Raw genomic sequence first — 144,179 nt, 5'->3', positions numbered from 1 at the left:
GGATTCTAAGAGTCAATTAACCCTGGATAGATGGGGGTTGCAATGCACTTGCTTCCAGACGTCAGTCTTGCATTTTGGATCTCATGCAAAGGAAGCCTGAGGAAGAATGTCTGCTTCCCATTATGGCATCAATTTTGCCTGAGATAATTTCAATTATATGAAATGAGCATGGGATTTGTAAAATAACACTGTGTCTCGATTATGTTGGAGTTATAACTGAAAAATTGCAGCAAGAGGAAAAGTAGAGAAAGTACGTTATACATTCTATTCTAGCCTATGTGTGCTGCCTCTGCGGCTGAAAATGCCGCAAACTGACAAATAGCCGGCTCAATTTGAAAGAGATTCTTCTCCTACGACATGCGCTTTTTCAGTATAGTCAGTCACAAACTGCAGAGGAAGCACATTTGTGTCATGTTATTTTTCTTCTCCTCTGTTCCTAATGAGACATGTGGGTCGACACTGTAACTCCTCAGACTGTGACACACTGTTCAACAACCCATCTGTGCCGGTATGCCTGGCATCTTACCCGGCGCACACCCACCGCAATCCCGGGCTGCCTCCCCGCCAGCCCGCTGCCAAATGTTGTGTCCTGGTTTACAGACAATCTGCGGCCCAGCAGGAGGCTGCGTGAAGAGTGCTGCAGAGTCCCTAGGAGGCTGACCTACAGGGAACAAACCCTCTGCAGCTTTCCAGGCTAAATTCTGGTCTGCCCCATACCTACATCAAAGTTATTAAAAAAAAGTGGGCTCATGCGTCCTCGTTTTGTTAAATGTTCTACAAATCGAGTGAAGGTGGGGCTCATGCAACTTAAACAAGTAGTTTGACAATTATATAAAAATACTAATATTGAGCCTGATTCAATTAAATTACAAATTAGCCTCAGAGGGCTTTACAATCTGTACACATACGACTTCCTCTGTCCCGGAACAAACCTCTTTAACGGGGAGAAAAGAGGATGTTCTGTCAAACCCACACTGATGCTGACTCCCTTCTTTTGCCAAGTCCCCAAGGATGGTGACATCCAAATACGAAATTTGCAGGATATTCATGCTCCCCAAAGGATGATCCATCATGTTTTTCACGAGCCACTGAACTTTCCTCTTGTGCAACTTCTAAAATCATCTTAAGTCAGACATTATGTCAGGAATAATCCAATGAAAGCAAATGAGCAAGACTTTTTGTCCAAGACTTTAAAAAGGTGGCTGGTCCAAAGCCGTGGAGCCACATAAGCACGGTCACCTGATAGCTATGTTAGCATAATGTTAAAGGTTGACAGGGATACGGTAATTTGAGAGATTTCATTCATGTGTCGACACGTTGGACAAGTGGAAATTATGAACTGCTTGTGTGAAACCAATATTTATTAGGATTCATCTTCTTGGATTAAAGGAGTCTGTACCAAATTTGATGGTAATCGATCAAATAAAGATATTTCAAAAAATCTAGACCAACCCACCCAACAACGAACTGACCCCGCCTTGAGTATTGTAACTAAAAACATGACTTACTGACATCACTTACAGGTTAGCAAAGAGGTATTTTGAAGCTTCATTTAGTGTAAAGAAATTGAGAAATCGTAATCGTAAACAACTGCAGTGAAGTGTGATAGGCTAAGACACTGTTGCTGTTTGGTGTTTCGTCCCCCTGTGAGTGGCATGTATTTGTGAATAAGTATGCTTACTCACTGTGTTATAAACTCCCACCGTGCAGCGCTGGTTGGACGGGGAGTGATCGTTGCACGACTTTAGTCAGCGTGAAACCTTCAGAGGTCGCTGCAGGGGAGGAGGATCTGAGTGAAGAAAGAGGAGGGGGAGTCAGACCACAGCATTTGACATTTACTGGCCTTTGGCTTCATTGTCAGACACTCAGCAGGAGAGACTACTGAAAACAGAAACGTGCAGGAAATCCTATACACACAAATTTAAAAGAGCCTTTCCTAACCTTGGGCTGAACCTCGATATGTGGTCGACAAAGCATGTCTGCATTATATTTCTCCATCATAGAGAATCAGCAAACAGCAAGTGAAAATAGCATTTTCACCACTGACTGTATATAACAAGCAGACGTAGTCACGTGATGTCACCCATTGGTGTTGTGGACTACGGCTTTGAAGCTTGGAGTTCGGCATTTTGACCATTTTGATTTTTGGCCGTCTTCACTTTGTTTTTTGCAACCAGAAGAGACACCAAAGGGTGGAGCTAAGTGATCCTCCCGTGTGCCATTTAAAATGTAAATAGATACCTAAGCAGTTTTAACCAAACAATTAGTGGTAGCTAAGCTAGCAGGGCATGCCATAGCTAGCTAAATGACTCCTGCGCTAACCACTAGCCTCTGCTAACCGACTCTTTCCTTGATCTACTTCACTACTTCCCTCAACCACAGAAAAGAAAAAAGTAATAATGTTATTCGCATGAATTTGAACACTGAACAGTTGCGAAGAAGCAGGAAGTAGTATGTCTTCGTAAGTCTCCAAACAATCATTTATCTCACATTTCTCTGCACGTGCACAAAGCCACGCAATCTTTGCCTACTTACAGCATGCTGCATGTCGCCCCGCAGCGTCTGGGGCTTCTTGTTCTCTGCAGGGTTTTGCTTCTCTGTCAGCATGTGGTTCAGATTTGAACCAATTCCATCCCTCCCCTTAGCTCTCATTCAGTAAATACCAAGGCCCCTTCTGTGGGCTGAATCTTTCTTAATACCCCACAATCCCAAACAGCACTGGGCAGAAAAGCATGGACAGAAGATTGGTCCTCTGTTTTGACGGGATGATGCTTCATGGGGAGCCAGAGCGGCCACAGATTATGTCCGTTATCTTGACAAAGAATTCAGAGACAGAATGAGGTCTGGCCACCAAAAGATGACTGTCTTAGCCTCATCCTTTAAGTACAGAGAGAAGAAGAGGAATGAGTCTGTGTTGTGTTACATTTTGTCAGTAATCCACACAACATGCAAGGTTTGAATTAACATCTGGGAAGCTCAAACGGTGGTGAGAGCTGTGTGGGATAAACCAATAAGGGTCACCAGCATGACTTGCTTGAGTAATATAATTGTATTTATTATCACTTTCACTAAAAGATGTATATTCTGACCATGAGCCAATAAAACCAAAGCTAAACCAGCCTGATCAGAGCAGCTGATTGGCTGCCACTTATGAAGCTCTGCACAAAGCATTGTCCTGCAACATTAATAAAACAAATAAATTTAATGATAACCTTTCGAAAAATGTGGTGCACCTATAATGAGAAGATGTTCTAAAGACGCTGGAAACAAGACTTTATGTGACGATGCTGACAGTTCGTAATGTTGAATTTCTGGCAGTGTAGATGCAGCATCAATGTATTTAAAGGCTTCTGCTCAATAAAAAAAGGACATAAAAAATGTAATGGGCTGCAAACAGCACACAGCATTTGTGGATATAGATAACACATTTATAACACTGTAGGGTTAAGGGAGGGAAAATAGCACTACTGCCAGCCAATAGGAGAACTGGGTCACAAATAATGCTTTTATCATGGCAATAACCACAAAGCAGCTTCTTTCATTACACATAGCTGTGCAGTTCTGAAAATGTATTTTTTGTAAAACCCAAGAAAACTTGGCTGATAAAGAAATGTGTCTATATGTCTTTTAAATATACAGCACTTACAACAATTCATCTAAGCCGTAAGCTACATAAATGACCTTTCTTTTGAACATAAGAGGAAAATGCAAGCCCCCGCTGCTCACGAGAACCACGGTTCATAGTCCAACAGAAAGGTCTTCTCTGACATAAAGGGGTTCAGTGAAGCTGCTGCACTCTGCTCCATGTTCACTCCATGTTCACCTGCTTCAGAATGGACTCTACCGAATAGTCGCACAAACTAAAAATAAACAGCGGGGTAGTGACATGTATGGCGAAGCGAAGGCGTAAATTTGTCCTTGAAATTAGTCAAAACCAACGAAGAAAACTAGAGACCATGTTGTGATGGGATCACACTAGCCGCAACCCCAAATTGGGGTGTAAAATGTGTATGTGAAGGTTTATCGCTATGAGCAGGTGGCACCTTATATAGTAGCCACCAGTGTATGAATGTGTGTGTGCATGCTGGCTTGTGTTGTAAAGCGCTTTGAGTGGTCGCTCAAACTAAAACAAAGTGTTATGTGAATGCAGTTTATTGTCTATTTACACATCTGTAATGGTTGTGACGCTATCGTGTTGACAAAATCTGTCCATAAACACCTAGCAAAGTAATGAAAAACGGATCTGCCTCCTCTACAGTGGATGTCTCCAGGACCACATTTTGCACACAACGACACACACACACAGACTCAAAAGGTTAAAATGATACCAGCCACACACTGTTGCACCAGGTAAAACATACAGAGACACATCTTGTATGAAATAAGGTAATTTGAATGAGAGTGAAATATATGTGCACAGTGGAAAGTGCAAGGTGCTGGCCTTGAAGAAGAATTTCTTCATGTACATTATCAACAGTCAAATGTAGCACTGTGAAGGAGTGAAAGTAGAAATATAAAGAACTGTGATTAGATTCACAAAACAATACAAAAATAGTTATTTCCTATCATCACCACTTAATACAGCAGCTTTCTGTTACCAAGAAGTCACACCTTGGCTCTCAGTTCCTGTATCACTGAAACTTCCCACTTTATTTCATGTGCAGTTTAACTTTTGAGTCGTTATCTTGGACAGCCAGGCCTTTCTGGTCAGCTTCGACACAAAGAACCGTCTATGTCAGTGAAAGCATCATCAGTCAAAACACATTCAACCTGCACGCACGCACACATACATACACACACGCATACACACATGCACACGCACGCACACAACTCATCACTTTTGGTGTTTGCTCTGTAATTCATTCTACCCAACTTATCAAACTAAATAAATTACATATGAATCATCCAAGTAATGATTAGAGAGGAAGCAGACAGAAGAAAGCAGAGGCTGGAAGGTGGTGAGATGGAAAGTTACAGAAATCAATACCAGTTAGGATGTTTTTGTTCTCATTGAATCAAGATAAAACCACACAAGATAAAATAAACTAGGCTGTTGCCCAGAAACTATTCTGTGATTTTAAAAAATCTGTTTATCCGGTTCCAACCTAACCATCCCAACTTTGACAATGTGACTGAGACTCTGTTCTACTTTTCCTTTTAAAAGAATTTTAAAAATGCATGCCACAAAAACAAAAAGGGTTCCAAATAAATCAAACACAAACTACTGTTACTGTGAGGAACGTTTAACTAGTTAAGAAACATTTTCAGTTCAGTAATGATGCCTCTATATGACTACTACTTTTTACCAGCCGCGACAATGACACTAGTTTTGTTTTGACCTGTGTGTGTGTGTGTGTGTGTGTGTGTACGTCATCGTTGCAAAATCCCCTTCTGTAGCGGGAGTTACCACGGAAGCCATTTGGAGTACTGTGCCAGGTGTTTATATTTGTGAACGCCCAGTTCCAAGATGGATGTGGTCCGAGCAAGGCAGCCGGACTAGAAAGACGCACTCAGCGGATTCCAGATCTCTGCGTGGTGTGTCTGCAATGACCCCTGCTGTAATGTTTGATTGAATAAACTTCTTTATAAACCGACTTACATCAAGTCACGGACTAAGTGTGTTGTCACCATAACAACTAACAACAATCGCCATTTTCTTTTGAAAATACTCAAAAGGACCACAGCAAACTGTTCAATGTCTGTTATACTCTATTTCTATGATGCAATCACTGCATCTATTTTTACCACGTACTTTAGCACTGCCCCGACCATTTATGCAAACAAATAAATGATAATGTAAATCATTAATGATGTACGACAGGATGAGCAGAAATCAAGAGAGAAAAAAAAGGTCTCAACTCTGCAATTGGTGGCCATCATGACTGCAGATGGTAAAAACAAGAACAGAGGAAGAGGGAAATGAAGCAGAAAAACAATCCTGTGAAAAACTGAGCACGGCCTGTGCACCGACAAGTCATCGCTAAACCCGCCTGGGGACGAGAGCAGAAAACAAATCCACCCCATTTGTGGGTAATCTGGAAAACATCCATATTCATGATGGGGAAAAAAAAAGGTGTCTGTCAGTGTGTGGCTATGTGTGCTGGCCATGCGACATGACTCTCCCCCTGATACAACGCTGACATTTCAGCCATCACCAGGAGGGAGGATTCAGTTGGAAAGAAGACAATTCAGCCCTGGACGGTGCCACAGCTTTTGTGCAGAGCTTTAGTTTCACAACAGCAAGTGTGCGTCTCTCTGTCTGACAGTGTTGGAGGGAGTCTGCACAGCTTTGGGCAAAGAGCATGTACTTTCCTTTGAGGGATGTTTTATCACATTTCTTGATGTTTACCGTCCATGGGAAGACGGTTTGAACTCATGCAGTGTGCTTGTGTGGTTCATGTGCAGTTTGGTATCCTTTTGTGTTGTTGCCACTAGTGTGCGTGTATAGAAGCTCAGTTTTGGGTGGTTGTGAAACTTGAAATCAATCTAAGCCCTATTTTAGTATATGCAGGAAAACATGGACTGCGTGCATTCAATTCTTATTTTTGTTTGCCTCCGCTAACTATTGAAGTTGGAGTTTCCATCCATGTCTGTCCAAAATGTCATCACTTCACTTTATCCTATGGATATACATATATATAGATAAATGTATAGAGAGAGAAAGAAAGAAAAAGAGAGAATGAGAGACCGAGAAAGACAAAGAAAGAGAGAAATTGTCATAATTAGCATATGGATTCTTGATTTATGGCCAAAAATGTGTTTTGGTAGGTCACAGCGACATTGACCTTTGACCACCACATTCTCAGTTCATCAGTTCATCCTTGAGCCCAAGTGGATGTTTGTGGCAAACTGGAAGAAATCCCCTCAAGGAGTTCCTGAGATATCAAGTTCACAAGAATGGGACGGACTTGAGGTCAGAGCGACTTTGACCTTTGAACACCAAAATCGAATCAATTCATCCTCAAGTCCAATGAGCTCTTCATGCCAATTTTGAAGAAATTCTCCCCAGGCGTTCCCGAGATATCGCATTGACGAGAATGTTATGGACGGACCGGCACGTGACAACATAATACCTCCGGCCATGGCTATTGCCGGCGCGGAGGCATAAAAACACAGCATTAATGTTGTGCACCTGTGACATGCACCCTAACATCGACCCCAGCTAATTTTTCCCAGGATTCATTGCTGTGTGTGAGGCACAAGAACCATCTCAACTGCATTTTCTGTACACTAGTGCCCTGTGGCCTGCCCTTTCAAAGACAAGACTGCATATTTTGCGTGCACAGCAGACTGAGATGAAAGACTACCCTGCTGTGCAGCCGAGAGAGCGATAAGAGGAGCAAAGAAAGAGAAGCAGGAAGACACAAAATAGATGCTGATTGACTGTGTTTAAAGGATATAAAAGCAGGAGGAAGACTGATTAGTCTGCTGGGTGTCCAATTGGAAATTGAAGGTGAAATGTCCAAACCCCTTCAGCAGCAAGGAGTAATAGAGACAGCCAAAGCCAACATCTTCATTTGTGATCAATGCTTTCTAATCCAGGACACATGTACGCATTAATGATCTCTTATCCTCTCGCACCTTTTTTTTCTTCAGCCCCCGTCCGCTCAATCACTGACCTACTCGTTTCCTCAGCTCCGTTTGCTGAACATCTGAGGTCCCCAAATCCCAATAACGCCATCCGACAGGACAAACATCAGTCGGCCTTTAAAAACTGCCTCCGAATGAAAAGATCTCTCCTTTCCACAGAGGCACTCTGTACTTGATAAATATCTTACTGTTTAATGATACAATTTTTCTGAAAAAAGTTTGAGATCATTACCAACCAGAATGTGAGAGGTGCATACGTTACCGGCAACTAAAAACAATGAGACTGCCAATTCGCCAATGAAAAATATGGCCAAGTTTGGAGTACAGGCTGTTGTATATTTATGGATGCTCATTTGCTGCAGCTGATATTTGTGACTAGGAATGTGTAGCACACGGTGTTGTATCTAAAATGAAATATGAAACCACCAAAGCAAAAACAGTGAGCATTTGGTTGAAGTAGAGCTGGAATATTCCATACAGGAAATCAGGTAGACACTTGCTGTAACCTCGTCCACTGTGAGCAGATTAAAATGTCTGGTGCAAAGAAAAAATGTATCATGGCCGAGCTCCTCTGCATTACATTACATTACAGTCATTTAGCTGACGCTTTTATCCAAAGCGACTTACAATTCAGACGCTGGCACAGCTACAGGAGGAATTTTTGGTGTTAAGTGTCTTGCTCAAGGACACATCGTCACGCAACCAGTGGTGCCGGAGCCGGGGTCTGAACCGCCAACCCTCTGATTGAAAGATGGCCCTGCTCGCCATTCAGCCACAGTCACTGCATTGATTAAGTTAGCTAAAAGCAAATATGTAATATACAAAAATAAAATGGCAATGATGAGCATAAAAGACCACCTTAAATCTGGTACCAGTCTGTGGAAAACACCAAACTTCATTAGTATTGACAGCTTCATCCAACACATCAATACAAGCAATACAAACAGCTTTATGAATGAAATTGAACCCGTAAACATTCTTCATCACTCGTCGGCAACGATGGACGGTTTCTTTTCCCCTCTCTGTCGGTAGGAAGGGTGCGAGTGTGTGCGACATACGTGTGTGTGTGCCGAGGGTGAGGTCCTACCATACAGGTGTCAGTCATTTGATGAAATGCCAATGACCCAAGGGTGATAGTCAAATTGTTGACTGCACAATACCAGACATGGGACGTCAGCAACGAAGATAATTGCCGGACACGACAATTGCTTGGTAGCACTTACTACAAATCATTCAACTCCTCAAAATCACTGGTGGTACACCCTAAAGACAGACAACCCTATGGGAGAGTAAGACTGGAATGGTCTATGACATCATACTATCTGTAGGAAAGACTAAAGCAGAGAGTTCCATACAACAAGTGAGCAACTGAGGCAATTTCATGACAACAGAGCAAACTTCATCCAGTGACAAAGATCACGAGATGAAGTTGCAACCACGATGGAAAGCTAGTGAGGGGGCCGTGGGTTCGGATGGTGATGATGATGCCAAAAAACAGTTAAATAACCCTCTCGCAAAGCTAATATACAAATATGCTATTCAGAAAGCATTAAAAAATACAAACTGAAGAATTACAAAGAGCTGAAATGGTCAAATATATTTATTTATTTCACATTGATTTAGTTTATGTTCCTCAATTGCCACAGCCCATACGCCACACCATTGTTCATTTATTTATTATGCATGGTTTCAAGTATAACTTCATGTGGACTCTCTTTTTGTCTCGTTCCCTGGGCCAGTTTGTGACAATTTGACGTTCATATTAGTTTTTTTTCGCTCCACATATTCAGTTATGAATACTTTTTAGAAAGAAAGAAAACTTCCATATGAGGTCCATTATTTAGTTTTTAGGTAGAAGATAATTAGAGCAGTGTTGTGTGTGGTTTCGCGTAAGCCCAGCATTTCTGTGTGTGTGTGTGTGTGTGTGTGTGTGTGTGTGTGTGTGTGTGTGTGTGTGTGTGTGTGTGTGTGTGTGTGTGTGTGTGTGTGTGTGTGTTCAAGCCTTGGAGCTCTAAAACAGTGTCAAATAGCAAAAAAATATAAGTCGCTGCCAAAATGTCAAAAGTCTGGTAGTGTACAGTGATAAAGCTGCTGCTGTTGAATTGAATTAGTTCAAAATGTTAAGTTGTTCCGCTAAGAAAGCACAGTCAATAAGACCAGAGGCTGTGTTCCTGCTGGTTTCACTCGTCTGACTCTTTCCCCGACCCAGTATGTTCTGAAAACAGAGAGACTGCACAGTTGTTTTTAATAACACACAGAGAGCTGTGGCACCAAACAGCCTCAAGCTATGAGGCACGGGAAACTAAAATGGATGGGATACACTGCATTTACCCGTGAGGCCATGGGTTTGTGCGCCTTCGGATTTACCTCATATCCCACCCAACAAAAGCACAGTGTATCCTTGTTTAGTTACAACTTAATGTTCTCTAATTAGATTCACGGCGATACGATCTGAGGCAGAGAGATATTTGTTTTTAGGCTGTGCGGCGTCTCATGGGAGGACAAAGATATTCGCATTCTTTTGATCAGCAGATAATAGTATTTGGTCTCAGTGATAATTATGCCAAAGTGTTACTGTAAAATCAAATGTAGGACATTTCATATCCTTTGGATATATCTCACATGAAACATTTCAACACAGAATTGTATGGGTAGGAATATCAATGAGATAATGCTTAAAAAACAACAACATTGTAATCACTAATTCACTCAATAATAGAAATGCATTATATTTCAAAATGTACGTATTTTCACTAGTCGTGGTAAGGCTGCCATGGACAAGGCGACTGGACAGAATAAACTGTATGGTGTATACTTTCCAAGTTAAGAAAAAAAGCCTCAAAGTAGAACAAGAGACATTTCCCTCCAAGAGTAGAAATTGATTGGATGTGACGAGCGTGTTCTTCTAGGCCATTGGTTAGGTCTCCCATTGACTGCGGGAATTGAGCTGATTGATTGATCCGGGGCTTGGTTGATCGACACAGTGTTGGGCAAGCTACCTGGAAAGTGCTAAGCTACCAGTTACTCTGCATTAAATGAAGCTTCACGACACTGAAGACACCAGATAAATACAGCAAGCCAAGCATCAGCAACATGGCAAAAGTAGTTCAACTACATGACAGCTTTTTTTTTTTTATTCAAACATCCATGGAGCATCATGCACCTTGATGTCCACCTTCCTTACACTCATAATGTACAGTGTAGGCCTACTACACTGTAGGGAGTAAGTCACCATGGCCATAGTCTTATACATGGCGACTCGCTCCCTCTTTTTATGTAAGTGTCCTATCATAGTTGAAAGACAGGAAGTGAACACACTAGAGGAGTGTATCTCAAGGTCTAGTCTTGTTTACTGCTGTTCTAATCTGCGATTTGTTTGCAGAATTATGTCCTCATTAAACTAAACTATGTCTCTGTCGTTTTGATGTAGGTCTTCATCGGTCCAGAATTTTGTATGACCTGAAAGAGACCTGTGCTTGAAACAAATACTTCAACTGGAACCCACTTTCAAGTAACTGACTGTTCAGGTTCAGTTCAGGAAAAGCTTTCATAATACCAAGCATTTAGGTAAGCCGTTCCCAGATTGGGGTGAAACAGCCAGTGCCCCGCCCATAACTCTAAATGTGTTACCCCCCATGACAGACTGTCGACCTGCCTTGGGAATAACCCGCCTCTTGCCCAATGCATGCTGGGATATTCTCCAGCTCTCCTCCACCATAAACATTATAAGCAGTTTAGAAAATGAATGGCTAGATGGATGTATTTGATATATCTTCTCACTGTGCTCTCTACCTGTCAGCGTGATGTCACTACTTGTCATCGGCGTCCACAGGATGCTTTTCCAATTCAAATTCAATCAGGGAGAAAATGAAAATCTCACTGGGCTGTATTATTTATACACAGAGACCCTGCTTTCATCATTGCTGCGATCGGCAGCCAGCCCTCATTATGCAGACACATAAAACACACACACACACACACACACACACACACACACACACGTGAAGACAAACTTACACATATTTTGCATTCACGTGCTGACAGAGAGGAAGAACTGGAACCCTGCCCCTGGCAACTGTGTTAGGCAGATATACTGTAACGGTATTCGTTAAAAAGCATTGTTTGTGCCGTGTGTTTGAGGACAATGACTAATGTTCAGTGACCTTAGGAGTCAATTGTTTGATGTGGAGGTTTGTGTTTTGGCAAGATTTGTAAAAAAGTACAAATTTAAAAAAGAAAAAGATTCGTGAGAATAACCTCAATTAACTGGGGAAAAGTCCAACTACATATAATGTTGGTAGCATCCAAATGGCTTCTAAAAGTAAAATCTAAGAAAACAATTCCAAGTTACATTCCTCTGGTATGACATCAGATGTCAGCAAAATTGAAAGCATGAATGACCTTCCTTATCTGTACAAAGTCAGGACTTTGAAGGAGGCCTTTTCAATCCTGGCTGATCGTAGCTACGCTATATACAGTACAAGGAGTTGAAGTTGCTTCGGATACAATCTGCTAAGATGCAGGACCAGTAGGCCCAGTAACTCATCCATCACCTGTCATTGTATCTCAATGTGATCTTTATATTCTATTTATTGTTCGTCTGTCCGATTGTAATGTGGTTACTGCTGGTTGTAACAACAAATTGCCCCTCTGGGATATCCTTGATCTTGTAACCCTCTCAACAAAGACGTCACTGTCAACAGTTTTCACGGGGACTATTTCTTCTATAGAAAGTAGTTCTAATGAAAACTGTGGGCCGTGAAGTCTGCTTAGGTCCTGTACATTTAGGGCATCGGTCCATTTTGGATGTTTTTGAGCACATAAAACCCAAACTATATATGTGTTGCTGGAGACCGCTAGAGGGCATAATTTGGCTTGACTGTCCCTTCTGCGCTCCAGATTGCATACCTTTTCTCTCTACTGTAAGTACATGCTGCAACTGCCCTTACTAATCCTGTACCGTTGCTTGTATTATGCATTTAATTGGGACCTCCTACTTCCTCATAACATTGCGCATAGAACTTTGACCCTTTTGCTCATATATCTGCTGCGCAAAGAAATGTGGGTCAGAGTAGCCAGAAAAGCATGCTGCAAAATGTGACTGCATGTAGAACATCCTGCTATTTTTGGCATTCTGTATTTGACACATTTGACCAAGTATTGGGACATATTTTATATTTTTCTGGCATACTGAATAGTATGGTAGTTTGGGTATTGCAATGCAGAGGAAGTCTTTTCTATAAGTCTGTTCAGCTGCAGGACATGCATCTTTGTTTAATGATATGTGGCTTACATTTCTTTGACAAATGGCATATTCATCTGGTCATTAACTGGCAAACTGTGTCCAGGAGGCAAAAAACTTATTTAGTCAGCATTAGATATTATAACATTTTGTGAAAAGTTACTGTGAACGACCTGACACTGTTTCACCCACTGCGAGGTGAATCGTTACAGCAATTAATTTCATGAATCTGCGTTTCCGCCACATCAACTGGAGGATTAGAGAACAAAGGGAGGAATAAAAGAAAATGGGTGAACAGTGCTGAGTTTAGAGGACGACATGTCACGGCGGCGGGGTCTTAAATTGTGACGAGGAGCGGGATGTGACAGGGACCATCTCCCTGACACTAGAGAGGTTTAATCATCTCTCATGGTTTCACACATCATCGCTCCTCACTCCAGATTAGATAAATCACTCCTTTTAATAAAGCCTTTCTGGGGGTTTGCCGACTCTGAGGAAATCGTGATCAACAGTGTTCTCAGACTGTGGTAATGTCAAATACCTACACAAGTCCCTTACCAATAATATGCTGGTATATTACCTTGTTGGTCACTGAAGGTCATAGCAGTGATGCTTGTCACTATTTTCTGCTGGAGTGAAACAGGAGATAGAAGACGACTCTGGCAGCTCTGTGGCCTCAGATGGTCCGAAGTCATCAGCCCAGTCTGCTGTACCTTTAGGCAAAGCCACAGGCACAGACAGCAGTTCAGGGAGTCATTGTAATGCATGAGGTGAGATATTACAAGATGCTGTCAAGTGCTTTCAAAAGGAGGTCCTCTGGAAGTTCAAATCATTGAACTTTTTCCTTCTTTGGATATCTTGCTCGCACAGCTAACTAAAGCCCGATGGAAAGTCATGCAATTGTTCGGCACCTGCATTTTAAGATTGCTTTTGAAATTTTACCTGTACACATTAGAACACCAAAATGAATAGCAAGACAAAACATGTACAAATTCAAGTCGCACAAACAATAAAAAATATATGTTTCTTTAAAAAAGGTCCAGTGGTTAAGATATGGCGCCATCGAGCGGCAAGGCTGCCGATTGCAACCAGTTGAAACTTCTCGTGTGCCAAGCGTGGAGGGGAACTAACACAAACGGCCCTATCTCTAGTCAGTTGTTGTAAGAGTAGCCTAGGTCATTTAGAGAACACCAAAGCCAGTGTGTGTGTAGTGGGACGGGAGTTATGAAGACAGAGAGAGAGAGAGAACCGCGGCGACAAATCTGCGTCAGTGAACGAGTTGGCAGCGGAGCAGAAGAGTGACTGTTGTGGGGAAGATTTCAAGAACTGTGCAAGCTGCAGTTTGTTCTGCAGCTCCTGAAAACCAACAGAGGTTTCTTCTGCTATTTAGTTACACCCTGCTGCCACGCAAATAGCCCAGATGTCCTTTAAGTAACAACCTGCACATTCTCCTAGGGGATCCTCAGGCATTCTCAGCCCAGTGTGTTCTGGTTCTGGCCCAGAGTCTGCTACTAGTGCCTGGAATACCTCGGGGAGATGTCCAGGGGTCATGATCAGACGACCAAACCATCTCAATCAGGTCCTTTCAGTGCGAATGAGCAGCGGGTCAACTACTCGCTCCCCTAAGGGTGAGACCACACAACCTCAAACTCATTTTGGCCTGTTGTGTTTTCAATTTCACTCTCTACCCAGAGCTTGTGGCCCCAAGTGAGGACAGGAATGTCGATTGGTAAAATGAGACCAACTTTCTATTGACATATAAAATCTGGTTCAACACATTCATCTCGGCGGACGATGAACCGATTGTTTTGGGGTGAGTCATTTATTCAAAAGCCTTTCAAACAAGAGCTACTGAGCTTCCCTTGAGCCGGCAGTTTGGATACTGCTTGGACACATAATTCATCTTCTTTGAGTTTAAGGGGATAAATCCTTTCAAGTCATGAGGTTCGAGTTCAAGTGAAGTCAAAATGAAGTCGGAAGTCAACTCGAATCCAGATCTATTCCCCGAGCTGAGACATTTTCAATGCACGTTTTCGAAACACACAGATGCAAAAATCGGTGTCTGATTGCATCCAGCTGCATCATTTCACTGAATGGATTCATGCCTTCTCTGCAGTTTGCTCCACATTGGATCTACCTACAATACCTTTGGGTACAAATTGATGGAATAATGCTGCACATATGGAAACAACCTCAGACAAGACCTTGAGGGAAAGACGGACGCAAACGTTTCATGAATACAGCACGGTGTACTGGAGTAAGAGTGTTTTAACTCTGAAGGAGTCCTATCAAAGCTCTAACTGGTCTGCATGTCGCTGTGTGTGCATTCGTGAACTTAGAAAGTGTTGTGTTTTTCTCCCAACACAACAATACAGTTATTTAGCTGAAACAACAGCTCCGAACACTTACCGTTTGCAAAATGCATCAAAGCGTACGGTGAACAAAGTTATTACAATATTATTACCATAGTAATTCTTACCAAATTGCATTTTTGACCATTATACTACAGGTACCAGTATCTATGTTAATACATAACACCACCCAGTACAGCCAGTTCCCCCGGTCAGTTGAGGCTGTGAGAGGGAGCAAAGTACATGTCGTTTCGACTACAAATCCCATTAATTGAACCTCGGTGAGACTGCATGGTGAGGAAGCAAGATGTACAGCTAATCCTGTCCAACACATTCGCACAGAATCAGGGTCTCAGGCGAGAGGTTAGACAAGATGAAGGGCAGCCTGAGAAGTGCACTGCACACCGCGGTAGCAGCGTGAGAGACGACAGCAGGGGCAGTTGAGAATACTTTGTCATCGGTAGACGTGGAGGAGCAAAGAGACACTGTGGGCTATTCACCACAACTCTGCTACCGTATCCTTATTCTCTCTGAGGCGAATAAGATAAACAAAACTCCTCGTGCCTCACTGTAATTCCTTGCTAAATTAATTAAGCTTCCAGGGCCTCAGTGGGGCAAGTCAAATGTAGATTTTAATTAAGAGCCGAGGCTGCAGGGTTTCTCCGGCCCTCATAGTATTTGGTCTGTTCATTGCTTAATTCATTAAATTTATGTTTTTATTAAGGCCCTAATGCAAAAAAAAAAAGTTAATCCGATAAGTTTTAAATGCTTTTCTGAAAACAAGCTAGCGATATTTTTATAGCAACAATGGATGAAATGACTCCATGTTTAGGTGCAACGTGTCACTCGTAGTAGACTGTGTTCCCATCAGCTATACGGAGTGTTTTAGCAGCTTTCAGCTCTTTGTTTTGGTGTTGCGTGTTGTAATGTGACTGTTTTAGTTCATTCTCAGCACTCTCATCAAACTGGAGAAACTGAGCCGTGGCCAGCAGCCAAAACCAGTCTTTATACAGGACTGTCTCAGAAAATTAGAATATTGTGATAAAGTTCTTTATTTTGTGTAATGCAATTAAAAAAACAAAAATGTCATGCATTCTGGATTCATTACAAATCAACTGAAATATTGCAAGCCTTTTATTCTTTTAATATTGCTGATTATGGCTTACAGCTTAAGAAAACTCAAATATCCTATCTCTAAATATTAGAATATCATGAAAAAGTATACTAGTAGGGTATTCAACTAATCACTTGAATCGTCTAATTAACTCGAAACACCTGCAAGGGTTTCCTGAGCCTTGAAAAACACTCAGCTTGGTTCAGTAAACTAAATCACACGTATGGGGATTATCACAATATTCTAATTTTCTGAGACAGTCCTGTAGATGAAGGTGACGCTCCCCTTTTGTCTTGAGATCCAGATGAAAGAAGGGCTAAGCCGCTCGGAAAGTCCAACAGGGAAAAGTGCTATCTTCAAGCTAGCTGTCACAGCTGTCAGCTGTCATAATTATCATAGAGGCTGTGAACCGATTGCCAGAAGATGATACAAGGTTATCTTCGAGACAGGCCAATTCAATAAAAAGAAAAAAAAAAGAAAAGACAAGCCGGGGCTGGTCCGAGCATTTTCTGGGCCCCTAGTTTGCTCCCATTCTCAATCTCCTCAATCCCCCCCCCCCCGCTCCCTTGGTGACTCAGCAAGTCCAGAGAAGGAACTCTAAAGCAATACTTTGCCATAAATATAGATTTTTGTAGTCGTCTCACACTTTGAAGCGTGCATCTGTGCAGGGTTAGGGCACGGCAGCTGCAGGATAGCTTAGATTGGCTGACCCAGTTTCACTGTAAAAAGAAAAGTATAAAAATGTTCATTGAAAGTTGTTAGACCACTACTGCAGAAAAATCTACTTCTCCATTGTTCACCAGTTAGGTCAGTGTGATATAATTAATAAATACTCATATCTTTTGCCAAAATAAGTCTAACGTGTTAAGGAAATGTTGAAAAAATAACTGAAACTGAAAGTAAGAAGTCATATTTTGTAAAAAGTCCAAAATTGACAATACTGAGAAGAAAATCTATACAAAAAAATAAAGTTGGATTGGTGTTGCCCTTTCAACAGTGTAGCCTTGCTGCAAAGGCAGGTTATATTAGACAGAATGCCCTTTGGCAGCATTTGTCAGTGGTAAGAGATCTGATATTCAAAGCAAGTTTTTCACAGCAACATGAGACAATTCACAGCTAGTGTACAGAGTTGTTAGTTTTCACTGAAACAGTTTAACATGCAGGAGTAGGAAGTGTTGTGTCTGTGTGATCACACAGTATCTGCTGAGCCCAGCTGCTGGTCCATCACTCCCACTGTTTAAAGCAAGCGCTGTTTTTTTTTTTCAACATGTACTATAATGTGCATGCTCAGAGTTAAATGACGGCAACCACTGGATTGCAGTCAAATTTGTCCCCCCGCCGATGAATCCTGATGACGTTGGTTATGAACTCTTGCACCATCACCAGGCCATTCTTTGTTTTGAAATGTTTCAATGGAAATCCATCCAATCAACTGTTGGATTGATATCCATAACATTGGTAAACATTCATGGTACCCACAGGATAAACTGTGATAACCGACTTTTTCAAATCCAATTCCTTGATTTACGACCAAAGACCTGAAAAACTAATAACATTTCCATCAGTCCATATTTATGTTTAGTGTAAATTTGCAACACTGTTGTTGTATTTGTAAGCATGACAATCATTACCACATGTTCATTTTCTGGCTCATAGCCCTGTTTTTTCTCAATTTGCTTTTGGTAACGAATCAGATTGAACGCAGCCAGAACAAAGTAATACATTGGAAATGTCAGATATGCATGTTTTCATGTGCACCGGAGGCTAATTGTCTCAGTAGCTCTGAGCCTCCCTGCTCTGTATTACTGGAGCATCAAAGGAGACGAGTACAGCTTTTATTCTTTTTTTTGTTGTTGTTGAATATACAGTAAATGGCACATGTCTGAAGGTGATATCTTACAAAATGCAAAGCAAGTGCACGACTGGATACAAAGTAAATAAGGCACATGAACAGATGCTGATTTGTGGCAGAAATTGAGGGGAAGATGCATCCGCGAAAGTTGAAAATTGTACTATTTAAGCAAAAACATTCCTAAAGCTGTATATGAACATGCATAATCCAATCGTGACATTTGTTCTACTGTTCATATGTGACACAAATAGAATTTAAGTAAAACTGCATATCAAGAGTTTTTCCCTCAGACAGACTGAAACCAAAGGACGGCTCCGCGTCGGCCCCGCTGCCGTGTTCCTGAACAGACCGAGCCAGACAGGTCGACAAGAACAAATGATCTGGCAGAAACTGGACGGGCAGCCAGTGAGAGTGACATGCGGGTGTAGGCAGAGAAGCAGAGCTACTACCAGCCAAAGAAAGGAATAGAGAGAGACACGCTAAGGCTGAGAATGTCAGTCTTGTGCGGCTGGAGGTTTGCCAGAGCACTCATTATGGAGATACACGGTGGGGGAGACGGCCTGTGGATGACAATGCTTTTCACCCGCAAACTGTTAATCTCAACCGCTCAGAGGTGGAAAATGACTTAGAATTATGTACAATATGCAGTTTTTTTGAATGTGTGTCATTTATATACATACTTCCTTTACATTCGGTTGCGCTCAGTACATTTGTAGAAATTTGATCAAAGCGTTCCTGAGATATCACGAGAACGGGTCGGACGGGAGGACACAGTGACCTTGACCATTTTGAATATTTAGAAAAGGCTATCGGACGGAAAGTTCAAACAGGGAAAATGCTCTAAATATAGCGTACACTTAAACCGATATCGATTCTTTTCGGTTGGGCTTTTCTTATAGGTGGTAAAATATATTTTGCTGCTGCTCCGTCACAGCAGTACATTGCTTTGCTACCGTGCCCGTACTCTGCCTCTCCAACTCCACTTCAAAACTCTCTTTAAGAACGCTTTGGCTGTGAACCATCAGGCATCAAACATAGAATATAATACAGCGTAACACAACAGCCACTGCTGCCCAAACACTTCACATCACATGAACATAGTAGGTGGTGTTAGTGTCAGATGTTATATAATTAAGTCAGTGCTGACAAACGCGCTTAAGTTCACACATCAGCGAATTATGCCGATCACCGTGCGCCTGCAAGGGACAATTCAAGGCAATTTGCTATTTTCACAGTACAGCCTCTTCTGAATGTATGTATTTGAAAGAGAAAAGAGAGAACATAATACATACATGAGTGTAGAGCTTCTGTCGTAATTATAGTGATGGTAGCTAACTGTATTGAATTATGTCATATAGTATTGAAAATGTATTAAAATTGCTCACTTATAAACATCCTTACTACAAAGTCTAACCAAGTAAAAAAAGAGTTGAGGAACCTGCATACATCTGATTGCAATTTATTATAAAAAGAGGAAATCCAAAGCAGTTTCCTGTCTCCCTCACAAACCCAACAACTGCACAGATTGTGATGTATTGTCGACTTTTAATATAATTCTAACTTTAAGAAGGCCAAGTACAGGGAATTTAAATTAAGAAACTGGCCAAATGTGACCTCAATTACCACTTTCCTGTCCGTCTACCTTTACAGGTTGTGAAATGCAGAGGGTTCAGTTTCAGTTCACACTCTCTCATAATTTATTTCACCGTGAAGCTGGATTGAGAAATTGAACCGGAGACATACGGCGGAGAAAAGACATCCCTGTGTCTCTTTGCAGGTTCACTCACTCCAAGAAAAGAGCTTCATTTAAAGTATTCATGGCACATCAGCTAAAGTATGTGGGGAATGTTGGATCTGTCATTTTAGTGTCTGAGCTGCTTGCTTATCACTAGCGCAGTTTAAAACATTTCAAGTTGTTTAACTGTTCGGTTTTATTAAACTATTTTCTCTTTAACATGACTAACTGGTTTTCACAGTGAGAATTATTCACTTGTGGAGTCCAACTGCCTTGACGTGTCGCTTGCAAGTTGGATGGATTGAGGGAGCGTCGCTAGAGAGACATTTCTTATACTTTTCCATTTGACCAAATCTGCTACTTTGTTCTTACCAGGAAATACTGTAAAACATATACAGACCTGTGTAAAAGCAACAAGGCTGCCTGACTATTACCAGCAGTCGAATGTTATGTTGGAAGTTGATGTGGCTCTCACTTGTCAAGGGCTTCTACTTGACGAATATAATGAAAAGTATTAATATAGGTACAGCGGGTCAGCATGTGCTGAGCTGCTGAGTGAATATAGTAACATTTCTGGTTTGCGCATTGATTACAGGTGGGGAAGAAGACGGCAGGTCGCTGGTTAACATGGATGTAAACGATACAAAACAGATATTCAATGGGGGAAAGGAATGCAATCACCATGATTGTTAGGTCTCAAGGATAGACTGTACACATTTTGACTGCGTTTGTTCACAAGGAAACTCCACAGGGTTCCTTTAAAGGGAACATATCGCTCAGTATCAGGTTCTTATTTGTATTTCTACACGTTTACATGTTTTAATGTTCATAAATCACATTCTTTTTCTCATACGTCTATCTGAATACACCTGTATTCACTCTGAAACGCTCCGTTTTAGCACCCGTCCTCTTTAAGCCTCCCTCCTGAAAAAAGCCCGGTCTGGTCGGATTGGCTTGCGAGAAAATATGGTGCATCTTTGCAAAAGGTAGTTCTCAAGCTGCGGGTGAAGATACTCAGATGGGAGGTAGTATATTCTAATGAGGCCGCATGGGACATAGGAAGACGAGCCAAAGCTTGTTGAATCACGTTTTCTGATCGAGACAGCTCACACAAGTTGCATAATTCTTTTCTATCGGCACAGTATTACAAACTCCGAGCAACTGTTTTTGTGGTAACAACGTATTGAGTCGTGTGTATCTGAGTAATTGTATCTGTTTTAGCCGTGCTTATCTCTCTAAGTACACTTGTGCTTTGAAGGTCTGGCAGAGCCCGGTGAACTTCTCATTGACAGTCAGGGCAGCTGCTTCTGAGCACATCTTACAGGCAAACTCAGCAATGCACAGATGGCTTCAAATATACTGCTTAAAGTCATCATTCACTTTAATGTTGCCACTGCATGGCCAGGCGAAGGCTTTCCTTTCATTTCCCGTCTCTCTCTGGACACTAAAAAGTTACCCGTATCCCCCCCACTGACTCACAACCTGCTCTGTATTCCCGGCCGAGGGCGAAGGGCGGGAACACTCTCCTCTCACCTGCAAAATGAACAAAGGAGAGTAGACTTGATCCTAGGCAATTCTGTAAGTTATCAGCCCACTATATGGTCAGCAGAAATAACAATGCACCAACCAAGAGCTGTCGTGCCCCTTTTAGAGTCTCACAATGGCTGTTTTCAGAAGAGAAATCCCCCAAACACAGCACTTATTCCATCTTTTATTCTGCAGTCCTGAGAGATTTCTGCTGGCATGAAATAAAATAAGACATCCTCGCCACTCATACCTTTAGAAAAATGGATATAGTGTATTATGTTAAAGTAAAATACTTCAACTTGTTTTGACTTGTGTCCTCCCTTTTGTTAAGGAGAAATGCAGTGTGCACTTTCTTACAATGAGTGGTATAGCCGTCCTGTGAAGGTGTGATATTAGCAGGACGGGTGACTCAAAGATAATCCTCACTATGAAGTGATGATTCATCTCAATGTGCGGGGGCTTAAAGAAGAGCGAGAGGGCCGGCTGGTCCCCACAGGATTTTAAACAAGATGTAAGGAGAGAAACCAAACACACGCGCAATTGGACTTCACTGCTTCCTAATCACTCACTGTCTGCACCTGAAAACTCCAAAGGAAAGAAAGCAATTGGACCAAGAGATTCATCTCAAATGAAATCTTTCCGTTTCACGCTGCACATCTGGGGAGTAATAATATCCGAACTGGGGAGGAAATGCCCATCGAGCCTCAAATGTTCCTGTAACCTTTCGTTATCAATACAAGCGGAAGCAGGGGGGGTGTATGAAGGCCCAGCACAGCAAGAAAAGTACCTCCACCGTGCCGCAGTGGAACTAAGAAAGTAGAGATCCCCCACCATGACAACCAGTCACAAGTGCCCCATTACAACAGAACTTGTGAATCAAGGATCCGTTTCTAAAGCCACCCGAAGACCAGCAAGACCCACCAACAGGAGGACGATCATACTCGACTTTGTGATAGCCGATGGTGACCTTCTTGATATTTCTAATCCAAGAAAATCGATTTCAATTACGTAATGTTTACAGCTTGTTGCTGATCCTCATTTGCGCCACCTGCAAATGAGGATCTGTAAATTCAGGTTTAAATATACAAATGTTTATAGAGATACGAGTGCAGGACAAAAGCCTCATTATTGTCCTTTACTTGACTTTATTTACCGAGCACAGTAAAGTTCAGCACCTTGAGCCCTGATTTGACCACGCTATAGAGGGGAGGCACGACACATACAGAGGCCAGAGCTAGGTTCAAGGTGCTGGAGAGTGTTTTATCTATTAAGTGTTTGTCACTCTGATGAGTCTTCTCTACCGAAGATCGGAAATTTATCTTTGAATCTGCCATTTTTGTGCAGTTCATCTGGCCTGAGTTTATGTGTTGCAGCAGACAGACAAGAGTTTATGGCTGCAGTTTTAATTAAACTGCAAGATATGAGAGTAGATTGGAGCGTCTATTAATTTTAATCTATACTTTAGGCTGATGAATTGATGGCTGCATTGATGGCTGCATCATAACCTGCACGGTGTGACTTCCTATTTTTCCCATATTTTTTATGTTCAGCTCGAAGTAAAAACATCAGTATCACTGCCCCAGACCACAGATTCACTTAGTTAGGAGTGCAGGTGGTATACTGTCAATTGATCAACTATATCTATGATTTAGATGCAATATTACACGTTTTAAACTGTTGTTCTTTATCCCAACTCTTCCCTCTAAGCCTTCCATTACAAGAGACTCTCAGTCTTCAGTGGCTCTCAAAAAAAAGAAAAATCAGTGGGTGTCATGTTGAAGCAACTCAACTGAGGAACGGGACACCGCTCACCAGAAACCAACGGTGATTCATTTGAATGGATGCAATGCTTTTTTGAAACACTGTCGGTTTGTCTTAATACAGTAGATGATTGGTAGCAGTAAGGTCACCTACTGATGACATACTGCAACAGTCTCAGGAGAATATAAGGAGATATAATGTTCCATTATATCATAATTACCACTTGTGGCTGCTCTTCAGTAAAGCTTATTTCAATGAAGCTAGCTTTTGTTGACAGAAGATGCCAGTGGCCTCACCTGATTTCACCTGCATGAGGACTTCCACTGGTGCAGTTTGTGTGTCAGGACTCACCTTGAGATGGCAAGGACAAAAGAAAAAATTGGATGAGGACAGCGGAGCAGCGAATAGTAATAGTCAGAGAAGACCAGACATTAGATGGGGACGTAGACTTGGAGTCAAGTCACACTGCATACACGGTAAGTTGGACTAGCCCTCTGAAAGACTTGAGACTTGGCCGGGACCACTGGCTCAACGAATTGGGACTTTTAATGAATATCAGTCTACGTCTTAAGCTTTCATTCAAAATCAAGGACACCGGTGATTTAGGTCCATCTCAGTGTGGAGTTTCTCATGGTGGGTGATCATCTGAGGGGGGCGGGGGGGCAAATTACCTAAATAAACGAGTGCAGGAACATATCAAAAGTAGTTGCTTCCAGCCTGATTTGTCAAAATGTCGTGTCATTTTCATTAAATGTATCAGCACACAAACTGTGCAGTCTCTGTAATATCGTGTTGTGCAAATCTGCTTTCTTTTCTCCCAATTTCCCTTTTCTTCCTCTGTCTCTATATCACTCTCTCCCCACCTCCCTCGGGTCTGGTCACACCGCGCAGCGGAGGCTGGCAATAAGCGGCGGTCACACCGAACGGTCTGCTCTCCATCTGGGCGCAAACGCCACAGTGGAAGGAGGCGGAGAGGAGGACGAGTTAAGAGCGGCAGAGGAAATTTGGGTCACGCTTGAAGCCATAATGATGGTATAATGCACCAGCACAATCTCTGCTGCAGCACCGAATAAATCAAAGATGCAACACCCGTCACACATAACAACTAATGGCTCCTCTCGACACTCCAAGCCAGTGCACAATATGAATCTGTAACCAACAAGTTAGATAAATGAATCTGACATCTGACATTGAATACCCCAAAACACACACACACACACACACACACACACACACACACACACACACACACACACACACACACTCTCTCAACTCTCCGACTCCAGCCAATGACATTTCACAACTACCTCCGAGGCGCCCAAACAAAGATTGATCAGAGCAAAAGGTATCAAGCAGGAGATTATGAGACAGAGTTCCCAGAGTTTCTATTACAGGCAACCAAATCGTTTATACGGGTGTGCTCTTAATGGGCAGCGAGAGCTCTGTGTACTGTGTGCGCGAGGTCATCCATCACGAACGGACATCTGAGGAAGCGAGGGGACAGCAGAGAAGGTTAATGTCAGCCCGGATCTGACTGAAGCTCACATCTATTCAGCATCCAAATCTCCAGTGACAACGCTGAGCGGTTTAGCTGCAATACCTTCTCGTCGACATCTGTGACGCATATGCCAGCAGAGCACAGGTCAGCCACCTGACACACCACCGCCCAACAACATCACATCATCCCACGTGGCCTCAGAGTCCAGCTTAAAATAATCCTCTCTGCACAAAGCAATCACATTATCAGTGACGGGTAGGGCTGCACAAGACATATCGCTTTTAAAAAAAAATGTTATATCATCATAGCAATGTCCACCTGTGCGATAAACACATCCCTAAAGACTGCAATATTGAAGTTTGAATGCAATAACAATGTATTAAATCACATTGCGTCTGTATATTTTGTCCAATAGGTGCCATGCTGTCAACACCCAGATGCTCAGGGATTTTTTTTGAGTGAGTTGAAAGAGAGAGTGTTAGTGGAAAACTGCACAGTAAAATGCAACTCTCTGCACGTTCAGCTAAATTTGTCCAATAAAAGAATGTTTTTATATCTATAATATAATTTCCTTTCACAAGCCACAGTTGTATTTTTGCAGTATACTGACAACAGCAGAGAGGCAGAACTGAGTTCACTTCGCACATAATATTGTTTGGCAATAACGTCTCATTTTGATCATAACCTAACCCAGCCCTAGTGAGGGTTTGCAAGAGTTGCTCCTTAAAGAAAATGCCCCTGAACTACTCATTGGTTCTCTGTGTTTACTGGAAGGTCTCATACTGTCAGTTGAGAGGCAATAGAAATGCTCCCAGTCTCGTATTCAGCATCTTGAAATACTTATTGCGATCGTGTATTTGGTGGAAATTAGAATTCCCTCTGGAATATTTTGGTAGCGTCACGTCTCCTACGTGTGCAACCTGTTGCACGTTTAATGTGACATGTTCCTGCTCTGTTTCTGATGGCTTGATCTCCCCGTTCAGGCTTGGATACCTGGGGCGACTGTGAAAGAGTGAAAATGAGAGTTATGAGCACCGCAGAGAGAATTATGAAATATTAATCTGCTTTGATCCGCCCACATACACTATCTGGAGGATTTTGATCGATGTCTACTTGGACATATTTGAAGAAAATGCTCAACTGTAACATGTAGCCTCACACCTCGCGACTTGCTCCATCAGCTGTGTGCCTCCACTGGTGCACAGGACACAGAGACGTCATGATGTATTCATGAGCTCCAAATAAATATGAAAATCTGAAGGGGGGGGGGGGGGGTTGGACAGATCTCACTATAAAAATGCAACCAGCGTGACATGATTCCAGAGCAGAGAGGCGTTGCAATAGATTTCTGAAAGCCTCCTCCATGATATCAGGATGCACACTCGTTGCTTTGATTCGCCCCAAAGACACGAGCTTTATGAAAATGAGCGGCGTGTCTTTAAATCACAATCAATCACGGCAGAACACATTGTTTTGAACGCCAGCCTATTTTAGTTGCATTGTCACGAGGTGAGATAAACAAACGGGCGCTATTCATGCGTGTGCTCCCTTGTGGTTCTTTTGAACACCTACACGGAGCTGGAAAACGAATGTGCCGCGCGTCATAAGGCAAACAGAACTTCAGCCAAAGGCATTAACCAATTAGGAACTGTTTCCAGTTTGAACAGTTTCCCACTTAACCTTATTATGACTCATATTCAGATGAACAGCTATACATAAGAATCCACTTGAGGATAAACTACAAATCGAGTGAGAGAGAAGAAAATAAAAAGGACAGGAATGATTCATTTGTATCAGTCACACTTTTAAGCATTGACAAAACTGTTTTATTTAATTAACTTCATCAATGCAGGCTTTGTCCCGACGTGTTGTGGTGAAGAGGGAGCTAAGCTTTAACCGTCCATCTACGTTCAAACCCGCACCTATGGCCATGAGCTTTGGGTAGAGACCAAAAGAAAGGTTGATACAAGCAGTGAACTTCCTTCTTAATCTTTGCACTCGCGCTTGGCACAGTAGCGCGAGCCTCCGCAGATAGCGCGAGAGCTCAAAGCATGAACCGAGGCGTTTGTACTCAATGAGCCGTGTGAAGAATCTGTGAACTGTGAAGAATCAAAAAGACAACGACTGTAACCGGCTAGAAGCCATAAACCAACCCCCACAATGCCGAGGAAGGGTTGCAATTAAATGTAAACTCACGTGGAGAAAGAAGTGGAGGGGTACATGCATTATAAACAAACAAAAGGTTGAATATCCTGCAAACAATTAGATTTGAATAGTTAGTCAAAATAGTTAGTCAAATGAAGATGTTTAAGACCTCCTGTTTCTGGAGCATCTCAAAACCAATCGGCCTACTTTGTAGAATCCCCACATGTAAATAGTGCTTTTATCAGTGAACTATTTGTGACGGTCACGTGATCGACCGCCAAGTTACAAAACTTCAGAGGTGCACGACCAAGCGCCCTGGACCACTCGCAAACCCTTCGCGCAGGCTGTAATTGGTGCGCGCGCCTCGCTGCCGGCTTCACTACGGACAGTATAAAGTGAACTTTTGGTTGGCTGGGCTCGGCCTCGGAGATCGGGTGAGAAGGTCAGACATTCGGAGGCAGACGGAGTACAGTTGCTGCTCCTTCGTGTCCAGCTGAAGTAGCTCGGGCATCTGATCAGGATACCTCACTTTAGAGGTTTTCCGAGTAATCCAACTGGTAAGAAGCCCGAGTGAGATCACGCATCTCGTCTGGCCTGGGAGAGCCTCGGGGTCTCCTAAAAGACGTTTGGAAAACAATGCTAAGCCTGCTGCCTGCGACGCGGCCTTGAGCAGAAAAGATCATTATTCATAATGGATGCAGGAAAAGGTGGACGATTGAGCACAGCTGGTCTCGCTGGCACTCACGCCAGTGTTCCCCGTCATTTTCTCCACGTATCTAATAGCACTGCAGTCAGTCATATCGCAGCCATTTTGAAGGTGTGAACAGCCCTTTCAGCAGAGGACCAAATGGTGTCGTATGGAGCAACGATATAAAGATCACATTCCTTTTCCCGTGGACAACGAGAGGGGACCGTCTGGCGGAGAATTTGTACAACTTGGGTGGCCCCGAATCATCTGCATCAGATACAAAAAAAAAAAGGCAAAACTACAAGAGGAGGAGTTTTAAAGTAAGAGGAGATATTTGTGTCCAGGGTTAGGGGAGGTAAAGAAGAACGGACATAAATCTCTGCTGGTTGTAAGACGATCAACTGTGTGAGAAAACACTTGGTTCTTAAACCTAAGTAGAGAAGTGAACCAATCCCAGGTATAATCAAGGGTAGAAACATCCAATGGCTGAGCTCAAATGGCTCAAATGGCATGTGCAAACTAAAGTTGAGGCTTTGTAGTAACCGAATAAAAACATTCTATAGTTTAGATTCTGGGTCATCGATTCAGCACCTGCAGAACTGTGACAACAAAGCATAACAAGTTTTGCTGCAGCTTTGCATCTAAATTGGTTAAAGGAGCTTAATATTCCAGCCATGACATTGAAAATCTTTCAAGATAACACAAAGCGATGCTTTCTATACTCCCACACAACGAGCTCTGACAACACCGGCACTCCTCTCACCGACTCTCACTCACGTTTCCACCGTTGTCAGAGAGTGAAAGGTAAAGAAAAACTTCTCCATCTCTGTAGGGTCGTTTCTTACAATAACAATCTCAGCCCGTCTGTAGCAAAAAAACGAGCAATTTTACTCAACGTACATTGACGGTGCGAAATTGCCCTGAGCGATAACATTGCAGCCCGTTCAGCGGCTGCCGTCTACAGTGTTCTGGCTCAATACTGGACCAACTTCAAAAACAGTTGTCACAATTAGTCAGTTAGACACAAAAACATGGGAAAATAGAGTCAAGATAATCAAGACATAACCTGTCGAACGGCGAAATGTTGTATTTACACTTTGCATTTTGAACCGATTGAACCAACCCGATATGACTAGTTAATTAGGGAGTTTTAAAAAGGTGCTGGTATTTGGATTTTGTTCCCATTTGACCGGGCACGCTGGACGTCAGTCAGTTGGGGATCCTTTCAGAGGGGCGATTGCATATAAATTCAATGAAAATGAGTTCTGGATGGGGCAAATAGAGGCAAACCTGTCCGTGCAAGCTGTAAATGCAGTAGATCTGGAATGCAGATGTTAACATGACATGTTCATCAGATTAAGGCAGAGTTCAATGCGGCGAAAGTTTCTACCCTGGACCCAACCGGGACTAATAACCATTCTGCACCTCTCTTAAATATTTAAATATTCATGTGCACAGCTCCCTGCGGCCCGGGATCACTTGACACATCGGCCATTTTCAGGAGCTGAACAACTCAACACGCCCGGTTAGCAGAAAAGGCTATTTTGGCCGTCGATGCGAAACCTGCCTTTGATCGGCAGTTCACATCTGCACAGCGACCTGTGCGAGTGCGTTCAGAGCACCGTGAAAAGGTGCAGCTCTCTCTGGACCTGCACACGGGCTCAACAGCCTCCTCAGGCTGCACAGACGTGTGTCTTCCCACCCCCCCCCCACCCCAGCTTCCCTCTCAGGTGTTGGACACATTTTTTACTCCCTGATACTCAGGAAACATCTGTGAGCAGCTAGATTCTCCATGACTCCCGGGTGAGCTCTGTTAAAAGCAAAACAAAAGCTGCCTGCAGTCACAAAATCTAGTCGATCAGTCCTCTAAGATCACTCTCTGCACTGTCACACACAGAACAGAGTCACACTTCTCGGTCGGGACAGAAGGAAGTGAGACAAAAGCCCCATTTTAAATCGCTGGTGGGCATGTGTGAAAGCAACTAGAGACATCTTTTACTGGTTAAATGTCCATCCGCTGTGACATTAAAAAGGGACATATTCAGCTCCGCCAACAGACAATATAAATACGAAGACAAACTTCACAAAGAAAAAAAAAACAGATGTGAAATGTGAACACCCACAAGGCCTTTTCAGCTAAGCTTTCAGATTCTGATGAAAGTGATTCCGAGCAGCAGATTTCCTTTAGAAACTTCTCATTTTACTGCAGCAAGGTCTGACAGTCTGTTACGCACAGTCCTGGTTCTCCCGTGCCTCCCTTCTCCCCAGCAGGCCCAGCAATACGACCGAGGCCTCCAGCAGCGCGGTGTCGGTGTCGGCTCCCAGTGGAGACCGGCGGTGCAGTGAGGCGAAGCTCTGCTCCTGGCCGGAGGAGGAGGAGACGCTACTGCCGGGCGTGGAGCTCTCCTCCTCCCACCGGAGCTCTGACCCACAGGTCGAAAGGCAGATGTGGGTCCCTCCGCGGGGAACCGGTCGCTGCCGGAGGCCCCCGCTGAAGTCTGAGCTGAAGGAGTTTTTGGGAAACCTGCATCATTTTATCTGATTTTGCGCAGAATCTGACTCAGCGGCACAGACGACAAGCATTAAGTATAACTATGTAAAAATAGCCGATGGTCTCACGTGCTTGTGTAGGCCATGAAGAGGAATCAGTTATAAACTCGGACTGTTTCATAACCAGTTAAACGTTCCTCACAGGTACTTTAAAATGCTTTATTTATAACTGGCAGCATGCCAGCATTTGGTACATTTGGTGTTCAGATCTCAGATTGCAACTTTGGCCAATTCTAATACAAACTAATTTAACAGTAATTTGGCTTTATGCCCCGTCAACACTTATTTACTTTCACTTCACGAAAGTTTTAAAAGGAGGATTTTTACTCTCCTACAAATGGACTTGTTCTCCAAAGCTGTGATGCAATTTTAAAAGGATTTCAAAACTGTCCAGCAAATAAAATGCGCTAGAGTCCATTTATTTAGCAAAGAATCGCAAAGTCTTGCCTTGAATTATAGCAGATTTTTGAAAAGATTTTTTTTTTTTAATGTGTGGTTCCCTGAGAATCAAGCACAGTGAAGTGACAGAAGAGCCGTGTCAATAGCAGAAGAGAGAGAAGAAGAAGAACATATAAAGAGGACTGCTGTCCTCAGATAAACGAGGGGAAGCGGGACTGAAAGACGACACCTCGGTGAACAGACGATCACAACCCCAACTTCAATCGTACAGGAGAATGAAAACATCTTTGTTGACAGGACGAGGAGGAGGAGGAGGTTATGTCAGTCATGCTGAAATGTTTTGTTCAGACACTGTACAGCCTGCTGCTCCATGGATGCTGGAGCAGTGGTGTCGGCCTGCAGTCTAATGGATCCGGGTTCCGTCTGACAGGAAAGGTACCGAGGAGGAGGGCGTCGTTCAGCTCGGCCTGACAGACAGCTCGGTTCATGTTGACGGGTTCGGGTGGAAAAACGACGACGGTGTTGCCGTTAGCTGGGAATCAAGTGCTAAAAAAAAAATGACTCCCGCTGTGCTCCGGGACCTCTAACGTTATTGACGACGCTCTGCCATAAACAACGTTTCAGGCACGAGCGAAAAGAAGTCCGGTGTCGCTCCAATTAACGAGATGAATCGATTAGTCTCTTGTTCCACATCAAATGAACTCACATAGCGCCTCACACAGGAATACTAAATTAGATCTGCAGACTGATATGAAATATTGTGCAACTTTATCACAGTGTTCCCTGCAGTTAAAGACATTACAAATACTGTGGAGAAAGAAGTTTATAAACACAATACTGCAGGCGGTTGAATTGTTTCCCCCCCCACACCAGAATAAGATCTTGCATCCCATATTTGGGAGAGAAAATATGCTCACAGAACAACAAGTGAGCTCTCACACAGCCCTCAGACCTCTCCGGTCAAAGGAAATGTTGTCTCCGGGTGGAACCGTCACTCTGGTATTAAAAATATGCACGCTGTACACAATTAGAGCTCGATCTGTAGTTCTTCTGAGCAGAGTCATACACAACCTACCGGCATGTAGCGCGAGCGACATGCAACATTATGTGATCAAACTCAAAGGGTTTGCCGAGAGTGAATCATTAAACTCGGTATCGATACACAAAGCAGCACAGCAGGTCCTGAGGATTTAGTTAGTTAAGGTGACAATTTATTGCATTGAATGTTTGTATTTGATCACATAAAGCTTTATTTTATACTATTGATATTGTGTGAAGTTTAACTAGAACTTATTTGAAGTGTTAGAATACATACTTTGTTTCCATCCTACCAAAGGATATTTATGCAAATATTCACTCGAAATAAGTTCCTTAGCAAATGAGCTTTGAACAGAGAAACCTCTCAACTTTGATAATGTGTCAGAAAAAAATGCAAATACTGAAAATAAGGATTTCTTCTCGGAAGGAATTTCAGCATCAAAGAATTTGGTGAACTTGACCCCAAGATGAAGAGTTTCATCGCAGTCGCAGCTTCACCCGACAGGACTTCTCCCTGTGGGCGCCATCGGTGTTTCCGTTTGTGTAACAGAATACATCCGGTGGAAGGTTGTTGCCTTACTACACACCTGTGACAGAGAGCATCAGGCCACATGCTAGGTCCATCGACTTGAGGAACATTGATGTTAAACTGCCACCTGGTGGCGAGAACCATGCTGTACAGCAGAGATGGAGACATGGACGATAGCAGCTCGTCATTTCTAAACACAGCAGCTGCTCACTTTGTTCCCAGAGTTAAGTCCAAACAGGTTAACTGCATGTGCAGAGATCAGGAACAAACTGCTACAGAATGCAACTTCAGCATATCAAAGCTAAACATATCTGCCCTTACACATTCATTTGTGTAAGGGCACTTATTTACATGACATTTCAAAACAAAAATGTTTATGCCAACTAAAGTAAGCATCTGGCCTGAATTCCCAACAAGTCTCCATCCTCACAAAAAGCTAATCGTACTCAAAATATTCCCGTTTGCTGTTTTGTAATGGCACCTCAGTGCAACTAAGGCAGGTTTTGAATCAAATATAAATGTAACTACATAGTCATAACTGTGCCAGCCAGGACTATTCATGCTCTTCATGGTGAATATTCAGCTTTTCTTGTTGCATTCATTAATAAAAATACAATAAAACGTAAAATTATTTTTAAAAGTTTATTTAGTGAAATGAAAAAAAAAGTACAGAAAGTGGTTTACCCGTTCATCATGTCCGGCCAACAACAATATATTTAACAGGGCTGTTTATTAATTTCAGAATCATAGTTTAATAAAAAGAAAATGACTCCACGTTGAGGGAATAGAAATGCTCCTCGCCAGGTATTAAGCACTTTAAACCAACCGTAGGAATAATGGAGCCAGAGCCCCGCTGCTGGCTGACAGAACCACAGAGAACATGCGGCTATTTAAGATGAGCCGTGGCCTCTGATGATGCAAGGCCATCACATACACTGCAATCCCTTCAGGAGGAATCCACAGGCCCCGTCACCTCTAAAGAACGCCTCAGTGAGAGCATTACTGGGCTGTCTGCTCCGACTCAAAGGGATTACCCAACAGTCGGATGCTATGACGGTTCGTGCATATTTACTACAGTATGCATCTGGAACTGTTTTTTGTGGTGATGACAGTGAAGCCTACATGTATTTGAGGATTAACGTAGACTCCACCCCCCCCCCCGTGTTGCTCACCGGCAATAATCCCACAATACAGCGGCAGAGCTGCGTGAGGCCTTCCTAAGCTACACAGCGGTCATCGATGCTCGTGCTGTGAGTGACGTCTGAGAAAAGACAGTTCCGTACGATGAAAACATCACAGCTTAAACAAGTACAACTCAATATTCCATTTTTTCAAAACTCCAAAGGCCCTTTCACACAGAGTGACACACTGCCCTCTGAAACACATTCCACTGGCTCACGCCGGCTTTCTGTTGCACAACTCAGACCGCTTCCTGTCTCCAGGAGACCTGCCGAGCTCCAAGACTATTAAACAATAGAACTTTTCTTGTTCCAACACTAAAGTCAGTCTCCTCTGTTTACAGGACTGACAGAAAGTAATGATTCAACTTTTAACAGACAATCCAATATGGACTCAGACTGATTCAGTTCCTCCGTCATGCAGGTTTCTAGCTCGACATTGAGCCAACAAACTACGACAGAAAGTCAGACTGATCGAGACCAACCAAAGGACTCTAAACCTTTTGTATTATCTAATGTAAGCTTATTGAATTCCCAAAGTATTTCTAAATCCATTTTTGATCAGGAGCTCAGTACCAACAGCCAGCCCTAGTAATAATTAACATGTCTGTTTAGGACCATATAAAATCCTTTAATACACACACACAAAGTGTTTCCCCATGTCACGTCAATGCAGGTCACCCTGCTGCAGCTCAGGCGATGTGTGCAGCAGGTGGAGGTGCTGCTGTGGAGCTGGCAGGGTTTCCTGAGCCTGCCTGCAGGGACAAAAGGAGGGAAAATAGAAGACAGTAAGTGATGAGGGCTAAAATAAATAGATAAAAAGGACAATCTAAAAAAGGAAAAACACTGCCGTGAGCAGTTTTTATTTTCTAAAACACTTCAAGATCCAAACTACCAAGTGGGCCACTGATCACAGCCGGCCCTGAAATGTAACTGGGTCACTGGTGACCAACAGAGCTGTGAAATGATGAATAGAAACGTATAAGTTAGTGCTGCCTCAGCGAAAACACCTCCACACTGTCCCACCATCGCCAAGACGAGGCAGAGCATCCGTCAGCATCTCTTAAAACAGATCGCTTTCAGAAGGAAGGAGATGAAGGAACTATTTAAGAGTTATTCCAAAATGAACAGAAGAAATAGTTCAGGCTATACATTTGTAGGAAACATCTTTAGAATTCAGGCAGCGAATAACGTAGTAGAGAGCGACGCTTTGCCTTTTTAAATACGATGATGCACACACAGAAATAAAAGCAGCAGCTGACTGCAAAAGGCAGCGTGTCCTCACCAGCTCTCAGGCTGGAGCTCTTCCTCCCATTATGAAGGGAACCTACTGCTGGCAGGAAACATATTGGCCTCCTTGTTCGCAATAGCTCTTCCTGCCAAACCTCGCCCCTGAACTCTCCCTTCTCCAGGCTGGGAAAGAAGAGAGCGGAACAAAAATCACACACTTGTAGGACAGGAAACAATGTGAAGACCTTTGAGCGGGGCCCCGTTGTTTCCGACAGGCTTAGTGGGACTCCGATGGCCCCGGTGCACAATGGGCGTCACCACAGGTCGTCAGGACGAGTCCGCTGTGCTCCGGCAATCAGCGACCCGACTAATGGTGCAACTCATCATTGTCACAGCACACCTCTCTAGAACTCTGTGAAACAGCACGAGCACGTAGCTTTGGATAGTGACGGCATTTCAGGTTGCGTTTTCTCAAACCCGTTTCAGTACATTCCTGTCTGTTAGCACTACTTCTGCAGAACTGGGAATAAAAAAGTAATGTCACACAAATGAGTCCGTTAGTGGTGATGTGCAGACACCTCAGAGTCAGAAACACCAGGACGCTGCGTCTGTGGTGATGACGTGCTCGCTTCTATTTTCTGGTTCAGTAGCATCGGGGCTCGACAGTAAACATTATGCTATTAAAAACCATTAGTGATACTTAAACATTGGATATCACAATTCAAGTCTCCAGTGCCAACGGATCTGTGGTGGGAATCAGTACAAAAGGTGCAGAAAACCAAAATATAAAAATATGTGAAAAATAGCTGCACTACTGGTATGTAACTGACACAATAATATTATATAGCACACAAACTACCGTTCATTTGGTTTGGGTCCTGTAATCAAGCATTAAGCTGATGTATAAGCGGATAGCATCTTAATTGCTTAGTAAACAAGGAGATAAAAAATGGCCACCAAATTGTATGTTTCAGCGCCCGAAAGTGAATCCTTTAAAAAACGTTCGTGTTGAGCCCTGAAAGCATCCAGTGAGAGAAAAGCAATTCAGTCCAATTCCGTTTCCCTTCCCGTCGTTCACTTAGCATTAGTTAGTTCTCACAGCCTCCAGGATTCAGTTTGACGAGTCAGCGTTACTCAGAACTGCCTACTCCGCCCTAATATTCGGAGCTGTGGGATTTGAACCCCAAAGCAGGACGTGAAGCTCACTCTGGTTCCTTCGGATGAAGTTCAGGTTAAGTGCCCGACTTCAAACAGGTTTCTGGTTAACACTGAATAAATGGAGCCATCACCATCATAAAACGTCCAGGTTAAATGCTTTTATGAAGTTGAGACGAGCTGCTGTGTTGACTGCCTTCACAATACACTCGACACAATTCCTCCATTTAATTAAATGAATACGAAGTGATCTGGAATTACGTGCCGTTGTTTACATATGAATAAAGCAATGTTGATTCTTTTAATGGTCGGTTTTTTTCCTCACAAAAAAAAAAAAAAAATCAAAATAAAGAACCAATAAGCAGTATGGATAATAGTACTAGCATGAATAAAATCCTAACGATACCCATCCCTATACTTGAGGGATAATATTTTAATATTTGCAGTAGATCTTATGTTCCATAAACACGGCGGGTACTAATTCAAAACAAAGAAAACTTTGGTGAAAGGAGAAGAAGTCATGTTCCTATAGTCAGTGGACAGTAACAGACAGACCTGGAGTAAAGAAGGAGCTGGAGTCCCGGGCAGTGCACTGATGGTCCGATACTCCACCAGCTCTTCAACTTTGAGGCTGATGGGCTTAAAAAAAACGAGAGAGACAGACGGCATCAATACAGAGTCTGGAAAATACACAACATCTTTAAACAGTAATCAGCAGTGTTCAGTTTTCCTCTTCAAAAAATAAATAAAATATATATATATATAGAAATAAAGAACTCAGGCTTATAAAGAGGTGGATGGGTTGAGTCAGATGGCCCCTGTGCACACAGTGTGTCCTCAGGTTGGGTCGGATTGGGGTATTGATGCCACTGCATCAAACACCCCAACTGATTAGTGCAACTCATCACTCTCACACCCAGCACCCACGCTGACCTTCCGGATGTGTTGGGAGACAGTGTGGTGCCTGCTGGGTTTGTGTTTACCTCGTGGTTCCATCTGTGATGGAGAGGCAGCTTCATCCAGCATCATCTTGCTGCAGTGTGTGGACTTCATGACAGTTAGCAGCACCTCCTGCATGAGACAAAACCAAGCAAACCAGTTCAAAGTCTGAACACGACACCAACCAAATGAAAGTTCCTGATGTTTTCTTGTAACATAACCCGCAGGATGTCAATGGGAGATCAGGAATAAAACCTAAATAAGTGTTCAACATGCACGTATACAGCTGCATTGCTATTATTTTGAAGGAGACTGCTGCTGCTGTTTTATCTCAATTCACATAGATAGTGAATAGTTAATGAATGTGTGCGAGCAGCAGAGTCACTGCAGTGTGTTGGTGAACTGAGTTTACTGAGATGTGAGTCAGCTGTTACCCCATTTAAAAATGTCAGCCCATGTTAAAGAAAGCGTGACAGACTGTAGAGTTTTTAGCAAAACATGGACTTTTAAGTATTTATTTACTGAAGTCAAAGGTAAGACTGTGTGCTTGGTTTGTGGCGAACAGATCGCAGTGTTGAAGGATTACAATCTGAATCTCCACGAGAGGAAACATACGGAAAAATCTAAAAACTTCACTGATGCTGAGCGGCACGGACCTCTGAGGCTTTGCTAGCTAAGCTGCTAAAGCAACATGCTCAGAAGATGTTGGTTCTCTTTGGATCAACCTCCATATGTGATCAAACACTGTGATGGAGTTTAACTAATCCAGATCCTCTCTCACTGACGATCAGCTGTCCCTCACATATTCAACCTGACTTCAGTCACTCGTTCACTGAACTGACAAACAGAAAATGAGATAATTGACTACAAACAGTGATAAAAGTACTACTTTATCAGAAACATGATCGCTGTCAGTGTTTTACTATTATATATATGGACATTTGTTTGGATCATTATTCCTGCTGCAGATGTTTCATTTTAACTCCTTTGTACTCTGTTGTTCAGTTTGGGTAGTTCGGAAAGGTTTGAAAAAGGATAATGTGCAAAGTAACTAAAGCTGCCAGACAAATGTAGTAGAGTAAAGAGTACAACATTCCCCTCTGAGATGTAGTGGAGTGGAAGTACAAAGTTGAACAAAAAGGAAATACTAAAGTACCTTAAATTTGTACAGTACTTAAGCAAATATACTAGTTATATTCCACCACTGATCATAATATTTACTTTTACCACTCAATTGGTCCGGCACTCCACAACAGTCTGTTTCTCATGTGGCCCCTTGGGAACAATAACTGCCCACCCCTGGTATAGAGAGAACTTTGTTAAAGCCATATTTTTTGGCAAACTAAGCAATATCATTGAATTAAACAAACTCATGTCATGCTACCTTGTGCACATACATAATATATAAAGAACGCAGGCTTATAAAGAGGTGGATGGGTTGAGTCAGATGGCCCCTGTGCACACAGTGTGTCCTCAGGTTGGGTCGGATTGGGGTATTGATGCCACTGCATCAAACACCCCAACTGATTAGTGCAACTCATCACTCTCACACCCAGCACCCACGCTGACCTTCCGGATGTGTTGGGAGACACTGGTGCCTGTCGGGTTTGTGTTTACCTCGTGGTTCCAGCTGTGATGGAGAGGCAGCTTCATCCAGCATCATCTTGCTGCAGTGTGTGGACTTCATGACAGTTAGCAGCAACTCCTGCACGAGACAAAACCAAGCAGGCTAGCGTTAGCCACACAACGTGGTCAATCTGTTACACAACCAGTCTTAAAAACTCAAACGTAAAGACGTAAACTGGCCTTTGTGGACTGTTGGCTACCAATTAATAGTTTTAGTCAACATTGCAAACAAACAGTAACGCTGGTTGGAACAAAAGCAAATATTACGTTAGCCGAGTTAGCGCAATGTTAGCTTAACAGTTAGCTAACGCTAGCTGGTCAGCTATAGTAGCGTCGTACATTCGCTTCAGTTTCTCAAAAATGACACTTTCCTTCCTAAAAGTAAAACAGTCAAAACAAAAGCACCTCATATCAACTTACACAAAGCAGACGATGTATGTACGTTATCTCGGTCATTTCTTTCTTCTCTGTACATTTTGTGGCGCAGTCTGTTGTAACCCAACCGTTTTCTTCTCATTCAAATAAGTGCGTTTCGTTATGTTCATCGCTGATTGGTTTAAATACCGGAAGATGGGGGACGTTTATTGGACAGTGAAACCTGTTTCCGGTTGAACCACCGAATGAATGGTAAGCTGTATATCTGTTACATGCACACACTTGCTTCACTAGACCTGTGACCAGTATTTTGCATACCAGTAATCATCCTGTAAATACACATCTGCAAAATGCTTTTCGTACAATACTCTCAATGTATGTTGTCTGCAATTAACTGCTTCATCCTCTTTCAGCATCTTGTCTCTTCTACCACTGTGTGAATGGCATCTCTTTTTTTGCCTCTGTTTGTTTGCGAAGTCTGTCCTCTTTCCTGGTTGTGGTGGTCCAGAGTGGATTCACATTATTCACATTTTTCACATTCTTCACTCTAGACACAGCAACACTGATACTCCTTAACTTATCAATTAATATTTACTTGATATCAAAAAGTTATTTACCTGACTTATTTTGTCATTTTATGACATTATTCTAATAAAACTATGCAACATTTTATATTGTAATTATTATTTTGTCTGTTTTCTTGAGAAGGGATCCCTCCTCTGTTGCTCTAAGCTGGATGACTTGGCTTCATGCCTCCAAAACCCAGATTGTCTGATTACATATTTGCTCCCATTGTTATTTCTGTAATTATCTGCAGAATCAGACCGGTTTTCCTTTATTGCTATATGTTGATTGTGTCTGATGAGGAAGGCATTTGTCTGTGTAAATAGATGAGTGAGCCAAATGTTTCATTGAAATGCAAATGCAATTTTATATTAAAAGATAGCAAAGGGATCATTCACTATATCACACAACACAGCTTGTTAGTACTGCCATGGAAATACATATACAGTCTTTTCATATTTACACATCAAGTGACAACCAAACAGAAATCATAAATACCTCTTTTTGTTAACTTTACAACAGCTATACGCAACCAGTATTTCATAAGATAAAAGAGCACTATTAAATAACTGGCATCTTCCCTATCATTTACAAGGCTTGGAAACACAGTGGTTAAAATAATCCAGCGAAAACAAATAAAAAACAAAATGTTCTTCTCCAGTGAGTAAAATTAGTCTAAAAACGGTCATGAAATCCCTTTGTACAAAAGACTATACAACTTAATCAACACAATATCTTCGACAGAAATGTTTGCTTGTATCCGCATGATAAAATCTGTACACTTGTAGCATTCCTGCAGCAGAGTTGGAGGGACTGTGAGCCGGGATGATTGGTTACTGGGTCTCTGTGATGCTCTGTGGGCCTACTGTCAACCAACCGTCAGAGACCGTAGTTATGTAGCTGCCAAGACCCTCTTTCATTGGCCTCAGTGCTTCGTCTAGCAGCAAATCAGCACGTCGCTGAGCTTGTAGCAGATACTTCAAAAATACATGGTTCTATAAAGTCTAACCGATATATTTGTCAATATAGCAATATAGTATTTCCTCGTACCATTTCTCAACAACAGACAGAATGGTACTCTAAAAGTTAAAGCAATGCATAATATCTTTACTTGTATTAAATTCATTTTTCAGTACGTTGTCAGTGATACATTTCTAAACTATAACCCCAACTGTCTGATGGGGTCAGACATGCACAGTGTTCCTAAGTTACCCATTTGTTGTACTGAGCTGTGGCAGATACTGCAAGAGTTGATGGATCAAAAAAAAAAAAAAAAGGTAGAAATGTTCTCGTTTCCCTCTAGCAGTGTTTTGCCATGCAGATACTTTTGGTTGTATGCGCCAGGTTTTTGATAGATTCACCTCTGAAACTTCACCCTACTCCAACACAATAGAGAGCCCGAATGAAAGTGGAACTTTTGTGATTATGTTCCAGAATTAAGAAAATCTAATCCATTTGTAGTGACACACATATCTAAAAATCTAACCCTACAACATAAGCTTTCTCAACAGTTAACTCTATCTGTTAAAACTGGGATTCTTTTCCTCATAACAAAAACAACATGTTGTTATTTATCTAATATTTACACTTGTACCAGCCTTTAAACTGTTGTCCGGGGTGTAAGAATGGACAGGGAGGGCCAAATGATGTATACATCCTTTAGGCAGCTAAGGTTACAGCCAATAAAGTTGGAGAGGTGACATTAGTAGAGAAGAGTTATTTATTAATTAATTGTTGTTAAAATCAAAGAGTTTAAAAATCTAATAGTAAGTGCTATTGTAGACACTCATACCAATCAGAGAAACACTCAATGAGAGATTGCATTGAGAGGGTAGATTCCCAAGAAACCCTCCAGTGTTTTGGGGCATGAGAAATCCCAGAGACATGTCTAACACCTGGGTAAGTAAAACCACAACTATCTGCATGGCTGAATAGCCCTAGTGGTACACGTCTGAGAAAATACGCTTTTCTGCAATTTGGGTGACCAAACCAGAGTTTAAAAATGTCACGAACATTTTAAAACCTCTGATAGAAAATAATTCTACAGCTGAAGGAGGAAAAATAACGCAATGTTTGGCACTTAGGGCTGTTACTTCATCATGGCTTCCTCTGCTAGGCCAGAGGATCAGCAATGGTTGAATTACAACTTAAAAAAAAACTGAACAAACAAAAGAAAAAAGGGCTCCTTTAAGATTACTTTTGCAAAGGATGAATGGACTTCTGCAACCAGCGGAGAGCACCAGCTACAGTACAGCCTTGCTTGACCTGTCGGAGGCTGTAAAATAAGGAATCAGAAGCAGGGGGCGTCATCACTGAGGGCAAGTCAGGGAAGTCAAACGAAACTAACATCCCGTAGTTAAGATACGTTGCTATTGAAGTGTAAATGCTGAAAGAAGCATGGGGACTCTGTGAAGCCCCACCCTTTGGCACTGTCATAAATACAACTCGTGAATACCGGTTCTAACACAACACTCGCTGTTTTTTCCCCCGAAAGTCAGCAAACCCACTCCACAAGTACAAAAAACGTTCATAAATAGAGTTCATAAAGACATGAGTGGCATTAGAGAGCATCGCGGTTACGTCGTCCAGGGAGTACGTCGTTCTAGTGTCGTCCAAAAAAAAAACAAAGTTCACAAAGAATAAAGGTGAAGTTGTACACAGAGAAGCGTTTGTCGCATCGAGAGTCTGCATCCTTTAAAAAGGCTCCAGATAACGCTCGTGTCTCTCTGTTCACTTCCTCCCCAGGGTCCTTAGCTTTCTTATTCCAGCATGCTCATTGGTTTATCATTTTTGCCTGAAGGCAGTAGCACTGAGGGTACTGTACTGCATGTGTGTGTGTGTGTGTTCACAAGTAGGACGGAGCCCCAGTTTCAGAGACAGGAGTTGTGTTTATGGAAACTTAGTTGTGTCTAACCAGGTTCATTTGTACCGTTCCTACGAATGCAACTGTTGCTCTGTTTGTACCTTTTTATCTTTGTGTGTTTGTACCAGCTATAAATACAGGTGTGTGTGTGTGTGTGTGCGTAAGTGTGTATTAGGTAATGGAGGTTGAGACGAAGCGTGGAGGGCAGGGGGGCCTCCCTCACACTTCGCTCTCGGTGGAGGGCTTGCGCGTGGAGGCCCAGCCGGTGTCGGGCAGGCTGTGCTGGGCGTGGCGCTGAGGGGTGATGGCCGAGGGGGTCAGGGTGGTTATGGAGGAGCATTCGGACGCCTCCTCCTGGAGGAGCTGCTCCGTCTCGCCGTCGTCTAGCGAGGCGCTGCTGGCCTGCAGGGACACGGTGTCCGTGCGCATGCAGGTGTGCAGGCCTCCCCGGGACGGCTTGATCTGTTTGAGGTCGTCCCAGTAAAGCTCCTCGTTGGACAGCAGGCACACGCCCTCCACAATGCGGATCTTCTCCTTGGTGTAGCCTCCGTCCACTCCGCCCTGGACAACGAGAGACGAAGAGTTAAGTCGGGGTGATGGCCGCTGTTTGAGCAGTTTAAAAAGGGATTTCCACCTTCAGGTACTCATCAATATGTTAAACTCAACCCTTTCTAGGAGTCAATTGGTGATTTGTTTTTGTTTTCAGTTCATTCACTTTCAACGCGCCACCAAGGTGTGACAGATGGCCTTGTTCTCCTATATTTATTTAATACAGTCACATTTCTTTCGCCCTTAAAGAATAATTAGAGGTTACATTTCTGCAACACAAACATCACCAACACATTAAACAGTTCAACGTGTTAAAGGTGGATTTCCCTTCAAGGATTAATCAGCAACCAACTGCACAACACTCCAGAACAAGATGTCGCCTTCAAACTCAACCCATGCACAGCAAATTGGCTCCGTTTAGTAATGCTGCACTTTCCTCTGGAGTTAGTTTCTCATTTTCAGATTAAGGGGCCACAGCTACACAATTATCATTAGCAACTACAACCATTGCCTTGCAGTTGTATGCCGCAGGGCAGTGATTCTAGTTGCTAATGATTCTGTCTTTTATGGAGCCTCCCAGCAAAAGCATTTAACACGCGAGTAAATAAACATCTTCTAATAATTCTAATCAGTTCATCCTTGAGTGCAAAATCCAGGATATTCCTGAGACATTCCTGAGTTCACGAGGATGCATCGGACGGACAGACGAACAAATAACCCAAAACACAATGCCTCAGACCACAGCTGACACTAAGATGTAAACCTAATCTGGAGTAAAATATACTGGATCGCTTTACGGCACAAAAACAAGGAGATGGTGTTATTTTTCCAGCGCAGATGGAGTCAAGCTACAGTGTGTAGCAGACAAATTATTCTACGTCTGTTGTCGCAGGAATAATTTGAACAGTGTCTCTTCATCTCCAGCATGGACAGAAACACACACAGTGGGCGTGGCACACCTGTCGAAGCAGAGGCAAAACGACCCAAAGCAGTAAGCTTTCTTACAGCCGGTGCGATGGTTTGCAATAAACAGGGCATTGGAAATGGACTCGGCCTCATACGCATGAAAACAAAAAGCAGACATCCTTTAGGTATTCTCTCTCTTTTGACGAATCTTACCTACAGTGGGAACTAACTGGATTTATGGGAAATGTAGTGCTTGATTTAAGAAACGCTATTTGTAGCACCTTCGACAAATGTATCCGTACACTGGGATTTCTTGCCGTGCTACTGATCACAGAGCTCTGACGCTGCACCGACGAGATAAATTGTTATTTCGGACAGCAGGGCGCATGCAGTGAAAGACAGAAGAAGTTCAGGGGAAAACAAAGAAGCAAGACGCCACTCCTTCATGCTGTGTAACTACCTCTCCACGGGACAAGTGGGTCAAAAGATAAAGGGAGAGAGGGAGTTGTAGGGATGAGAGAGCTGCAGGGAGGAGAGAGAGAGGAGGGGGGAGAAAAGATGAGCGCTGCTGTCGGTAACCTGCTTGTGTCACAATCAATCAGACAAACAGTAAAGTCATTTGTCTCTGTGGTTACACACCGTACGCCTCCATAGTCTGGGACCATCCTATGGAATCAACATGGATTCACCTTCAATCCATTCATATATTAAACAAAACAGAAAACGTCTGTCGTTTTCACTTCCAGGCTGTTCGTTACCTCTTTCTTATATCGAAGCTGGTTGTATATTGGAGGCTTTTGCGACGCCTCGATCTTGACCTCTTGTGTGGACGTCCGATACGAGGGGTTACTGTAGGTCAGGTTGCTCACTCCCGGGTCAGCGAACTTTGACTTTTTATGTCTGTCGATGAACAACAGGAAGAAAACAGCACATGGCTTGATAAATCAAACTGTCCACTGTAACATTTCTATTTACAATCAACACTTGAAATGACGAGGTAATATAAACCGTAAACTGCCACTTTGGTGTTTCATTTTTACCTCTTTACTTAAGATTTCATACAAAATGTACCAAAACACTGACAATGAGGAAGATCTTGCGTCGATAATAACAAGAATAAATATTTTTAAAAAATTAAATCATACCCTCTAAACTAAAAAGGCAATTGAATTGACATCCAACACTATTACTAAGCTCATTTACAAGATATTTAGCCAAGGCGGATCTATAGAGGGAACCATAAAGTGCATCTTTGTGTTCAGGAGTGAGAACATTCAGAGGTGTCACACGGGGGGACTGACCTGTAAATGATCAAAGCAGCAATGAGGATCAGAATAGCCAGGATGGTCAGAACTCCGCCAATCACGTAGCTGATATGAAGTCCTTCCCCTGCAACAGATGGCACAGATGTTACAGACGGGAGTGTTCACAGAGAAAATCCAGTGGCTTTGCTTAAAAGATCACAGACTCTTTTGGAAGATGCAGTTGTTTGCTGACTTACCCAATTTCAATTTCAATTTCATCTCAGTACAGAAATAGTTCTGATGGTGTTTATCCTAGCTTATGTCGCATTTATGTTCCTGTATTTACAAACTCAACACTGAATGAACTACGTCCTCAAACTTTGAGTGACAGTTATATGACTGCTGAGTTGGCTTTTTGTAAATATAGCACTATAAACTTACCATATTGATTTACTTGTTGTTTTGATTTGATTTGATTTGATTTGATTTCTTTGCTCTTTGTAATTGTGTTTTTTGTTAAAGTGTCATATAAATTAAATAAGTTTTATTATATCATTATTACATCACTTCATCAGCATTTAATGATGCTTTGATGACAGACTCTGGCGTCCATATTTGTTTTTCAGGCACGTCTGTATTATTTGAGCCAAGTCAAGTATATCACAGGTTTTCATAAAAGAAAAAAAGAAAAACACAGTTTGCCAGTTCTAATTGCCTGGCGGCCGATTTAAATGATATTAATAACTTGGAAACTGGTCATTACTTAAACTCCCACATGACATTACTGTGGCATTAGCAATGCTAGACTGGAAGAAGGGGGAAACTTGAGTGAATTTCCAAAATGTCAGACCTGAATGTCAGAGTGTCCCTTTTTAAGACGACATGCAGCGTGCAAACTGAAGGGGAGAGAAGTGTCTCGTCTACTGACCGTGAGGAGCCGTCACCACGTTGCTCAAGCAGCCTTCTACGTTTAGGTTCTTGTCAGTGCAGCTGTGAAAACAAGACAGAAACCCAGCTTGAGAAAGGTACTTTGCTCTATATATATTAGCTGTAAAAGCCTATGTTGTATTCCTGCTGGTTGAAAATCTCATGGTGTATTCTGTTAAAGATGAACAATTGAATAACACTCCAGCCTCAATAAAAGGCTTCAGAGCACTCAATCTGTTTTAGAGCGAGGACAAGCAACTTCACATCTCCAATTATTGCTATTTCTTAAGAAGAAGTCCTTCAAATTAGATGAACAAAGTCAAAAAGAAGTACTCAAAAACAGAAGATCCGGCAGCATCTTCTGCAGACAACATGCTGCTATTTGAATCATGCTTTAAAGAAATGAGGGAACATGTGGGATAATGTGAAAGTAATTTGAGATAGGTTCACAGGGTTAAGTTATCAATTACATTTTGTATCACAAATAACTTAAAACGGGAGTTTTCCTGGTAAAAATGGACAAGCCGACATACTTGACCGGTGAGGATCCTCCGCGCGGAGAGTCTGTTGGAGCTTTGGGGATGTTGTTGGGGACAGGAGTGCTGCTGGCAGGAGAGGTGGGGATGTAGCCTGAAACTGATGAACACATGCAGATCACAACCTGAGTGTGCAATGGTTTTGTAAATGTATTTCATAACTGGCGCTAGGATAAATAAGGAAGTCCTGAGAGGCAAGTGAGAAATTATTGTTTTCTGGTGATCCATTTTCTAAATTTCTAAATCGTTTTCTCTCCAACATTTATGACTTCAGAACTGGTGAAAATCAGTTCTTTAATAATTTCCAACAAAAATAAGAATAAAAGGAAAAGAAAATTAAATTGCACATTTTTTTCACAGAATACTTTTTTAAAGGAACTTTGAAAAATGATGCTGGAAAAACCTTTTTGTCACTTGTTCTAAAGTCATAAACACAGGAGAGAGAACAACGTAGGTCAGGCTTACAGAATGGATCACCAGATTTATTTTTCCTCGCTTGCGTCTCAGAGCTTCCTCAGATAATTCTACCATGAAGAGATTCAGCTAAAACATGCAAACACGTTGGTGAAAACATTAGGAAGTCAGCAGATAGAACGGCCACAGTGGTCACTCACTGGTGGAGCAGGGTCGCCCCTCCGGTTCATCGGGGCAGGCGCACACAAAGCTGTTGGTCTTAGCGAAGCAGAGGTGAGTGCAGCCGCCATTATTTACCCCACAGAGATTGGTACCTAAATGAGAGGAGAGGGGACGTTCACAAATCTTTAACACAAGGAGACAACCTTGTTTTGATTTTGATGAGACTCTAAGAGATACTGATTAAATCCGATGTTCATTTTTAAGGGTTTTGTTTGTGGTGGTGTTATGAAAACATCCTGTTATTACCATACATTGTATATAATATTTAGGCAACCAAAAGGTTACACTAACGTTCATGAACTTAAAACACAGTGAAAGGGTCACAGAAGGAGTCCCACGTGTGACAAAGCAAACATTTTCAACATATGCTAATCAGTATTGGTCATACTGACAGACCGATCATTTTACCACAAAGCACTGAGTGACTGTCATATTTCATGCTCATACATCCGAATCAGCCTCTGCTGCTGCAGCACTTTACCGCCCGAACACTTACAGATAAACATGGCCTTTGGCGTCTCCCAAGTCAAGCTGGAGGTGTGAGGAGAAAAGCGTCCTTACCTGTCTGTCTGTGAGGCGACACCACTATAATGTCCATGAGGCCCTCCACGTTGGCCAGCACGGTTTCCTTGTTACGGCCGGTGTGCTTGTCCACCCGCTGGATGGACTTAGTCTGCCAGTCCGTCCAGTAGATCCAGCGGTCTTGCTGCGAGAGTCGGGAGAAAGGGGTTAGAGGGGAGGACACCGGCTTCAACTGGGGAAACGAGGGAGAAGAAGAGAGGAGAGGAAAAACACAGACAAGGAGAAGGGGGATGGGAGGAAGAAAAGGGGAGGGAGAGAAGAGGAAGAAAAATGAGGGTCAGAGTGGAAGAGAAGTAGGAGAAATGGTTAAGTCGAATGGGTTCAGCATGAGTTGGAGGACGGAGAGACGACCGGTGGGGAGGGTCACACGGTGAGCCGATGAGTGAGAGAGAGCAGGTGAGTGGAGGAGGCAGCCAGGAGGAGGGGCCAGCCCAGTGATTGACAGCTGAGGAGGGGTAGAGGAGGGGGTACCTGCGTGAGGGCGAACGGGTGGGACACCGGGCTGACGAGGATCTGGCGCAGTTTCCCGTTCAGGTCCGAACTCTCGATCCGGTCCAAGTGTGCGTCCACCCAGAAGATCCTGCAGAATTATAAACACACTGTCTGTAAATACACTGTGCATGCCGTCTGACTGACACTGTTAAAACAAGAGTTTAATAACACTTTGAGATTGTAAAATATATAAACTATAGTCAGTTGTTATACAATAATAGTCCGTTGTATAATCTCCATGACTCTCTACTTGTCTGGTGGATCTACTTTCTGACACTGCGATGGCCTGATTTCCCCACAGGGATAATTGGAATCATGAAGCATTTCATTTCTTTCCACAGACACGCTTCTCCATCTCTGACCTTCTTGTGTCGTAGTCCAGCGTGAGACCGTTGGGCCAGCCCAGGTCGGTGTTGATCAGAACCTTTCGGTCAGAGCCGTCCAGGTGAGATCGCTCGATCTTTGCAATGTGACCCCAGTCGGTCCAGAACAGGTACCTGCAGAGACGAGGCGAACAAAGTTGAAAATGTCAAACTAAAACAAATAACTCCATGCGATGTTTTGCCTTCTTTCTGTTGATACCTCACTTTAAGTCGTTTAATAACAGCTCCAAAGAAAAAGTCCCCCGTCTTACCCTTTGCTCGGGAACACTGCGATGGCTCGGGGTTCATCCAAGCTGTTGTTGACCAGGACTTTGCGGCTCGTTCCATCCAGGCGGGCCACCTCGATGGTGTTGCGCCCTGTGTCGGTCCAGTACATGTTCCTGGACACCCAGTCGACCGCCAGCCCATCTGTGGTCTTCAGGCCCTGGCTGATCACCGTCTCCATGCCACTGCCGTCTAGGTTTGAACGCCTACAGATCAAAGTAGAGGGTGGACATTGTGCACATAGGGCGAGTTGATTAGAGCAAATCAAATAATATTGATCATATCAATCCTCAAAGTCTCACTGTTTTTCCTTTCTCTACAAAATAAAAAAAAATATTTATTATTGATAACTGACTGTTTACATTAATTAGGATTTTATAATGTGTATTAATCAATCAAAGCTAAAACATAAAGGGCATTGGAGTTTGCATGTAGACGTCGCTTGCGCTCGCACCGTATGACATCCAGGGTGACGTCGGTGTAGTAAAGCTTTCCGTCCACGCTGTCGTAATCCAGCGAGATGACGTTGTGCAGCTCGGGCACCGGCACGTGCACGTCGGTGTGGTCGTTGGTGTCGAGGGAGATCCTGCGCACGCTGACGCGGTTGGAGAAGAGCAGGTACGACTCCGGGGAGTCGTCGCACGACCTGCCGTCTCCCTTGAGCAGGATGCCGGTGGGACAGGCGCAGGATGTGTCGTTGGGACGGGGCAGGCACAGGTGGGTGCAGCCCCCGTTCCTCCGGCCGCACTTGTTGAAACCTGAAGAGGCCGGAGACAAAAGGATTGACGCAAAGAGGTACAGGAGGACTTAAAATAAAACAAAAATACAGACACACGAGAATCTGTCGGCACTCAAAGCGGATTTTTGTTTACACAGAGATGTCTTACTGTTTCTTGGCAACATATAATTACTTGTCAATCACCTAGAGAGGTATTCATAATATAATCAGCTATATTTAGGATCATCGAGTAAGGATGAGACTGCAGAAATCTACAACCTGCAAACAAACAAAATAAACTGTGTAGAGAAGGTCATGAGATATTGACAAGTGGATGGAAATGGATGAAAGGAGTGACCCCGAACAGTCGACTAAGATTCGATCTGAAAAGCCTGACTCAGCAGCCAATCTCACAGTCGAATTGTCGCAGCGGCAGAAAAATTATGGAAACAGGATCATTCCAGTCGGGCTTTATGGGGGTGCTGAATGTCTGATTGTACATAGTATTGCTTGTTTTCTCCAAATAAATCATGATATGTAGCCTATTTCAGTTTGGTAGGTTTTAAATATCAGCCTATTAATATTAATTAATTAAAGTTAATAAAAAAATAACTCATGTGCTTTCAATCAATCCCCTAACTGCGTGAATAAGTCACCATGTACGCTTTATCCACATTTGCCGGACCATCGGAGCAGCATCCATAGCCTCAGAAATTCTAGATAACAAACGTGGTAAGGCTACTGTTTAAAAATCAAAGAATACATGCATTAATCAGAGCAGTCATATAGAAGCGTAGCACTATCTGATTGGTGTTTGTGGTCCTCAGACTCACCCAGTGGCCTCTCCCTGTCCACAGCCTGGATGTCCATCAAGCCCGGCAGGTTGGCTCGCACCGTGATGGTGTTGGTCCCCGTTTTCTTGTCAGCTCGCTGGATGCTGCGGCTCTGCCAGTCGGTCCAGTAGATGTGGGACCCCAGCAGGGTCAAGCCGTACGGGTGCTGGACCGGAGTCACCAGGGTGCGGCGATTCTGCCCGTTCAGGTCGGCCGCCTCGATGCGCTGGAAAAGGGAGATTTAAGGGATTACCACCATGACTCCATAATGTCCGATGCCTTCGTGAAGTTTGAATCCACGCGAGTGTCGCCAGGAGTCACAGCTGACCTCAGTGTGAGCGTCGGCCCACAGCAGCTGCGAGCCGGCCATGTCGATGGCCAGGCCGTTGGGCCAGCCCAGGTTGTTGCTGATGAGGACCGCGCGGTCTGTACCATCCATCGCCGAGCGCTCCAGCTTAGCGTGCTCTCCCCAGTCTGACCAGAACATGTAACTAGAGGAGCGGAGAGAGAGCAACACGGACGGCAAAAGGTCAGACAGTGTGAGGAGACTGAAAGTAGAATACAACAGAGGATATCAACTCTTCATTGAAGTGAAATTCACGCTGAGATCTAGTTTCATCTTTGACAGTGTAATCAGAGATCTTGAAACCAATCATCTGAAAATTAAAAAAAGCCACCATGCTCTCGCAGCCTCACCCCATCTCGTTGTAGAGGGCGATGGCTCGAGGGCTGTCCAGGTTTTGCCAGACGAGAACTTTCCTCATGGATCCGTCCAGGTTGGCCACCTCGATGCGGTTGGTGCCCGTGTCCGTCCAGTAGATCTTCCTGCCGACAGCATCCACCGCCAGGCCGTCCGTCGTCACCAACCCTACAGAGAGAGAGAGACACACAGAGAAAGGCGGAGATGGAGTCGTGACGCTCTGACAGGGTGGAGCTAATCAGCAGCGAGCTTGTGAGCCATCCTCCTCACCTGTAGCTACGATGTCTTCTTGCGCTTTTCCGTTGATGTTGGATCTGCTGATTTTCTTCAGCGTACTGTCGGACCAATAGACTTTTCCTGCAGGAGGCGCCACATACATATGTAAGGACTCCATTTCTGCATCACTTTTCGTTTTCAAAAAGAGGCGTTACAAAACTCTGAGAAGAAACACAAACCTTCTTTTGGGTCGACCCCGATGGCGATGGTGTTTTTCATGGAGCTGTTGACGGCCAGAACCACATCGGCGAAGTAGGGGATGTCCAAAGAAACCATCCTGATGTCCGTCCGCCGTGCAAAGATGAGGAAGCTGCTCATCCCTGCACACACACACACACACACACACACACACCAAAGCGGATTCCAGTCACAATACAAAAGGGGCCGACGTGCTTTTATCTTCCTGGGAGAAGTTTTTGACATTAATCCTTTGAACTCAGTTTTCTCTATTATGAGGATTTTGTCATTGCTGTTGTTTCCCTTTTCTTTGTATTTCATATTAAGATCTATAGAATGATAATGGAGGTGAACAAGTAAAAGCAGATGTGGGATTTTGTTATCTTATATCTATATGTTTATGTATTTTGGTTAATCTGCACCATAAAAATAATTTGCATTAGCAACAAGTAGTTAACGTTTGTACCACAAACGTTGATGTACAATAAAACAAAAACTGGATTATTTTCGTACCAGGTGTGCAGGTCTTTCCATCCGTCTGCAGGTTGATCCCGGTGGGACAGGCACAGCTGGAGGCTTTGGGAACAGGAGCCAGGAGACAGAGGTGGCTGCAGCCTCCATTATTCACCGCGCACGGGTTATGCACTACAGAGGGAGACACACAAAACAACTCTGCTCAGCCACTGTCCTGCTTTTTTGGTTAGCTAGAAGGCAAGGGATGGAAACAAGGAATAAGAGAAACGAGGGCAAACAAAACAGAAACACACAGTTTCCCTTAAGGGAACATGGGAAAGCCCCACACATCAGCGAGATCAGTGAGGTTTTCACTTTGGAATGAGCCCCCCGAGGCTCTCTGCCCTCTCGGGCCAGTGATCTGGGTTCAGTTTACCTGTAATCCCCTCTGAGCTCTGAGAAAAGGCAGCAACAATCCGTAAAGTAGAAAGTGACGGGAGAGGTTTTTTGTAACAAGAGACTACAAGTCCAACAGGACACGTCAAGTGTACTGACACATTCCCCAATTGCAGATTTTATAATATCTGTACTGCAGGACATAGGATTTGAAATTATATCCTCAAATTACAGCTGAAAGTCTGCACTTAAACCCCACAGTCTCGGTTTCACTCATTTAAGATCGAAAGTGTTGCAGCACCGAGACAGAACAATGAAAAACGTGTCTCTGTTCCACTACTTGCTGACTGCACTGTACATGTGGACGCACACAGACCTGTCTCTCGGTGTCGGTGGAACATGTGAATGTCCATGAGGTTCTCCAGGTTTTCGGCGAGCGTGCGTCGTCCCAAGCCGGTGAGCTTGTCGGCGCTCTGGATGCTCTTCGACTGCCAGTCGGTCCAGTAGAGCTTGTCCTCGTGTACAGTCAGGCCAAAGGGGTGAGGCAGCTGGCTGCCAATCAGAACCTGGAGGCAAAAACAGTAGCGGAAGTCTAGGTTTATTGCAAATGAACAGAAAAGCTCAAAAGCAAATCAAGCAACCAAGGATGAACAATTCCTCAAATTGCTGCAATCAAAATACATCAATCATTTAAATGTTAACGTAAAATAATTTGTCAAACAAATCAGCATGAAGACGTGAGTTTAAAAATGAATTCATGACGTCATAAAAACACACTTTACCTGTCGGTCGGAACCATCAAAGTTGCCAAATTCGATAGTCTTCATGCCAGCGTCGGCCCAGTACAGGCGCTTGGTCTCGTAGTCGATGGCGAGCCCGTTGGGCCACGTCAGGTTAGATGAGATGATGACGATCCGACTGGAGGCGTCCATTCCTGCGCGCTCAATCTTTGGGTTGGCACCCCAGTCGGTCCAGTACATGAAACTATAAAGACATAATAAGACAAATGAGGAATAATGAGAGTGCAATGTGGAATCCAGTCTTCATGTGTTTCAACATTTTTGATCATCTCACCCTCCGATCGGGTCAACGACGATGTCCCGGGGCCGGTCCAGGTTCTCCCATATCAGGACAGTCCGCATGCTCCCGTCGGCATTAGAAACCTCGATACGATCCGTACCTGAGAAACCCGGGACATGAAAATGAACGGTTGAAATCCAAGAGCGCACGCCGTCATGCAGGTGATTGCGTCAGGAATATGATCGTATGTGACAATATGTGAAACGAGGCTGCGTACCAGCATCGGTCCAGTAGAGCTTGTTAGTCAGCCAGTCAATCGCCAAACCTGCGGGGCTTTCCAGACTGGTGTCCACCACCACCTGGAGAGACAGAGACAACAAAGATATTAACTCCAGCCAGTAGCAGTTCTCAACCTACATTATCCTCTACAGAGCACCAATTGTTGTTCCACTTTGACACCAGCCCCAGTAGATGGCAGTATTGCATAAACTGAAATGCTGCTGTTGATGAGATGGTGAGAAATTATGGGATTTCGGCATCCCACAGACTGTGGGGTGTCACTGACCTCCTGCTTGGTGCCGTTCCACAGCGCCCTGTTGATGGAGTCGGTGGTGACGTCCGTCCAGTAGATGTAGCCGTCTTTGGCGTCCCAGTCCAGTGCCACGGCATTGCGCACGTCGGCCAGAGGGATGACATCATCGGACATGTCCTCTGTGTCGAAGCTGACTCGTCGGATGTCCGTCCTTCGGGCAAAAAGCAGGAACTTGTCAAGACCTGATTAAAGACCAAAGGTCTTCTGTCAGTCTTCTAGGTTTAACAGTGGGGTCAACAGTGAACACAGCAAAAACAGCACTGACACACAGACAACTAGCAACCAAACTGACTGATCAATATCATAAATCATAATCCCTTTCGCTAACATGATTATGTATAATAAAGATGATTTTATTACTACAGGCTGTGTAAATGTCTCAGGGTAGTGAAAAAACTAACATGTCATTTCACTTGTTTAATCCCACTTTAGTGGATGTCTTGTTATCCTTATCATACAGTACAACCTTTACAATGGCACTTTCTGACTGACTTACTGACACTGACTGTTAAATCAGTATAACAATCTTTAATTGAACTACTGCTGAGGATTTGTCTTTAAACTTTAAACTTTTTGATTATTTATGCTCCAATGAAAGATGGAGACCCTCTGGCAGAAGACCAGAGATGACAGTTTAAAGAAATTATTCCAGATTCCAATTCATAAAAACTAGTAAATTCAACCACCAGGACACAGATATGGTTGTGGGTGTCTTGTAGTAACCACTAAAAACTGTAATTTATATATTAATTGGCAAATGCTAATTTGCTTAAATTATGGCTGTTGGCATTTATTGTTTCATAAATAAATATATAAACATTTCACATCCACTCAATTATAATGATCCAGATGTTGAGGGACTCACCGCTGGCACAGTTGGAGTGGTCCACCTTCTTGAAGCCGGTGGGACAGGCGCAGGTGTGTGTCTTGTTGCTGGGGAGACACAGGTGGCTGCAGCCTCCGTTGTTGGTGCCACAGCGGTTCCTGCCACCTACAGGTGAGACAGAGACACACACAGCTCAGTACGTGATGTTTTATGTGGTAAATAATAGTATTAGAATACTAAAATCACTACTTGCTCAAAATAAAGCAAAAATGCTTTAATTTGAGGAAGTAGTGATTTTTGTCTTTACAAAACAGCGATACCCATTTCACACATGGCCAATTTTTCTAATTAATATTGTGAGGAGTGTCTTATAATAAGTGATAAGAATCTGCAACACTACAAAAATAAAATGCAGGTATGGAAAAATCCCGTTGGCTTTTTGATGAGAAAAACCAGTGTGACTGACTTCCAGAGGTTACAAAAAGTCATCCCTGCAGCAGTCTGGTTGGATCTGGCCGATGCTATGCTGCGATTGGCCAGTCTTGGTTCGAGAGGCGGGACTTAGTCAAGGGTCAGTTGCTCTTTTTGAGAAAAACATACCAACTGTTTCTTTAAAATGAAGACGCAAGTAAGGATCTGCAAGCAACTCTGTGACATTTTCCTTTATTGCGGTCTCGATCTTCTCATCTAACTCTTGGCAAGCAAGCAAAAAAAGGCCCATTTCCCAAAATGCCACACATTTGTATAATCATTTTTCTATTCTAAAAATATAATGAACAGCGCATGGATAGCAGGGCTTTTGTCTTCCCTTCCACTAAATGTCACAGCGTGTCTCTGGATTTCACTCGAGTTCTGAAGCAGCTTTGCTATGTTTAATTGATGCGGAGCTTAAATCTTTTCCACTCACACGCGACCTCACATGACTCACTGAATCTACACCAAAACAGAAGGAACAGTGCCCGACTTCCCCCCGCCAACACAGACGCATATTAGTGTCCGACTGTTAAACTATTCTACCAGCGTGATAACCAAAACTTTCCCCTTGGCCAGAACTCAAGTTCAACATGGTGTGTTAGCAAAGAACACAAGAAGCCTTTGCTACCATGCTGATAGAAACAACGCCTCAACCGGCCAGTTCACCACAGGGTCTAACACAAGTGCAGCAAATCATTCCATCATCTCTGGATCTAGGGATAAAGCCTCCACTTCTGTGTGCACTGATACCCTTAAAGAAGGTCGCTATTTTCCTCATCCGGCTCATCTTTCACCCTCTAATGAGGGTTGAGTTTGTGTTTGATGTTTTTGTTGTTCAGCATTCTGTTCTCCCGCCTGCTGCATGACTACATATTCTGCTGCAAACTCGGATGTTTTCAAAAAAATAAATCCATTGTTCTCACTCACAACTTGCTTAAAAATAACACCCCCACACACACAATGACGGACAGATCTGAAGAGATGTGGGTGAACAAGTGACCACATAAGGAGCCCATGAGCCTCATGAATGGAGAACACCGGTTTTCTTTATGTACAGTATATTATCTCCACAGAGCTCTTTGTCCACACTGTGTGGCTTGTTATTGTCAATGCTTTTAATGAAACTAGGGAAACGGACATCAAAGTCCATTCGTCTGAACCTCTAACATTACTATGTCACTAAATGTGACATCAATCAGCTTTTTCCGAGAAAGACTTTTGACTGTTGCACAGAGCATATTACTTCTTCTTTGTTCCCGTTAGCAATCGCCACGGCGGATCATCGATTTACGTCTCGTTGGTAAGCCGGGCCTCAACCGATCCGGGATGAAAATCTGATGTTATGATCTGCATTTTTTGATTTGGCATAGGGTTTTACGCTGGATGCCCTTCCTGACACAACCCATCCACAGAGCGGGATACCGTGTTGTGATGGTGGGAGGAAACCGCAGCACCCGGAGGATCACTCACGGTCATACGGGAAGAACGTACAAACTCCAGAAAGGCCTGACCCAGACCTGGCATTGTGAGGCGACTGTTGCACATAACTAACGGGTCACTTTAGATCATCATTACAGACTTCGGCCATGTCTTGCTGCTGTTTGTCATTTGACAACAATGACAGAAAAAAACATGTTCATGTCATCAACAACAACACGGCCTTTGATAAAACGTCCAAACTAACTAAAACACAGAACAGTGTGTTCTGTGGTGAAACTGGCCTCAAAGACGTTAAAATTCCACCTCACACTTCACTTAGCTCCCATCTGTCCTCTGATCCTCCCACGGAGGACCTTGGCTGATCTCACTCCAAAAAGTGCACCGCTAATTACTGAGGGCATCGCGGGGAGATTCAACAAACTCGGAACTTGAAATGCAGCCGTGCACCGACCTGCGGGCTGCCTCTGCGGGTGCAGGGTGTGGATGTCCATGGGGAAGTGCAGCTTGTTGCGAATGATCTCCTGGTTCTTGCCGGTGAATTTGTTGGCGCTGTTGATGCTCTTGGTGTGCCAGTCCGTCCAGTAGAGGCTGTCCTCAAACACGGTGATGGCGAATGGGTGCGGCAGGCCTACAAAGAGAGAGAGACAGAGAATTTAGAAAGGCTGGGCGATCCTTGATGAAGTATGTGATAAAACCAGGCCAGCGACATCTTTCATGACACAATGAGGAGTAACTTATCAAAGTTTGACAAAAAAAAAAAATGGATGTTTCCGTGAGCTTCATGTGGACACGCAGGAAATGGAAAGCAGAAATGTGGCGTTCGGCTTGTTCCACCAACATCCTGCCATTCAGCGCAGTGGGCTCCGCTGATGTCATAACCTCCCCATTTAGAGCTGCTTTCAATTACTCTGCCTCTCACTGGCCTGTTGCTGGTTTAGTTGTGGCCAGAGCGGCCAAAAGCGGAGGCGCTCGATCGGTCTCCTTCAGTAATGTGACTTGGAGGTGGAGGACAGAACCTCAAACCGGGTCAGACTGGTGCAAGAGACCGACTACGGACGGATATAAACCAGTCCTCGTCTTAGTCTGCACTAACATTTTATTTACTTTGGCGGTTTTAATCATTTTAATGGCTGATTTCAATCTGAAGGACAGTAATATATCCCATCATTTCTCTCCACTTACAATGTACAGTGTATCCAGTGTGTTTGTGCTCTAATCCAAAAAAAAACATCTCCTAAATTTAGGTTTTATTGGTTTTAGAGTCTGCTGATGCTGAGTGATGATGAAATGGGAATTATTAAAACTAATTTCTTTCATATCATATGTGCATGATGTCATGAACATTGTTGACTATATGAGCAATAATCAAAGCTAAAGTTAGAAAAGTCTAGCTGAGGTCATTTCGTCTGACGGAGCCCCCACACACACTTCAAAGCAGCAAGAAGAACACAGAAAAAAAAACAGATACAAGAAATGTGTTCTAACTCGGGCAGATCATAATGTGCTCATGTAGAACCCCATCGCTCACACTGAGAGCTGTGGATTGAGTCTTTGAATACTTTTGCCAGGCCCCGGCCTAAATACTAACATGTGCAACAGGGAACCCCCCTCACAGATTTATCTCCACATTGGGAACATCTGCTTAGGGTGACCCCCCCCACCCCCCCCACCCCCCCCACCCGCTCACCACACTCGCCAAAATCAACGTCCACTTTCTCTCTCCGGCTCAATCCTCCTCCTCCTGTGAAGTAGCTGCACAGCCAGTTAGATGAGAGCGCCGAACGGACGGAAAAAGTGATTTCTGTTGCTGCACAGGGCCGTGGTGGAGGTGGTGGTGGGGCGAGCATGCTGGGCTATGGGCTTTTAAAAACAGCGCTGCTCATTTAATGACAGTGTTTTACAGCAAGGCATAAATGTCAAGTGGTAAATGGCTGAAACTGGAGAGACCAGAATACTAATGAGCCACGAGGATCAGGGTAATTGTGTGTGTGTTTGAGTGCGTAATGATACAAAAGCTGTACCGTTTCAAACTATTTATATGTTTTATGAGCCACAAACTATGTCTTTAATGCCTCTTTGGTCCACGCCAACATTAGTGCAGATGAAAGAACACATTTTACCTCCGTTTGCCTCCAGAAAATGTTTCCCAATACCTCAAAGTTTTGTTATAAATTAGAAGCAATTGTATCTCGTCGGCCGATACGCAACAATAATTATTTGTGTACAGAGATGCCAAAGACATTTGGAAAAGAAGTTGAGAAAATGTTTTTGCCCAGCTCAGCACATAGACGCATCCCCTCTGTGGATGTCACAGACTTTTGGAGGACACAGGTTTGGATTTTGGAGGACATGGGAAGCTCCGTACGGGTTGGCAGTTCGTTTTGTTCTGTTTGTATCTCATAATTATAATGAATATCTTATAGTTATCTCTGCTTTCAGTGTACAGAGTTGACCATGCATGACTGACAAAAGAAGGGACACAGAACATAGACGTAATAGATAATATTATAGGATACACACTTGGCTCCCAAAAAGCTTGCAAGTTTAAATGAGGTTTTTGAAATGAGCACGATTCTAGAGATGATGTTTATTGAACTTAGCCTTTGAGAGATACATGTACTGTATGAGGCTTTTAAACGTTGCTAAAATTATTTCTTTCTGTATTAATTTATCAACTTCAATTGTGAACTGCATCTCCCATGTGTACTTGCACGCTAAAGCACAGACATACTAAGCCCTGGGATTGCTTTTATAAAGACGGCATAGGGACTGAAAGCTTGGCTTCATCATGGACTACTAAAACTAGACGGGCTCCTTGTCTCCATGTAACATCTGCCGACTACTCGCACCTAAGCATTGTGTCCCGAGAAGAGCTGGGTATTGTTTGTGCTATTGTAAGCACCGACACAATACTTACGTTTCTCAAAACAATACTGATTTAATATCTTACTTAAAGGAATATACCTTTTTTTTTCCAAATCCTCTTCCTCATTTAACCAAAACCAAAGTTGTTAAATGTTTCCTTTAGAATAAGGAATTAGAATAGCACTGGCTAAATTATGATTCAAATCAGGAACTGTCTGATCAAAGAATACTTATACTCTACCAAGTATAGAGTAACTTTAAAGTTATTATCCAAAAAAGAAGAAGTTTTAAATCGAGAAACAGTCAAGTCTGTACATTTTCCCTTGCCCCTCCTCCTCAGACAGGTCCAGGTGTCTGTGTGTGTGTGTTTGTGAGGTGATACTGGCTGAATGTGTGTGTTCTCTGATCTTATCCTAACATGAGGGAGACAACAGTGCACCCTCTTGCCCCCCTCTGTGAGTCTCCGAGGCGCCTGCTTCTGATACGGTCACCTTCCTCCTTCCTCGTCTCCGCACCCCCACCCCTCCTGCTCCTGTTTTCCGGGACAGCTGGAGGAGCAGCTGCAGGCTGACAGGGCATCAAACGTCCCACCAGCCTTCGCAGTGATGTCCCCTTTAACCTACGCGCGGCACCTCCCGGTCCTTTCACGCCTCGCCTGAATCTGTCGACACGACGTCGTCTCCAGCTGGAGAGAACGCTGCTCGGCTTATAGCGTGACGGACTGCAGTACAGGGAACGTTCAGTGGCCATCTTTGAGGTTTTCCTTCTTGGATCGCAAAAACTGGCAACTCCTAGTGATAGTATCAGAAAGCACTGTTGCAGACAGTCCACAATCCACATGCTGTGGGTAGACATTACCAGACAGTTTGTAGTTGATACCAATTCCAGTGAAATTCCATGATTCTCGATACCCAATTCTATAACACAGTAAAAAAGTTAATTCCATGTCCTTGAACAGACACTCCTTTATTACAGTGTTTTTTCCCATTTGTATTATTAATCTCTGATGATCCTACTCAAGTTTCTCGCCAAAAACTAAAGTGACAAAGATTACATTTGAACACATCCTGGTAACTTTTCTCATTTTTACAGAATAGAACTTGAACTATCAAACTCAATACAGCCTTCGTACGTTAGCTGTGGGCTCTGTTATTTAGCCCAGTGCCCCCGAGACGACGCTAGTTTTGAGCCCCGATCTCCGGTACCCATGGTACCTGCGGTAATGTAGAAAAACGAGTATCGTCACATTTTCAGAATTTTGGCATTAACTTGCTGCAAAAGTATCGGTTCTTGTGACATCCCTATTCACCATCCCCAAAGGACGAATCCTAATGAGGAGCAACTGGTGAGTCACGGCTTTGATGACGTATTCCTGTTACGTCCTTGTCAGGGACGGATCAGCGTTTAGGCTACAAATGATATACGGTCAAAGACCAGACCACCACGACAAGTGGTTAGAGTGATCGCATCACAAAGCGTCTCGGTGGTCTTTCACACGTGATGCATTTTAAAACCAAGTGTAAACAGGGCTATTGTGTCCTCCGGCAGGTGTGCTCTGTGACCACGTCCACATACACACAAACACACAGGAACACGCACAGCGCCTTCTCTTCCTGCCCCCACCTGCACAGGTGCACACAGACTGGATAGCGGCGTTATCCATGACACCCGCCCGCTGCCCGGCTCCAATGACAGACGAGCTGGCACACATCCAGCAAACACACACACACATAGAAAACTATAGGTGAAAGGAGATAGACACTCGTTAACATTCCAGGGCACAGTGGCTCAGAATGTCTCTATGCACACACACACACACACACGTCCTATTTGTCCGGTGTGTTGTCTGAGCAAACAGAGGCTGTGGAGGAAGGACCGGGCCAATTACAGCTTTTTATCCTGAGAGCACACATCATTAAGGGCCGATGGCAGACACACACACACACACACACACACACACACACACACACACACACACACACACACACACACACACACACACACACACACACACACACACACACACACACACACACACACACACACACACACACACACACACACACCCTCATCAAACATTTGCCCTGTCGCTCTCCCTTTTCACACTCTTAAAACACACTTGGTTGTCAGCCGATTTGCTTCCACACTTTTTTCACTTCATCAGAAAAATAAAAGTAAGAAATTGGAAGCGGCTCTGTCAGCGAAAACCTGAATAAAAGTACGGAGGTATCAGCCAAAACCTGAGAAACATCTTACTGCAACATGAGGTCTCAGGTTGTTAAAAATCAGTGTCCCGTATTCTTACGCTCATAAATGCCAGATCTCTCTCTCACACACCCACACACAAACTTAGGCTTCACTGTAGGAGCCAACAACATAAACAGAGGCATCCAAAGCTTTATGTTGTCATTTATGTTGTCTATGTGTGTGCGTGTGTGTACATTTCAGTGGTAGGCACATGCGTATGCTCTTTAATGGAAATATGGCATTGATTATCTCCACAGGGTATAATGAAGTAGCGTCAGCATGCAGCATCCTATATATATAATCCCCTTGTGTATGTGTGTGTGTCTCTGTGTTGCTGTGTGTGTGTGTGTGTGTGTGGTAGTTAATGAGATTCTCAACCCGAGCCAGAAAAGACAGATATCAGTTGGGAGTCTACCTTGGCTGATGACGGCCTTGCGGTTGCGTCCATCCAGGTCCGCCCTCTCGATGACATGGTGCTTCGCGTCCACCCAGTACATGCGGTGGCCGGCGTAGTCGATGGTGAGGCCGTTGGGCCAGAACAGGTGTGTGTCTGCGATGACCCGCCGGTTGGAGCCGTCCATGTTAGAGTACTCGATGCGAGGTGTGTTGCCCCAGTCTGTCCAGTAGATCTTACTGAGGAGGAAAGTGGGACAGTCAGGGTTAGTTTACTTGTTGTGAAGAGGTAAACAGATTGCTGTCAGGATTCAAGACACAGCAGATGTCGGTTATTATAAAAAGTCTCCTCTGTCCTCGAGATTCATGTCCTCATCATCACTCATCTGTTCTGACCGGCCTCAGAGGGAAGAGCGACGTTTGTGTTTATATTTTTCAATTATCCCATGCAAATGAGCTACCTAATAAGCAGAATGAGTTTTCTAGCTTAACATTTCTCAGGGGCTTCACCTAAAATTCTCTCCTGCCACTGCAGCATATGAAGTCGGGGATGAAAACACACTAAGCTGCTGCCCCTTTCATGAAATACTTGTTCCACACAGATGCTTGCCTATGGGCACTGCTGTGCTGCCAAACTTTAATCCCTGCTCTGCTGCTACACTGCAACTGGGACACATCCAGGGGGGATATGTATATATGAGTGTGTGTGCATTTGAAACCATCTGTAATGCATTATAGTTTGTGTGTGTGTGTATGTGTGTTTGGACTCTTACCCCTCTATGGGGTGTAGCGCGATGGCTCGGGGCTTCTCCATGTTCTGCCACAGCAGCACCTTGCGGTGCGTCCCGTCCAGGTTGGCCACCTCGATACGGGACGTCCCAGAGTCCGTCCAGTACAACTTGTCATGGATCCAGTCTATGGCCAGTCCACCTAAAGGACAAAAAAAATAACATGTTGAACTTCTCTGAACCACTCGTATCTAAAAACAGTAGTTGCTTTTATTTATATTCATGTAAATCTTAAACTTACAAGATGCAAGTGTTAGCAAGTGAGCTTTTAGGAGTGTCTATAGTTGTTTTGGACTGAGCCAAGCATGCCGTTACCCTTTTCTTCCAAGCTTCATGCTAAGCTAAGCTAACAAAGACACCTTTGCGTCACTTTTACAAAGAAGCAAACAAATATATTTCAGACAATATTAAACTATTCCTTTAAAAGGGCACATGTCATGAAGGGAATAAGACAGTTTAAATGGGCCTGTACATCTTAACCTGCATCCTATTGGCCGCCATACACACCTGGACTCTCCAGACCGGTGGAAACAACCTCCTCCACGTTGGAGCCGTTGAGGTTGGCCTTCATGATGCGGTCCAGCGTCACGTCGGACCAGAAGACCAGCTCGTGGCTGTGGTGGAAGTCCAGCGCGATGGCGTTCTCCAGGTTGTTGAGCAGCAGGGTGTACTCGGAGCGATGTGGCAAAACCTGACGGATGTCGATGCGGTTGGCGAACAGCAGCACAGGCTCTGGACCTAAAAGACGGAGAGACGGAGAAGCGATGGAGACAATGTGAGTTCTTCTTTTTCCCAAAAGACAAAAGAGAGAGAAAAAGTCTGGAGTATGGACCGACCGTCACGTTTAATAACAGCGAGCATTAATCTCACAGGAGGTGAAGGTCAGGGTGATGGCAGCTGCCTCACAGACAGGCCTGGCCTGGGTTTAACTCTGGTCTGCAGCAGATTAATGGGCTGCTGTACCAGACCTGCACTCTACCTTCGCTGATCCAAATCTAGTCGAGACACTCCGAATGAGCCAACCTCATTCTGAGTAAAGACCCCGGAGCAGAGGCACGGATACAGTTACCGCCGAGGCAAGTATAAAGACTATGCAACCGTGTTTTTATTGGAGGTCAAACCCCAGCGACTTCTCTGCGGTCACAAGTCAAGGTTGAAATAGAGTACAGTGGTTTTTACCCAGAGCTTTGCAGCTGCGCTTGTCAGGTCGGAGCTCGTAGCCCTGAACGCACCAGCACTGGAACCCCCCCTCCGCGTTGGTACAGCCCTGGCTGCAGTAGCCTTCCTCAGCACACTCGTCCACATCTGGAACGGACCACGGAGGCAGAAGACAAGAGGGGAGGGAGAGAGATGTTGGCGTCAAACTCCCGCAGGGTTAACAATGAAATCAAGACACAGAGTTCAGTGTGCAGAGGTGTTTAGAAGGTGAAAAAACTCGTTCACGGTTTTGGAACACATCCACGCCCCACTTCCTGTTACGCCCCTTAAAGTCTAAATTAACTTATTGAGCTGGCAAACACACTTCTGGAAACAAAGATTGTGTCTCCGAGAGTTTAAAAACTCTGGCAATGACTGGTGGCAGAAATCCCAGACTCAGGTCCACACCAAATTCTTATCAACAATCTCTACCCAAACCTTAACTTTCCATGAAGTTCTAAAGAAATGTGTTCATTATTTTGGTAAATATCCTGCTGACATAAGGACAAAGTGACTAACGGGAATGAACACACACACACACACACACACACACACACACACACACACACACACACACACACACACACACACGTACCCTGGCAGGCTTTGCCGTCGTCCATCAGTCGGTATCCAGTGTGACAGGTGCACTGGACCAGTCCTCTGACCATCTGACACTTCTGGGAACAGCCTCCGTTATTCTGGTTACAGTCGCCCTCGCTGGAGCGTGGACCTGCTCGCCGCACAGAAACATTACAGGAACATAAACACAGCGTGCTGACTCAGTATAAATACACACCACACGCTGTAAAAAGTATGACTCATGTGGTGTTGAGCCTTGAAATATTTCAGGCCTACGAGCGGCGAGGCCCGAGGACGGCGATGTCGGTCAGTTTGGTGCAGGAGAAGAAAGCTGAACAAATACAGCCCAGGTCATTAAATGATTTCAGTGACCTTTCCTCTAACGCCGCCATTAGGCCTAAATCTCACCTTGGCTTTTCCTTGCGCCCCCCGAGATTGTCAATGAATCTCAATTAGGAATCAATAACTTAAATGCTCACGTCAGTCTTCATGACATTGTTATGACAGACTTCACATTAAGTGTTATTTCAGAGTCTGTGCATGCTTTGAGGGGGGAAGATAAAGGCTGAACTTTAAGACTTATGGTTCTATCTTACACCCGGCACAAAAGCACAAAGCAGAGTGCAATGCAACTGTCATAGTAGTGCTAGTTTCAAACCAGGCAGTTGTCATTTTCAAGCCCAGTGCTCACATTGTGCAAGTTGCAAATGTTGGCCATAAAAAGAGGTATGTTCAGGCGCATTTTTGTCTAAAAAAGTGTTTTCCTTCTATTTGAAGGCTGCATTATTAAGTAAAGAAGAAAACATGTTTTTATCTAACAGAACATTCTTCTTCATTCCATGTTTGTTGGCATTTAGCCTTTCAAAAACAACATTTTCGCCAATTCTCCAATTTGACAATGCCACCATTTATATAGCAATACGGCAAGTGGGAATGGGAGATGACACAGCGATTAGTTTTATTCATGTTGAGTCCAGAAAATACCTATGATTAATTAAGAGAATAAACACAATCCCCTTTGCGCCTTACTTTGTGCCCAGATTATGCACCGTTTAATGAGCAGAAGTGCATTCGGACATGCCCGAAATGCACTACGCTGTTGATCTTTTAAAATGGTCCCTCACGTTCAGATTTCACACTGCAGTACAGATGCAGAGCACATAATCTAAAGTACAGATGCAGATGTAGCGCATCAACTCACGACAGTCGTGGTGTGGGTGTTCGTCAGTCCCGTCTCCGCAGTCGTTGACCTCATTGCACACCTTCCTCTGACCGATACAGCGTTCATTCCCACACTGGAACTGATCGGGAGCACATGGTGGACTCTCTGTGGGGACATAAGAAGATGCATCCCATGAGACAAGAGACAAATGTCTCCACGCTTCCCTTTCGCCTCAGACTCTTTATCTCCCACTCAGCACTTCATGTACATCACTTACAAAAAAGAAAAAGTTTTAGCTTTAAATACATAACCAACGTTTATTAAAGGATCTTAAGTGTTTTTATCTCCCCGCTAACCTCTCCTTCCACTTATTGCTGACCACCTGAGTCCATCATTACATGCAACCGTTCAGTTACTTATTTCTCATAGAAATTCCAGTGTAGCCAGAGAGTCCTAACATGGCAGGCTGAGCTACAGGGGAATGTACGGATGATGAGGTGTTCGGTCAACAAAATGACATCATGGTTTTGTCTTTTTCATTGTGAAAGAAGTGCAAAAAATGTGAAAAAATACTTTTTGATTGTTGTAAATATCATGCAAAGTGATGTGGAACTCGTTTACAGTCTCATGGCTCAGGTTGTAGGTGGATAACTTTCTCTCCTCCCTGCTGCCTGTTCATGGCTCAGCTCTATCTCAATAAACGGGACACTTTCTGTAGTTTGTCCACAGGTTTGGTGTTTCCACCAGCGAGGGGAACTGCCAAACTGAGCGGCCTATTGTTTGAAAAGCTACTGTGTTGTCAACAGAAAAAAAGAAAAAAAGAAAAGAAGAAAGTGGGTTAGTGAGTAGAGTAGGGCTGTTCTGAGCTGTTGCCATGGCTACGATCGAAGCAGGTGTTATATTTAGCGCCTGAAAAACAAGATAACAGCAACAAAACCACAGGCTCACCAGTTTTCTCACAGCCCTCTTCATCGCTGCGGTCGGAGCAGTCGGGCTCGCCATCACATCTCCAAGACAAGCGGACGCAGCGTCCAGTACCGCAGCGGAACTGCTCAGCCGTGCACATGGACGTGGCTGCAGGACACACACACACACACACATTTTATTCATTCATTCTTAGCTCAGGTGATTTGAGATATTCTCAGTGTGATTGCCTTGTTCTTCCATCGCTAGCATGAAGTCAGACAAAAGGCTGAAACTCACAGACAATCCCATGAATAAGGAATGAAGAAGTAAACAAACAAATGTTTGACGCACAACTCTATACAGAGCACGTGTTTGCTTGATATTTGTGACATAAGCAGCTACTCACTGCAGTTCTTCTCGTCTGATTGGTCGTCACAGTCGAATTCGCCGTCACACCTCCAGCCGGCGTTGATGCACATCCCGCTGCTGCACATGAATTCAACTGATCGGCAGGGCTGGTGGGAAGCTACACACACACACACACACACACACACACACACACACACAGAATGACATCAGAAACATGACAGCCACAGCAGGCAACACAGCTGTAATATAATTAAGCAATCGTCCACAACAAGCCGTGTTATGTTGTGATTATTTCACAGCTGATGGCCGTTGTTCGGCCGCCGGCAAAGCTATTGTTTCCGTAAAATGGTCATTAAGTATGGCAACATGAAAGTTATAGACACATTCCAATTTAAATCGCTTTTTATAAATAACGAATAAATAGGCCCTCTTGTGCTGGCTGCACATACCGAGGCGGTTATTATGGAACAGCTGATGCTATGAAAGGTACAGTAGCATGTTTCTTCTTTCATCGCAGGCTAGTGTGAAATTGATTTCATTATTTGTACGTTGCCATTTATTGCTCAACCACTGGAAAAACTGTCCAGCATCAGTATGAAGATTTTGATATCTGCTTGCACGAGAAGTTAACCCGAAAACGTTTCCTTTTTGTGGAGTTCCCCGTCGTATCTTTCTATCAATATGTCCAATATCCAAGAGGAACCAAGCGGATCAGCTCTTAACGCTTGGAGAACAAGTGTGAAGTGCAAGAAAAACCGTGACATGTATTGCTGCTCTCACAGACTGTGGCTGACTGTTGATTGGTGCAGCACTGTGTCGGTTTTCTCTCACTACTGGGGTCTGTTCGGGTCGACCACATTTTGGATCGGGTCCAATTATCCTCGGGTCTATTGAGATCGGGTCACTGCCTCTATTGTTTTTTTTGGGAAAATAATTCATGCACATGGGATTCAGGTAGGTTTTCCACAAGCCACAATAAGATTCTACCAGTGAAGTCCTTCAGTAAAAGGTTGAAAGCCGTATTGTCATATGCACAGAGAACCAGCAGCTTATGATGATATTATTAGTTTTCTGTTCACTCTGATTGCTGTCCATAAAAAGTGCAAATAAACAGTATTTTCAACCTGTGATATTTCCTTCCCCAAAGACATTAATTTCTTGGATATTTTGGATGCCTTGTGATCATTTCTGCCTGGTGATCATAGCTGTCCCACCTTTACATCTCCCCCCCCCGCATCTCAACATGAGCTCAGATCAAAGTGATCGGATCAAACTGGCAGCAGATGAGGACGGAGGAGGACGAAGGAAGATTAAAGCTGAATCACACGTAAAGCATCTTAAAAACCAAAGTGTGTGTGAGCGCGTTGTGCGTGTACGCCTTGGACATGTTTCCTCCTGACAGCATGAGACGGCTCCCATCAAAAGCCACGGTGGGCGTGAGATAAGGGACGAACAAAAACGACAAACGAGGGGAACGCAGAGGGAAGAGAGGCAAGAAGAAGGGAGAAAAATGAAAGAGATGTTGTGGCGCTTCAAGCAGCGGGCTTATCAGCCGGACCAGAGAAGAGAGGGGGACGATCAAAACAGCAGGTGGCTCTCCCACAGAAGAGGAAGAGGGAGGGAGGGAGGGAGAGAGCGAGAGAGGGAGAGAGTGAGAGAATTATAAGGTCAGAATCAGCGTGGGACGCCAACGAACACAGCGACGCCCACACACACTCAAATGATTCATCCACACTTTATCTCACTCCTTGTCTCTCTCTCTCTCCCCCCTCTCTCTCACACACACTCTCTCTCTCTCTCTCTCTCTCACACATACACACACACACACACACACACACAGCAACGATGTTCTTTCATCTGCTCAGCTATGCAGCCGAAAGCAGTATCGGTGTCCGCAAGCGGTAACGAGGCATGCAGTTCTGAGTGTTTTTGGATGTGCGCATTCACATAAGGGAGAGGGAGGGAGGGAGGGAGGGAGGCAGAGAGAGGGTTCTTCTCTAACAAAGCTCCCTTCATGTGTCTGGAGAGTCGATGCCAAGGAATGCTGTCTGAGGAAAGGCCCTCTTATGCCTCTGAGGAATGCCTCCTCTGTGTGTCCACAAACTATCTGTATGTTTCGGAAAGCTTTTTAATTTACATTTTTATTTTTTTTAAAACACTTCTGAAATTAAATTCCATGAGATTTTATATACTCTCATTGCTGGTGAGAAATGACAGATGAGACAGCAGGAAATGGACAGTTAGGGGGTCTTGAGGTCCAGCTGGCTTCAGGACGTGAGACAGGATGTAGATTGATCTATTAACCTTGTTGGTTTGTAAATCCAAAGTGAACATGCAGCGCACAGAATCCTGTCTTTGCTGAGTGAAAGTATCCAACAAGATTAAAAGACCCACACAAACAATCGAGTGATGATTCATTTGGACCCGATATGTGTGGCAGCGTTTTCTCTGCACACTTATTTGAAGTATTTTTAGAACCTCCTGACTCTTTCTTCTTTTTTTACTTCTTTTTATGCCAGCTCAACTTCCCAAAAAGAAAAGTCAAACACTTCAGAAGCGAGGCAGCAATTAAAAAACCTGGACGTGGGAGGAAACGAGGGGAGAAACAGGAAGCAGCTCGGCTGACTGACATGACCAAACCATGTTACAAAACCTTGAAGCTGTGCTTATCGCACTGCAGACAAACACATCACAGGGGGAAACCACTGTTTGTGAGTGTGTGTGTGTGTGTGACAGAGAGAGAGACAGAGAGAGATGTAGTGGATGGTTATAGACAATGAGCGAATGAAACAAGAATGTGAGAAATAGGAGATGAGCGAATGGGGAAGGAGATGCTGAGAGATTTGTCAGCAGCAGGCAGCGTCTCTGGAGCGAGGAGAGCGAAACATGATAGTCAGTGTTAATCAGGACCGTGGCTTCACACTGTGTGCGTGTGTGTGTGTGTGATACAGTGACAGGATAAAACCTAACAGGCAGTTTTGACAGATGCTGTGGAGCGACGGCACGCAAAAAAACAGCTGTTCGTGAGCTCAAACTGACGTTGACTGACCGAGGATACGGGAAATCAAACCCTGTATGTTAAGATGCCTTTCAGATGCATTTCTCTATAATATCAAATAGTTATGACTAAAAGGGCGAAGTACTCAAAATCCTTTAAAACCCTTTGCTTCATAAAGACTGTGTGGGTGTCTTTTGGGTTTTTTGGACTGTTTGATGGACAAAACAAGCAACTCAACGATGTCCTTAGATCACAGAACTTGGGATGGGCATTCTCCAGAATTTTCTGACATATTACAGACTAAACAATTAATCAGTGGATATAGAAAAAAAGTAATCGAATAAGGTTAATCAAATACGGCCCACATTTTTCAAGTGGCAGTGTAGAACATTTGGTTGCCTCTGGCACATTCCAACTCCACTATTCCATCATATACTCAACTTAATCATAGCATATCTAAATGAGTTTGCCTATTCGCTGCCTTGCACGGCAGCTGGATTCTCTCAATGTCACTAAATTGCGGAATTGCGGTATTACATATCACATGAAACTCCCTTTTGTCAGGCTTCAAGTCATTTTCTCCCTTTTTGTCGACGGAGAAGATGTTTTCGCTCTTCTCTTCTGGCTTCGGTAAGAGTTTGATTGACAGATGGTTCATCCAATCACCTGCCAAGGATTTTTTTTATTTTTGAAGTGCTTGCCCTTTTCCAAACCGTTTCCAATGACGGCATCTCAGACGGTTCTGCGTAGCTGTTAAATGTACACGCATACTGAATGACAATTTGTTCTGTCAAAACTGTTTTATTAGAATGAAAAGGTAATATAATAAAAAGCCTAAATATGGATGTCCTGTTTAGATGAGCCTATAATGCACTTTAAGTTGAAGGACATGAGGACGACTCGTTGTTTTGGGACACATGTGCAGCGGTGCCGTTGGGGTACATGGAGGGACAAAGAGAAGCAGAGAAGAAGAAGGGCCGCCTGCCAGAGGGAGAGAAGAAACTTTACTCTCATCTGACGGCACGACAGACGACTCATCCCCCAGAGGAGCTTCGTCGTCTCCTCCTGCACAAGAACGCCGTTTAGTGAGAGCCAGGAGCGCTGACGAGGATCACACAGAGGGTGTGTGTGTGTGTGTGTGTGTGTGTGTGTGTGTGTGTGTGTGTGTGTGTGTGTGAGGCAGCAGCTCGCTGTAAGCTTTACACCAGCAGGACAGGCTGGATCAGTCACTCCACTGTAGCCCATCTTCAAATTTAGGATGTTTTCTGAGGTGAGAGAAATGTAGCCAAATCTGTCCTTCTGCCCAGAGTTAGTCTTAAAATGGAGTTTGCAATTAGGATTAAGTTTTGACCCCAACATATCTGAATGAAAATGGGTTCTACGCCAACTACTATGATGATGCCATGCAGTTTTGGGCAAAAAGCATGCAGTTTGTTTTTGTCTGCAGTGTAAATGTTTTATTTTCGTGTATTTGAATATTTCTAAACTCAACAAGTCATGGATTTTCATGAATTGGTTATGACTGGAAAGCTGAGAATGATTTGGATTCAATGAGCTCAGTTGTATTTGTGTGTGACGATGTGTTAATCCCCATAGCAGCCATTTGACACCACTGTATAAAATGACCTTTTGTGACCTCAAGGATGATCACACAGCCTCATGAAACTTACCAACCACCACAAACAGTTAGAGTGTTCAGAGGATGAATAACTTTCCCAGCTATATTGACAATAAGGTTTCTGAGCAGTTTTCAGAAGAGAAGTTCTCGCCATCCAACTGCCAACTATGATGTTCCTCAAATCTGGTATTTCGGAGGGATTTTTTATCACTTTTATCAATTCTCGAGTGGTAAATATATGTTTTAAAATGTTGCTCTAAATCTGTGTAACAAACGGTATTAACCCAAAAATTGCTGCAACAACGTATGAGACATGAAAGAGCATGGGAATGACCATTATATACTTACCACCATAATGTTCTACAATATATTTTAACAAATGAATGAATTTGTATTTCTGATTTATGACTAGAGCAACTTGACACACTGTTTTGCTGAATCTAATGCAAATCGTCAGGTCCCAAGCTTTCAGATGATGTATAGAACATATACTGCTTGTATGCTGTCCCCCCCCTAAAGATCCCCTGTTCCCCTTAAATAGCGTCTGACTTTTGAAGTTAGAAGTTAACACCTAAACTCATAATGTTGGAAGTGTGCTTGCGCGCGAGCGACGGAGAACTTACAGCAGTCCGACTCGTCCGACCAGTCTCCGCAGTCGTCGTCTCCGTCACAGTGGTAGATGTCCAGGATGCAGCGTCCGTACGCACACTGGAACTCCTCGACGCTGCAGGTGGCTGCCATCACATCTGAGGCTGCACACACACACACACACATACACAGACCGAGACATGTTAAACAGATGATGGAAAAGATGGCGCAGCAGCTGGCCGTCGTGAGGCTCTTTGAAGCTTCCCCTCCTCTCTGCTGAGTCTGTCAGAAACTATCCATGAAATGAAAGAGAGGCTCGGCTCTCTATTAAGACAGTGAACATGTGTACATGCTCTGCGGTAATCCAGTGGCTGTAAAATGTCAGCTCACATGCAGCCGGTCAGTCGCCAGATTTGTCCCCTTCTTGCGCCAATAGTTAGGAATCATGAGGCTGCAGCCGGAGGAGTCCGGCTGCAACATAATGTTCAGATCTCTGTTTGATACATTCACTCTCTTTTGAAACTCTCACTAAAAACAGGAGTGTTAACCGGGATTCTTTTACACAGGTAAGGGAAACTGGGCTTCAAGCCAAACAACAGTTTGTATGTAAACACACTGCTTGATGGGCTGACAGTCTTTTGGTGGCTTTTGTTTGTTTTGTTTTTAGCTCGAGCCAAATCATGTCTCTGAACTGACCCAATTATAAAATGACACTCTTGTGTTTACGCTCTCTAGAGAAAGACACACCCACTTGTTTCGGTAATCAAAACCACGTAGAGTGTTACCTCATAACACGAATTTGTGGAGCGAGACATTGCTCAAACACTTATTTTAGGCAGAGTGTTATGAAAGCCTTGTTGCATTGTGTTTTTATGAAATTTTTGTGTTTTAAAGAGTTTGCTCGTATTCACCAAAGTCACACAATAACAAACTAACCGATCGTGTCAGCGGTAGACCAGCAACTCCCATGTTCTGCAAGGTGAAAAGACTCTTTTTGTCAATGGACTGGTGGCTTTGAAGGGACCATACGTAATGGCTTCAGTTCCCCGTTGGAAAGCGCTGTCTGATGGCACCGTAAAGCGGTGAGAATATTCTAAATATAGAGTAAACTTCAACTGATGTCGATGTTTTTCTTAGGTGTGCCTTTTTGTAAGTGGCTAAAACACGGGTACTCACGGCAGTTTTCCTCGTCCGATCCGTCCTTACAGTCCGTGTCTCCGTCACAGTACCAGTGCTCAGCGATACAACTGCCATCTGTGCAGCGGAACTCCTTGTCCGAACATTTACGCATGTCTGTTAATGGCGAGAAAGACACTGTCAAAGAACATGTGCATGCTTGATAGTGAATGCGAGTGTGTGCAGGTGTGCGTGTACCCACCACACTGTTCATCGCTGTTGTCCCCGCAGTCGTTGTCTCCGTCGCAGTGCCACAGGCTGCGAATACAGTAGCCGTTTTGGCAGTGAAACTCGTCCTCCTCGCACTCTCGGGGAGCTGCAGAGAGATGAAGAAAGAGAGGTTTCATGTAATGAGGATACAACAAAAGCAAAGAGCGGATACGATACAAGAGTGTGGCGAGAGGAGGCCCGTCCTCGAGAGCTGCGGACATTATAACTACAGCCGCACTGACGCAAAGGAAACTGTGGCCCTTCATGTCTCTCCGTAAACAGGCTGAACTCTCCCGAGGCTGCAGGTCTAGAGCTCAAAGACCCACAGACGGACTACCCTGCCGTCCGATCGACAGCCACTGCAACTCCGGGATGAGGAGGTCTGAGGAAAGTCATACTGCAGCATTTGTGGCTGTCTTCACGGTCACAGTTTATTTATACGGCACTTGTCCAAGACTTAACAATGGAGGGTTACAACGGATGCCACCCGTGACAAACTTCCATGGGAAAAAAGAAAAACATAATACATCCATAGAGAAACATCTCAAACCACAACTGAAGCATTATCCACAGCTTCTATATGTTCCCACCACTTGAAGTTGCGCCCAAACAGACTAAATCCACTGCATCTAATTCAATCCTCCACCCACAAAAAGGCAGTTTATTTTTTGGTCAGAAAACAAAAGTTAAAGTGCACTTTGCGCAGCCATTAGTGCATGTGAGTGGAGATTTATACTTATATTTTTCACACAGTGACTACTGTTCTACCTGTCTCTAAGTGTGGTTGTTAGCTATGGAAACACGTTGTAGAAACTACTTCATGTTAAAATATCTTGCTTCACTATGCTGTCGCAACTCTTTAAAAACAAGTTTGACAAATCTAGATTTCAAAAGTCTGTAATTTTGCAGTAATTGTTAAAGATATGGCTGTCTAGAACATATCGGATATCTAAACGGTCTGTATCTTGCACAATTGAAAGGTTTAAAGATGAGGAGGAGGTCCTGTTATTAGTCGATTCTCTGACATTATGGCCACGATTATGACTGCAGACATCAGAACCTGCTGGAAGCAGCAAGCAAAGGAGGAACAACATTCTTCTTTGCATGTGTCAGTCCACCATATCTCAACTCTAGACAGTAAATGTGCATTTACATGTATGACGCTTCTGTAATTTTGAGCGATGGATAAGCTGTAAAATAAAAAGCTTAATCCACAGTTCCTTTTCAATCGTAAAGCAGCTGGATTGAGGAGTGGCCTAATCTACCGAAGCCGAGTTCCAGCAGCTGCGTTCATGTCTTCATTAAACATCCTGGCTGCTGTAAAGTAGAACATGTTGTTTCACTAGACAGTTAACCTTGAGGCTGAAGATAAAAAGGCACGTTTGTCATTCATGCCAACAGCCGCGACGATGCAGTTGGACAGAAGTCCACTCCTTGCGCTGAACTTTCTGCACTGTGACATTGACATTGTTTCAGTCTCCAACCCTTTCATTTATCCAAACAACTCCTCCACCTTGCCTCTTTAATCACGCCCCCATTGACAAAGGACTGAATGGATTTTCTACTGTAACCGCCGCAATCGATGGGCGAAGCTCAGCCACGCTCGCCACAGGCCGAGTAAACAGGTCCGTCAAGGAGAGCCAGTGATGGATGGCCCCTGGCGGGAGGTAATCTATAATTTATCCCTGCCCTGTGTGAGCGTTGTACAGCGGAGACAAACAGGGAGAGATGGGGAGAGACAGAGACAGAGGGATACCCACGGGAACAGAGGGGCAGGCCGAGTAGAAGATGGAGCGTCGCAGTGAGATTTTAAAAATCTTTTCTGAGGTGTGTCGAGTGCTGGAGACGGACTCCACTGCTGAGACGTGACAGGAGGTCCCAGAGCCTCTGTGTGTGTGTGTGTGTGTGTGTGTGTGTATATCACAGTTTAGAAGGAATGTAAACCAACAGTAGAAAACAGTGAATCAAACTCAAACTCTAAAATTGAATCTTGAAGCTAAAATGTAGTTTCTTCTGGACTATGGCTCGACCCATACTGTATTTCGGAGGATCCTTTTAATTTGGTTATTAAAGAGCTGTGACCAGTCAATGTACTAAATAATAATAACAACAATAATAATTAACTGTTGATAGAATTAAGGCATTACTCTTTTATAAGCTGCATCAGATAGAACTTGAGAACGTATGTATTGTAATTGAATCTGCCAGCATACAGTATATACAGATACGATGTATCCGTGATAAGCTAACATCGTCCAGTGTATCAGCCGGGAACATTTATCGCTCTACTTTCAAGAGGCTCGGCTGACCTCACCAACATCGACCTCCCCTCAGCCGGAACGCCCTCCCCCCTCCAAAAAAAAAGGATTTAAAGCCACAAAAGCCCACCGGTGGGTCCAAATGATATTATAATTTTAAGCGCACTATGGACAAATACACTCATTTCATATTCAACTTTTAAGAAAATAATTGATTTTCTCCCTCTCTCTGTCCCTCGCAGGCTCCCCCCCCCCCATCGGCGAGGTAAACAGAGAGAGGTCAGAGGTCAACAAGCCCCGAGGACGCTCATCATTCACACAGCGGCCAAACGTCAAAGGGCAAAGGGCGCTGGGAGTCATTACCAGGCTCCCTGAGCGTGCGTGTGGTGAAACGGTGTCATGTTATTTTTCTTTCCTTTAAACTTCCAAGAATTCAGAACATCTCGTGTTCAACCCGACCGAGGCACACCTCAGTCTCCGTGTTTGTCTGAAAAATCTTGACAACTACTTCGGTTCTAGCCGAGCGTGGAGGATTGTCTGCCCGCCTCTAAATAATGAAATAACACCACTGCATCGCGGAGAGAAACGGAATATATCGGGAGGTGAAAGACGGACCGGGGTGCAAAAAAAAACAAAAAACCAAGAGAAAGAAAGACGCATGAAATAATAAGCAGTTCGGGGAACGGAGGGGGGGTTTTACTGGGCATGGGGATGAAAAATTCATAGCTGGCTCGCAGCAGACAGACCCCCCATCAGGAAGTGATTCAGTGTCTGGCTGCTGATACAGTATGTGGGTCAACAGTGGAGCAGGAGAAATCACTAGATGACAGACAGATAAGAAGAATCATTCAGAACTGACCTGTACCTGCTGTGTGCACACCAAAACTACATGACGTGTACCAAAAGAGCTAGTATGGAAAACAATCACTGTCGAGTGGTTTGTGGACTGCTGTTCGGCCGTCGCCATTTTGTTTTTTTACACTGAATAAGATATTTGTCGGCGACGAGAACGTTGCAATTGGTAATGTACGCTGGCTGTTTGGATCCAGAAGACAACGCGAGGAGAAGATTTGCTCCGCTTTCAGTCGGTACACACCTTCAGCGTTAAACTCGAGTTTTTGCATCTGTGAGCCCACACGCTGACGTCCATCTGGCCTGCAGATATCAAACCGCTGGTTCAGGAGTCTCCTGAGCTAACCGAACACAACAAAAAGCTTCCTTCTTCAGCTCAATGGATTCTTCTACCAGTGTCCTCAGGCAACGTCTTGAGTACATTGTGTGGCATTGTAGACTTTTTTACTAAGATCTAATGTTTATGAGGGTGTGTTTGTGGGGGGGAGGGGGGGCAGAGTCCTCTTTGCGGTTGAGATTAAAAACGGTATCGATTAAATGTCGCAATGACTTCAACGTGTTGGTGGTTGACGATCATTTAAGAGTTCTGTTTTTATGTCACTGGAAGAGGAAAAACAAGCCTGTATTGATCTTTGGATAAAAAGTTGGTCTTTAAAAAGGACACTGTCCCGACTCTTTCTGCCATGTGTTGTCTCCGTCAGGAGGAGCTGGAACTATTCCTGTCCCCGCACGGTGTCAAGTGTGATTAAAGCCAATCACCAAACGGTGTGATGGGACGGCTGGCGTACGGCCCTCTGAGTCATTATGAGTAATAAATACAGAGACTCAAAGTGGACGATGTGGTCACAGGATCTGACCGCCAACCCCACGGGGACAAACGAGACAACACACACGCATATGCACTTCTGCACTTGCGAGGACGCGGTCTCATTGACACAATGCATTCTCTAACCTCACAACCCCAAACTAAACTCAACCTAATTCTGCCATTAAAGGGATACAACAGCAACTGAGCACTGAGCTTTTAACCCTCAGTGGATCCTACATTTCCTACAATGCAACAGCAGATTTTCTGGGGCTTCTCTACGGCGAGTATAAACGAAGCTTTAAACAGCCCTTTGAAGATGAGAGCAACTGACAAAACGCTCCCTCTCCAAAACTGTCGTCACTGTCAAACTTAAAATGGTCCTCACAAAGATAGAAGACCTACCCGACAGGCAGCGATGCATTGATACATAAATACGACTGCAGAAATAGACACTCTCCTTGCTTCACCCGCTGCGGGCCACATTCTGCCTGGCGAGCAGCTGAGATGCTATTTTGGGTTGAAGACACACTCATGCGCACACACACAGATAACTCCACAAGTCAAAAGAAGAACGAGATAAACTGAGGGCAAAGGCACAAGAGTGTTTTGTATGGTGACCGTGGGAGTGCTGAGGGAGTGTGCGTGCGTGTGCGTGTGTCTCAAAAAGAAACACCTCACTGCACATGGCTGCCTCAAACATCTGTAAATAACTCATCCCCCTAAATCTGTTAGAGCATGTCAAATGTGTGTGTGTGTGTGTGTGTGTGTGTGTGTGACAGCACATTTCAGCGCGACTGCCACTGTTTGTTTGTGTGTCCGTGTTGACGAGGAGGAGCGGACGTGTACTCACGGCAGTCCTGTTCGTCGGAGTCGTCCTCGCAGTCGTTGTCTCCGTCACACACCCAGGAGCGGCGGATGCATTTGCCGTTGTCGCAGTGGAAGTCCAGCGGCGAGCAGGTGGGCAGCACTGCAAACAAACAAGGGCAGACAACAAGTCTGTCAGCAGGAACAAACACACACGCACAACAAACTGTGAGGCTGAAGGGAGGGGAGAGGTTACAGATGTTTTTCAGATCTATACAACAATATGACTGTCGGTGCTTTTTCCGTCTGTATTTTAGTATTTGTGATTTTTGCTCTATTCTCATAAATCATATTTCCCTGCTGGTTTCATATTTATGATTGTACGGTATGATACATGATTTGTGCATCATGTATGTAACCATATTGTAGGCCTGAGTGACATCGGCTAATGTAAGACCAGGGTTCAACGTTAATGTTTATTTTCCACACACCCGGTAGGGCGAATCTCAACGTGCTCAAAGTACATTTTGAATTGCCTCTATATAAATAATGTAATTTATTTGCGGTTATCAAAAAAAAATTACAAAGAAATGTAATTTAAGTAAATAAATCTTGAGCTTCGCCCACATCCTCTTGCGTTTCCATAGCAGTACCGAAGCAGTGTTTCTTTAGATGACCATGAGATAAAATCATGTTTTTCTACAAAAAGTTCTTAATACAAACAGCCGCACAAATCCTTCTTTACCAAAATAAGAGTCCAAAAATTGTCACAATAATGTGATTAAAGAATTCAGGAAGTAAAACTGATTGTGGCTCCGAGCCAACGCTAAACAGCAACTCTGAGTGCTGTACAGTTGTTCCAGATGAAAATGATCCATTTCGCTGTGAATATTTGAATATTTGCCTGTTTTCATTGTCGTCTGTGATTAATATCTATTTTTAGAACTATTTGAATCTGATCACTCGGGCTCTGGGAAGTTGTGATGGACGTTTTTCACTATTATACCCACCAAACCAAGAAACTATTCTTTAGCTCCAGCCCTTTACCTACTTTAAGTTGACTTAAAGTTGACTTAAGTTGACTTAAAGTTGACTTAAGTTGGTAGGTAAAGTGAGCCAGAACACAACACAGTGATGAAGCGTTTTTAACGATTTCATAGTCATCACTCCTGTATGGCAGCAGGCTGCAGCACAGGTCAGAGTTTATATGCAGGAGGGTTTATTCCCTGCCTGGTCTCAGCTCATCCAGAGCCTGAGCCTGATCTGGACCCACACGTCCTCTCCTCTCGACCCAGAGAGCAGCGCTGAGCTCAGCTCGGCTCAGCGCATTCCTCCTTAACTTCATATCCGCTCTAAGTGCAGCTACTCGCTATCTAAGCAGAGCCCGAATGACTGGCCCTTTGTCATCCGCAGACAGAGCTAATTTAATTACAGGCCAGAGAGGGATGGAGGGAGGAGGAGAGACGGGAGGAGAGGGAGCGGCAGCTACCCGCAGCCGACTCTCGCCCCGCTTGTCAATACCAGGTATGAAATATTGACCGAGCAACGCAGACTATGAAAAATGTATGACGTCACGTAGCAGGTTAACCAGCGAGGCAGACAGGCGGACGAGTCGGGGCTCAGGGAGGGAATTGAGTAAGTGTGTGTGTGTGTGTGTGTGTAGGGGTGTGTGTGTAGGGGTGTGTGTGTAGGGGTGTGGCTCTGGTCTCCAGGGAAAGTAAAGCCCCACTGACCCACATACCCCTGCATGGATATTACATTATTCAGAGAGAAACACAGAGACAGACAGAGCCCTCTCTCATCTACTCTTCACCTTCTGATGAACTCTTTCATGTCCAAATAACACGACCGTACTGACGTTGTGCAACATTTGCATAAACAATGCATTTCTGCAAACAATTATCTAATTTATACCATCAGTTTCTTTATTGTTTTTTCTTACATTGATTTCCGTTCAATAGCGGGATGAGAAAATGAAAACTGAGATGCTATATTTAGTCATTGTTCATTGTAAATCATTTTTTAGTGGAGCTGAAATGATTAATTTATTTATTGATGAGCCAGTCAAGAGAAATCATATCATAATTTGTCTACTATAAACATGTCAATAAACTTTCTAGCTTCTAAAACCTAAATATTTGTATTTTTTGGTATATTTTTGATAGTAAACTGAATATCTTTTATGTTAAAACACCGGATCAAATACAACCAATTTAAATATGTCAACTTTGGCCCTCTATAATTGCAATTGGCAAGTAAACAACAAATTATTGAATTATGAAAATAATTCCACCTTTAGAATACAATTGAATTTGAATTTTGACCTCACTAAATTGAAATCTAATTGCAAAACAATCAAAGATTCCCATAAAACATCCAAAGCTACTGGTTTGTTCAAATACGTTTAACTGGCACAGTTGCCTCTCAGTTGACATGATTCACTTTCAAAAGACACAAAATACATAAAACACCGAAATAAAATAAGGGCTGAGTTCAATATTTGCCAGAACTGCTGCAATAAGCTGGAACTGAACAAGTAGAACTCGCAGCGGTCCATGAGCGAAACCTCCAGAGAGTCCGTCAGTAAGAGTCCTGACGCCTGCACACACCGTCTACAGACCTCTCTTTGTCAAAACCGAGACGGTTTGACGCATTTTGGATGCGTCTCCGACAGAGCGTCAGCAGATTCAGGGCCTCGACCGACCAGGAGGAGGAAAAAAAAAAAAGCTGCTTCTCAAAGCTTCAATAAATAATTCAGCTCGTCAGAGGAGCGAGGGAGAGCACGGTGCTGACACGCACATGCAAACGCACACATGCAGACATAAGCAAACAGTCGCAAAAACAAACACACACCCGTCCGCAGCGCAGACTTGTTTAGGCACACACATTTTGCAAAGGGGTGCAAATTGTATGCAAATAAATACTCCACGGGCAAGGACGCGCGGTAGGTGGGGCCTGTGTGCGGGTATCGGGTGGATCAGCAGGGAGCATGCTGGGAAGGTTGAGGAGGTCTCCGGGTGCTTTGATCCCTCTTATCACACAGATTGTGCTCAGCTCAGCTCCTCTTGCTACCACTGCATTCCTCTGAGGCTGACGCCGCACACACGCACACATTAATTAACACACACACACACACACACACACACACACTCAGAAGGTTCCGATACCATGTTTTCTTTTCCGATATAGATTCCGATACCAGGGCGTTTAAAACTACAACTAAACTAATATTACTACTTTTTAGCAGCTGTGTACTACTAACCATGTGTGGATGTAATGTGATTGCTATAATTGTTGTATGGACTAGCTCAGATTAAACCCTTTGTGAAACATGAACAAATGAATACAAAGAAAGTATACCATGGAACTTTATTTTCCATGGCATTGGATGCCTCATCCAGCATTTTCTGGGCCGAATTTGAGGCATTTCTGATCCTATCGGTACAACTCTACTTCAGACCCTTAACTTTGTCCACTTCTTGTTCCTCGTTGCATTCCAGGAATCATTACATGTTGTGTTCTACTTGTCTGTGCACCTACTTTCCCTCCACCTGCCTCATGCCTACATGTCTGAGAACCACCTCCAACCTCCAAAGACAACGACGTTGATGATGCAGATATTTTGGCAGTTGATAAAAAAAGGGCTGACGGAATTACGCCAGAGCAAAACCACATCAAAGATGGTGTTACATTTCACAAGCTACTGACGTCGGATACCCGACGCATTGCATTCTGGTCTACTTCATGCGCCTGTGGTGCTCCATCAATTATGCAATATTACACACACACACGCACTAGTTTTTCTCATCCGAGCTCAAGAATTCCCACTTGCATTCCACAGGTCATTTACACACACACACACACACACACACACACACACACACACACACACACACACACACACACACACACACACACACACACACACACACACACACACACACACACACACACACACAGTATGGACTGACCATCGCACTGCTCTCTCAGTCTTCACCCAGATTAGGAACAACAAATCCCTCTTTTGTTATTTTGTGGTATTTTACCTTTAGTGGTGTATATCCATAAGGGCTACACCTAATACTTTGAACTACAGAGCTTCAGTATAACGTTGACGTTTGGATTATAATTATTAATAACTTACAGAAACATTGTGCCTCTCTCTCACACACACAGCGAGCGACACAGCGCTCAGTCCTCTTCTCTGTAGTTATCTCAGTCCACAGTCCAAAAATTGTAAAAGTGTATTGAAAAAATATAGTGTAATCCATTCCGAAATTCGTAACATGTTTTTATCTGACGAAATATTCTGCTTCAATTCATAACTGTTGGCATTTAGCCTTTCAAACAACAGTTTACTCTCCCTCACACCTGTAATAATGGGGCAGGAATGAACAATACATTTATATAACAAAATCTTATTTTTGCCATTTTCTACGGTTCAAATGTAAAAAAAAACAAATACTGTCCGCACAGCCCTAAAAGCCACACCGGTATTGTTTATTTAACTTGCTTTAAGGCTAACGTTCAGGAGTCTGTGTGTTTGTGTGTAGTCGTCTCCAAATGTCAAACATGGAGCCAAGCGAATGAAAAAGGTGCACAGATATCCAGATCACCACTAATGTTTCCAGTAGAGACGAGGGGGACCTGTAGCTGAACCGACTAAAAGAGGAAAACCTTTATTAAATATTCCCGTTAGACGTGCAGACTCCTCTGTCCTGCTGAGAGATGTCTGCCTCGACCCCAATACAATATAATGGGCTCATGGTATACGTGTGTGCCGAGTCTGGATTATTGAGAGCCACGCAATGTTTCTGGAAGGAGATGTTGCTGGAGTTGTATAAAGTCACTTCCTTATGTTTTCACAGCTTTATACAATAGATATCAGAGAGGGAATTATGGCCGGTTTAACTTCCTAACACTAGCTCTAATCAGCTAATAATCATTAAAACTACAACTAAAAAAGAATAAATCAATAAAAATACAATCTTTTATTTCCTTATCGTTTGATTTGTGTGTTTCTACGCATGTAACCACTGTAGATGACCACAACAATGTAAAGGGATAACATTTAGAAATCTTGAATTTTGGAGTTGTTTTCTGGATGGTTGTGAAAAAGAAAGCCACGTGACCAACATCAACGCTCAGCAATGATATCGGCGGCAAAAAACAACAACATGATCGCGTTCTCCCTTGTTTTCTGCTGATCCGATCCGTGACCCCAAACACATACTATCACATTCCATTCAGCCTCAGAGGGCTTCACAATCTGTGCAACATACAACATCCTCTGGATTTAAGGTTTGTCGTATGCAAACACAGGACCAGATTAGTGTAAGTGGATTTTCAACATGTCTTTGTTTGCACATAGAGTACTAAAGAGTTTGTGTGTTTTCTGCAAATGCTGATCATGGTATAGTCCTCAATAACAAAACAACCTAGAAAAAAGGACTTTTAACTAGGTAATAAAAAAAACTTGTTAAACTGTCAGTTTCTATCCAATTTGTGTGATATACCAATGTTTCAAAATAAACATCGGTATATCACAGATTTTATTTTTTAATAGATTTTGCATGCTTACTCGCTGTGTTATAACGCGCATCATGTCTGACTTGGTGGTGTGTGTGTGTGTGTGTGTCTGTGTGTGTGTGTCCCACGTCTTGAAGAGGATGTATGTGTGTGTCTTTAAGTGGCCTTGAGCAGCAGAGTTAATGGCCTCCCTTTTACTGTTGAGCAGCAGAATCAAGTGGCTCTAATGGGACCAATATATCTGCCGAAACGCCGCTTATCACATCAGCTCAACGGATGGGAGGATGGACAGGAGAGCGATAGAGAGAGATAGATAGATAGATAGAGAGAGAGAGAGAGGACACTGACTGGAAAACAGATGTGGACTCCAGAGAGTCTGCAAGTCTTACGAGAATATTTCATCCGAGGACCTCCAATAGAGGTTTTCTCTTTCAGTCCAAAACACTTCGGTTCACCTCCAGATTACTGTCGTCCGCAGTGGAAACATTTATTCACACTGGTGGTCGGTGTCGTTTTTTTTATTATTTTGACTCCGTGTTTGACATCAAGCGGCCATTACACAAAGACAAACACACACCGGTGTGACTGAGCTCCATTTCAGCAGCTGAGGGTAACAGCTTGATAGTGCTGCCAGAGACGAAATGTTTCTTCTTAACAGTGACATAATTTCTGTAAATAAGTTGCCGTTCCCCCTTCTTTCAGATTTAAAAGTCATCTTGCTTAACACCCCGAGCCCGGAGGAAGCCCCTTGGTGTGTGTGTCACTATGCTGTTTCAAATTTAGTCTTTAAAGTCGATTTGTGAGATATAGACCGAATTACAAAGTGTAAGTGTAAAGAGATTCTCCTCTGAAGCTCCAGACACTTGTCTCGCGTCGTTCTCTTGTCGACAAAGGAGTCAATATAAAGGGTAGCATTAGAGTGGACCTGTTGGTTAAGTGGACAATGTGCACTGCTGCAGTTCCGAACCGTAACGCGGTAAAAACGACATTTTGTTAGTAAGGTCTTTGAAATGTGTCATATTTCAGAGTTTGAAAGCGTCTCCCTTGTCCTGCCGCAACGCCGGTCTCCAACTCACGCTAATCCCCTCTGTTCCCCTCATCAGTCTCAGTCCCTCGCTCTTTATTTGCCTCTTGTAGCCGGGCCCCGACAGAGGCGGGCGGCTTATCTGATTCTAGTTCAGCTCTGGTCGGTGGCCAGCGCATACTTCAGTCCGTCAGAGTGGAGGGGCGCCGCTAGCAGCGTTTTTCTTGGCCCTGCGTGATTCATTCTCTCTCTCTCTCTCTCTAAACCCATCGAAAACAGAACTGTAGATACATGTTTACTAGCTCTCTAAGTCTCTACCGCGAACATATTGGATAATATTTCCCTCTGAAATGTAGAGGGGTTTCAGTACAAATGCATCAGAACTGTGCTCGGGCACAGCGCTTGTACTGAGTGAAGCGCAGACATCTCCACAAGACGTCTTACTGTCCATAGAGGCAGATTCATGCAGAAGCGTTCGCTTGTTGCCATGACGAATCTCTGCCGAGTGCTTGACAGCCAGTCCATCCAGTCAGTCATCCACTAAACACACACACATCTTCCTGGGAATACTGCGGCCTAATGGTGACATTATAAGACTATTAGGATTATCCATCGATGGCTGAATGAAGCTATCATTTCTGGAATGCTAGCTTTGCCTGTCATCTCTATTAAATATATTATACTGGCCAATGACGATTAGTATTGCACATGTAGGACAGGAAAAGAGGATGATAGACAACAGGGAGGCTTAAAAATACACCGACAACTAAAGAAAACTATTTCAGCATTCTCGGGCGATGGTAGAACTTTTCCGATAATCTGTCCAGCAAGTTGTCAAGATATCGCGCTCACGATCAAAGCGACCGCCATCGAGCCGCCAGCAGGACAAAGACGCCGAGTCTGTGTGTCGTAGCAGCTCTGACGAGAGATAATAAGACGGTTTGAGAAGAGTTCAGGACAGGCAGGTAACAAACATGCACACGCACGAGCACACAAAAGTGCATCAACCAAAGCAAACACAGCTGCGGTTGTCGGTCTGTTTACGTGACATTAGATGAATGCATTTGTCTGCTTCAGACATGAGCCGCGTCAACAGTTAACCTGCGCGCTCATCGGGAGAGATGTCATCAACTCACCAAAGTTATTTATTCTGACATGAAGCTGAAAGTCCAGGTTAACTGTGTGTGAACCGACTATTTCATCGGCCGCTTCGTCAAACAACGGTTCCACCTGGCAAGGGCCGAACCCTTTAGGTGCAGTCATGTCTCAGGCTGTGACTAATGAATCCATCAATCGTTATTTCCAATTAGTCCATTCATTATTTAGCCCATAAAATGTCAAACACCATGACAAGTGCCTACCACAAGTTCTCAGAGCCCGAGGCGATGTCTGCAAATTGTTTATTTTGTCTGGCTGTCAAAAAGATCCAAATGAAGAAATGCATGATTGTAAGATACAGGGATGTAGAAAAAAAGACCCACTCATCCAGCAGTTAGCGTGTGATTGATACGATACAGTTTGCTAAAGTTTGGGACCGGTTTGATTGCAGTGAGAGCATGATCCGACACAACTGCAGGACGGGAGCCAGGACGCAGGCTGCCTGAGCGAGCGCTCGTTGAGACGGACGCAGGCAGACGCCAGGTCAGCATGGAGTAGGAGAGGACCGACTTTCTGAGAGGTCTGACGGAAACGGCGACGTTTATAAAGTCATCTGAGATCAACTGGAGAGGAAGAGATTCGGGCGCAAAGTAGATCAGTGCCGGGTCAAAGTGGGGAAAAAAAACTCTCGCCATGAGATCCTTATTGATTTTAAAATCGACAAAAATCAGACCAACATCGATTCTGAGACACTTGGACAAGATGAACAACTGAAACCACTGCTGAGAAAGAGTGGAAGCCTGCACGTTTCTGCTGAGACCAGATTCGGAGGTGAGACCCCAGGTTTAGGGCTGTAGTGCTGCATTAGAGAAAGGCATTTCAACAGAACCAAGCAAAACGCCAGTGTTGCCCTGGAGATGTGAGGGTTCTTTGTATCGTAAACCGAGTAGATTCTTCTCTTCCGTCAGAGTTTCTGACAAAACAAATAACTGCCAACAAACCAACCAATGTTTTTCCCCTTGGTTGTAATTTATGGGTATAAAGAAAACAGATTTATCAATAATATAAATAATTGGAGTCCGTAGAACATCAAAATGATTCATTTGACAATATTTGTTTTAAATCATTATACGTAATACATAATAATAATGTTCCACTCAGCACTTTTAAACCTCAATCCATCACCTCTGTTGTGTTTAATTACACACAGAACACATTTAAAACCCCCTCAAACAAGCTTATACAGGGTTTACAGAGACCAACAAGCTCTTTGTCTCTCTTCGTATTTCTGTCTATTTCTCTGCCCTCAATCATGTCCTCCTCTGTGTGAACAAGTGTGCTCCCCTCGTTTACCGAGCGGGGAGCAAATATTTAGGAAGGAGGCGGAGGAGGAGAGGACGGAGCGAGTGCTGGGGGTGAAGACGGAGAGGAGGAGGAGGTTTATGCTAATGTGCCCAAACAACTGCGGTCATATCCTGAGACGGAAGGAGAGAGAGAAAGGAAAACAAGACGGGGAAGACGGATAAACTCAAACCACATAGTGAGGAAGTAAATGAGAAAGCCTCGGGTAAAAAGAAAAGAGAGAGTGGTTCACAGGTTTCCTGTGGTCAGGCGGGAGAGAGAGGAGAAGGATGCAGAGGCAGAGGGAGGTAAGGAAGGAGAAGATGAAGGGACGGAGGGAGAAGATGACACGTGGAGAGAGACGGGATGGGGTCCTAATCTTCTCCGCTCCTGCTTTCGGATCAGCTCGGCTCCCGCGGTCACAGCTTCTCCCGGATTGGTGAAGACTGCAGAGAGCAGTAGATTAAAGGACGGAGGGGGTATTTCTTATTTTTTGGTGCTTTATGTGTGTGTGTGTGTGTGTGTGTGTGTGTGTGTGTGTGTGTGTGTGTGTGTGTGTGTGTGTGTGTGTCAATGCCCTTGTGAGAACCGGTTTGAGGATTTTCAGAGCTTGAGCTCCCTTGTTTTGTTCAAGGGACTAGTTTCAAGTTTGATCTAGGGTCAAAGATCAAGATTAGACTTAGTCTATTAAGCCAGAAACATATCTTAAGCCGTTCAAATGCCTAACTTGCTCTTAAAAGACTCTGCAGCCGACACCGGCTCAAAGGACAGGCATCTGGAGACCGTCGTCTTCTCCAAGAGTTACTTTGCAGAAAAGCTCAAATCAAAGGAGATCACATTTGTTCAGATAAAAACGAATCTAAAAAGGTTTTAAAAGAACTCGAGAGGTTGTGATCCTCAAATGAGGAGTCCGGTACAGGCTATGCTTGGTTTTAAATTGTGTTGAATGGTGAGAACACTGTTGCTAGGCAACTGACAACAAAAGCAGACTTTGCCAAGCTCTGTGTAGTTTGATGAAACTTCCACAGGATTCATGAGCACTCGGATAATTTACAGTTACGAAATTGCGAGAACCAAGTCATCGCTCGAATGGATTCTTCTCATAAATATGTTAAACATAACGCCACCAGGAGGTCCTCACAGATAGCCCGAAAAGCATCCAACCGAGGGGTTTTATAAGGGTGTGTGTGTGTGTGTGTGTGTGTGTGTACCTGTATGCGAGTTCATAGTACACACCGATCTCTTAAAGCTCACAGGCTCGTGTGAGAGCCGACCCCAGAGGAAGCCAAACCTCACGCAGCGCTTTCAATCACGCACAACGGAGACAACTCTTCCATTTCAACACACTTCCACCCTGACAACACACACACACACACACACACGCACACACACCTATCTCCTCTGTTCTGCAGCCCTGTCTCCTCACTCTGGCCGAAAGCATTTGCTCTTTCACAACATCAGCTGCTTTTAACTCAGCAGGACTCCAACAGAGTGTGTGTGTGTGTGTGTGTGTGTGTGTGTGTGTGTGTGTGTGTGTGTGTGTGTGTGTGTGTGTGTGTGTGTGTGTGTGTGTGTGTGTGTGTGTGTGTGTGTGTACGCGCGTGTGCACGTTCACATCCCGCCTTCTCCAATGCAAGTGAAATGCGAGAGGAATAACTTGAAGGATGATCAGTAACAACGGGGGAGGAGGAGGACGTGGGAGGAGGCGCGTGGTGAACTAACAGGAGATGCAAACGTCTTCCAAGGCTGTGGAGTCTTATCTGCTGTGGTTACAGCTGTTATGAACAGCAGCTTCATACATTTCATTGCCTTGAACTGGGAGGTGAGATTAGGAAAACTGAGAAGCCGATAAGATACGAGAGAAGACAAAAACATAAGTCAGACTCAATTAGCCGGTTGGCCTTGTCCACTCTCCGTAGCGCTCAGAAGGCCTGACTCAAAGGAAAATGCAGTTCTGGGTGCATCGTGGACAGATCACACTGACTGATAAATCCAAAAATAACATCGAGGTTATTAAAAGAGAGTGTTTCCTTTGAGACTTTTTAAGACCTTTAAACACACCTGACTGAGTCATGTTAAGTCACTGCTGATGACAACCCAACATGTCCTGATTTTGCTACTTCAAAGTTAAAGCATTTTAACAGACAAAATAATAGGGGACTTTTATTTTGAAGAATTTATAGGGAAATGTTTTTATCACATAATTAGGAGATCTTTGTTAGCGGCTATTCTTCCATTAAACAAGCCCGCTAATACTGCAGAGAGGAAGAGTAAGCAGGGAAAATAACGGGGGACTTTTATTGTGAAAAATGCGTTCAGGGCATCATCGTCAACTGTTGAATAAAGCCCAAAATGGCCAAAAAGTAAACCTTTAAACAACATGTAAGAATTTGGTTTTGATGGAACTTGGAAGTCTGCTGTACAATAAAGACGTGACATGGAGCATCTTCCTTTTCAGCACCTTTTCTGTCCTTCAACACAACACACACTCTGCTGCCGTTTCCATAGGAACCAGACTTACAAAGGCAGTGCGTGACCCTCCTCCTCCTCATGACGGTTTATGGATGTGGACCGGACTGCCGAGAATGTAAACATGTATTCCTCTTATGGAGCAGTGCTTTCGTGTCAGAGCATCTCGCAGCTCGTACATCTGGCTCTGCAGTCAAACGTAGTAAAGAGAGGTATTCTGTTTGTGTGCCGCCCCCCCCTCCCCCTCGAGCTCGGGCAGCTGGATCAATGAAGAAAAAGGGCGTTATTAATCTGATGAAGCGTCTGTGAGTTATGCCTTCATTACATTTCATCAGGACTAATTAGTGCCCCGCCCTTGAGATGTGCGACCCTGTAATGTGCTCTTCCACTGGTGAGGCATCCATACTTGTATCATCTTCAGTCAGAAGACTCAAAAGATATAATCTTATCTCTCTCTCCTCCCCCCCACCCCCCTCCCTACATCTCTTGTTCCAAGAACTGTGCTTTTTTTTTTTGCACTTTTTTTTTTTTTTGCGCTTTCCGGGGGGCGGAGCTCTCCGGAAAGTGTTTCTGGTGAACCTGCGTGATTTGATCTGATTTTGCCGGAGTCGGACCCGGTGACACCGATGACAAGCCTTAGCTATACAGCCAATATTGTCGCTGATGGTCTTGTTTACTTATGTGGGTCATACAGAGGCATGGGTAGGAAATAGAAACCGTTTCACAATCAGTTAAAAAGACGGTATACTTTGATGTGTGTTTTTAAATGGGTAGATTTATGACCACCCCGCCCCTTCTACCCAGTGTGGTCCACTGCAGACAGACAGATGTTACAGATGTGGTTTGAGGAGGAGGAGGAGGAGAGCGGCCGGCTGTAAGGACCATTTCCTCCTCACCGCCACGCACCGGCAACTCCTCTCGAGTGAGATATAGAGTTCCTACACCGGCATTCACAACACCACACGCTTTATCCGTCAGCCGAGCACGCCTCTACAAAGAGAATTCATGCATGTTCCTTTCGGGGTCCCTCATCAAACCTTCTCCATTCCCTCTTTGGTCTCCGTGCAGCTATGAAACTTTATACGCGAGCACACAACAGCCACATCTGCGCTACACAACTTCCACGTGAGTCCCACATCGTAATTAGATCAGAAGTTTACACGGAGAGCTTCACAGCCACAGCGGGACACTTTGCCTCCCGCTTCTCTTCTCCCGAGTTTCACGAGCACACACACACACACACACACACATTCCTCCATTGTGATTCAGCACAATTGCTCTTTCTACAGAAATTGTTAAATCGGTTTAACTGATAAATATGTTAAAGTTGAAACAAAGTCTGGATGCCACAGACTACACTGCTACAATTCTGCTGAAAAGAGATATTCCTTTGTGTTTTATCTGTGTGTGTTCATTGTGATGCTGCGTTCCCACGGTCACACGCATCTGACGTTCCCACTCAAATGGGGAAACCGTTCTCTCTCTCTCACTCACTCTCTTTCTCTCACTCTCTCTCGCCGTGAGCCGAAACTGTGCCTCTATAAATTCAACCCTTTCGTTGCGTTTGGAAGACGTCGTTAAAAGACATAAACATTTCACTGGGGTTTTACGACGTGACTTGCTTTTAATTCAATCAGTGTAATAGAAGTGGAGTCACGTGGGCCTCGACTTTACCTCCGCGACACACAAAACACACACAGAATGTTATTCGATTTGAAAAAAGCAAGCGCACATGACACGGACATAGTTCATCACCTGAAAAAAATCAATCCGACTTTCTCTACTGGATTTACTCCGGCCTAGTCGTTGGAGTTACAAAGACGTTCACACTGTGTGTTTAGGTGATTAATCAACACATTACTTAAGTCTATAAACCCAACCGAGTTCTCAACCTTTTCCACTTTTGCATCCTTAATCGCAGGCTGCAAAAACACAGTGTGTAGTTTATACTTGAGCGTGAGTATAAAGAGGGATTTTCATTCATAGATGACTTAATTTGGAAGATTTTCAGAGGCCTAAAGATGGAAAAGTGTCCATCATTTCACAAAAAAAAAAGACTGGGAATAAATACCGTAATGGCTGGCCTCTACAACAACATCAATCTCTGTGAAGTGAGCCCCGTGGTTACGAGATTGACTGGAGCGAGTCCAAGAGGACGAGCGTCCGGCTGCAGAGCGGCGGGTCGATCAGGCGGTACTAATGGATTGGGAAAGTCCAGCTAGATGCTCCGATATCTGTCAGCTGCTTCCAACGCGTCTCCTTAAATAAGTAACGCGCCGCAGCGATCGATACGTGGCGATCGGGCTCGCTGAACATTCAACCGGCCCGAGATCAATAGCACTTAGCGTCCCCTCTCCCAACCCCTAACTAGCTTAATGTGACAGAGGAGGGGACTGATGGACTGGAGACAGAACATCAGCCCGAACGCAGCCACGCACCTCTCAGAGAGGCTTAGCAAGTATCAAACTAAAACATCTGCCTCTCTACTCTAAAAGCAGACCCTCAGTGTAAAAGAGGAGCGGTGAAGATCTCCGACGTGCTGTGCAGGAGAACACTCCCGTCTGCCTCCGCTGCCAAGACTTCCCTCCAGCCAAAACGCCGTCTGGTGCCAGAAGTCACTCGAGCGTTTTTTTTTTATTTTGTGCGCGTGGAGGGCAAACGCCACGCAGAGCGCCTCGGCATTAGAAACAGTACCCCGCCTGGACCAGTGATCCATTCACTGCTTCACTGGGTGATGATGGGATCCATATGGGCCCACTTGTATGTTTTCTTTTTTTTCTCTTACTATTCTGGACAATTTATGCAGGAAAACTGTGCCGGAGCACACTTTTTTCAGAAGTCGTGCACTTTACACACATTTGCTCAGGGGGAGATATTTGGCCAAGAACTGCTGTTTAATTTTTTTATTATATTTTTTTACAACCATAGTTATCAAACTGGTTCAGCCAGCATCTACAAGGTGGATTTTTTTAAATTACAAAAAATATTGAAAACAGACTATCAAAAGTTAATATCCAACATCTTTTGTACGCCGATTTGTTATCTTATGTACTTATTATTTAATATCACTCTTTTTAAAAGATTTGAAGACTATTTTATCATGATACAAAATAATGTACAGAAGATTGTGTTAATATTTTCATACGTACATCTATAGGTGACTATAACAAAGTAAAAGGATAACTTTTAACATTTTTTATGGTTTACAAACTTCAGAGCGGTTGAAATTATTTTTGGGAGCGTGGTAAAAAAAAAAAAAATAATAGTGTGGAGCCTTGTAGACCAGCTGCTATAATGAAACATTAATAGTGATCAGCAACGATCGGCAGCAAAAAAAAAGCATGATCAGGGATCTCTAAAAGTTATATTTGCTCCCTTTTTTTCTTTTGTGTCCGGATCTGTGATCCGGACCGTGAGTTTCATGATCCGTTGCACCACTACTCATTTTCTAAATGTTTGTTGTTGCAACACTCATTAGACCACCACTAACCCAGTTCTAAATCGGAAAAACAGGTCTTCCGTTACCAGTGTGATAGCGACAAAGAGAGAAAGGGGAGAGAGAGGAGGACAACGTGAAAACAATGGAGTGCTAACTCACTGCATCCGTCCTCGTCGCTGTGGTCCCCGCAGTCGTTGTCTCCGTCACACTGCCACTGGGCCGGGATGCAGGTACACTCCCCGAACGCACTGACCGCACACGTGAAGTGGTTCCTCCCACACGAGCACTCAGCGCTGCCCTGGACTCCTGCACACAAAGAGGAAGAGAGGGTTAGGGGCTAATCACGCATGTTCAAGTTCACCGACTTTGTTTTCGATCCTGCAAGGTATATATCATTTTCCCACCATCTTTTACCGACTGAAGGTGAAAGTATACCCTGCCTCCGTACCCTGACAACACGACGTTTAGCAGACGGAGGAGTCAGACACGGAGGACGTTTACTGTAACACACATGACAGGGACGGTGGTTCTGAAACAATGCACTTGTGCGGATGGGGGGCAGCAGCAAAACCTATTTTAGTTACCTCAAAGAACTCATCAAATGAATCAATATCAGTTAAAGTGTACGCTATATTTAGAGCATTTTCGCCTGTTTACCTCACCATGAGGCAGCTTTAAAGACTTGTCTTTCTGAAAATTGACTGAAGCCGCCATCGCTGCTCCCTCGATAGGTTTGCTTGTTTATGTGATTGTCTGACTTTGGTTAGTTCGGATTCAACAAAGTCAGACAATAACACAAATAAACTAACCAATCAAGGCAGCAGTACACCAGCAACTCCCCCCGATTGGAGTCTGGTGGCTTTGGCGAGAGCATAGAAGGGCTATAGTTCCCCGTCGGAAACGTCTGTTTTTCACGGCAGGGTAAACCGACGAAAATATTCTAAATATAGTGTACACTTAAAGTTATGTTGATTTGTTTTTTGGTGGGCCTTTCTTTTAGGTGTGTTTAATGTACTTCAATTCTCTACTTGATTTATGCTGCTTATGTCCTCAACGATGCAACAATGCCCGTTTAAAAATGATCTTAACGGATCAAACTTGAATAAATGATTGTACACTTATTTTTGTAACTTTAATCTGACCCCAATCCAAGTCCAAAGTCTTCAGCAGAACAGTGACAGATTAAGCCCCTCTGGCAGATGTATAAACACTAACTTGCTAAAGTAATACTAACATATTGCAATGGTAGTCAAAATGGTAATGCAGTCCGAGTGTTGGGCTGCTTTTATTCTGCTTTCTTTCTTTCAGCATTAGCATTTAGCTGCATTCTCTGGGCTGCTTGCTCCCATGCCGCTTCTTTGTGTAGCGTAAACTGCAGCCTAACACGCTCCATAGCCACAAACTATGCCACCATGTCCCTCTGAGGGCAATAAACATGCCCCATTTTAATAGGAATGGCATTCATTAACTGAATCTGTCACAGAGAGAGACGCCATCATGGCCGTTGGTATAACAGCAGGCGCTTTTTAGCTTCTCAGGGTCTTGAGGTCTTTTTTAAATCTGTGTAAATTTGAATGTGTTAACGAGTACCGTGATGGTTCCTGTTAAGATGCTCAGTAGGACGCGCGTCTTTCAAAAGAACACCAAGGGATTTAGTTAGAAAATGTTTTGGTTGAAGGTTCTTTCTCATCCTCAAAAGAAATGATCGATATGACAGTGTTGCTGGACTGTAGTGACACCTGATTAATGAGGTCATCAATGAGGTTTTGGGAGTTAAAAAACAAAAAGAACATTTAGAATTGAGCCACTTTACCTGTCTGACAGAAAACAAAGGTTCCACTCAAAACCTTTATTTCCAAGGTGTAACGTTATCAGTTCAGTGTAAAGTGTTGGGATACTATATTCATTTAATGTCACCACACATTCTTCATTACTGCCATGATATGTAATCTCACTGGACAAACAGAGAAAAGTCTACTTGTGGACCCTTCACGGTAGTTACAATCGTCTACGTGCTGCGAGGAGTTAGCCAAAGACTAAATCACTTCTACTCTTCCCCTAAGAGGCCATAGAATTCAATCCAGAAATGCTGAAGAAAAGAGCAAAGATGAGAGCTACGTCTGGGGGAAAATGTTTTTCTGCTTTCCTGTCCTGTTACAGCCATCCACAAAATAGATTGAGGGCTTTTACTGCCCTGACCTGAGCCTCCCAGGTAGCAGAGGGACTTCTGTAAACAGCTTTATAGCCATAGAAGACCTAAAAAAAAATCTATCAAACATCTTCGACCTCCCTCGACTGCAAATCAACTGATTTTGATTAATAGAAGATACAATTACATTACATGTATAATAAATACATATTAGTTCTGTTCTTTAGCTTACTGGACCGTTAAAATGTCCCTGTTCCGCCGACATCGTGCATATGTACACAGACAAACACGGTATCCTGAAATACATAGTCAAACACACACAACCACACACACACACAGACACACACAGGGTCCATACGTTCTGTACACTCTGTGTTTTCCTCTGCTGTGGTGGGAAATTGGAGCAGAGTCACCACATTTTCAGACGCATCACAGCAAATCACGTCCAGGAGAGGAAATAAATAAAGGTTTCCCATTTTGCCCTCACTTTGAAGCCCATTAATGACCATCTGTGTGTGTGTGTGTGTGTGTGTGTGTGTGTGTGTGTGTGTGTGTGTGTGTGTGTGTGTGTGTGTGTGTGTGTGTGTGTGTGTGTGTGTGTCTATTTTGCTGAAACTGGCCTGCCGCAACAAACCCAGAGTTTCTTGGAACGCGCATGCATGTATGTGTGTGTGTGTGTGTGTGTGTGCGTGTGTCCTGGCCTCCTCACAAAGGCATCAGTCAACCCAGGAGGGCCTGGCAGAGGGAGCTCAGTAACCTTCAGATCCCTCCCACAGCACTAAATTAATGGCCTCTTTCTTTTCATTCCCCTCTCCTTCTCCTCCTTCTTGTCTTTCCACCATCCCCTCTTCACACTTCCCCTTTAGCTGCCTCCCTTCCCCACTTCTTTTCCTCTCCCCTTCCCCACGCTTCAAGAACCGTCCGCTAACGGGAGGGAAATGGTTTACGGCATCACCCGGGTCTTCCTGTCTGTGAAGTTGTGTTTCTATAGTTCGTGCAGACCTCAGACCTCGGGGGCATGCGGTTCACCTCCAGAGAGATAGACAGGGCCGGGGCTAAGTCCTGAAATTAAGACTGATACTCCATATCGTAGGCTTGAGTCATAGACTGTAGATAAGAAGTGGACGTAGTCATCGTGACATCACCCGTTGGTTTGTGGACTGCAGTTATGAAGCTTCAAGTCCTGCAATGTGGCCGTCGCCATGTTGGTTTGGAATGCGGAGGAATAACGTAGTGACGCTCACAACTATATTGTGATAAAATCAAACTTTTAAAAGTGATTCAAATTGCCATCACAGAAGACTTCACATTATAATGACATTGGTGCCATTTGCTATATATGCCTGGGAAAAATGCAAACCCATCTCCATCATGGGTTTGTTTTACGGGTAACAAGTGTGCACTGGGGCCCATCGTAACCATCTTACACCACTGCTCCATGGCACAACATAGAGTATACTGCAGTGTTGTGAGCCGGGGTAGGATTTATACCTTTAAGCATATGTGTGTGTTTTATTCAGATGTGTGTGTGTGTGTGCGCGGGTTTGCTCCGAGCTAAATTAGAGTCTGAGAGCCGAGGCAGAAGCTGTGTCAACACGAAGCCACATCACAGGCCGTGCATTTGTCAAACATGCTTTAAAAAAAGAAGAGGCCACAGAGCCAAAGAAACCATCGGACGCACTCGTGCTGCACACGCATGTGTTCGCACCGGCACTCAGAATAGGAAGAAGATCAACACACAGATTATTAGTTCAAGTATCAGGTATGAATGTGTGTCACGTCCAGCAGATCAAGGATGTATACTGAGAGCATGAACCCACTGAAGAAGTAAAGAGAGAATCATCGCCACTCACTGGATGGTTATGTAAGGGTCCATGCAAACACACACACACACACACACACACACACACACACACACACATACACACACACCATGCAGCAGCAGCCAGGCATGCCAGCCCTGTGCTTTCAAGAGCGTCAGCATGACAACCCCCTGATGCATCTCGGATAGATCTGAGACTCGGCTGTTTAGGGAAGACAGTGGATCACTGTGAGCTGGAAGTGCAAGTTTGGCGAACAACATATCTTTCAGTCTATTAAAGGATGTTTAAGAGGAGCAGCGGGTGCAGGCGAATCAACGGAGCCCTTAATTTCTCTTAAGCATTTCTTCTTTTAACTGCCTGAAAAGCTGAGTTCAGGGGAAAAAGCTGAACACAGCACAGTGACAAAGTGCTGCCGAAGAACAATAGAACTTTTTCTGAACTTCTCTGCCGTTATCACGCTTCTTACAGCCGACTTTCACGATTAGAAAAAGCCAGGGTTAGCTCCTATTTCAATTGAAAAACAGCTGATGTGTTGAACTCTCTCTACAGGCCAACAGTAAAACAGACCCGGTGTGTGAGCTGTGAGCCAGAGACAACCTCCAGTAGCAGAAAAGAAAACAGAGACCACCAAAGATCCTCCACTGCTGGTTCCTACAGCCTGAAACTGTCTAAACAGGTCTGGTGTGGAACGAGACAGGTGGTCCCCCAACCCCCCACCTCAAAAAGGTAAACAGAGATGATCCCGCAAACCCACGCTGACACCGCGCCTAGACTCGACCCGCCCACGGTAGCAGCCGAACCGAGCCGGAAGCCGCCACGTCGCGGGAGTCTCAGATCTGACCAGGTGGCATTCAACCTCTGATTCACCGTTTGACAATTTTCTGTTGTGGAATAGTTACATGACGAGTGTGAAGAGTTTGAGGCGGGAGCAGCGGGGCCAAAACACACAATGGGTAACTCGGCCCTGAGAGCGGGTGGCCACGCGCTTTGAACGATGTCAAAGGGCTGCCAGTTAATTAGGCGTGGACCTCCCCGGAGACTACCTGGAGGGTCGGAGCCGCGTCTTTCTTTCAGTGTACGAGTGTACCGCTATAAAAAGTGATAAGCGGGAAATTGGGGGGGGGGGGGGAATGAGCCATCTGACAATGTAAAGGGGGAAGACGGGAGCACGGAGGGAATGACTCAAGCCCCTTTTGTCCCGTCCTGTTGTCTTCACCCCGGCCGCTGCTGGTGTCGAGCTGTAAAGGCATCGCTTCACAGACACAGCTGTGTCCCAGCGTGTCGGCAACTGTTCAGCCCGAACCGTCCCAAACCAGCTGCATTCAGCCGCGCCGCACGGCTCTGCACAGCCAGAATGGACACAACTGGTGTCCCGCCTCGCTGTCAGGCAAACAGAGTTTCGTCCCTCGTCGGGCGAGACTGCCGACGGGAACGGGACGCACGACTGGTCCCGTATAGATAGAGGACGGCTGTTCACCTGGGATAACTGTCAAACCTGTTCTAAGGTAGGTTTGATATCTGGATAGGTGTATTTGACACAATATTCAAGATAATGTATGTTAACAGAGTAACAGAGTGAACATCAATCGGTTTAGGGGCGTTTTTTTTGCTCTCCGTGGCCTCGTTACTCACTGCCTTATAGAAGTTCTATGTAAACAGCACAATCATGGCTAGAAGAAGAGAGAACTCAAATGTGTCTTTTGTGCCTTATAACACAGTTATAATCCCGGAAAATAATAAAGAAGAAAATAATTTATTTAGCTTACAAAAAAGTCAATGGAATCAATGTATGCAACAAGTGTTTACCAACATTGGAAAGAAGAATTGATGCTCCATGTTCTATTTATATTCAACTGTTTACATTTTCACCACCTCTCCTGACCTCTGCTCAATGGCCTGCAGTTCAGTCAAAGTTTCGGTGTTTTTGTCACCTGACTGTTGGTCTCAGGCGAGTCAATCACGGCTCCACAGTTGTGCTGATGAGCGCAGATTTTAATGTTTGTTACAGGATCTGATTAGTGCAAACGGTTTAATTGGGGTGAAATTGAAAATGACACAGGTAGAATGAAATATCACAACTTTGAGCTTCAATGAGGTCGCTTTTTCTGATGGAATCGTTGGTCACGCATGATGTGTTCGGAAATCTGACGATATTGGTTTGTTTTACAGCTTATGACTGTGACAAACTATTGCTGGCGATTGCTTAAAAATAACATGCCGCCGGCTGATGGAGTAATCATGACAAACTGAAATGTGTGAGAATAAAGACTAAAACAAAGTTTTATATATGCAAAGCGAGCCGTCTTCGCCTTATCGGGAAAAACAAACCTGTCTTAATGTAATGCAACCTCGACTCACACAGCAGATTGTGTCACCTCCATCTTTTATCTAGTTGTTACATTCAGATTGGTTTGACATCACCGCGTGGGATGCTTCGTATCCGCTGCATATTGCTCATTTGAATAATTGTGAATCAACATCGGAGAGCAAACTTTATCGTCTACCAGACTTTTAGGAGGAAGATGAGCTTTGAGTGAAAAGCGGCAATTTATTTCCTGCTCCCATAAAATTGTCTCTTAACGGGCTGGGAAAAGCAACAAACACCATTCATTTGGAGCCGTGTTTCCGTCCGCATACAGAAGTCCACATTTGTTGGAGACAATATAGAAAAATGCTCCATTAATTAACACAATGAGTTTGAAAAAACCTCCATAAAGAGATGGTGATAATTCTCAATGGGTTAATCACCTCTCACTATACAATGGTGCTCTAATGATGGTGAGCACCGTTTCCCAGGCTCCTGCTCCTTTTTATATCTATACTCCTCTCCATTAAAACATATGGGAACTCTAAAGCTGCTGCGACGCATTCGCTGAATTCCCAGCGGTTGCGATGGCTCGGGGGGGTTACGCTGACTTTGGCTTCCGCGATTGCCAGACAGCTCGTCCTCCCTGACCCGCTCCCCCTCTCCGGCGGCTCATCTTCACCTACTAATTTGCCCACCGTAGGTCAGGCCGCCCTGATGCGGCGAGCTGGCGACCACGGAAGCACATGTTGAGCTCTGCTGGGAAAAAAGAAAATGGAGTGGAGAGTAGAGGACCAGCACACACACACACGCACACACGCGCGCGCACACTCGCGCGCGCACACACACACACACACACACACACACACACACACACACACACACACACACACACACACACACACACACACACACACACACACACACACACACACACACACACACACACACACACACACACACACACACACACACACACACACACACACACACACACACACACACACACACACACACAGGGAAGTTCTTAAATCGTTTAAAACATCCGGTTCGCGCACTCAAGTGCAAAAACAGAGTACCAGACAAACAAGTTCAGATTGGTGCCAACTCCTCAAAGCATCGCTAAAAATCTTCCTGGACAGGCCCAGTCATCACGAGCTCATCCCTCTGTTTTGCTGACACACACGCACGCACGCACACACACAAACACGGCAGCGTTTGAAATGTGCAGCAGTTGGTAGGCAGCGGGGCTCTTTTCGCGCCTGCTCATCACAGACTTTCATTAAAACTCAAGTCTTATCACACAGCAGCGCTCAATCACTTTCATGTGACGTAACTCAGCAGGAGTGTGTGTGTGTGTGTGTGTGTGTGTGTGTGTGTGTGTGTGTGTGTGTGTGTGTGTGTGTGTGTGTGTGTGTGTGTGTGTGTGTGTGTGTGTGTGTGTGTGTGTGTGTGTGTGTGTGTGTGTGTGTGTGTGTGTGTACGTGTGTTGGCTTGCCTTTAAGGCCGAACACCCACCCCTTAACCTGACCGCAGGCTTCATAACAGACCCTCATATGTCTGCATGTTCACCCTGTGCAGTGCTTCATTCAAGCAAACAACAACACTCACACTCACACTCACACACAAAGACACACTCTGCTAAGTCATCGCCTATTAACGAAGTGCAACCCCAGAAGCGTGTGGGAGGATACTGTCCTTTATTCCCTTGAAATGAGCGAAAACAACATAATTACACGCTTAATGATATATCATCGTCCTGCTGCTGAGGGTTCAAAATAAAAGGCCTCTGAGATCAAACAAGTGGGGGGGGCGAATGAAAGGATGGTGCTGCTATGGAGCTGTATACAGTACAAACACACACACACACACACACACACACACACACACACACACAGCCATCATCCGCGGCCGGGCAGCAGTCTCTCTGAAGTCAGTTCAAAGATAACACTGACTTGGCCACGGATGAGTGGATGACTGCTGGACGGGCATGTGGGCTGGCACTGGGCGGGTGTGAGGGGCGGGCGACATGCAAGTTATAAAAAAAAAGGGGGGGGGGGGGGGGGGGGATATCAGCACAGTTGAAAAAACTATTTTTTAAATATTTTTTAGATAATCCAACATAATCCCCCGATCTAATTTTTCTCTGGGTAAAAGTATGAAGATTTCAAAATAAAGCGTGGCTCGGATGCACTCAGTTGAGCACAAACTTCCACCAACATTAAACAACCTTCCAACCTGCAAAGCTGCAGCCTCTGGAAACGTTTCCATTTCTTTATCATTTACCGTCCTTGTTAAGATTTAATGACAAAGAGAACGTGAACACTGTTCATACCGGCATGCAAAACACTCATTTAAGATTGCATCCATTTCGGTAAAGCATGTGCTATATTAGATTTATTTATAGGGAACCATGTGCCATATGAAACATAAACGCTACAGTTAGCTTAGAGCTTATAGTCATTTGCATTAAAGATAAATAAAAGCTAAAAGGCACCGACTGTCGGCTGATAATGAAAAACCAAAGCAGATGCATCCAGCAGAATAAAAGCAGTTTGTAGCATTGTGAGATAAAGTTACATTTCGTCCCCCACTTGGCAGACTTTTGAAGATTTTAAATGTTTCTAGAAGATGACGTCAGAGTTTGGATATCTTGGTCTACGAGTGCTTTGCGGTGTAGTCTGCCTGGTCACAGGGCCGTGAAGGGGTTAAAGGGGGGAGAGGGGCGAGACTGTCTTACGTTTCATTTTCCACAACTGTCAGCCTTTTGTGATGACTCGGGCCTTCGCACACTGTACTTATGTGGCTTTGGGACTCGTGTGTGTGTGTGTGTGTGTGAGAACATATGTGTGTGCACCGTATAGAGCATGTGAATGAGGGAAGGACTCTGTATTATGATCAAAGAGAAAACACATGAAAGAGCCACCACAACTACTTACTCTGTGTCAGAGACGGGATTTTAAGGATTTAATGACCTAATGGGAAACTGGACGACTGCTTTTCCACAGAGATGACACACACACACACACACACACACAGACATTAAAAGGGACTCGCTGCTGATGAAGATGATAATGAGGCCGTTCGTACAGGATGCGAGCTGCATATGGGCGGATGAGGAGCTGCAGGGCTGACTGTCGTGAGCCGGTGTGGGAGGACTCCTGCGGTGCATTTGTGAGAAAGCAAGTGGAGTCGGAGAGGAGGGATGAGGAGGGGTGAGAGAGAGAGAGAGACGGGTAGAGCGTGAAAGTTCAGTCTGTTTGTTCAGCGGCTGCCGGAGCTGCAGCGCGAACGCAACACCGCCGAGATGAAAGGGATGCTGCCGCGCAGAGGAAGGCGGTTTTGACTGGGGCTTCCGATCGAACCACAATACCTTTTTAGTACGAAACAAAGTGTTTCCGTAGCACATATTACCGAAAACAACCAAGCCCCAAAAGTTGATATTGACTGTTAATAACATGTTCATAGTGCGGGCCATTAGGAGCACTGACAGGAGGAAGAGGAACCTGAATGTTTCCACAGATGATCTGTCTCTATGCTACTGTCAGGATATAGGGACAGAAAATATATGACACAAAGATACTTTTTAAAGTTACCAACTGTAGCTTTAAGAGACGCTGGATTATGTTACACAATATATTCATATGTGATGATGATATCATTAGTTATTTACTTTATTTCACAGTTATTGTTACTATTGCAACTCCCTTAGTTCATAGCATGACTTGTTCTTTGATCGATCTGTAGTTCCACATTTTAAATCTTTATTTTGCCGACTGTGTGCTGTATTTGAGTTCGGTAACTTTCTACAGTATACGGCTTCTTGTGTTCCGATCACGTTAAACATTCGAGCAAAAAAAGTATGAATAAAAAGTTCAGTTTTGTTCAAAGAGCTTCAGTTCAAAGAGCATCGCTGCAGATTTACAGCAGAATGTGAGACTTTGAGCATTTCAGTGCAAATATGTATTGGCTCTGGTATGAATAGGATTGTGTGTGTATGTCTGTCAGGGCTGGCAGCAGTGTAAACACAGAGGAGCTCTGAGCTCTGCCTCTGGCTGTGAACACTAGACTCGCTGGGTAATGTGCTGAGCGAGCACTTGGTGTCCAAGCTCGCTCTAATCCACAGATTGTCTCTTTGGCCAGCTGACCCCCTCTCACACACACACACACACACACACACACACACACACACACACACACACACACACACACACACACACACACACACACACACACACACACACACACTTTAACCCCCAAAATCCCCCAACAGGGGCCTCTATCAGGGACACACGGTTCAGAGCTTCAACAGAGCCCAGTGCTCCCTCCTGGGAAGTTCTAGTTGGAGTTTAATTTCCAATGAGATTATACTGTATCAATTCTTAAAATGCTAAAATCCTTCTTTCACTCTGTACCTTTCATCAGTGAATGTGTGTATGTATAGCTCCTCCATAAAGGATAAAGGACATTGTGCTGAAACCTTTTATCGATTTAAAACTAATTGTAAGTATTTTGATACTCGATCACTCAATCGTTTAAGTCAGCGGTTCCCAATCCAGATCCTGGCAGAGTCCTGCCCACACCTGATTCGATGAAGAAGAGGTTTTCAGACTACTTTCCGACGTTTCCAAAATGAAAAGCACATGTCTCAAACTGTTGTCTATTTAAGTGATGTAACCATAATTTAATTGTCAAGAGTAAACTGTAAGTAACGAAATAAAGTCAGGACATGGCCCGTGAAAATCGAAACAGAATGTGGAGATCGGTGAGTGTCGTGTTCGTGGTTCATACATCGCCGGTCTAACCTCGGCTTAGAATAAGTGGAAAAACAACAGAATCATCAGTCTGCGCTGTGGGATGCGAACCTCAAAAATGTCCAATAAACCCAAACTAAGTGATCCGTCTCCACAGAAAACATCTATTGTTCTGTGGAGGCAAATCAAAACCATGTTTCTGGTTTGTAAAGGCATTGGCGAATTAAAGTATCCGAACCAATAGGAATGTTAACATCGCTAAGCTTGAATCACAGCCCAGGTAGAATGAAATAAGTGCATGGAAAACTAAGAGGCCGTCTATTTGAACCTCTGTGTGTGGGATAGTTTTGACCATTTCGACGTCAGGTGGACTGAAGGTGAAGTTTTAGGCTTTGTGTGTGTGTGTGTGTGTGTGTGTGTGTGTGTGTGTGTGTGTGTGTGTGTGTGTGTGTGTGTGTGTGTGTGTGTGTGTGTGTGTGTGTGTGTGTGTGTGTGTGTGTGTGTGTGTGTGTGTGTAACTAGTGTCTGGATCAGGTCTAGTCCAGTGGAGTCAGTCTGTGAGGGCTACACGAGCCTGGACCCCTCCCTGTAACAGAGACCCCCGCTCCAGAGGTCAGTACCTCTCCTGGGATTTATCGATCAGCTGCTCTGGGCTGCATGCTGACAGACTGAAATCCGTCTGACGTACAAAACAAAGTCGCACCGTGGCAGCCTGCAGGAGAGAGTACAGCAAACACCGGATAGACGGCTGAAATACTTTCACAAAAACACATTCACATTAAAAAGGTAAAGAGCAAAGACAATAACTCTGGATGCTATTAATAAAGCATTTAAAAACGTTTAGGACGACTTAAATAAGGGCTATCTATGTGTTTGTACTAGGAAGTTGATATACTGTAATGTAAGTCAATGGGGCAAAGTCTCATTGGGCCCCAATGGCATCACATGACCCGGAAGTGGACATTTCCACCATTTGGCCACTATGTAAGTGTCTCCCTTCCTGGGGCCTTGGTTCATGTATTTTGGGGGAGTGGCTTTGGAGAGTATACTTTAAAAATCCAGCTTACTCCTGCTTTGGTTTCTCCAAAGTTGCCGACCCAAGCATCAAACCTTCCTCCTCTCTGGCAGCGTGACTGCCGGCTTACATTTTTGGAGGAGCTGGTTTCACAACACACAAGAATCCCGATCCTAAAAACTGCAGTTGTTACAGTCCAATGGAACGAACAAGACGAAGTGAGTACACCGACTCCTCGGTGCAAATGATAACATCTGTAGCTTTTTGCATTTCATTTGTTTGCTGGTAACTAAACGCGGCACCGAAATAGTTGCATCCACAACTATGAATCTAAACTAAATGACTAAAGTTGTCACCAAATTGTGGCGTCCACTTCCATAGTGTTTATCTGTTTATCTTTCACATCTGCATTTAATTGCGTCGTACCAATCCATCAACCAGATTTAACTTGTGCAAAACATGATTTCATCTGCACAAACATTAACCTCGAGCCCCCGTAAGGCACCAAAAACCAGAAGGAGAGCGGGTGGAGCGTTCCTGAACAGGCCTCATGGCAGCACCGGATGCCAGATCTGTATTAGCAGCATGTCTGTGAATGTGAACTCACAGTGAAAGGGATAAGTGTAATAAGAGGAGATTATTCCATGCGGGCGAGCTCTAACTCACTTTATGGGCTCTGACTGGATGAGGAGAGCAGGCGCTGAGGTCCAGCTCAGTAATATCCAGTTATAAACTGAGGCAGCATGAAGGAGCAGCTCCAGCCTCCTCCATGTTGGCACCAGACGCTCTATGATGTTAACATTTGGGATTTGGGGCAAAAAACTGGGCTTGTAAATTCCAGCTCTCCGAGTGAGAGTTTGCCAGTTTCGGTATATTGACCTGTCTGTTTTTTACATCAGTCCAACAAGCCAGCCATTAAAATGAGCTGCTAACTACGAGGAGGGCTCCCACAAGCACACACACACACACACACACACACACACACACACACACACACACACACACACACACACACACACACACACACACACACACACACACACACACAGAAAAATGTGCAGATACTGTCAAAGGTTTGAAGTCTTTTTATGTATCAGCCAAACTGGTGAAGAGAATCAGAATAGAGCCAGACCAATACTGGATTTGATTTCTGTTTGACACAAAACAGCGACAGATTTGAGGAGAAAACTCAGTAAACCACTTAAACCTCAAAGACACCAGCAACTGTATATAGTTTTTAATTCCACATGACACAGTTTTTGGACTTTGAGAGTACATTTTTTTATCAGCAAGCCCAACTTAAAACATGTCTTTTGAACAGAAAAGGCAACAAATAACGTAAAATGTATTCATAAACATACGATCTATAAAACACCATAACAGTCCACCCCAAACCTCAAACTCGGCTTACTTGTAGTTACATCGAGAAAAAACGATTTTACTTCAGTTTTTGTACAGTGTGGAAACAGCTCCAGTGCATTTCTATATTAGCGCTGAATGACATCCCTGTCAATCACCTGACACCCACAGCAAAAAAGCTACTGAACAAACGTTACGGTCACACTCTTATTTGGGGGCATCTTTGTCTGGAACACCTACTATTTTAAGGCCGAGTTTGATGCAGTGAAGTTCTGCTTAGAAATGTCTATTTACACATGACGCAACTCGTTAAATAAATAGGGTAATGTAAACTAGACGTAAAGAACGTCACTTTAATTGTGCTTTTAAAGGGGTACCGCAGGTCGTACTTTTGTTGATATTAAAAGGAGAAAGTCATTTTGTATCCCTTTTCCCCCAATGCGAATACATGCACATCTTGAAGTTATGAAAGCCCATTACACACAAACACACACACACACACACACACACACACACACACACACACACAGGTCCCCGCAGGACAACAAAACCCCAGAGCATTCCAGAGGAGGTGGGAGTGAAGAGTGAGGAGGGTGGTTGGGGGGGGGGGGTGTTAAATTGGTGACTTGGAAGGCAGAGCCTTTCCAGAAGCGGAGCGGACAACCTGTGGTTGGGGCTGAATTCTTTCCCTCTCCGGCTCCTTTTAGAAAAAGGAGAAAACGGCAAACACAGACCCTTCCATTCAGAGTAATTTATCCCTATGGCCAGGCCTTCTTTACCGGCTGCAATGGCCCCCTTCCGGGGCTGCCCAGCAGGATGCCTGCGAGTGGCGTGTGAAACTCTCCTGTCTCCTTCAGCTCAAAAGGGAAGGATGAACAATGGCCCTCGCCAGGCGCTGGCTCTGAACAATCCCTCTCTCTGCTTCGCTCTCTGCCTTACTTTCCACCGTCTCTAAAAGCAAACCACAAGCTATTCCCGCAAAACCCGCATTCCTTTATCCAATCCAGTATCGTCCGTCAGCGGCCATTTCCTCCAACACAAACTTGTTTTCTCCCATCCGTTCCGTTTTGCTTCTCTCAGTTTTCCCGTCCGTTTCTCTTTGCCTCAACCCTTCTCGTCTTCCTTTCTGAGGCAGAACACTCTGAATCAAGGCGAAGGGGAGCGCCCCCACATTTCTGTGGGTTCTCAGGACCCCGTTTGACCCTTCCATTGCCCCGATCATCAAAATGTGAGAGCGACTCATCCTCCATCACCACGTCTCGCCCCAAAAAGCTTTCAATCACTGAAAAAGCTCTTTCCTGTCTGAAGGGGGCTCGGACCCGACTCAACAATTATCGGTCTGATTAACAGCAGGTTTGTCAGCGACGACATTCCAACTGGCTTTGATCTACCGCACCCCATGTGATCATGATTTCCCCGACACAACAGAGAAAACAATGACCGCGAGTGTGGACAGCCAGACAGCGTCGTGCATGTTTCTTTCCCCAGGCGGAGAACGTTGGAGAGAGAGTCGGGCTTCAGAGGAACGTGGGGTTCTTCAGTCCGCATGGCGACACTCCAACCGGTTCCGGCTGGGAAACGGGCAACGTACATGTCAGTCTGATCAATCAATAACATTTTTTTTTAAAAAGAAAAGACGTATTTTTCTGAACTCCTCTGTTGGAGCAGTAAGGGGGGGGGGGGGGGGGGGGGGGGGGGGGACAGAAATGTGGACAGTTCTGCCACAGAAGGAGCCTCAGCAACAATCTGCACAGCTCTCGCAGGGGAAGCCACCCCCCCCCCCCCCCTCTACTCAACCATTCACCAGTGGCTCCTACAGAGCTATTGAGCATTCACCATGCACCTCCAGATCCCCGACAAGCGCAACAAAAAGCATTTTAAAGAAACACTCCCCGCAGTTCCCACACTATTTCACCTGTCAAACGCTCACAAAACAGCCAGGGAAGGCCAAATGCTCCTCGGGGGCGCCACAGCACACCTCTTGCCAGCCCTCGGCCCCACCAAAGACGTTGTTATTCCTCTTAAAGAAAGAAAGAATACACTATACACTTGTATATACACTTTCCCACCTACAATCGGGAGAGACTATTCTGAGCCTCGAGGCCCAGACAGGACCTTCCACCTTGACAAGCATCACCTAACGTCGAGCAGGAAACGAGAATAAAGCGTTTCCTCGGCGAGCCAGACTCCCTGAGCGATAGGATGAGTCATCTGGGAATGATGCTCGGGGAGATCGATACGCACCAATTGCCTGTTTGAGGAAGGAGACAACAGAAAAGGCAAAGAAAGGGCAGCGCCGGAGATCCGCTGTGTTGTAGGAAATTAAACGCGTCTGTCGCGTCAGAACCTTATCCGGCTGATTGATCATTTGAGTAAACCAGAAAGATGTCGGGGTCTCGCACAGCTTTACGGAGGTCTGACAAAGAGAGGAAGAGCAGCTCCTCGGGTCATCATTTAATCGAGTCTTCGTTCGGAATCCTGAGGAACACGACTCTGCAGACTCGGGGTGTTTGACTCATTCTACAAACTGTTATGCCGCCGTATGAGGTGCTATTCATTTGAAAGTTGTTCAGCTCCTCGCTGCGTATAGTCGTAGGCACACAATACATCCCTATTACCTCAACTCTGACAAATGAGGGTACAGATTAGTCACGTTTTATCGGTGGCGTTTCACCATGAGGTGACAAAAAAGGTACAACACTGCACCTTATTTAATGACACGCTTTTATCTCCCTCCTGTTTGAATGAGAGACACTTTGCGGCTCTCAAACTCATTTTAAGAGGAAAAGCAAAACTGAACACACTTTTTCAATGTTTGCGCTGCGTGTGTAGGATGGAGAGGTAGGGCTTCACTTGGGCTAATTATAGGCCGTCTCTAACTGCTTTTGTTGCTATGGTGCACATATTTCATCATCTGCGTAGCATGGATGTCAAAATATCAAACTGGCTGAGGGTACATTTGCCTTGTATATGCAGACTAGAAATTCTGCAAAAAGCACAATTCTTTTAATGCAAATACAAAAACAAACGGACTAAATCAAATGTGCACAGGTTTTGAGGTTTTGGGCGATGTAGCTCTGAAACAAGGCAGTCACTAGAGCGTCGTTCCTCCATCGTGCTGCCAGAGCGCTCTGCAGCTCGGGTCGACTCCGGGGGAGAAGTTAAACATGACGGAGAGCTTTTTCACATGTGTGCTAGTAGACATGGCAGCAGCCCACTAATAAAGCCCCCGTTTAAATAGACGGCACAGATATTTGCTCCGTTAGTCTGAGGTGCTTCTGTGCGCCGCAGACTTCCAGATCTCGTTGGACTGAAGACCCCCCCCCCCCCCTCCGGCTGGAGAATAATTACGCTCCGGTGTTATGACAACTGTTAATGGATCATCAGCAGCCATGAGGAGGAGGAGGAGGCACAAGCCTCATCAAAGTTTAATTTGTAGACGCTGCAATCATCGAAAAATCACAACATAATCCCATTCTTCGAGTTAAACTCCCCGCCTTAATCAACAATAAAGGCCAAAACAATCAAGAGTGTGAGCGTGTTAACGTGTTCTTCAGTCCCAAGACATTCTGGGTTGTTTAATATGTGCCTGGGTCGATGCGAGTAGTATCCTGTTTTAGACCCTCATAAAAGGAAAAGCAGGATGTAACTCAATAAACGTTAATTTGGCCCAAGGCATTTCTGAATATGAAGACATCAATCTTAATGCTGCCCCCCCCCCCCCTGTCAGCTTGTGACAGCAGCTTCAGCAGATCATGTCCAAAACAGCAGTGGTGTAATGAAGGAGGAGGAGGAGGAGAAATACATTTAAAGGCTAATTCCAGTTTATTACAACTTCGGTCTTGTTTTCATGTATTTGTCCATCATTTCTAGAGATAACAACATTGTACTGACCAAGGTAATGGCTGCAATTTGGAAGCACGGCGATATTACTCAAAATAGGTCCAGTGAGGCAAGAAACATAAGCATTTGCACAATCAGAAAGATTTTAAACAAACCCCCAGTTAAGACAACTGTATTGTGGAGGAGAAAATGGAGTTGTAACATTATTGCCTAAACTGTCGGATGTAAATAGAAGTTTCCAGACTGACTTCCAGCTTAGAGCTACCAAAGCTGTGAACTCTTTCAATCCTCCTGTGAAACCATGGACTGGATATAAAGAAATGGACGTAGTCACCGTGACGTCACCCATCGGTTTACGGACTGTGGTTCTGAAGCCTGGAGTTTGTCATTTTGGCCGTCGCCATCTTGGTTTTTGCCGGTAATGTCAAAAATGTATTCGTATTTTCTTCAAAAGCAAACAAAATTCTCAGATGTGGCTTTGGTCATGAGCTGTAGAGCTCGATAACTGAGGCGATTTTTTAAAACAAATTACACAAAAATACTTTTGATCCCATGAACTTGGGTTATTAAGGAATATTAAACAAGATATGTACTCTCTGAGAGAGGGACGTTTCATAGTTTTACAAAAATCTGGCTAACAAAACTAACATCAGAAACATAAGTTCTGCTCTGTTCATACTAAACAACATATTGTTGTGCAAATTGTCCTCCGGGTTCCAGCTGCAGAATCATATTCTGACCCATTTCCATCCGGGGAGGGAAGATGAAGGTCATTCTTCAGCATATTACCGTTGACAATGCATCAACATTGTGAGCATGACGCAGTCATCACATCTTTCATTCAGACAAATTTGTTTCGGGTTCAGCCATAACAAACGGTGCCCGAGAGACCGTCTGTCTTCGGACCAATGGAATGACAGTGTAATATTTTACCGTTAGGAAGGAGTAAATCGCTCTCCCGACACACACACACACACACACCTCAATTATCTGTTCCGCTCCGTCCTCTCTGCACTGCCATCTTGCCGTCCTAAATCTCCGGCTTTCTTTATTTATGCATCGGAACCCTCCTTCCCTTCCTCTCTTCCCTTCCTCCCTCCTTCTTCTTGCTCTGTTGGCCGTCCCCTTCCTGAAGCTGACTGACAGCTCTTCTCCCCGGCTGGCGGGTTGTTAAGATCACTCCTGTCTGTTTTCAGCCAGCCTTGATTAAAAGAACGGACCTGTCTGGCCCACTTCGACACACACACACACACACACACACACACACACACACACAGAGTGATATATCCCAGACTGGGAGAAGACAGAAGAGGTGCTGCCTGAGGTTTGATCTCGGCATCGGGCCTGCTCGGGCCTGCCTGTCGGCTCAGATGCCCGCAGGCTGCTTGCCGACAACCGAGAACACACACACACACACACACACACACACACACACACACACACACACACACACACACACACACACACACACACACACACACACACACACACACACACACACACACACACACACACACACACACTGCTTCCTTGTTGACAACAGTCAGGTGAACACGGTATAGGATTTATTTGATAAATACATTTGTAATGACCGTCTGTTATTGTTGGATGATGCAGTGTGCAGGGCTGCAAGGTCTAAGGAAAAATGATAATGGCACAGCTTATGTTGCATAATGCTGCGATCAGGGTTATAAATTATGATTGTGTAAGCTTCTGGACTCAGAATACATATTCTTACTTCTTTTTTCACCCAAAAAATAAAGAAGAAATATAAAATGTTCCTCACAGCAAAACAGTAGCATCTCTTAAGTAAGAAATTATTGCTGATGCCAACACAATATATCTATGAGTAACACATTGCATTGAGAATACAACAGGGAAGGCATGAAGGAGGAACACAAGCCTCGCTCAAATCAGAGTTGGCACATGGAGATCTAATTTACTATTCTCACTTTTCACTATTTCAAAGTGGACTCCCCCCCCACCCCCCCCCATCCTCCTGACGGATCGCTCCGTGTGTTCCTCCCTCGTCCAGCATCTGAACATCTTTACCCTCACACAGAACAGATGCAACCCATTTTAGAGATAAGACAACGGGGACAAAAAAAAAAACAAGAGGATGAGAGCAGAAAGAGTTACAAACCACGGCGCTTTGGAAGAGAGGAGTGTGTAGGAGGAACGCTGGCAGCAACAGAGACTGATGGAATAATCTAGACTTTGATTAAAGACAGATCAGAGCGCAACCAACGTCCTCCTCTACTTGTTCTGGCTTCAGTTCTAGCAGCCACCCGTCCTCCCCCATCCCACTGCTTTTTACCAGACTTTTTTGTAAAGTAGAAGAGGTGAATGAAGCAGAGGATTGGGGGGGGGAAGAGAGGCCTGTATGAGATGCAGAAGGAAGCGAGTCATGACTCGACACTGAGCTGGGGGATCAGATGTGGCATTCGTGCATTCACTGTAACAGCATGTGGGGGAGCCGAACAGAGGAGGAGGAGGATGGCAATGAAGGGGCGGAGAGGAGGACGGGGACGTAAACAAACTAGCTTTCCTTTTATTTCAAAGCCGATGTCGTTTCCTCTCTCCGACGAGGTTTTGTCAGAGATATTTCAGTCGAGGCGGCATCGGGCTTCAGCCGGATGCCAGCCGTTTTTGTAACAGTTTTTCTTTTTGGCATCTCGTACGCTTTCTCCCCCTCCCCCCCCCACACTCATTTCCTCAGTGACAGCGCAACATCTGTGTCTCTACATTCTGTAGGACAACAGAGCAGCGGAGACTCGGAATGGTGTTTAATGAGCAACCTGCTGATCATCATCAGACCTGCAGGACGTCAAACTGAAACGCCTCGACTCTCCTCCTCTCTCTGCTGTCAACAACCCGACGACTAACAGAGCTCCTTTTGTGCAGGACAGAAAAGAAAAGAAAAGAAAAGACGATTGCTGACCTCCAGACAGGCCGGGGGAATAAAACCTGCAATGATTAAAGGACATTTTTAGTAAATCATTGACTGCTTTGCATGGCAGAACCCTCTGAAGTCGCCTGAAAGACTGGAAGTGGAGGTGGAGGAACTGAAGAGGAGAAGACGGGAGGGGGGGGGGGGGACTATTTTTCTTTTTTTAAGCGCAACAGCCAGTGAAATGAGATGTGCTTGAGGCTCATTAAAAGGAGAGGGGATGAATTCATTTAACCTCCCCCTACCCGCACAAAACACACACACACACACACACACACACACAGACACACACACACTTCAGAACTGATCAGCTGTGGCCATCTTGGACCTGATGTCAGACACACACACACACACACACAGTCCGTCGCACACACGGCTCTCATTAGCTGAACAAATGTGTCGCGTCGGTCGTTCTCGTTAAGCGAGAGACAGCCAGGCCGTGTGATGCGCGGCTCATTCCGGCTTTAAGATGGGGATTTAGATACACTCTTCCTCTGTCGTGTCCTTTCCCTGCCTGACATCATGCTCCTGTGCTTCTGATCCGATTAGGACGTTTGGAGGTGCGCGGCGTCGCCGCAATGAGATTTGGGAATAGTACTAGCTGAGGATTCGGGGTGGGAAATGTACATCAAACTGTGGGCATTAAAAAAGAAAATGTTACAGAGAAGGGTAGCGGTAGTTTAGTTTCGTCGAGGTAGCAGGTGTGTGCCTAGATAAAAGAGGGCCGAGGTGATTGGTTGAGATTCGGGGATGCAGTGACGTCTTTAGAATGAGGTTAAGAAGGGCAGGAACATGAATGGGCAAAATATCACGTTCACATGGTTGTAAACAGACCAGAAGTTCTACCAAACCTTTGTAGAAATGAAGGAGATGAGCTGTAGGACTCCCCACATCCAAGCAATCAAAATGGAGTATAACAATAGGGCCGATGGCCAAAACTACAAAAAAAATAAGGCCAGTAAAAGTGCAGACACGGGGTGCTCAGGTGTTTTAGAGGAACCCCAGTATAATCTGGTTCAGATACCAAACCCGTGGATTAAGTAAATGAAGGTGAGGCCTCTTTGTCCGTCTGCACACTTCACCACTGAGCTGGGAGCAATTAGCCACTTACTGCACTTGTGGTGGGACACACACACACACAAAACACTGACCAAGAAACACATGTTCTCTCTCTCATATCTCGTATTCAAACGCACAATCTCTCTCTGTCCGACGCACACACACACACACACACCTCATGTCTATCCCATTACAGGAGCCCCCAGGCCCAGCTTGCAGGCTGAAAAGCCCAATTTGTTTATTCCTGTGGGGATTATGGTGAGGGGGAGGGGGGAAGGTGAAATGCATCTAACAGAGCGCATGGGGCCCCCTCTCTCAAAGCTCTTTAATTACTGCTCCTCCCCCCCCCCCCCCCCTCCCCCAGCGCCCTCCAACACCAGCGCCTCCCGGAACTCAGCCACAATGAACTTGAGCTAGAGTTAACTGCACGGCCACTCTTTGGATGCGTGTGTGTGTGTGTGTGTGTGTGTGTATGCATGCGTGTGTGTGAGATATAGACGGAAAGGGAGGAAGAAAGAGATCACTAGCCAAACTCCCATCCCCCAAAATGCTCCCTTCCTCCTCCTCCCGTCGAGGCATTCCAACCTCACGGGAGGCCAACAGGGAGCAGTGAACTGGGGCTAAACCAACAACGTCCCACCACATCACCTGCATACACACCTGTTAAGAGTGAGAAGAGTCTGCATTAAGTAAGATATTTGTTGAAAAGATGTGGCTTCTTAAAAACAGAGGCTCCAGTAAGGGTGTTGGACGAATGCGTTGCGAATAACTGACATCTAAAATCTAAAAGGCAAAATGTATGCACCATCAATAGATACGAAGGAACAGACATTATAGGGCATTTTCCACCGATCGCCTGAGCCTACACAATGTCCCGAATGGTAAATGGACTTGTACTTGTATAGCCTTTCTAGTCTTCCGATCACTCAAAGCGCCCTAACACTACATGTCATTCACGCATTCATACACTGATGCAGGGGCTACCATGCAAGGTGCCACCTACCCATCAGGACTAACTGATGATTCACACCCATGTATTCACCGCAGGCACAGCCGGCGGGAGCACATCCACCACTCCGTGGATCAAACCGCCGATCTTCTGATTGAAAGATGTCCTCGAATATTACGAAAAGGTTGATTTTCACACCACGAATAAAAGGAGTCAACCAATCGAGCTGCGCGGATTGGGTTGAGTTGCGCCTGTATTTATAAAAAACTCGTAGGCTCCGTGGCCCTGAACCAAGACGGCTAACTCTCCTACTCATTTCAACCTTTACAAAAGGCAGCGCGGACCAGATCCATCATATTTTCGTGTTGTCTATTCATCACGCCGCGGGAGTGTAAAGGCCTTAAAACAAAAGCAGATAGCTCATCTTCAATGCTCCACTGTAGCTTTTCAACTAGTCTGACTCACAGGATGTAGACTGTGAGTACAAGCACGTATCTCACGTTGTCTTCCCATCTTTCCATTTAGCAAAGCCACCACGCATTTTTTTTTTTTAAGTTAGAGCGTCAGCTTATCTCCCGCTCCATGCATGATGCTGATGGTGATGATGAAGAGGATTACGGAGCTAAGTTCCATATTCCTTTTCATTTGTTGATCCCTCTAACTGGTTCAAATGGATTTTCCCACAATCCCCTACAGTCCTGAGCTGCTCCCACAATGCCCGGTGGGGATCTGTGGGTCCCAAACAAAAGCCCCCGGGCAGCCTGGACCACAGTTAAACATGTTAAAGAAACACTGGAGGAACTCTTTCTCGTCTTTATGCACTCCTTTCTCTCTGTTCTTCACTCTCTCTCTTTTACTGACTCACCCCCCACCATCACCACCGCCTTCCTCTTCTCACTTTATAAGAGGAACAGGGGGGGGACTCTCTTATTCCACGGAAAAGAAAGGAGGAAGAAAAACAGTGAGGGCAGGCAGGGAGAAGGTCTCTGTGATTGATTAGAGGCAGAGAGGAAAAATGAAACACAGAAGCAGCTAGAGATGACTCCATTCACACTTGTTAAAGAGCATTTTCCAAAGGCTTCCTCCCCACACACGCATGCAGAAACAGACTGACTCCTCTGCTATTGAAGGCACTCCATCAGGGTGAAAGCAGTTTTCCTCTATAAAGACTCCAAGCCCCAAACTTCTCTCTGAGCCCGGCAGAAAAGCAGAGGCTCTCCACTTGCAGGCAAACTCTAAATATAGATTTGGACTTTGATATCGAGTTCAGTAAACAAATACTTCTACTACAGCACACCTGCAAATGCCACATGCGCCAGGATTTCCTGATAAAGCAGTCGGCCCAGCAGACCTGACATGTGCCATCAAGAGGAACCCAGAGTTCCTTGAGGCATCGGTATGCTTCTAATGAAGTGCTTGTCGGATTGAAACATTTTCAAATTTTTTTGTGATCTGGGAATCCGGGAGATGTGTCAAACTATGTCAGCAACTTTCTAAAACCGTCGCTCCAACAAGCATTCATACTTTATGGAGCGAGTAGCCAGATGTGTAGAAGTGAGAAAGTATGCTAAATTTTAACTTCTCTCTATAGCTTTTTTCATTTCTCACACAACTACATCTGTTACTTTTCGTGTGTAGGACCGGCTGTAACGCCATGAATAAACGTGTCTAATGCAGCCTCCTGCACATTGGTCTCACCCATTAAGCCATCTCCAGTCTCAGAGCTTCTTGGCTGTTCCTTAAAGCATTTCTATGCAGCCCGGTCTTCTTAGAATGACGTCATATTACAAAACTGAAACACATTTAGACGGAACATAGTCTCCCGGATTCCATTTGCTTGTTTTCCACACAGGACTTTCACCCAGGAGAGTGGCGTTCATATTCAGTGTGAAACCAAAAGTAACACACTTTTTCTAAACCAAAACATAAATTGAGAATGCAGTTTTGCAACCAGCAGCGGTTAAACCCTTAACCTTGATTTACACATATATAGCAGTGTTGATAAGACAAGTATTTGTGGTTGAGAGATGTGGAGATTCAACGTCTCTGTGGTTTGCAGAAACGTCTTGTACTTTTTCTCATTTAAAATTGATGTTGTGCTGCCTAGAACCATATTTCAATCCCCTTTTTTGTATTTCTTGATTGACATTTCCTCGTTTTCAGGATTCATAACTATAAACAAAAATAACTTTCTTGCCGTTACGTTCTGTATAAATGTGCCGTATAAATAAATGTATTCATTGTTATTTGATTACATCTGGCCATACATTTGATACAAGTTCTAACTATCTGACGTCTGTTGGGGCTGTTGCTAAACCCCAAATGTCCTACTGTGTAAGGTCATAAGGCTGCAAGACTGTAAAACCCCGTAACAGTGGTGACCTCCCCGTCTACCCCGGGACAGGCTCCATGTCTGCTTTTGAAGATGAAGGAATGAGAACAGGTGGGCCGGTGGCTCCAGACGCATGGACGTGCATGTAATCGTCATGACAGGGGGATTTGGACCCGGGGCAAACAGCCTCTCACCCTGGGTCATACGATATTTCCTGACATCATGCTGGACAACTGTCTCTCCCTTTGTACAACATGGGCACGAGGCCTCACTGCAAACCTATAGCTGGTTTGACTTGTTAGCCTCTGAGGGGTGCTGAGCCACAAAGTTGAGGACAAAGTGGGAAATAAACTGCTTCTTACTTCATTTTTTACTTTGTCATCTCGCACCGGGGGTAAATATCGTGCTCCTTAACTAACTATCAGCTTCTCTCGATCCAGCTGAGGGCTCAGGTATCTTTAAGCACAGTTAACTGAGCTGCCAGTGATATTGTGTAATCCGGTTTGCTGCTAAAGCCCAGCTTCAGCTAATCTACCCATAATGGCCTTGATAACCTGTTTCCTTCCTCTCTTTGCAGCAAACCGGCCTCTCCACTCTTTCGGTTGGTTTGTCCTGCTTTCTCCTGCTCTCGGCATCCATTGGACCTTTAACCTCAGTCTATTCGTTATTCTATTCAAGTCTTCAAGCTTCTCTTCTCCGGCCCTTGCTCACATATTCCTTCCTTGCTCCTCAGTTTGTCGTCAAGAAACCAGTTTTACAGCTTTGCTCTGGTTTTTTTTCATCGTACATGTGGTGGCCCCCAGCTCTCGGACATCTCATCCAGACGCCGGGGAGAAGAGACTACCTCGGTTTTATTTGCCTCTTAAGTTACAAGACAGACGATTGTTGAAGCAGAGCTCTGCTCCAGCCAAGCCCAGCAATAAATCTGGGCTGATTTAGGCTGCAAAAACTGGACAGGGCCGAGGCTGCAGCGATACACTGAGATTTGATGGGCTTGACGGTCTGGTTTAGCGTTTTGCGGGAAGTGGTGTCAGATAAATAAAGAAACAAGTGAGTCAGAGTCAGAAGGGCATCGCTGTTGCATTCCATGCAACCTGTACTATAGTGTGGTTGTATGTTTTTTTATTTCAATATATGAATCCTTGATATGATGAATCTGCGAATTCTGGAATTTTTATGAATAACTTATAGATAAACTATCTATGTGGGAATGTCGAGTCATGAGTCTAATCCTGTGAATTAAATACCATCTGAACAAACGTAAAATGTGAGGCAATGTATGGATGGCAATATTAGTTTTTGACATTAACTTGATGCCTCAATGACACAATCTAATATTACCATCCTCTTCTTTGGTATAAATGGTGTAGAGGAAAATACATTGACAGATTTCTGTTGTTTCACAGGATATGTCATATTATGTGTTTGACCAACCTGCTCCAATTGTCTGCATGTGTAAGCTCCATGTAGCAGGCAAGGAATCGGGCCATTTGCAGAGCTGGTCAACGTTCTGGGAGGAGCTTTGTGATCGATAGGCCTGCCAAGCGGCATTAGTCCTCGTGGCCCACAGGGCCCGTCTCTGGACACAAGAGCACGGGGACTTTAACTCTGATCTTATTTATGAGCACACAAAGGGCAGCACAAGGGGTCTTTTGGTGGGGCCTGTTCAAACAGAAGGCCGATGCGGATGGGTCTTTGAGGGGGCTGGGTTGCATTGACTCTGGGGAAGAGAGAGCGGCTGACAGGTCAGTCTTAAAGCCTTAAAAAATGGGGCCGGGATCAGGGGGTACCAAGGGAGGGGAGAGCAAGGGAGCCTCAGCCTTCTCTCTCTGCTCCCCAGAGACGAGCAGGGGCTTAGGGACAATGAGTCTGCGCTGTGGTGCTGAGGGAAGCCAAGAGTGAGCGCATGCTAGGGGGAAGTTAAGGCAGGGAGGCAGGCGGGTGGGGTCTATGGGGTGGCTGATCTCGAGAAAAGGGGCTCCACCTTATCCCAGCTGTCGCACGGTCCCGCACAAGTATGCGCCGTACCTCTCAAAGACTCGGGCCTCCCCCACGGGGCAGGGGAAACGGTGCTAAATCAAGGAGCGATCCAGCCCCCTCTCCAGGCTGGCGGGGCTGATTTGGGGGGATGAAGGGAAAAGGATCAAAGCCCTCAGGAGAGGAGCACAACAGTTCCATCCAGCTGGATGCTTCCCTCCTGTCACCTCAGTGAGGGGGGTGCTGACCAGGGAGCCATTTCGAGGGGGGAGGGGGGGGGGGGGAGTGGGGGTTCAGTATCATAAATCGCAAACCAGCAGGGCGCTTGGTCGTATAGCATTTGTGTGTATGTGTGCTTATGTGGGAGGGGGGTTGGCTAAAGTCAGATGTGACACTGTGTGAGCCAAGGCGGAGATCTGTCACGGCTGTCATTGTTGCTTAGCAATGAGGCGATTGGAAGGAGAGAGAGTGACGAAAGAAGTGAGCAGAAGAAAAGCTAGCACAGTGGGAAGAGAGCAGAGGACAGTAGAGGAGAGAAAACCATTGAGGACATCAGCAAAGAACAAGTGGAGAGCTGTGTGCACGTGTTCTCCCATCCATGGATGCTAACAAACACACCTTCATATATTTTCACCCAAGGGCCGCGCACATCTGCGTTTGTTTTTGTGTCAACTGACCATGACAGGTTTCCGAATTTGTCGAGCAACACAGAATGTTGCCCAGTCATCCAATTAATGTCTGCCTTAACCCGACCGCGACCCTCGACCCCAAGTCCACTGACCTGGAAGCTACGTCCATTTGGGGCAGCCATTTCCTGACTCTATAAAGGAGGCAGCGGAACTGAAGGAGACTGAGGGTGAAAATGGAGGGGCAGAATCATTAACTACCAGCACAATGACCGCAACTGTGTCCGAGTCCAGCCCAGCGTTTTGAAGAGGTCAACCTCTAAAGATCTGAGAGCCCTGCAGCAAGCAGCACTCTGAGCCTTCACAGCTGAGGGGTGGAAAAAAACAGACCTCTGACAGGACTACAGGCAGAGGCAAAGCAAGTCTATAAACAGCTGGCCGCTCTCACAAACAACAAAGGAAGAAACTGCCGGGGGCACTATTTAGTTTTCCAACAAGTAAAAACCAGAGCCAAATTGGACAAGGCGCTGCTGTGAGAAGTGTGTATGATAATTCCGGTGTGTCAGATGTCCAAATCTGAACAAATACGAAAAACATGTTGGACGCATATCAAGGTCTTGATCCTCAGCTACCATTAGCAGAGTGTTTCCCCGCCCCCCCCCCCCCCCCCCCCCCCCCCCCGCCCCCCCCCCCCCCCCCCCCCCGCCCCACACCACTCACAGCGCCTCGGCTATCAGTCTTCACGGCTCGGCATCCAGCCTCAGCGGCCATGAGGGAAGGCAATTGTGGAGACAGAGGCTCTTGTCTGGCATGGCAGTTTTTGGCACGCTGGTCCTGGCTTGGAGCAGATCTGGAACTTGACGTCAGTTTGCGCAGCGATCTCCGGTGCAGTCAAGGTTGCATCAAGGACTAGACAGCTAGACTGAGGAAGAAAGGGTCTGGCAAACCTCCAGCCTCTCCTGCAAACTGCTCCTAAAATCTGAGCAGTGTTCAATCCAAAGTCCGGCATGGCAGATAACATTCATGCTACTCTATCAATGGCGCTGTCGCAGTGTCCCTGCAATGGCTATTCACAAAGGACTGGTGTTTGGCAATAGTTCAGATAAGCCTTTGGCAAAGTCAACAGTGTGATACAGAGATGGGTGTGTGAGATGGATAAGGCAGTAATGAAGTGGCTGGATGGGAGAGAGACAGACTGAGTGAATAAGTGTTTAGTTTAATGGGTGAGGCAGTGTTCCTCTTCCCCTTCCGTCACCTTTAGTTCTACTCTTCCCTTTCGGGGGCTGATGAGCACTGGCCCCTTGCCTTACTGCGATTGGTCAGCTGGACTGCTTGCACTTCTGATGTTTCTTGTTTCTAAAATTGTTGATAGTGAAGACGACCGAGATATTTGAAGAAAGCCTCAGTAATATTTTCAGATATTTTCAAACTTTTCAGTAATACTAGGCATATTGTTAGGGCTGGGTATTGTTTGACATTTTTGATTTTACTACTGATACGATAAGTAGTTTTTACCGATACCTTACTTTAAGGAATATAAACGTACTAATGCTGGATTGATTAAAAAAATAAAAAGAGCCTCTGTACTTCACAGTTTAAATGAAAGGAATGGCTACTCAGGGGTATGTAACTAAAGCACAACATGGCCTGATATATATTAAGATATCCAGCTTGTGTCACAGGGGTGTTATCAGCGGGTTCAATCTGACACTGGATTATTAATCAAATCCTGTGCCAAAGGTATCTTATGATGGCAACGGATGTCAACAACCTTTCAGCAGAGTGAATCGGTTAAATGTTGAAGGTTCAGCTTCCTCTTGTGAAGCCCACACAGCGAGATATAGATGCACATGTAGTGCCAAAAATGGGATGAGTATATTTAGCATCTCTTTCCTTTTGATGTTCTCCCCCTCTCCTCCCTCAGCCTGCATCTCTCTCTCTCTCTCTCTCTCTCTCTCTCTCCCCCCCCTCTCCCTTTCAAGTGCCATCGCTCTACAGATAAGAAGTGCTTCTCTCTCCCAGAGGAATGGAAAAATCTGCAAGGACATTGTAAACACAGTAAACAGGGCACAACACCATTAAGTCGTCCATGACTCAGCGCTGGCACAGAGATCCTGAGCTGCTGCTTTTAACGGCAGCAGTATATTTGTCTAAAAAGAAAAGCAATTTCAATACGGCATGTGAAGCATATTGAATGATGTTGTGGTAGACTTCATGTGAAAATAAGCCCGCTCGACCTTGGCAGCAGTGAACAATTTAAACACTCGTCACTGCTCTTTGTTGTTCTTGCTGAGCCATGCCGCCTTTCTGCAGTGAAAAAAACTGAAGCATTGAGAGATGCAAATAAGTGTTGATGTATGGGTGATGTGGCTGAAAACTGCAGCTTCTCCATAACTAGGACCTTTTCTACATCTATTTAGCTTTATTCTCGGCCTTCAAGTAAAATAGAGTCCATGTGACCTTCTGACTCTATTTCACTGCTTTCTTGAGTATTTTCCAATAATGTCCACGCGTTTTAAACCAGGCGGCAACACAAGAAGACATTTTCCATTTTGAGTAAGGGATGGTGTTATGAGGGTTTTGTTCTCGTCTTGCCCTTACTCTGCCATCACCGCAATCACTACCAGTATTGTTCTCTCCGAAAAGACATGTAAAGCATTGCTGAATGAAACATGTTCAGGCCCCTTCTCTGCCCGTCCTCTAAAGTGCTTCCAGCAAATTGAGGAAACCATAAACTTAAGTAGTAGATGTGGCAGATTGAGGGGGAAAAGTGGGTACAGAAAGCCATAAATTACAACACCTTGTCAATGAATAAGCAGTTGCACATTAATGGGATTGCGGCAGTGTTTCAGAGGGTGGAAATACATTTTTCCTGTAACCCTACCCAAGAACCAAGGGGGAAACCAAAACAACTTTATCAGGGTTCCAGTGTCATCAAGAATAAAAAGACACAGATAAATGTTCTTTGAGGCAATCTCCGCCAAAGATGGCTGAAAATGTTGGGTCAGAGAGAGTCAACATCTTGATACACGTTGATACCCCTGTCCTGCGTTGTGAAAGAGAGTAGACATTACTCCACTACATCTTTACATTGCAAATAGTTGTTTGCTGCTGTAGTAATGATCTGATTTCAGTGTGTTGCACCTTTAAGTTATCATTTTATCCCAAGTAGTGTTTTGGGATAACAGACTTAATGCGATGCTGCACGTTTTAAGTGGATCTTAATAGGATTGTTCAAAAGTGCATCATGTGTTTGTCTTAGAGCTGTGTCAGCAGCGGTTGTGTCTGGGAGTGACTGGGTTATCCGGTCTGTCGCTGCAGTGAATGGTGGCTCTGTTGCAGAACAGCGAGCCGCGAGCCGTCTGACTGATCAGGAACACGAGGTCGGCACTTGATGTTCTCTGGACATTGTCTCTGTGTTATCTCCAACTTTCTTCCCGGCATGTGACTCAAAACTGTCCGTGGCTCAGTATTTCTTTCAGAGCTGGCCTCTTTGAGGCATCTCCAGTGTAAAAACTAATTATGCAAATGGTAAAACAAAGTTTATATGTGCACGTCATTTGACCTGCTATTTGTAATATCTCTGTTTTTTTTTTTAGGGAGTCCGCATCCTTGTGGGCCACAGACGGTGGTCTTTAGTGGTACATTGGAAGCCATTGTACACAGCTTTAATTATCTTTGAAGAACAAAACTTATTATCGCGAACTGTCAATCTAGGAGCATTTCTGATAAACAAAAAGGTAAGATTTGGGTTGGAGTATATATTATGATATACCAAAATACCATAATAACATACTTATCAGGTGTGAGTCACCTCGAAGCCAGAGCTCCAAGATAGACTCTCCCTAATTCCAGCTGGTCTCACCTGACCACACCTTTATACTATGTGCTTTTATGTTGGACTAACAGCTGATATTAAAGAGTTGACTCCATGCCATACTGGACCAGATGAAGGTAATTTTACACTTGAGATGCTCTCCAGAGAAATTGCTCCAGAAGGGGGATAACAGGTACATTATCCTGACCATCTCTCCTTTCTTAAATACAAACAAAGGTCAGAAACAGTTCAAGGGTTATGGGAGCGTTTTGTTTGCATTCCAGGGCTGATTATATGCTGCTTAAGTGGGCAGACAGTCAGTTTGTGAGTCCTGGGGGCACGTGACCTCAGCGTCCTCCTGTGAATGTCAACGGGGCATCTGATGCGGGGGGGGAAGGGTTATCGCGGGTAAGGGGTGAGGGTGTGCGAACACACTCCTCTGCCGAGAATAGCCATCGCCCGGAACCCCTGAGGTAGAAGGAGGAGGGAGAAAGGGGCGCTGACACCCTACACTTGAGAAGGACTGAGTGGCGGGGGGGTTACAGTAAGTGCAGGGCAAGTGAGAGCCTCTGTGGTATCCAGTCTTCAACTACACACTGGGATGGGGATGAGGGTTGAGTTCTGGTAGCTGGTTCCATTTTCGATCCGGTTACGAGTTAGTTGAAAAACCTGAATTTGTTGAGCCTAAAGTTGGATAACTATTTAGGGTTTGCCCTTTGTATTTCAGCATAGAGTACAACACATTCGGTTCTCATCAATCGAGCTTTGAGTTCAAGTTCTTAAACTTTTGTTTCTTTAAAGTTGTTGAAGGCCAAACCTTAATAGAGTTCATTTGGGATTTGAAAAGATTGGGATTTGATAAGCAGGTTTGATACTGGATTAAGATGCTATCAAATGCCATTTGCAGTACTGATGAGACCAACGGGCAATCTTCGAAAACATCCCACAATTCCCATCCCTGTTCTCTGGCCGAAAAAAAAAGATTCCCGCAGACCATTTACAACTGACTTTTAATCAGCTTATCAGATAAAGAGAAGCACTAAAGAGATATCACACACACTAATCTAAATTAGTAGTAAGTGTATTACCAGATATTCAGCACCACTCGGCTCAGTGACAGAGGAGAAGCTAACAGCAGGAACAAAGCCTTCAGTGCGGCGTGATGCTTGTTGGACTCGGTCACATACAGTCTCCGAGGCCTCCCTCATAAATCAATGCTATCCGGCTGAGGAGGGAACGGAAGAGTGCCAACACTAAATCCAATTATAAAACGGGCTGGCACCACTCAGCCTGATGACGGTGTCTACCTGAACCCCCCAGGGATGACAGCAGCGCCGGGGGTGCCAGCTTCAGCTGTGGCAACCGAGAGGAAGAACATCAGCCGAAGAAGATGTGTGCACGGGATTGTTCGGGAGTGTGTATTTGCTACAATCGACAGGGCCAGTTGAGTCGTTCCTGGTTGGTGTGTTTTTGTGGCACACTGCCAGAGGCGCATATCTCAGTAAAGCACTACGGGCGCCAGGCGCCAGCTGAACCTTTTTATTTCAGCCCGCTGCTGCAACTGCTGGGCAACTTGACTGCACCCTGGCACCTGTCTCACATAAATAAATACACACCCATAACATGAAAATGCACACAACAGAGCCAAATGCATGTGGCATGAAAGAGACTCACATTAAGCTGCGGCACCTGTCAAGGATTTAACATGAATCGCTGTGTGAAAGCAGAGGAAGAGGACACCTCTGATATTCTGGAGACACAAGTAGTGACCTTTCCATCCCCACCCTGACACTTATCGCTCTACTTGGACAGCGGCGCTGATGAACAGTCATGGAACAAGAATAGGAGTAAAGCAGACATTCCCTTTCAACTCAAACATGGCAGGATGGTCCGAACCAGAATAGCATTAAAGCATGGTGGAATTAGCAAGCTAGCTAGCTAACTAGTGGACAGCTGGCTAGTTAGCTAGCCTGCTAAATCTGCCATGCTATCAATGCTACACTGGTTACAGAAAATGAGCTGAACAGTTGGGTAGTGTCCAGTGGCAGCTCTGGGTCTAGCTGCCCCTCCACTAACAACAATCAACTGACCACGGAAAACAGTTCAATGTCTCTTCTACCCCTATTCTATTTCTATGAGTACATTTCAGCAAGCAGACCAGTTCTCCCAAACAACACATTCAATGAGCTGGTTAAAAAAATAGAAAATAAAAGCCAGTCTCTTCTAAGTCCAACCATGACCCTAAATACTGGCCTAAACTTGGACATAAAATGAATGCTTCACCACTGTGGGAAGGCAAGGGGAAGCATCAAAAAAACAAAAAAACATTGAAATATGCTTTTAGAGCCTCATACGCTGCTCTCTTAAGCGAGGAAGAGCTCCCACAGTATCCCTATTAAATCAGCAATTTCAGAAGCGACCGTGTTTTATGAACGCTGCTCTAAAGTGTGTCCCTGCCTCCCTCCCTATTGGCTGCCAAGGTTAGAGCGATCAATCGAGCATCTACAGAAGCCTGCAGTAGGAGAGGTAGTCCGAGGGGGCGCCGACTGACATTGTCAGGATGTATTTGTAAGTGTGCCCTAACTGCTGTCTATGTAATACACAGACGGGTGGCTGTGTGAAGTCAGTTCCATTGGGCAGTCAGTGTAAATTGAACTGTAGAGCCCAGGCCATCTTAATAGGCACTTACATATCCAACAGTAAACTGGCTGGTAAGAGAGAGCAGAATGAAACGTACCTCATTGGGCTTTGACCTAATTTACACCTGACAATGTGATGGATCCCATATACAAATGGTATGATCTGGTGTTGCTGGGTTGTAAAGGCAGCAAGCATTCAAACACCTTTAAATAAGCAACCTGGAATTTATAAAAACTACTTAGAAATCTCACTCCCTTTCATAATATCAAGGTCATTTATGTATTCCTCTATATGGCTTCTATTTATTTGGATTACCAGAATACATTACAAATGCATCTGCAACTGGATAGTGAGCTCTTCATTTCTACTGCAGCAAACTGTTTGGCCCTTATGGAATGCCGTATGAATGACACTGAAGCCATCAAACTACCAAGGATAGTGAAACTGTAAAGATGAACAGGCCAGTTTGGACACTGACCGGCGTTTTTCAATGGTCCAGTCCAACCCCAGGATGCTGCTCCAGCCTACGGGGCTGGGTCCAGGCCTGGCTCTGATTTAGCCGTGCCCCAGATTTCCTCTCCCTCCCAGGCGAACACCTGGACCGGATCTGTAAGCAGCACCAGTCTTCCAGGTCTGAACAAAAACATCGCTGCCTGCTCTATCCCCAGTCCCCTCATAACTTAGGAGAAACGAACACACTCGGCATCTGCCACCAATGTGAAGCTATGCGAGAGCCTTTGGGCTGCCTGATGCGCAACATTTCGGTCAAACCTTTATGACTAAACTAGGTCTTCTCTCCTTTAATCACAGATACAAATGCAGACATACTGTATGGATTAGCTTTAGGAAACCCACAGAGCCCCCCTGCCTGTTACTGATTTGCTCACAATCCAGAGGGCCCATCGTTAGCTCTCCCCATAGGAGCTGGTGGTGTCCCTGCCATCTGTGATAGAAAGCGGACACTCGAGTCCAAGGCCTCTCATTAAACAGCATTTATACACAAAGAAAATAACAAAAGAAGTGGAACAAGCCTTTGAGAGAACCCATTTTGGGCCATGACTGTGATTTAGAGCAAGCTCTCTAAAATAAATGTGGGCTAAGTGAAAATGAGGACGATGTGAGACGATGGACTTTGCCCAACATAGATGAATCTGTCTCTTGATGGCCGATACAATAACGTAAGTAGGCGCTTCTCAGAATAGAAGCCCCATAGATCAACCACCTAGCAACAAAAGTGGAAAATCATGCCGACCCAATTAGTGTCGACTCTCAGCAGAGCATTGTTGCGGCCCGCTTAGGTTCACTTCAGTCCAGGCAGATGGTTCCCCTGGTTCTGGTTGAGTCTTGTTGTTGTTATTATCTTTCTCTAGTTTTGCCTCAAGGCATAAAGACCAACCCTGGCCCCTGGGAATGGCTACCACAATCCTCAGGCAAAGTCACTGCAGCAATCATTTTTCCTTTCTCTTTTCTTTCATCGAGCAAATCTTTTTTTAAAGGATTTTTTTCTTTTAAACGCCCACTTATATCCTGACATATAAGTATTGGACTTTTTGAAACGCATTCAAAAGTAGAAAGCACCAGAACATTATTATTTCTTCTCAAAAATGTTACATTGTTTGCTCATGATTTGATTCTGGGTTTCTATTTTCCGACAACGTAGCACATTTATGCAGTATTGTTAAGCAGCTGGAATCCCTGTATACTTGACATTTACTAAAGCACTGAACAAAGAGTTATGGGACAAAAAGATAACCACAATGGCAGAAATCCAGGATTGGGATTGAGACAAAATCTGATAAATCAATTCTGGAAAAGGTTCTTTCCAACACACATCGGCCAAATCAGTTTACTACTTTTTGAAGTTGCAGCTATAAAGTAAGTACAGCCGGTACAGCAGAAGATTAAAATAAATCTTGCAACCACTGCTTACGTTTACATTGACGTTTGAAATTGCCCCTTGTTGTAATCACAGTCCTGCATTCAAGATCCTTTGTGTAGATGAGAGGGAAGTCCAAAGTGAATCAAACATCTGTGTACAACCTCGCAGATAAACAACATCTGACAACACCGCTTTTGTTTGTTCCGCAGAGATCCAGCGCTGCAAGACTGACGTGGTTGTTTGGTGAGCGAGGACAGACGTACATTTCACAGCAAACACAAGCACGGTGACACAAAGATGCGTAAAACATCCCGGCCGGTCCTTTCTAGGGCAACAAAAGACGATTACTTTGCTATTGAACAATCTACCGATTCTCTTTTTTAATTAATCAATTACTCATTTAGCATATACAATGTAACAAATGATGCCAAATTGAGCTTAAACTGTGCACACAATGCACTGCTATGTTCACAGCTTAGCATTACTGCTGACTTCATTGTTGTTTTTCTAATGCAATACAAGCTGGATCTAGGCCTGCGATGCCGTAGGCACAGATTGCTAGCTGCTTTTTAATTTGCCCAGAACTTTTCATTATGACACACGCCGATGTAGCCAGTTGGCATCAAATAAAACTAACTCAACTCAATTTCCCATCCAAGCGATGTCTTAAAACGTTGTTTTTATTGGCCTATTCTGCCAAAAAAGTATGCAGTTTAAATTGTGAAATGGAGTGAAATAGCTAGTGACTTGATTGCTGCAGCACTAGTCTATTCCTTGAACAGTTTTAATTCTATTTAATGCACAGGAATCATTTGCCAAGCCTGTCTGCTCTGCCTATTATAAACTCTGGCCATAAAACAATCGTGGCCCCTTTCATGGCACCAACTCTCGATCACCGCACCGTAAACAGTGGACTCAGCCAGCCATGGGCCCTTATCAGGCGCTGCTGAGCTCAGTTCTATTCTGAAGGTGCCGTTATGAAACACTGAGTGGGAGTTGTAGTATTATACATAGCTGCCTGTGTAGGCCAACTCTTTAATCAGTCACTGTAATTGCCGGGATGGACTTTGAACCACAGACATATTTGTCTCCGCTTTTCATCTGTGGCTAAACAACTGCTAGGGGAGGGAGACGGCAAGCGCTCGGGGCCCCGGCCGCGGAGCCCCGGCCCCCGCGAGCAGCCAAGCATGGCGGAGCAGCGAAGGGGTCACAAACAGAAGAAAGGGTTTTTTTGGCTGAGGGTGGGACGGAAAGGAGAAGAGACGAGGAATGGAGGGGGTGGAGTGGCTCAGAAAGAGGGAAGAAGGGAGTGTAGAGGCGGCGGACGGAGGGGACATGATGGTACACAACTCCCCAGTGGCAGATTGAGTGCTTTTAAGAGCCCAAACAGGGCTCTCCTCTGAATACTAAGGGCCTTTCATAGAGGCAACACTGCTACAGAGACGCAACTCCAAAGCCTCTCCTTTGAGGCCCCTGCGATATATATGGGGCTTTCAACTGCTTGTGCAAGAGTAGGTCTAATTGGAAGTCGAGGCGATACAAGGAGGGGGTTAGGGAGGCGGGAGCAGGGGAGCAGGGGAGCTAAGGAGAAGAAGAGAGGCAAGGAGGGGTGCTTGATTTAAGAGGCCATTGTTTTAACAAGTACATTCTGCCTCCCCCTCCTTTCTCCTCATGCCCTCCCCTTCAGATGCCCACACTCCACAGAGTCAAAAGGCGGCGTTTAGCCCCTGTGAACGAAGAGGGGCTGGGCTTGTTTTGACACTTTGTCCTCCTTGGCTTCTGTGAAAGGGCCCCGCTTCTATGGGCCACTCGAGTTCATTAGGGAGTGCAGCGCTTTGAGTCGCGTCCCCATTCCGGGCTCCAGGCCTCAAAAGGGGGCCTCCGAAGCCCTTCACTGTTTGTATAATAAAGACCCTCACCACCTTCACAACTACCACCTCCATCGCCTTCATCACAGGCCTGGCTGAGTTAAGGCCTGTCGGGTATGGGCGCATTGAAAGAAAATGGCGAAGAAGAAAGAGCGCGAGGGAAGAATGTAGAGACGAAGCAGAAGCATGAAGACGTGTGGCGGAGAAGGAGCAGATGTGGGACAAACATTTTCCCCTCCATGAAGTAGGAACAGGTACAGTGCTTCACCTGCATCAGCGGCTACTCTCTCTGGACGAGCATTGTGCGTTTGTGTTGAGAGTCAGGTTTCAGCTCTCACACTTTCAGGTGACATCCCAGTTCGTCAGTATCGGAAGGGGGGGGGGGGGGGTGAGAGATGTCAAAGGCACTCTGAGATCATACGAGCCCCGAGGAAGTCTTCCTCTGTGTGTACATGAGCTTCACTGGGAGATAATTACAGAGAGAGTGAAAGTAGGGTGATGGAATACCTCAGTCAAGGGTTGGGCGATTGGACAAATATATTGGCTGAGTACAAAGCCAGTTGGGGGGGTTTTCGGGGCCAATTTTGGAGCAATGCTTTTCTTTTTTTTTTTGCTAATTTAATGGTCTGCTTATGAAGAATGAGAAAAACAGTGCCAGCATACTTTCACATGTAATTGTGAATTAAAGGTTTATTTAGCACAAACCAGAGTTGATGATTGTTGGAAGAGTTTTATTTTATTTCTGTTGGGTTTTAAGATCCTCGGTGGAATCAATGAATATTTGAAGCAGTTAATAAATCAGAAATACCAAATATCTGGTATTTGCTTTTTTTCTATTGCCATTTTATAACATTTGATAGAATAAACAAACAACCAATCCCCAAATATTCGACAGACACTGTAGCCTCTGGAAGTTGGTGTCACATTAAGGTTTTTACGAGCGTGTCTGAGATTTCTTTGGACGTGTTTTTGATTCCATAGGTGGTGCTGCAGCGTGCCTCCTACTGGTTTCAACAGCTAGAGGGACATCAGATACCGAGCAGGTGCTTCCTTGCACTTGTGGAGTCTCAGGGAGGGAGAGGCCACACTGATACACCATGTGCTCATACTGTACGCAGTGTGATCGGAAAGTCACCAAAGTCCGTTCAGCTGCTTTTCCACGGCTGCATGCACAACAGCTAAACATGAAATCTAGAAAGGAAGTAACTACACTTACTTTTTCACACTTCATAGATATATTTCGGGCCTTTAAGCTCTCTCTCTCTCTCTCTCTCTCTCTCTCATTGGGTTACCAAGAGTGTAAATGCACTGACAGGATTTGTTGACGTGTTACAGGATTTAAAGTCCCAGTGAAACGGAGGTTATAGCTTATTTAGAGTTTGTACTGTGACGTATTTCACATTGAAACTGAATATTTGAGCGGAGTACAATTACAGGTTTTTATTGGTCCGCTAAAAGTGAGCTAGCTTAAGAGTTTAGCAGTATCGGAGTGTGAGAGGAAGCTGGAGAAACCCCACGCGGACACGGGGAGAACATGCAAACTCCACATCAGAAGGATCAGCCAGCGTGGTATCGATTTATAACATAATACACTGATTTTTGACATATATTTGGAGGACACAGGATTAAAACTCACACTGACGAGTGCGAGTTTGGGGAGAAAGTGTGCCGAGTTAAGTCTTTGTGGGGGGTCGCAGTCGAATCATATCACACTAATCTTATCTCAAGCTGAAGTTGGAGGCTGTGGGTGGTTGTGTGTGTTCCTGGACATATGGCTGAATAGGCTGTTTGTGCATACAGGCATGTTGAGAGAGGTGAGGAACCTTCATTCAGGAACCTTTTGGAGGTGAGCTTTGAGACAGCTGCAGGCCCCCGCCCCCCCATCTGCAGGACCACCACTGGTGAACAGACGGTTAAAGATGGCGACCGTAAGCCACCCGGGAGGAGTTTAAGGCGCGGAGCACGACAGATCAGATCAGGGAAATAAGGAAGACAATGTGAGAATAGAGGCAGCTGTGTTTGAAAAAAACAACTTAAAAGAAAGACATGAAAAAACATATTGCTAAAAAGGACAGAAACTGGAAAAGCGGCTCAGAAAGGTTCGACTCAAAGCGGTTACAATGGATTCCAATAGTGACAAAGAGCAATGGCAAAAATGTTGCAGAAAATGTAACACAAGAGCTCCATCAAAGGAGTGATTTTCTGTTGATGTGACAATTCTTTGGAACTTATGGAGTTATTCATTATGCTCCAGGAGTGGTCTGACAGGTTTGTACGAGTGTTTGATGCCCCATGATTATAACTGAAGAATTACATGAATTAAAGCTGAAAGAAGGAGCACGCTGCAAATGTTTTGAAGTCTACAGGCAGATAGTGTTTCAGACTCAAAACATAGATTGTCATTGAGAAAGACGAGCCAAATACTAATGGAAAGGAAGCAAGTGTGTGTGTGTGTGTGTGTGTGTGTGTGTGTGTGTGTGTGTGTGTGTGTGTGTGTGTGTGTGTGTGTGTGTGGAATATTGTGCAAAGAAACAGAGACGGAGTCACAGCTCTGACATTAATTAACACAAAGTATCGTCGCCAACCCGTCTATGAGACCGCGAAGCAGGCAGGCTGTTTGTGAGCTGTAGTGGAAAGCATGCGTACGCACGCACGCGCGCACGCACACGCACACGCACACGCACATCCATGACCTCTGCACAATGAATGAGGCCACGTCCAGTTAGTAAAGAAGCCTGTCTGTCTGTCGTTATTTAAATCATAGAAGCAGCTGGGTGCTGTAGTTTTTTCACAAACAATCCTCACCACTGAGCACTCGCTGGGGACTATTTTCAGCAGCGGGTGAACATACACCCGGTGCTCTAGTGAGTGTTTAGTGCCGACGGTGTGTTTGGGACCGAGAGCCTGTGTTAATTGTGATTAAGGAACATGTCAGCTCCCGTGAATTTCGCTACAAAAAGGAGTTCCATCAGTTGTTATGAAATGATCCCCCAACAGAGGGATATTGATGATTAATTGCTGTCTATTCAGAAATAAAGCTGGCCATTCATTACCAAGAACGATGGGACAGCCCTTGCCCAAAAACATGACAAGGGGACAACTGTCCTGCACTGAAAAATTGTTCCGATGTTTCTACCGCCCAGGGACGAAAGTCTTCCCCAAATCCATATGTTTGTGTGTGGCCCTCTGTGCAGTTCAAGACATTAGACACGCTGAAAATATGGCCGCACAAAACTCCCAGTCTCCCCTCAGTAGACTGAACCCATACAGACACTGGCATCAGATTAATGTCTTCTTTTTGTCGGCAAAGAGGATGCCATGATATCTTGGTTACGAGACAATACACAAGAATAAGTGGCTTATTACCCACCCGACCCGTCTCCTAACACGGAGTCCGTCTCGTTAACCTTGCTTTGTGGGTGTGACTTTGTTTTGCCATTACATCACAACCACTGTGTTTATGATTAAATTGTTTACTTGAGCACAAAACAAAAATATTGCAAGGTCAGTTTTTTTCCAACAGGGTGCAGCTCTAATCAGCTTCCCCTCAGATGCTTTACCCCCCTACGTCACAGCGGGAGAGAGAGGCGTGAACCGACACCTCTGAAGAATTAAGTTACTAATGATCTGTACAAGTGCGTGTCCTTCAAAATGTCTTTGTGTCCCCCCCTCCCCTCCCCCGGTTGTGCTCAGACAGCGAGTCTCCAGCCCTGCTTATCTTTCTGTCCTCCACAGCAGACCCCCGCTGAGACAGAGAACCAGAGTTTATTACAGTCTCTCCAATAATCTGCAACCCCCGAGGAACTCACATGCGTACTACATGGCCTAAAAAGCAAAGAACGTCCCTTTTGGTAGTGAACCTCTGCGTTGACGCGGCCTGAATTTCATGTGACAACGTTTTTAGACGGTAACAGCATCACAGAACACTTGTACAAAAGTGTACCCCGGGGGCATTTTGCTTGTGTTACCGGAGGCTTCAGAAAGAAAGCGTCTTTGGGAGTTTTCAACAAAATCGGTGTGGCTGTTGTGACCAGCTCCGAACCATAATGGACTGAATTTATGTAGCACACTGTCTCTCCTTCACCCGTTCACACTCACACACCGATGGCCAATTGCTCCGCCATTGGGAGCAATTTGGGGGTTTAGTGTCTTGCTCAAGGTCACTTTACCATGTGTCCAGGAGGAGGTGGGGATCAGACCACCAAGCCGATGATTAATTGTGACCCACAGCTGCTGGCAGACCTCATGCAAGTGATCATCAGAAAAAACTGTGAATGGGTTAGTTTGGAAGGCTCATTTTCCTCTGTTGTCCCTGTGCCAGATGTTAAAACGGATCTTAGTTCTTTCGGCTTTCTTTTGGTCAAAGACCAAGGAATTAAACTGCACTCAAAAGTTCCCTCAAACATCAGGTCACTTAAAAATTAAACAAACCCACATGGGTGGCAATCTCTCATCATCCTTGCAGAGTGTGGAAGTGGCTGCAAAAGCAGTATTAAAACCTCGACACATGATTTACCCCCTGTGGATCATTTCTGTTTTCACACCGCCACCCGTTGAGGGCTGTCAGTGGTCGAGTTTGTTTGTTTGTTTGTTTGCTTGCTTGCCCGTGCGCTCTTGAAGAGGACATCTGCGACATATATTAGCGCTGCGAACATAATTGAAATGGGCCCCGGGGCCGTGGCGTCATGTTCTGAAATCAGAAACGACCCCGAAGACGAGAGCCCGCCCGGGGGTCTCACGCAGAGGGGGGGGGGGGGACCAGGTGATTTATAAGAAGGTGGAAGAACATGAGGAGCGGAGTGTGTGTGTGTGTGCGTGGGGGGGGGGGGGGGGGCCTGACATTTACCCACATGGGAATGTTGGAGAGGGGTTGGGGGGGGGCTTCAAATCAAGTAATAATAGGTTACCGCCACGGCTACCTTGGAGGTGCAATTCCATCCCCTCAGCAGAGACACACAAAGCACAGTGGGGGTATCAGGTGGCCCGGTCTGGTGAAAGCAGAGGCCTGGCTGACACCAACCGATCCAGCCAGACCAGAGGAGGGCACACACAGGACACACAAATCCCCATACGCTCACCCAACGCAGCGGCTCCGCTCTCACATCCATTAATGAAACTCTCACCCTCGTCCTCCCCCCTGAAGACCCCCGAATAGCTTCAGCCCGGACAAGAACGTCACCAGAGTGGAAGGTGAGCGTACGTGCCAAAACAATCAAACCCTGCCAGGAGTACAGACAAAGGAGTCCCGTTTCACAGACCTCGAGTTACGGCCACATCCTCGAAAACAACCCCTCTCTGTCGGGGGAAAAGTATCGTCGCCCGCAGAGTGGAATCCGTACCAAAAACAACCCGTGGCGAGCAATAAATCTGTCTGTAGGCCGAGTTATTCTGTAATATCAACATTGCAACACCATTAATACCAACACAATTACTCTGAGGGCACTTCATCAACTGCGGTGTTGGAGCTATTTTGCAAGACAAAGTCATATTTTTACATTCTAATGCTTGCTGGGTACGCAAAAACAACGCCTGCAGGTTGTATGAAAAGGCCACTGGTGAAAGTGTGTGAGAGTGTGTGTGTGTTGGTCCAGGATGAGGGGGGGTGGTGTCAGGGGACTAATCAATATGATGAAGGGATAGAGGAGGCCGGGAAGGGCACAAGGGCTGGCAGCAACTCGCCCCGCAGAGCAGGGCAGCAGAGCGAACACAAAACCAAACTCCCTCCAATCAACTGACTCTCTGCTCGCCTCCAACCTCTACTGTACACCGGTCTTGCTTCTGTTCCCTTTTCAATTACCATTAGTGCTGAAATGATTGGTCCATTAGATGATCAAGAGAGAGTTTATCTCCAGATGATTTTGCAGAGGTGGCTAGGCAAAGATCTCCATTAATTTCTACGGTACTTAATTATGTACGTGTGAGGATACAGAGTGTTGGTGCCGGAACAGATGCCACATGAGCAATACCTTTTGCACACCTTACCTAAATTTAGACAAACATCTCCGACCAAATCCTTTGTTTCATTAAAACAAAGAAGTTGCATTTAATATTCTCTACTCGTCTCTTCAGATTCATTTTGTTATTACTTGGCGGCGGCCAAGACAACAGCCATGCTCATTAAAATGCGGCATTTGCGCTGCTTCCCCCCCCGAAGGTTAATGTTTTAAATCACAAGTGTGCCAACTATTGTGCGGTAGCAAAAGGCGCTCTTCATTTGTGGTGCGGCGACCCGCCTCTGCAACACCACGCCGCTGGAAACTCGCTCGGGCCTTTTATCAAGTAAAAAAGCCAAACACTCCCCACTTTCAGCATCTCAAAGAAGAGTTGGCGCTTCTTTTGTTTGGTTTAGAGCATTTTAAATTAAATACCTTTGGGTTTTTGGGACTTCAAACAAACCTATTTGAAAATGTAGCCTTCAGTTCTGGGAAACTGCAATGGGAATGTTTTAATGATGTAAATAATTGCAGCCCACCTCTTTTCCTTGTATTTTCCCATGGTCATACTCTTTCTTTTCTTCTTCAGCAGAAGCTGAAAATGACCAAACCCACTCAAGAGAGGAGTTTTTTGGGCAGTTGCCCAGCTGTCACATTTTTACAGCGGCATTGTCTCACTTCAGTCCCGCTCAGGACCATCATTGTTCATACCGACCCTAACCTCCATTGAAGGACTCCACAGGAAGTAAAAATGTGATCTAATGTGCAGTGATGCCATCAGTGGAACAACACCAGAGGTTCAGACTCAATGTGTGCGTCCGATCAACAGCTGATCAGTGAATGAGGAGCGTCCAGTGGGGATAGCAGGAGTGGGTGAGGCGTCGTCCCGTCCCAGACGACTTCATTAAACCGTAGAACACACTCCCCAACATGCCATTAAACCAACTCGGCCTATTACTGCAAGGCCACTAGACTTAGCTGAGAAGGCATCTTGACCTCTCACACACACACACACACACACGTTGGAGATGCTCACACACACACACACGCACACGCAGAGTGATAAATCGTAGCCCTGGGTTATCTACTGTCAGCTGGGCCCGGGGGCTGGTATTTATAATGCCATTCACAGTACACAGCTTAGAAAATGATAGCCTTTACAACCTAAATCATCTTTCCAGGAACCCCATAATAAATATCATACAATACGAGAGTCAAGAAAATGAACAGCTGACATGTCAGGGTTAGAGCGGTATATCACTTTGCTAACATTTGTGGCCGATGTGACGAAACTTTTTAAATCTTGACCCACTGGAATTTTTGCTTTGAACATTTGATTTAGTCGATTGATTGTATCCATGTTGGGATGTCATGCATCCTGGAGTTTCCCAACCACTGGATAGCTGTGGCATGAGATCCCGTCTCTAAGAGCCACTAGCCCTAAAATAATGTCATTAGTGCGAGTCTGGCTGTCACCGTCACATGAGGGTTTAAATGCTATTTCAGTGGATTTTCCACCCAGACAATTATGAAACTCTGAGGGGGAAGAAGTTATATTTGGAATTACTAGCATGGTAATGGTCACGTTTCCAGATCTTGAATTGATAATTGGAATTGAACACCATTCATCGGGCACTGGCCTTACAAAACCAGTTATCAGTGGAGCTATACGTCGTGTGCCTCAATGGTGAATGCCAACAGCGGCAGCTCACTCTCATTGCACAACAGACGGCGATGTGTTTAAGACGCAGGCCCGGCAGACTTAATTGCTTTGTGACAGAACAAGTCCATTATCAAACGAGCCCCCTCCCCCAGATAAAGAGGGGAGGATGTGGATCATTCGGGGGGGGGGGGGGGGGGGCTTTTGTTTCCGATTGGATATTGAATCTTATCTGGCTGACATTTTGGAGACTGTCTCCCGGTGACATTTAGGAGTCGTCACAATTACAGCAACCTCCTTTTTGAGGTCCAACCAGCCAATTACAGATGTAATTTCTGCTATCCTGTCGTGTAAATCTTTTTTGTGTCGTGTCAAGAGGGCACGGCACCCGTGTGTGTGCGACTGTGTGTGTGTGTGTGTGCTCAGCCTGCTGTGTGTGTTTAGAAATAGCTTACGTAGGGTCTATGCATTCCAGCGGCTGTTCTAACATGTTGTAAATACAAGGTGTTAGAGAAAACATAGGGGGGGGGGGGGAAATCACTCAGACCTATTATAAGTGCTGCCGGGGGCGGGTGGGACAGGATGCAGGTTATCACAGATAAACAGCCCAGTTCACCTGCAATCACAGCAATGCGCTTGGATTTCTTCTTCTTTAAACCGAATAGAGAAATTAAGGGTGCATCCACCGACACACAAAATTACCCATTAGTGTTGAGCTAATGGGTAATTTGCACAACAGAGAGAAGTGAAAAGTGCATTTTCAAGTAACTGCACCAAACTTTCTAACCGCTTATAAGCCATGTAAGGGCACATAATCCATCACACGTCGCCTTTCCCACATTGCATGCCATCAGCCAGAGCTGAGGGCAACCTGTCTGATGGTTGAGAGATAGGACACCATGTGTATGCATACTCCCAACATATTGTAGTATATACAACCTACCCTACATGTAACAGCAAAAAAAAACAAAAAAACAACATATATATATATATATATATATATATATATAGAGTTTAACTCGTTACTAAATATAATACCCAGACTTCCAACAGCACGCACACAAGTGCAAAAAAAGAAGCTTCAAGACTACAAAGCAACAAAGTATCAAAAGTGGAATTACACAAATGTAAAGCAACATTTTCTTATGTTAAATCTATTTATTTATTTTTAAACGACGAAATGCTTTAGATGTGAGGGAGAGCTCGCGCCATCGCTTCAACAAGCATGTTGTCAAACACGGTTTAAATAACGGACGAACGCTCAGACACATTTTCCACGACAGCTTCTATTCTCACCGTACGCTGTGCTCTCTAATAAAGGGGGAAACTTGGCTGCTGATGGTTTCTACGTCTGAATGCGCGAGTCAAAACAGTTCACAGAGCTGATACGGACGGAATAAAAACAAAACAAAAAAAATACTATTGACAAACACAGGCGGTACAAATATACCTCCGTTCACCTCTTCCAAAACACGCTCACGTGCGCTTTCAACTCCACTTTGCAGCGTTTTTAAACGGACATGTTCTTACCTGGACTCTGGCTGAGCAGCAAAGTTATCAGGGAGCCCCACAGCACCGCGGCCAGCTGCATCTTGCACCCCGCTTTTCTCTCGCTTCCCCGGGCTTCCCTTTCCCCTCTTCCTCTCGTTCTTCTTGTGGTTCTTCTTCTTCTTCTCCTCGCAGTTAAAAATCAACGGGCTTTCTGCTGCAAGTAGACGCTCCGGCTTTTAACGCGAACCTCATACCATGACTGACTTCTCAGCCCCTTTTCTCTCCCCGACCTCCTCCGCCTCCTCCTCTTGTGTGCGATAGCGCGACAGAACCGGGATTAAAAAGTTAACTCTGTGAGAGGAACAGCCCGGCGACGGTCTCCAACATGTTGTGCTCCAGTTCCTGACGATGTAGCTACCAAAAGGAGCTGTGGGCCGTACCAAACGCAAGATGAGGGGGAGCTAACTGTGTTTACCGCGGTATATGTAAACTAACTTGAGCGTAAATTAGCAACAATGACACATAGTTTGACGTTAGCTGTTGTAAAATACAAATACAACATTATATCTCCCCAATTTGTTGTTGTTTGATGTTGTATTTTATCCTCATTCCTCTCCGTACTCCCCCATTCAGCAAGAAATTGGCTCGTCCAAAATCTCTGCTCTCGTTGTGTCATTTCTTGAATTACAATGTTAAAAGAGGCTGGTGGTCAGCAAATCAAAGGATACATCCAGACAGCATGTGGAGGCATGAGTAAATTGTTTGTGCTTCTCCCCACAGCGAGGAAAAATGTATTTTCCCCCTCTCATTCTGCTTTTCTTTCTTACACAATGTGGGTTAAAGAAGAAGAAGAAGAGGAGGGGGGGAAACTTCTCTGTTGTCACTTTGGTCAATGGAGGCAAATGACAGAGCAGTGGTTTTTACAGTGGGGTGTAATGGCCATGAGATGAGGTCATTACAGAGCCATTATTCAGTACCACAGATTTACAAAAAGTTGCTGGAGGGGGTATTATGGTTTATATTAAAATGTAATTAAGTCCAAAAAGGTTTCTGTGGACGCATGGTTTTTTTTACCCAAGGATTACAAGATGCTCCAACAGGAGTTATATAGTTATACCAGAAGTTTATACATGCAGTTTAGACCAAAAAGTCACTGTAAAGTCATTATTCACTATGACATACACACACTGCCAAATCCCATAGGAATATGATAGCGATTCCATTAGATGTAAAACAACTATTATATACAATTAAGTCATTTTACTTTCACTAATTATGACTGGAAACACACTGCAAGCCCCCATAGGAACATTACGTTGCCACCAGAAGCTTGAAAAATGAGAATTATATCATATAAAATCACCGAATCTCACTGTTAGTGAGCACAGACACATCACCGGTTCCTATAAGAATAGTTATAGCAATACAACATGCATTGTAAATATATAGAGAATAGCCAATAATAAAGCCATAAATTATAGACTATGAACTTTAACGAAATACTCTACAGCAGCATACTATACAGTATAGTTCATGCACTAAGACATTTTCAAGTCTAATTCAAGCCAGTTGTGACACATAACTGATTTGTGGCAATGCTGACTCAGTAGTTACAGTGAAATTTGTGTGACGTTTTTTTTCTGTCAGTTCAACATGACATTCATTTTGTTTCGGCACTTGTGCGTGAGTTCTGGCGGAGGAAGAAAGAAATGGACAATAGCTGTGACGGCTGTGATTTCACAAATTACAGCTGGTCATTACAGCCTGCAGTGTGAATGTTACCATTGTACAATGATTATCTATAATGATCTGTTTACTAACAAAGACCACGCTAATAGCGATAAGGGTTTCAAATGGTTTATTGCATGTTGAAGTGATGGACTTTGGGAGCAAAAGGTGATCGACGGAGGAAGGGATGGAAGTTGTGGGATGAAGGGATGAAGGGGAGGGGAGGAAGGGGATGAAGGGATGGGGGTCGTGGGATGAAGGGTAAGGGATGAGGGTAGGGGATGAAAGGATGAGGGTTGAGGGATAAAGTGATATAGGGTAGGGATGAAGAAATGAGGGTCGTGGGATGAAAGGATGAGGGTAAGGGATGAAGGAATGAGGGTCGTGGGATGAAAGGATGAGGGTCGTGGGATGAAGGGATGTAGAGTACGGGATGAGGGTAGGGGATGAAAGGATGAGGGTTGAGGGATAAAGTGATATAGGGTAGGGATGAAGGAATGAGGGTCGTGGGATGAAAGGATGAGGGTCGTGGGATGAAGGGATGTAGGGTAAGGGATGAAAGGATGTAGGGTAAGGGATGAAGGAATGAGGCTCGTGGGATGAAAGGATGAGGGTTGTGGGATGAAGGGATGTAGGGTAAGAATCAGAATCAGAACCTTTTATTGCCAGGGTTGCACATACAAGGAATTTGACATGGCAGGTGGTGCATGCGTGGTCCTTGTTCCCAAACTAAATTATAAAACTTAATGTAATCTCAGTGCTGCTAATTGGCAACTATCAATTGTAAGAATGAGATTGTAATGGTCTTTTATTACTACACAATATTTTTTATTCTAATTATGATGTGATTTTAGGCATCTCATTTTCACTCACTAGCACGTTCACTGCTGCACAGTCTTCATATTTGTCTCTCCTCTTTCTCTGGAAAGGAGGCTTTAGAACCCACTTTCTAATGACGAGGCAGCTACAGTCAGGATGTGAGCTCCATCGTCTCTAAACGGGACATCGTCATTCAGCACACGCCTCCCCTGCACTCTCCTGTGGAGCATCCATCAGGGTATAAAATTTCATCCAAACATAGGTGGTCCACGCTGTCACCTATTCATGATTTGATGCAGAGTGTTTGAATAAACAATGCATGAGGACAAAGAACGGTGGTAGTCTTGTGAAAGATCACAAAGACACTGAATAATTTTTCCGCTTTTATTAGATACGCTTTTTATTCATTATACCTTTAGATTCCCGCATGTAAGGTCCCAGTAATGCATTATAATCTTTTTAAGGAAAACTGTAAGGATATTATCGGCAAGTACATGACTAGTGCCTTGGACACCTAAGTCAAGCCCCTAAGTCCCTGTTACAATACTTTATGAATAGGAAAGACCAGGGAAAAGTTACAATACTTAATAATTAAGTCTTGGTTGATTTGGCAAATCCCAAATTCCAAAAATGGTTGGTTTGTGCAATTCAACACTCCAATGACACCCAAAAGACACAAAGTTCTCGAGGAGAGATTGAGAGACAGCCAGGAGGAAGCTATGGCGGCGAGCCTTTTTGCCTTCGAATGGTTGAAAAACACTGGAACAGCTCCTTGAAAATATCATCACAGTCAAGCTCCAACATAACTCTCTTTGGGAATATTTTACTGGAACCATAATAGTTACAAAGACCATTAAGATGCACTATTAAATAAATACACCATCCTATGAGAATATTAAATGTGATATACTGATGTGTGTACTCATTAAAGCCAGCAGCGGCTTCAGGAGTGTGCAGAATGAAAATAAGGACAGGATGAGTTTTAAGTATTTTCCTTCTGTGCAATACGCCGCAGGTTCGCGGCGTATGAGCGGTGAGCTGATTCAGGATCAGGACCTGGACGGCCTGGCTGCAGTGTGAGCAGATAGCAGCTGTGGCCTCCCTTCAGCTCCCATCTTGTCACCGGGTGAAGAGATGGAGACATTTAATTATAACCTGTGATTAATGTGTCCACGGCGTGGGCCGGGAGCCTGTCTGCGCAGTACCGGGGGCTTTCGTCCCGGTCCAAGTCTCACGGGCACATACACATTATGAGAATGACTTGTATGCTCTAGTACACATGGTTTCAACAATCTTACTGACGAGCCTTATCAATTAAAGTGCCAAAAAGTCACACCACTGCTCCTCTGACTTCCGTATCCTCGGCCTGTTTCTAAGACACCACTGGTGTCTGACACCTTTTGGCCAGTGCAGCATATGGCTGTCAGAAAAAGAACTGTGTGTGTGTGTTTGTGTGTGTGTGTGTGTGTGTGTGTGTGTGTGTATTCGTAGGTGCTGGGAGAACAGCTGTGGGCTTATCACTTCAGCTTCCGTTGATAAATAAAGAAGCTTGCTGGGAGATGAGGAGGCCGCCACAGACAGAAGATCAGGCAGGTGTTGGAATGTTTATTTTTATTTTCTACGTGCAGTACAGTATATGTTTGCGTATGTGTGTGTGTGTGTGTGTGTGTGAGTGTGTGTGTAAAACACAGATATGACCTTCCCACTTCGCCACATGCTTATTTGCACATTCTGCTCTGAGATTAACACAGGATGTGATTGATTTCCTTTTTTTCTCACACATCCATACAAGTGAATAGACATTTATAGCGCCAGAGTAGTTTGTAACAGGAGCCACATATTCACATGGAATAGAGACTCAGTTATGCACACAGTAACCCGGTTACTTTAATAGTGGTTTTGCACGGTTTAGCACATACGGTACAAATATTTTTCACTATTTTATATTGTTTGGCTCGGGCCCTTCTCTGTGGAATTTGCATATTCTCCCCGTGTTAGCGTGATTTTTCTCCGATTTCTTCTCCCATAGTCAAAAGACAGGCAGGTTAGGTTAATTGTTGCCTAAATTTCCCATAGATGGGAATGGGAGTGCGAGCGGTTGTCTGTCTCTGT

At 44.6% G+C, this 144,179-nt stretch overlaps 1 protein-coding gene and 1 long non-coding RNA gene across 4 annotated transcripts; both read right to left on the bottom strand.

Moving 5' to 3' along the window:
• Nucleotides 1–32,690: 32,690 nt before the first annotated feature.
• On the bottom strand, nt 32,691–38,677 carry LOC306715932. 2 transcript variants are annotated; one of them, XR_013767702.1, is made up of 5 exons: nt 38,568–38,677; nt 38,139–38,226; nt 36,566–36,653; nt 36,138–36,221; nt 32,691–34,610 (listed from the first exon to the last, which is right to left on the bottom strand). It is a non-coding gene; the product is annotated as an uncharacterized lncRNA (long non-coding RNA). The 2 variants fall into 2 exon arrangements; XR_013767701.1 differs by having other exon boundaries at nt 32,691–36,221.
• A 799-nt stretch (nt 38,678–39,476) lies between these two features.
• lrp4 (low density lipoprotein receptor-related protein 4) lies at nt 39,477–139,741 on the bottom strand. 2 transcript variants are annotated; one of them, XM_079165843.1, is made up of 39 exons: nt 139,560–139,741; nt 93,251–93,397; nt 78,238–78,354; nt 73,462–73,575; nt 73,260–73,376; nt 72,119–72,247; nt 66,917–67,036; nt 66,553–66,678; nt 65,644–65,769; nt 64,459–64,593; nt 63,846–63,971; nt 63,174–63,404; nt 62,652–62,808; nt 61,901–62,118; nt 56,825–57,001; nt 54,499–54,624; nt 53,607–53,815; nt 53,319–53,400; nt 53,096–53,201; nt 52,804–53,005; nt 52,398–52,587; nt 51,686–51,817; nt 51,175–51,315; nt 50,990–51,076; nt 50,716–50,887; nt 50,348–50,510; nt 50,020–50,245; nt 48,923–49,226; nt 48,456–48,674; nt 48,184–48,318; nt 47,801–47,909; nt 47,309–47,501; nt 46,726–46,839; nt 46,109–46,211; nt 45,577–45,638; nt 44,706–44,793; nt 44,163–44,304; nt 43,865–43,926; nt 42,402–42,510 (listed from the first exon to the last, which is right to left on the bottom strand). In XM_079165843.1, exons 1-38 carry the CDS (start codon nt 139,618–139,620, stop codon nt 43,885–43,887), a joined length of 5,448 nt encoding a protein of 1,815 aa, XP_079021969.1. In that variant the 5' UTR covers nt 139,621–139,741; the 3' UTR covers nt 42,402–42,510; nt 43,865–43,884. The 2 variants fall into 2 exon arrangements, with proteins under 2 accessions (XP_079021968.1, XP_079021969.1); XM_079165842.1 differs by lacking the exon at nt 43,865–43,926 and having other exon boundaries at nt 39,477–42,510.
• Between the last annotated feature and the right edge of the window lie 4,438 nt (nt 139,742–144,179).

This window comes from Pholis gunnellus (genome assembly GCF_910591455.1).
Source record: "Pholis gunnellus genome assembly, chromosome: 1".
NCBI lineage: Eukaryota > Metazoa > Chordata > Actinopteri > Perciformes > Pholidae > Pholis > Pholis gunnellus.
The sequence above is the reverse complement of the archived record's forward strand: the minus strand, read 5'-3'. Positions and strand labels throughout refer to the sequence as shown.

Excerpts from the sequence above, each read along its gene's own strand:
- lrp4 (XM_079165842.1), bottom strand. The coding sequence starts at position 139,620 with ATGCAGCTGGCCGCGGTGCTGTGGGGCTCCCTGATAACTTTGCTGCTC. Across the intron at positions 50,246-50,347 it reads GGGCCGACGCTCACACTGAG|CGCATCGAGGCGGCCGACCT; the intron begins GTCAGCTGTGAC and ends TCCCTTTTCCAG. Across the intron at positions 44,305-44,705 it reads GCTGCTTTGATCATTTACAG|ACATAAAAAGTCAAAGTTCG; the intron begins GTCAGTCCCCCC and ends GTTCATCGACAG.